Genomic DNA, 113,497 nt, shown 5'->3' with positions numbered 1-113,497 from the left:
TACAATCAAATTAATTAAGCATTCAAAGTATTCAAATATGTTTGAACAACATTTTAGCCTTTAAAAATATGAAATTGTGACCTATATAATTAAGAGTAGTAAATAATTATTAAAAAGAAATAAAAATTGTAAAAAAATGTTGGTGGGTTAAGTGGGTCAACCACCTTTAATCTGGCACGAACCCGTTTAACCCATGGGTTAAGTGAGTCGGGTTGAGTTTAACCCACTTTTGAAAAAATTAAATTTTTCTCAACCCAATCCACTCAAACCCGTGGTGAGCCGGTTGGCTCACGGGTTGAAACCCATTTTGACATCTCTATTATTTATATTGTGTTTTAGTAGCTTAAATTGATTTGTTGATTTTGCTTTGTGTGGGTAGAATTTCTTGCTTTGTAGATGAAAATTCCTTACAGATTTTGTTATGTATGTATTGTGGAAATTTTGGTATTTTATATGACATGTACTGTAATTGGAATTGTTGGGTTGAAATAAGTTATTGGTAAATAATGGTGATGTGTTTGAGGTAGGAAACATTGAAATGGGTCTTTGGTTCTTTTGGCATTGTCATTTTTGCAAAATTTGTGTTTTTGTGTTATGGAGATTTGTTGTACGAGCCCATCGCTCCTTGAGTGAGTGCCAAAATTGATCTTGGTAGAGTTTTACTTGCTAGACAAGTGTAGATTTTGAACTCTAAGCCATCTAAAAAAGATTAAGATTCCTCCTTTGTTAACCATCAGATCCAGTATAAATTTGAACATATGGTCCTAGACACAAATTTCTTTGACCGTTCGGATACTAAATTGGAGGTTTGTTGACAACTTTAACCTCTTCTGCTTATTTGGTACATAACTTTTTCTATAGTTATCTAATTGAATTGATTCTTTTTGTATTACATTGTATTCTTATTTCAATTATCTTTAATTTAAATGTGAGAACGTAATTTTTGGAGATTTATACAAACTGTAATTTTATTTCTAAAATTTCAAAAGTTTGTACCTATTATGTTAAGTTGTCATTTTGTACCTTAAAATACTTATATAAGAATGTGTAGATTAAATTTGGATTTCTTGAAATTATATGAACCATTTGGGTGATCTAGAGATTTTAGAATATATATATATATATATATATATATATATATATATATATATATATATATATATATATATATATATATATATATATATATATATGAATATTCGAGAAGATTAGAACCTATGACGACTTCTGCAAAGCATAAAAGTCGTGTTTTCAAAACACGAAAGACACGAATTATTTTTTGTAGTCATCTTTTTATATTAAACGATTTATCCATTTATTTACATTTTTCAAAGTTATTCATTTTTTAAAATTTAAATCAAAATTACACCAATTTGAAATATTTTTCGTTAATATCATACATATAGAAACTAAAATATAATAATGATTTTCTTTATGTTAAGTTACATGTAAGTTACATTTAGCTAAGAATATTATAAAGAACAAAAACACACTAAAAAAATTAGATCATGCATCTTAAATTTATTTATCACATGTTCTTGTTTTACTCTAATAATATAGAAATCCTTTATATCACATTATTTTCATGACTCTTCGATATAAAATGCTAAGAAAAGTTCAATTTTACTCTAAAATAAAAATTTTAACTTTATTCCTATCATACATATAAAAATTAAAATATAATAATGACTTTATTTAGTTTTAGTTAACATTGACTTCATTTATCTCAAATTACATATAATTAGTTACATGTACTTAATAGAATTATGATGATGAGAAAGAGCAAACACACTCTAAAAATTAGATCATGTATCTTCCAATTATCACATCTCCTTATTTTACCCTACTAAATCAATAAGGTGGAAATCACTCCAGCATTTATGTCACATTATTTTCCTAAGTTTTCACTATAAAATGCTAACCAAAGCTCAATTTTACTCTGAAATAAAAGTTTTAACTCCATATCATAATGACTTTCTTTGTACATATGATTATTATGATTATTAGAAAGAGCACAAACACTCAAGATTTATATAGATGAATTATATTAAAAAACCACAAAAATATTTTTTTAGAAATAAAAAGTAAAATGAGAAAAGATAACAAAAGACAGAATAAAAATAAGAAGCAATTGTGTAGGTATGTTTTGATGCTAATTGAAGCATATGTGTTGAGCTAACTTTGGAGGTTAGAGCCGTTGGCACGAGGCAGTGTGACAGGCATACGGAAATGGAGTGGAGTGGTTATTCTAAATTTGGGATGTGTGCAGCAGTTTCTTTAGACTCTGAAGAAGATTGATGAGATGTTGCTCAATATGCTGGGATTCCAAATATTGTAATGTGGGATTCCAAATATTGTAATGCCTGTAGTTCTGTAGTTGATCAATTGTGTTTTATAGGCTTGTGTTAAGGTTGCATTCAGGTATTTAAGCTTTGAGATATGATGATAAATCTTTGAAAGAGAAAGTAGTCATGATCTGCAAGAGTTATTCAACAGAGACACATAATCAGTCATGGAAAAGTCATGGAAATATATGTTCCACACATACATGAGATTTATAAATATTATATATCACTATAAAAATGCTTTATTATAGTAGGGGTTTATTAGTAGATACATGAGATTTGTAATAACCTCCGGTAAATAGTAGATACAGGAGGTTTTAGAAGTGTTAAGTGACGGTGGTTTTTTTAAGAATTCCGAAAATTTGGATAGACTTTTTTATTTTTCCTCTTTTAGATTCTTTTTTAAATTTTTAATTAGAACCGACCAGTTTTTCGTTGTGAGTGTGTTTACCCTAGGGAAGAAAAACACCCTTCTTCATGTTCTCCTTTGTGCCTGCACAACGTTCGTATTGATCATAAATCTCAACGACAGAGAATTGTAAATTGACATAGTAAGGAATTCTAGAATGTCTTATACCAAAATTTACTATTCCTCTCAAAATTACAAATCAAATAAGTCGTATTTTACTAAGACCAATAAATAGAGACGAGGTTATAATTAAAACCGATAGTAAAAAACCGAAATAACTAGTGATAGTGGGCATATAGAAACTAAATGAAATATGTTCGTTCTTTTTATACATATGTTTATAAAGCACTTCCCTAAATTTCCATTTTTGAGAGAAAAAAGAAGATAAAAAATCCTACTTGAAAGATACAATTCAAAATTGGCGGTAAAGAAGACCTTTTCTCGCTTCCAATTTCATCTCCCTCAATCGGTCTTTCTCTTTCGATTTCATCTCCTTACATTCAATTTCGATTTCATTTCCTTGTATCACTCCGTTCGATTTCGTTTTCCTGTGTCACTGATTTTGATTTTGATTTCAATTTCATTTTCTTCTTTCAATTTCGTTTACTCTTACCCTAACCCACTTATTATTTTGCCAATGTCAAGTAGCAACGCTTGTTGGGAAATCACGCATTAAAAATAATAACCTCTTCAAGCGGAAGCACACCCAAAATAAGAGCAGCAAAAATATAAATAAAAGCACACAGGAAAATTTAACTGGTTCGGCGCCTCAAGGCCTACATCCACAAGCTTAACAATAAGTATTATCACCCAAGTGCAATTTTTTGTGGACCAAAATTGCAAACACTTCATAGTGCAATTTTTCTGGCAAAAATTGCAAACCTTTCCATGACACACAACTACCCAAGTCCCCCATACACCCAAGAGATCTATTGAGTTGTGGTGACAACTCCAAAACCAACTCTTTACTTTTATAATATTTTTCTGCTACTTTTTTCTTCAGATGACCCAATGTGGGACTTTGGTGAATACTCACTTGAGAACCAACATATCCTCCCTTCACCAAAAGTCTCACATGCTATGGAACAAACATTTGACACACCACCAACAGATATATTTGAACCACTCTTGCTACTAGTGATCCAACAGATCTGCTTGAACCACTCTTGTCACTGGTGATCTGCACGAACTCATTAACGATGGCAATCTTTCCTCATCATCGACCCTCCCCTCCTTTCACATCAAACTCGTTGTCGACAACTTCCACATGTTTGTCATTAACAATTCACTAATACTCAAGGGGAATCCATCATGACGCCACCTTGGTCAAGCCACGACATTGTCACGACACAACGACGCAACACTATTGACGAAGCATCGCGTGAGTCATGCAAAACACCACCATTGGACATCTCGAGCTCCACCCTCACCATGCAGATTCAACGTTACCAAACATCGCAGTCCACTGGACTCAACAACCAAAGCATACCTGTAAGCCGTACAACATTTCCTCCACGCACGTGTCGCAAACCACGAATCACACAGATAAGATGTCCATGGTACATCACTCATTACGCCACATGAGCACCATTTGCAACCTCCTCCGTAAATTTGGGAGCATCTCACCACACATGAACTCCACTCTCTTCAAAGGACATTGATTCTGGTTGGTATGCCAAATTACTCCTCTTCCTCCCTTGATTAGAAACCCTTGGTCATTCCTCCCTTGATTAGAAACCCTTGGTCATAACCTCAACTCTAATACCACTGTTGGGAAATCACGCACTAAAAATAATAATCTCTTCAAGCGGAAGCACACCCAAAATAAGAGCAGAAAAAATATAAATAAAAGCACACAGGAAATTTAACGTGATTCAGCGCCTCAAGGCCTACATCCACAAACTCAACAATAAGTATTATCACCCCAAGTGCAATTTTTTGTGGACCAAAATTGCAAACCCTTCATAGCGCAATTTTTGTGGATCAAAATTGCAAACCCTTCATAGGGCAATTTTTTTGGCAATTTTTTTGGCAAAATTTTTTTTCCCATGACACACAACTACCCAAGTCCCCCATACACCTAAGAGACCTATTGAGTTGTGGTGACAAATCCAAAACCAACTCTTTACTTTTATAATATTTTTCTGCTACTCTCTTCTTCACATTACCCAATGTGGGACTTTGGTGAATACTCACTTGAGAACCAACAACGCTAACCGTGCATCGCAATCGGAATGTGATTCCTGTGATTCCTACTTCTGTTTAGGTACTCCTCTTTGCTCACCTCAAATTCTCTGCTTTTAGATTTGTTCATCTCGATTCACACACTCTCCCTTCTTTTTTTTCCTTTTCCATCTTTATTCGTTGAAATCAGATTTTTATAAGTCGCACGTTAGTTTGTAGTTGTGTTTAAAATTTCATAAAATTTGAAAAACATACATTTCTAGTTTAAAATTTTCAAAGAGTAGTGTTAATCATTATCCACTCAATGACTCAAGCATCCAATTGCTCCTAATTTAAAACTACTTGTACTAGGAATTCATTTTCTATATTTTCCAGAGTAATGACATGAGTCACAAACTCACTGATACTGATGAAGGATTATGTTGTTCCTTTTTAAGATTATTGAATATGGTGTGAGTTGATTAAGAAAGCTAAGTGAAATCCCCACTGGACATTAAGATAGCAAGCTATCTAGATGTGAAGGTTCCTTTCACAAAGCTCAAGAGAAGAAGATGATGGATTGATTCAAAATAAAAAGGAAATGGAAAGCACATAAACCATAGAAAACCAAGAATAATTAAAGGAAGATGAAAACATAAAATGGAAAGGAAAGAAATGGTAGAAATGTGAGAAGCACGCCACTACAAGGCTAGGCTAGAAGCCATGGCAACCTTGAAGATGAGTGGATGTGTGCCGCCACTTGCTATGCAAGATAAGGCTTAAAAGTATTCACTCCCTAGGGAGGAAACTCTCACAAATGGTTGAGACACAAGAGTGTTTTTACTTCAAAATGTTCAACCCTTTTACATGTCTAGGAGCACCCCTTATATAGAAGAGTTTAGGGGTCTCTAAGAAAATAAAAGATACCTAAGGATGTCTCTACAAAAACCTAACCCTAGCTTCTAGAAACTAGGTCAAATAAGGTTACAAAAATGAGAGACAAAAGAGCTAACTATGGTGTGTGCAAGGCTAATTTCGTTCTAGAACAAAAGGAGACAAAGAATGTGTCTCATATGTCTCCAAAAAGTGGGCAAAGTGTGCTAAAAACAAAGGAGACCAAAGGTACATAGGTACACTTGCTTCATGTCTTTTACTTTATGCTTTATGGCTTTGCTTTACTCTCTCCTCCACATCATTTATGCTCCCAAATCACCATGCGCCACCTAGCAAAGCTTTCTTACTCCTAATTAACCTACAAAGCAAATAAACATAGATTAACATGTTGGCTTAAGTCAAGTCAACTATAGTCAACAAGTCAAACCTAGTCAAAGGTCAACAAGTCAACTAAAGTTGATTCAACTAAGTCAACTTAGGGAATCAAAAATAACAAACATAAATGAAAGGGATGAAGGATTAGTGAACTTCCTTTCTAAACATGCTTAGTCTTCTTAAACATGTGCCTTCATCCTTGGTTGGGGTCAATCCTTCATCATCCTCCCCTTCTTGAAGAGAATTTGACCACAAATTCTTTAAGCCTTTGTAGATGGAGCTTGACTTGATTTGGGGAAGGTTTTGCGCCTCCCTTTTATGAGCTCTTATTCCATCTTTTCTAAGGGTACTACCCCTAGCTTTGGTTAGGCCATCCCTCTTTTCTAGACTACTATTCTTCTCATGCTTGCGCATTGGGTCTTCCTTTTGAGCCTTGCAAGAGAAGAAAGGATGGTGATGTCCATCTTGCTTTGAAAATATTTTTTTAGAGGCAAGTAACACTTTGGAGGTAACTTGCTCTTTTTCTTTTTCATCTTTTCTCTTATCTTTCACTTTATTTTGGTCCTCATTTGCTTGATTGGGTGAGAGAGGTAGGAGTGTGAACTTCTTGCCTTGGAAGGAGAAAGCATAGGTGTTAGCATGGCCATCATAAAAGACTTTTCTATCAAATTGCCATGGCCTACCTAACAAAATATGAGTTTCTTCCATAGGCACAACATCACATAACACCTCATCTTTAAAATTTCCAATTGAAAAGTTAATGAGGACTTGTTGAGTTACTTTAATGTCTTCTTTATTAAGCCATGATAGCTTGTAGGGCTTGGCATGAGGGATAGTTTTCAAGCCAAGCTTGTCCACAACCCTTGTGCTAGCCACATTTACACAACTTCCATTATCTATGAGGAGGGGACATAGTTTGTCTTTGATATGACACCTTGAATGAAAAAGGTTTTGTCTTTGAGAAGGGTCAAGTTCCTTGGAAACTTGTCTTAGTTGGTGCCTTATCATTAACAATCCACCTTCAAGGGGTTTAATCCTTTCACTTGAAGAAGAAGTGTGGGAAGAAGTACTTTTGGGGGAAGGGCACTCTCTACTTCTTTTTTAAGGTTTAAGGCCATGGTTCTTTTGGTGGGACAATTTGAAGCTATGTGCCCATATCCCAAACACTTAAAACATTTTATAGAACTTGTCCTTGTACCTTGAGAAGAATTAGGAGTTTCATTTGAAGGCCTAGACGAATTAGTCCTAGGAGGTGGGTCTTTGGAACTCTTGAGTGGTGATTTATCATGTTTTCTTTTTTTATCTTTCCAAGTACTATAATAGTAGTCATTGTATGAACCACTCCTCTTGGCCTCTTTTTTCTTTTGCAATTGAGTTTCAACTTTGATGGCCAAATGTAAAACTTTGTCAAGAGAGGAGTACTCATATAACTCTACTAAATCTTGTATGTCCCTCCTTAACCCACTCACAAATCTAGCTACCTTTTCCTCTTCACTTTCAAATTGGATTCCTACTTTTAGAAGCATGGACTCCATTAACTTGTAATATTCATCCACACACATGGACCCTTGTTGAAGCCTTTGGAGCTTCAAAAGAGTCTCCCTCCTATAGTAGGAAGGAACAAATCTAACGCGCATCAAATTTTTAAGGTCCCTCCAAGAAGTCGCGAGTGACTCTTGGTTAATATTGTCCATACATAATTGATGCCACCAAGTCATGGCATAATCCTCAAACTCTAAGACTACCAAATCTACTTGCTTTTGATGACTAAGTACATGAATGGTAAAAATTTGGTCCACTTTTTGTTCCCACTCAATGTAGATGTTTGGGTCATTTTCTCCTTTGAACTTAGGAATCTTTGGAGTTTGCTTCTCTTGTGGGTTGTGCCTAGAATGCCTTCTTTTCCTAGCCTTTCTTTCTTGCTCCCTAGCTTCAAGCCTTTGAATGTGCTCTTGGATTCTTAGGTCACTTTGCTCCTTGTCCTTTCTCAATTGTTCAAAGGACTCCATCCTAGACAACTCCAAATCCCGAAGCAATCTCATCAATGTATTGTTTTTGTTTGGAGTAGGTGCATTTGATGAACTTGCCATGATTCCTACAATAAAACACTCAAAGCCAAAACAAAATAAATGAATTAGGGGTTAGACAACATGAAAACCAAGACCAATTCCAACCCAAAATGTAACCCAAGTGTTTAGATCACTCTCCCAAAGTAACAAGGCAAGGCTAACACTCAAAATCCACCAAAGGAGTGAAGCAAACACTTTTAAAAACTTGTTCAAAACCTTTCAAATGCAAGACAAGTGATTCGGCCACAACATCCCAAGAGTTTCAAGAAAAGAAAACTACTAAGACACAACAAAGAACACCTAGTGACAAGCAAGAAAAGCACAAAAACAAGAAAGTTTAACTTCTAAGGAAATTTTGTTTTAAAGACAAAACTTGAACAAGACTAAAGCAATGAAAAACACTTTTAAAGACTCTATGGAAAGCATTTGAACAAGCCAAGATTATACCTCAAATTATGCATACACCAAGAAAGATCATAACCAAGTTAAAGCATGGAACTAATTTGCCAATATCACCCAAAATCCAAGTATAAAATTTGGTAGCATAACACCTAGTAAAAATGGCCAAATGGATTCACCAAGCAACACATTAGCTCTCGGCCAAACTGTTTTTGGTCATGAAAATTATTTTTCTTTTCAAAACTAGGTACTTAAGATGATGAGAAGGATATTTTAGGGTGTCTTGAACACTTAGTTCCTTAAAAATTAGGTCAAAATCAATTTCAAGGAGCATGCTACAACAAAAGGCATAGATCTCATGCAATAGCTCAAATACTTAGAAACAAGAATAAGACAACTCAAAGAAGCATATGACATATGACTCAAGCAAAAGTTGGACACATTTAAAGACTCAACATGACATACACAAAGACACAAACATGTAGCTATCATGCATTTAAACTCATGGATTTGAGGCTCAAAGACTAAGCATCCAAAGACATGTTATCCAACCACATTTAGGAGTAAGAAGAGTAACAAAAACAGTAGCCAAAACTGCCCAACATAACCTGAAAAACGTTGATTCGCGGTGATCTCGGCAGCTCTGACCTTTGCTCACTATTTCAATCATAACTCTCTCCACAGAACTCCAAATACATTGGTTCTTTTTTTGTTACAAACTAGACTCACAGAGCTTTCTTTTGACATCAAGAACGTAATTTTTGGACCACTGAGTAGGTGCAGTTTAATCTTTTAAAATCGTACACAGTTTCTGCCAGCATTGTTTTTATGTGGACCATTCAAAGATAGCTACACAAGACAAGGTTAGAACATGAAAACACCATATTCAAGGACAACCAAAGCTCTAGATACCAAATGATGAAGGATTATGTTGTTCCTTTTTAAGATTATTGAATATGGTGTGAGTTGATTAAGAAAGCTAAGTGAAATCCCCACTGGACATTAAGATAGCAAGCTATCTAGATGTGAAGGTTCCTTTCACAAAGCTCAAGAGAAGAAGATGATGGATTGATTCAAAATAAAAAGGAAATGGAAAGCACATAAACCATAGAAAACCAAGAATAATTAAAGGAAGATGAAAACATAAAATGGAAAGGAAAGAAATGGTAGAAATGTGAGAAGCACGCCACTACAAGGCTAGGCTAGAAGCCATGGCAACCTTGAAGATGAGTGGATGTGTGCCGCCACTTGCTATGCAAGATAAGGCTTAAAAGTATTCACTCCCTAGGGAGGAAACTCTCACAAATGGTTGAGACACAAGAGTGTTTTTACTTCAAAATGTTCAACCCTTTTACATGTCTAGGAGCACCCCTTATATAGAAGAGTTTAGGGGTCTCTAAGAAAATAAAAGATACCTAAGGATGTCTCTACAAAAACCTAACCCTAGCTTCTAGAAACTAGGTCAAATAAGGTTACAAAAATGAGAGACAAAAGAGCTAACTATGGTGTGTGCAAGGCTAATTTCGTTCTAGAACAAAAGGAGACAAAGAATGTGTCTCATATGTCTCCAAAAAGTGGGCAAAGTGTGCTAAAAACAAAGGAGACCAAAGGTACATAGGTACACTTGCTTCATGTCTTTTACTTTATGCTTTATGGCTTTGCTTTACTCTCTCCTCCACATCATTTATGCTCCCAAATCACCATGCGCCACCTAGCAAAGCTTTCTTACTCCTAATTAACCTACAAAGCAAATAAACATAGATTAACATGTTGGCTTAAGTCAAGTCAACTATAGTCAACAAGTCAAACCTAGTCAAAGGTCAACAAGTCAACTAAAGTTGATTCAACTAAGTCAACTTAGGGAATCAAAAATAACAAACATAAATGAAAGGGATGAAGGATTAGTGAACTTCCTTTCTAAACATGCTTAGTCTTCTTAAACATGTGTCTTCATCCTTGGTTGGGGTCAATCCTTCATCAGATACTAGTAATGGATGAATAGAAGTTGATTCCTAATGCTACTTGAGTGAGAGGTTGTTTGTTTGACAGTCAGATTTGAAGTTGAAAAATTCTTGCATATAATTTTAGATTCCCTTGTTTTCCATGTATTATGACAGTAAGAGTTGTGTTTCCATAGTATCCTTCTATTTACATTTCCAAAGATTTGAAATCTTAGCTCTCATTTGTGTTAGGCTACAAAAACGCCATCCAAGATGCTATTTTTATTTCTTCTAACATTTATATTGTTAAACTTACTCATTTTCATGTTATTGATTCATTCTTTATTTTCTTGATCTTGGTACTGCTTTTTATACATGCCTATATTTTGTTAATTGGAAGAGAAAACTATATATAGATACACTAATCTATAAAGCCTATAAAGTTATTATTTTCTTTTTTAGTTAAAGCATATGCCTGAAATTTTGAAAATTGTTTCTCGCAAGTTATTATTTTCAATTTTCCTCTGCGTGTTTGATGTTTTAACATAAATCTTTATAACCATATTTTCCTTTTTTGATTTAGTTATATATTTTCAATCCTACATTTTTTTTCTCATCAGAATAAAGACAATTGATTGTTTATAATCTATACCAGAAGTAACATTGATGATCCTTCTTTGAATACAATGATTGAAGCTAAGAAATTTAGAGCAAGACCTTAAGCTTTCCCAAATTGACTAGCCTAATGATGGAGAATGCAACTGGATTTGACAACTCCAGTTTAGAGACATTGGCTTTCAAACTCAAAGCAAGAGCATCTATATTTTTACCTAGTGTTTGGAGAGATAGTCGCAAAAGACATATCCATTCACTTCCAACTTCATCAGAACCATCAAAACTATATTTTCACCTAGTGTTTGGCGTTCATGAGGAAGTTTAAAAGAGACATTCCCTTGAAAGCAATAGTGAGTATCTCTTTAAGTTTCAAATGAATCAAGCCTATCCAAGTACATCATTTTCCAAACCGGTTAGTTCAATTTTGGAAAGAGAAACTGCTTATGATGCATGCTTAAATGAAACGTATAAATCATTTTATGCATCCTGTTTACATGGACCAATATTCGTTCCTGAGGCAACAATTCAAAGTGGAATAAAGCCAATGACTGGAATAGTGTCTGGTTTAGTAGAAGTATCTTCTCTTGATAATGAGTTGACACAAACCACTTTCACTTTTTGTCAATCCTCAAACAAATTGCCACCAAATTCTTATCCATTTGCAAATCCTGAAATTCTAGAATCTTCTTTCACAAAAGCAATTGTGCAAACTTTCAGAGATGGGAATACAAAAACCAAAACTATGAGTAATGTCATAGATGCGTGTAGTCAGTCATGTTGATTCTACATCAAACTCAAAGTCTTTTGACTCTAGTCCATCGATACCAATGGATATGGTACAAGAATTGTGGAGGGAACTTCGTACATGTCGAAAGGATTTAGGATAGGATGCCGGCCAAGAACAACAGAATGTTATTCAAGTTCTTAAACTTACTAGTGGGCTGACCGATCTAATTTCTGAAGCTGACTTATTGTTTTGTGATCACCAACCAAAACAATGTGTAAGTGTTTTAAAATGTACTTTTCTTCATTTATATTGTACTGACACCTTAATTATGACAATAATGTGCAGGGTATGATGGAGCCTCCAATGACACTTTTTAAAGAAGCCACAAAGAGTTGGTATGATGAGCAAATGATGATGTCTACTATACATGGTTTTTTTTACGCCAAACAAATATTAGATGTAGGATACAAGTTTGGTTATGAGAACGAGGTAGATCTAATCTCAGAGATGTTGGCTAGCACTACTAATGTTATGGCACTGGGAAAATTGTCTAGACAAGACCAAATAAAAAGCACCAGCATCTATGGCAATAAGCTATTCAAGATGAATAACCTGACAAATGATACCAAGTAGGTATTCCATGACTTTAATTTTAGAGTAGTGATGCACATACCACCATTTTACCGTCACAACATCCATAGTATTTTTTTATAACTTTTTTTACTTTTTTTTTTCATTTATAAGTATTCAATGAATCTTCTTAATCATTAATCACTACATCTAATATATTATCTTTTTTGGAATGTGAAACACTTTGAAAGATTGAAGAAAGAAATGTATTTACCTTTAGTGTGAACTCTTAAGTGATATAGGGGTATTGGAGTATGGTTCTGATGAACTACTTAAACTGAATGTTAACAAATCTGTTTGTCTGGCTTGGCTTCAGCCACCTTTGATTATTTGAAAAAGGTTGGGACACAAACATAGTCTATTTTGCCAAATTATATTAGCTTCAAATTGTAGTTGTCTAGGATCCCTAAAAAGGTTTGAAAAACTTCCAGAAAGTAGCGCAGGTTCCAGAACTGTCGGTAAGTAGAGGAGGTTCTAGAACCGCCAGTAAATAACAGGGGTTCCAGAACTGCCGGTAATTACTGCTTTACCAGGGGTTGCTGAAAACTGCCAGTAATCCATTAACGACGCTGGTTTTTCTAGGAGAAAACCAAACCGTGGATAATGCCTTTAGTGGAGGTTAAAATCGCCGGGAATGTCAAAAATAACCTCCGTAAAAAATTATTTCTCTTGTAGTGTATGTGTTTGTGTAAAGAAAGAGAAATTGAAACCAAATGGATTAAATACATTAAGCTTTAGAATATATTAATTTGATTAGATTCTCTTCAAAAGTTAGAGTAGTGAATTATTTCCCAATGTATATGTACTTATTTCTATCTCAAATATATATAGGAAAATGTTGCATAATCATGAATAATTACAAATTTTGAGTTGAGTTTTGTATTTTATAAAAAGTTATGAACGGGAGTAAAAGTCAAAAACTTATTTCAGGAGCCATTTGATCTTAATACATTTTTAAACTAAAAAAAATGAAATTTAGATATTGAAATGGCATTCAACTTACCCGCATCAAATATCAGATGGAATGAAAAAACACATATACAAGAAGAGACCACAGATAAAAAAAGTAAGCAAAAGTTATAAACCGTAACTTTCTTGCTATTTTGCTTCTCTTCCAAATCTTGAACATCGGCATCAAGCCGTTTCGTGTCACACGGAGAAACATTTGTGGTAACAAAAATAAAAACTAAAAAATGCTTAAGGTAATAAAACCAGCTCAGCCATAAAATGAAAAGATGGCAGAAAAACATGAACAAGCCGGTTAGGATGGGAAAAAATCCATCTGATTCGATTCACTTTTGTTGAATCTAATCCATTGAATTTAAGATTCATTTTATAAAAAATCCAATCAATTTTATTCAATTTGGATTTCAGTTTAATTTATATTTTATATATTTTTTAGATTGGATATCAATTATTTGTATCTAAAATTTTAAATATGGAAAATTCAAATTATTTAATCCAAATTTTCAATCTAAATTTTTAGTTAGGTTGGACGAAGGTCAAGATGGACTAGTCCAGATAGAAAGTCGAGATGGACTAACCCAGACTGAAGGTCGAGACAGACTAGTCCAAGTCGAAGGTCGAGATGAGTCGATCCCGACTGGAATTTGGTCGAATCGACTTAGTCAAAATTCGACTGAATCAACCTCGATCGAAGATCGATCAAATTCGGTCAAGTTGCTACCGATCAAAATTCAGTTGTATTCGATTGAGTTGGCATTGGCCGAAATTTGATTAAATTCGATCAAGTCGATCCCAACCAAAATTCGATCGAGATCATCTAAGTTGACAACGACCGAAATTTGGCTGAATTTAGCCACGATCAAAATTTTAGTGCATTCGGCCGAGTTGGCCTCGACCAAAATTTGGCCAAATATAGTTGAGTCAGCCCCAGTCAAAATTCGGGCAAGTCGACCCCAAACAAAATTTGGTCATATTAAGCCAAATTCGACTGAGTTGATCTTAGTCGAAATTTGACCGTATTTTGGAAGAGTTGGCCTTAGAAGAAATTTGGTCGTATTTGTTCAAATTTGGTTGTATCGGCGTTAGCCCGAATTTGATTGAGGCGGCCCTGACCCAAATTTGGCCGAAATTCGACTGAATCCAGTCAGGTTGGTCTTAATCAAAATTTGGCCAAGTCGCCCTTGAATGAAATTCGTCCAATTTTAGCCGATTTGCCCCAGCCAAAATTCGACCGAGTTGATCTAGCCTAAAGTGGGTCGAGTTGGCTCCGGATGAATTTGGTCATGTCGACCCATGCTGAAATTCAGCCAAGTCAACCTAGTCAAAATTCGGCCAAGTCGGCCCCAGTCGAAATTCGGCCAAGTCAGACTAGCCGAAATTCGACCGACTCATCCCTAACTAAAATTCAATTGAAATTTCTTTTATAAAAAGATGTATTTTAGATTTTGAACTTGTCCAAATATTTGGATCTTGATTTAAATCTTGATCCAAATATTTTATTTGAATTTTTAAAAAATTCAAACTAGTTGTATCGAAAAAAGGGATTTGAATCCAAAATCTATTCCAATTATTTGGATCTAAAATAAATTTGGATTAGATCTTTAAAATTTCAATGAATGATCACCCTACATCTAGCAATGGTTAACAATATTTGAAATGAGGGAAATATAGGACATGGAGAATAAATGTGGCACAAGGTAATTAGTCTCTCCACGTCATACAATATTTTGTAATTTATTTGTAAATGTTTGTTGTTTTCCTAATACCAAATACAAGCCTAGTCTTTTGGGCTTGGAACAAACTACGTACGGAGTTGCAAGGGCTTGGAACAAAACTACCTATGGGTTTGTAATAAATAAAAGGTTAATGTTTTTATTAGTTGAAATTTGACTTGAAATTATAATTTGTCTTTTAATATATTTTTCTTTAAATTTTAAAAGTGAATGAATATAATCATTTTAATTAAATTATGTTAATTTTTTTTTGACATGTTGAACGTGTTTTTCTATATATTTTGAAGTGACAACTTGTCAAATTATGTAAATAAATAAAATACTAGTACAAGATGCATTTGATACGTCAATAAATTTTAACGTAATTGAGTTAAAATGACATATTCATTTATTTTTAGAGTTTGGAATCAAATCAAAATATATCAAAATTTTGAATTCTTATTTTGCAACAAATTCTAGAAACTAAAAACATATTTGATCCAAAATAAAAATCTAATACAAAGAGAAATATTACATATAAAATAAAATTTGTGATGAAAAAAAAAACGTTTGTTTGTGATAATTTATTAAATTGAGATTAGAAGAGGAAAAAAATTGTTTAATAAGCAATTCCACTAGGCCTCTTGATACAATTTTTGTTTTCTTTCTAAACCTTGGTACTTTTATAAGTGGAAAAGTATAGGACAAATTACGTATGAGATTAGAAATATTTTAACTAATCTTGTTCCGTGCATTGTACGGATATTTTTCTAACAATATTTAATAATAAAATTGATTTATAAAATTATATATATATATATGATTATTTGAAATATATATCTTTACTTCACAATATTATTTTAATTTTTTAATGCAAAAGTAAAGGTACTTCTATTGTTTTTCACTTTTATTATATGTTCTTATTTGTCAGAGAAAGAATGATGTAGAAAAATACTTCACAAATAACAGAAATTATAACTATGCGATATATGTTTCTGCAATGATTTAAGAGAGATGTAACAATTTGGCACGAAGAAAATTAATAAAACGAAACTAAAACTTACTTTTGAAGAACATATATTTGATGTATAATATAAGTTAGTGTTAATCTTGTAATCTAGTTTTATTTGAATTAAATTATTATTAAATACATATCTATTAATTGCAATTTTATTATACTTTTTTCGAAAAATTAAATTAAATTATTATTACAAATTATTTTATTACTTAATTATTTTATTTTTTGTTAGAAATATTAATTATATTTATGATTTTAATTTTATTTTTCAATTAAATTATTAATTATTAATTGAAATAATTCACTCACGTAATTAATAAGATATATAATCTAGTGTAATATGAAGGGGTTGTTCTTGTGTCTCGTGTCAGAAATTCAAAAGAATGTCCTTTTTTTTCTACTTTTTGTGAGAATGCACGAGAAAGTGTCATATGTCACGAATGGTAGTTATACATATTTTAAGTTAATGTTGAGTTATTTATATTATTTAATATATTTTTATTTTAATATTTATTACAAAATATGTTTAACATATAAAAAATAACATAATTAGATTTAAAGAATTATATTTATTTATTTTAAAATTAGAGGATATTGATGGACCTTTAGTGTGACTAAAAAGAGTTAGACCTTCCCCAAATCTTTTTAATTTAATTTTTATATATATTACAAAATTATATTTATATTTTAAAATTTTATTTATATATTAATATATTATTTATATTAATTTTTGAAAAAAAATTCTTTAACTTTTGTTTTTGTTTTTTTTTTCTTTTTCGTACCTCTGTTTTCTTTCATCTTTCCTTTTTATCTTAATTTTCACTCTCAATTTTTTTAAAAATTAAATTGCACCATGATAAAATTGAAGAGTTAATAACATTTTACAAAATAAATTTCTTTTTATAAGTAACTTCATTTTCTATCTTGGTATTTTTTTATTTATTTTTTAAGTAATATGTTTTCCTTCTTATATATAATAACTTTGTCTATTATGTAGCATTGGACGATGATAAGTTTATCCTTTTTCTAAATAGGTAAGAGATAATAAATTTATATTAGAAAAATCACGATAAACAATAAAAGAATTGTTGTTTTTTTCAAGAGGAAGACTTGTGATAAAAGATGAAAAAAATGCATCTACATTAGCTAAAGTTGAGAAAAAAATTATATACAAAAAATCTAATTTGACATCCTTAAATTTTTTGTCCAAGTTCCGTCATTGTTGAGAGCCAAAATATATCAAAGTTTCATATAGAGATAAATTTCAATTTTATGTCTAAAAACATACTTAGACTTTTAATCTTTTGAGAAAGTGACTTGCATCCTTTGCAAAACTCAAAGGTTATATGGATGCAATCACACTCATAAAAGTAAGTTGAAATTCTTTTTGAAATTCATTTCATTCACATAGTTCATTAAATAAATACACCATTAATAGAAGCAAGTTTTAGGTTGTGTTTGTTTTAGGGAATGGTTGTGTTAAAACGGGTGTGTAAGGATGCATTTTTTCTAGTGGGTCACACGTTTGTTTTAGTAGATTTGCAACGATTTGGAGGCAAGGATTTGTAAGAGGGAAGGAATGAACCATCTACGCATGAAGGAGGAGATATGAGAGGATGTCCTATGCAAAGAGTAGTGAAAGACCTAACTATCCTTCACTTTAGTGTTGAATGCAAGCATCGGCGAACAATGGAGGAAATGCATGTATGAGAATGATGGGTTTCACATGTGGAAGGTTTAGAATCGATTTTGGGGAGATAGGATCGATTCTAATATATTGTGGTTTGCATGGAATCGATTACGGGGTGTTAAACAAGGGCTGAAATCGACTCTAAGTATGTCAAATAGCAGCTATAGTCGATTTTGGTTGTGTTTTTGAGGGTGTGGAATCAATTTTATTGGTGTTGGAATCAATTTTGGGTGTGTTCCTAAAGGTGTGGAATCCATTCTGTTGATGGTAAAAGCAATTTTGGGTGATTCAAAGAGACCGGAATCGGTCATGGTATTACTAAAATCAGTTCCATATGTTTCATATTGTAGATTGGAATCAATTCTCATTCATATGTTGATAATAGAATCGATTCTTTCCTCAAGTTATCATTGTTGTGATTTATTTCTTGTCAGCTTATCCTTTCAATTTGACTATAGTACCATACTTTCTTAACTGAAATTTCCATTCAGACTTCTCACATTTGAAGCCTTCTTATCATAATAGATCATAAGCCTTCTTATATTAATAACAATGATAATAATTATAGTCAGTGGCGGATCTTGACTAATAATGTTGGGGGAGTCAAAATAATATACTCAAAGTTCAAAATTTATATATTTAATTATTGTCATTAACACAATAAAAATGTATAAATAATTTAGTATAATCGTGTATCTACAAAAGAAATCACACATATACAAAGAATTGTCCTTTGTTTTTCAGATTTTTGAACTCATCCATAATTGATCAAAACTAAAATTTTTAACTATTTCTTTTTCAATGTAAAGATAAACATGTTCCAAAATATTAATATAAAACATGTTTCTCTAATAGAACAATATGATTATTTGTATCATGATTCAGGATACATAAAGTTAAGATATTGAATTTGTATTGATTTCATCTTACCAATAGCTTTCTTTTAATCACTTTTAAGAAATAAATCTATTTTTCTATTCTTCATCAATATACCTATTTCTTTTTTAAGTTTAAGATTAAAAAATAATTTATCATAATTTAATTAAAAAAATAAAAATTAAGTTACTAAAAGAAAAAAAATCAATGACAATCAATTCTCATTAAAAGCTGATTATGAAAAAACACATAGTACAGTCATTTTTTTTCCTATAATCATAAAAATAAATATAAGGCTTATGAGGTAAAAAATAATATTAACTATTAAACAAATATTTCACTATCAAGTAATGCCAGAGAGTTACCTTTTGTCTTTACAAATGATAAATGAAAGAAAAAAAGAATAAATTTGTATTTAACTGTTTTTTTTTTCTCAAAACGAAAAAAAAAACATGTAAAAATGTGAAATCAATATAACTTGTGAAAAAATAAAAAATATAATAAGAAAGAAAATAAAAAATATCTTAATAAATATTTTTATTATTTATTACATTTGATTTTATATTTTAATATTTATTAACATTAAATATTATGCCTTATAAAATAAATAAAAATATATCTCATTTAATTTTTATTAATTATTATATGTTATATATAATAAAAAAATTGAAAAATTGAAAGTAATATATATATATATATATATATATATATATAAAATTAAAAATTGTGGGGGAGGGGAGGAGGGCCATGACCACCCCTACAATCCTCCGCCACTGATTATAGTTAATATTAATATAAAATAATATTCATAATAACTATAATAATAATAATAAATATTATTATTATGAATTTTTATTATATTTATTAAAAGTAATTATTATTCTTAAGAATTCTATTTAATTTTAATTTCATTTTTCCATTTTAAATTTTTTTCTAATTATAATAACAATTTCAATTTTATTTTAATATATTTTTTATTATTTATGTTTAAATTTATATCACCTTACTCTTAAGAATAAAATATCATCATCTACTTTTATTTATTAAAAACAATTTTTATTCTATTATCCTCATCACATTATACACAACTTTTCAATAAAATCCACATAAATTATAATATATTTTCCTCCATCCAAACAACATTACAATCTTTTCTTTATCCTACTCAACTTCCTTCACTTAATATTTTTCAAATTTTTTCTCTCCGAATGAGTAGAAAGATTAACTCTTTTTAGCTTCTCTGTCATTACCTGTAAACCCAAATCGATTTAATAGAATCAATTCTGCTGTGGTCTTTCCTAACACACCCTAAAAATACTAAAGTTTAATACTTGGATGCAAGATGGAAAAGAAAATTAAAATTATGACAATATAGTTTGTAGTTTGTGTTTTCCAAAATTAGAAGTTTCTAGTGGTACCGGAGCATGATTGGGAAGAAAAGAAGAAAGAAGGGTCAGAAATTTGCAGTGAATATGTGGGATTGAGGAGGAATGGAATGCGAAGGGAAATTGAGAGAGAAATTGGTGAAGGTGGTGGGAGTGGGAAAACTCTGTTATCTTCTGAAATCGAAAATCGGAGAGGGTTCATACTCCTTAGTGTGGAGAGCGGAGCAGAGACAAACCGGCGATGACGTGGCGGTGAAGCAGGTCTTTCTCTCCAAACTCAACCCTCGCCTCAAGGCTTGTTTGGATTGCGAGATCAACTTCTTGTCCTCTGTTAACCACCCCAATATTATTCGTCTTCTTCACTTCTTCCAGGTTCTATTTTCTTTCCCCTTCCATTTCACTTATTTCCCTTTTTCGTTGCTCTGATTCTTTTTACCCGTTTTATTTAGCAACCCTTTTGTTAATTTTTATTTTGAAACGGAATACACTGAAAAGATTATGACTTTATTTGTTGGGAGGGTTGAAGCTTGTTGTTTTGTTTTTGTTTGGTGGTCAGGATGATGGATGTGTGTACCTTGTCCTAGAGTTTTGTGCCGGAGGGAACCTAGCTTCCTATATTCGAAGCCATGGAAGAGTTCAACAACAAACGGCCAGAAAATTCATGCACCAGCTTGGTAACTTTTATTTGCATTTTTGGTTTGTTGAAGTACTGCTTTTGATGGCATATAACATGAACTGAAGTTTGATGCAGGCTCTGGTCTCAGAGTAATGCACTCTCACGGCATCATTCACAGAGACTTGAAACCGGAGGTAGGAATATGATGTTTGTTTTCCGGACATAGAATTGGGTTCAGTACACTTTCAAAAATGGGAAAGAGCTTCAGTAGTTTCTGTTACTAATTTTGTTCAAAATGCTTCACAGTGGAATTTATGTGAAAAGGATTATTTCAGATTAATTACTTTCGTCTATATGTTTTGTTAGTTATCTTACTGCTTACTTTTCAAACTATACTATTATGGCTTGTTCTAATTGCATGGAAAATGATTCTCTTATTGATGATAATCAATCTGTAGTGACTATCATTTTGAGATCAGTAGCAAATTTTGTTTGCTTTGGTGCTATTGTTAAACCAGAACATTTTGCTATCAAGCCATGAGGATGATGCAAAGCTAAAGATAGCCGATTTTGGTCTCTCGAGGTAATTTGTTGGTTCAGGAAATGAATAGGGACAGGAAAACAATTTATTCATTTTGTTTTCCATTTATTACTCTCACCAAATTGACAGCATTTTCATAAAATGTGGAGGACTGTGCGCCCAGGTGAATATGCTGAGACAGTTTGTGGTTCTCCGTTGTACATGGCTCCAGAAGTTCTTCAGTTCCAGAGATATGATGACAAGGTATAAATTGCTCTTACTTTCAACATTACCTATGTTATGTTTGTTTACTCAAATATACTTCATTCATATAGGCAGACATGTGGAGTGTTGGAGCTATTCTTTTTGAGATTCTAAATGGATACCCACCTTTTAATGGCAAAAATAGTGTTCAGGTAGCACCATCAATTTGAACTACTAATATTAAAATATATATGTCCCTGATCACTGCTAATGCAAAATGCTGATTTCAGGTGCTCAAAAACATCATATCCTGCAACTGTCTTCCATTTTCTCAACTTATTCTTTCAGGATTGGATCCGGACTGTCTTGATATTTGTTCAAAGTTACTACACTTAAATCCAGGTTATGCACATTTTTTTATTTATTTAACATGTTTTTTTTTTTTTTTCAATTTCCTGTGCGCATCAGTTTATTTGTGAACCATTTTCACTGTGTTGCAGTGGAGCGCCCCTCTGTCGATGAATTTTATTGGCACAGTTTTCTACAAAGAAAGGTGATGAGAACATGACAGCAATACCACCATAATTTTCAGGATCTTTCTCTATAGCCGCTGTCTTCAAAGCTACCAAAATCATCGGTAGAAGTTAATGTCATCATTGCCGTTCATTTCCATCTTTGTTTTCCCTCTCTGGACATTGGATAAGTGTATATATATATATATACATATATATGTATAAACTTGTACTGTTTTCTTTATTGCTTGCAACTTGTGTGCTTAGAAAAATTATTTTTTTAGTTTCAATACAATGGGCCTAGAGTTGTGCAGGCCTATATAACGCTTTTTATTGTGATATTTAATCCTTTGGTGTTGTATTCCTGGTGTGTGTGTATATATATATATATAACCCAAACAGCAGAGTAAGTTGAAAACATCTCCAGGTACCATCTAATGGGTGGACGATGAGATTTCGTTCACTTAAATGGGCAAACCATTGATATGAAACGTCAAAGGAAAATTCCAAACAATGTGGCAATATCAAACATACTAATAAACAGCTATTACAAAAGTTTGGTGTGATGAATTGTTGATTTCAAATTACACAATTATTACCTGATAGGAATTTTTTACTCAGAAGGTAAAATAAAGTTTAAACGAAAGGCTATCATGTCGCTGGATACCAATGACGGTCCTAAAATTTCCACTTATCAATATACACCGGACAAGGCTGTTCGACGATTTCTGCAATCTGGGTGTCACATTATCAGCCACGTTTCTCGTTTGACATGTAAACGAACATAATGGTGTGGAACGATGAAAAGAGGGATATCTCACACTCTTAATGCGATACCTCTATCCCATTTGAAAACGATACAGTAAACATACATAAACCCCATATATTTGTTAATATACATACACCTTTTCTGTGTTCTGTACAACCGCTTGAGGATCACAAGTCTGAAGAATAATGATCAGTCACAACATAAAGCATGAAATTCATTACACGCTTGTGCCTGTAACTAAGCAATGCAATGCAACATTAGTGATTCAACTCAGCGGTCTTCCCTTCGAACAGCATTTGGATCCGACATCATGTCCATCATCATTTTCTCAGGTGAATCCTCCCAATTTGCAAAGGTCTTCAAGTCAACCTACAAAATATAATTGACAAAAATGTTATTGCTGTTTGATTTATCTAAGTTAATATTTGTAACAACTAATCTGACAACGAGACAAGGTAAGATACTTTTCTTCTTTGCTCGGTGAAAAGTTCTTCTCTCTTTTTGTAAGAGTTCTGCACTTCCCTCGCTTCTTTCCCTCCAAATCCCCAAACTTCAATTTCTGAAATTATACCCTCAACGGGTAGGAAACCCTGAAACATAAGCCAACAACAGCTCATAAATGGAATCGTCGAGTCAAGTTCAATTTTTTATTGGTTAATGGCCGTGATTCTTTTAACCAAAACTCTCAAATGTTTCTCAATTTTCAACATCAGCCAAATATAGAATGCATTGCCATGATATATAATGACAGGAAAATTACAGCATGCCAGCATGGAAGAGTTCACAAGATAACTAATTGTTTTAGGATGACTTTAAAAATGTTTACATTAGAGAACGTACAGAATCAGCAATTTTTTATGTATGCATTAATTGATACCGGGTTACATGTTTTATAATAGCACTGCCAGTATATTCATTCAGCAATAGATATACCTGATCTGGAAAGAGGGACCCACTCCGGTAAGTTTTGTCAACAGAATGATGGCGAACAGTCACTTTTGCAAAATCTTGATCTATAAATATTCTTTCATTTCCCGGAGTTCCTCCAAATGCAAGACCAACTGGCTTTGGGTGCGGTTGGTAAACTTTACCAGTAGGACGCAAGTGGCTATAAACAAAATTCTTTTCCTTACCTGTCAGTGGTAACATACGTAATTGGTTTCATTGTTTCAAAAAATTTGGTCACAGTCCCCGCCAAAAGAGAGGAAACAGGAAAAGGAACATTGTCACGCCTAATACCTACCAATAGGTGGAAACACGTGAAACACTGGGCCAATAGAATATAACCATCCAGAGTTTCCATAGAAGATATCTTTACTTTCAAAAGCTTGATGTGTTAGAGCACCTATAACCCATTTCCTATCAACAGAATTTCCTTCACGAGGTTCTCCTGAACTTGCAGATATCAAAATTAACAAAGGACCTTTGTAACCTTCAACATGGGACCAAAATCGGCCAAGGCCTCTTCCATGAGTGGATGACCTGTAACAGAATACATGTTTGATGTCAATAGACATTTCTGTTTCCAACAGGTAATTCTGACAACGAAATTACGAATGGTGCAGTGCGATCAGCAAACCTAGGCTATATCAATAGACAAAAAAACTAGGAAAGCATCATAATAGATGACCAAGAAACTTTTTCCCTCATTTTGACTGAAAAAGAAAAAAAATAACAAGTGTCCAGATCTATTAAAGCACAATAGGATTGAGGGTCAGTGATGCAAACCTATAAATAAGGTTATCATCAATTCCACTTCCATTGCTTATAAATGCGCCGGAAATCTCTTCACTTACTCTACTTTTGTTGGTGATAGAAATTGCCCATGCCCTTCCTTGGGTCAAAAGATAATGATGTGCAGCTATTGATGAAATATCTCCAGCAGAGGAGGAATTAGGGGGTGCCAATTCAACCTGCCATTCAGTCAAAGAATATTTGATCTTACAACATCTAGGAACCATATGCAGCATATTTTTCTCGGACTACATAACAAACGAGAGTACTTTCCCAAATTGTTTAAGTTTATAATATGATAAGAAATAAAAACAGACTGGAAATGTCAAAGGAATCTATATAATAATAACAATGAAAATGAGAAATAATTTGACAATTACATCGTTTTTCTTTATACATGATAAATGAATAATAACTGTACCAATGATTACAAACCTAAGAATTTTCAGCATTCAGACAGTAGAACAATGTCGTATAATTCTCTAGGACATTGTATTAATCATAATCAGAAGAAAAGAGAACTGAACTTACCAAACACAAAGGAAAAATCAATTAGAAATGAACATAATTGCTTCAACTAGTATGTGTAACTTTTGTCATATACCGCAGTGAAGTTATAGGAAAAATGCTTAATTTTGTTAAATTATTCAATGGAAACACAGCTGAGTTTCTCTTTTTTTCAAGAAGAAAACAGAATAAAAAATTACTTAATATTCCAATACATCGATAAAATAAAGTTGAAATAGTCCTTGAAAGTAAGAAAGTGTGTAACAAGCCTCTGCTTGGTTCAAAATAACAAATTTCACCTGAGTTTTCAATTGCACTTACTTGAATTTTTGAAAAGTCTAAACACGGGCACGAAAAAGCAAAATTGAGTAACTTGTAGACACATCAGAATTTAGTACAAATAAACGAGAAGCCAATTCCAATCCATGTAATCAACCCAGAGTGGCAGATATTAATCATGTCTCATGTAGCAAAGAAATCAACAAAAACTTAACCCAACGTAGTAATTATAAGACAAAAAATCACAATGATCAAGCCATTGAACATAAACACAAAAATTACCCCATCATTTGCTGCCATTTGCAGTCTAGCATCAAAATACAGTCTCAAGCAATCGGGGAGGCAGGGGACGGTACTCATAACCCACGTTACGAACTTCCCTGCAGGAAGCTGAACCTCCAAGCTCGAGATATCACAATCCCACACATCGAAAGCACCCTCAACTTGACCACACGATGTGATCACCGACAACACCAAATGACTCAGATCCGGTAGGCTTGGATTCCCTTCCCCCTTCAAGTTTCTGGAACCCCACGACAGAGCCCAACACAGGGCAAGAAGCAAAAACACGTCCCTAGGAAAAAGGTGGCCGTTAATCTTACAATCAGTATCCCCCGATTCAAACTCCAAATGAGTAGGTACATTCGCACTTTCTGAGACAGCCACGAATACTCTCAAGAGCATGTTTAGCGACACCGACGAGGACACCCTCGAACAGCACTTGTTGTAACTCTTAACAAATTCAACCCAGTTTATTCCTTCTTTATCGGGCACAAAAAATTGATCCACTAGGGTTGAGCCTAGGTGATCCAACATCACCGTTAACGAATCTGGCACGTTGCTTCCGGAACAACTTCGACCTTCTCGAGCCAAATTAAAGCGTTGCTGAACACAACGAGCTTACACGTCATCAATTAGAAAAGAACAAAAAAAAAAGAGAACAATGATCGAGAACGATAAGGTTGTTATGCATTTTGAATAGTACCTGTAGATTTTCCAAAGAAACGACGTTTGTTTCGGGATTGGCGAGCTTGGAGAAAGCTTTCTCAAGCATTGGAAAAGCTCCGGTAGAGGCTGCGACGGATTCCGCCTCGTTCTGTTCTTCCAAAACATTCTGCTCCGATGAAGTGGACGCTCCCATCGCTGGCGTCGCGTCGCGTCGCAAAGATCGGATTGAGTTTCTATAATGTTCTGGTAGTTTCTCGTCAGAATAATTGGAAAGATTAATCTCTAGATTTAAATAGCATGTGGTCACTATTAGTGTTAATAATTTTGAATTAGTTCAATTATTAATTTAATCCTGACACTTGTCTTTTACTCTTCAGTTTTCAGTTTTTGACTTTAATTTTATATAGATTTCTCTCTGATCTGTTCTCTTCTTGTTAACAACTTTTGTAGATTTGTATGATTTTGTTTGCAGAATTTTTTTTCTTTTTTTAAGTGTTGATGTGTCCCAAACAGAATAACAACATAGCACGCATATAATGAATGATATGGTTTATAATATATCAGAGACTTAAATACATTTTTCGTCCTCATTTTTTAGCATTCGTTGTGAATAGTTCTCATTTTAACAGAATATTTAAAATAATTTTTATTTTTATTGAATGTTTAACATGGTTATTATTTTTACCAAATGTTTAAAATGGTTCTTATTTTCGCAATTTATGTTTTATTTGGTGATTTTCTGTGACGCCGTTTAAATATGTAACGGAGCACTGTATAGGTGACATTGTTTGTATTAGGGTGTGTTACGTGTACGGTACAGCGGCGGTGTGGTAATGAGATATTTGGTACACGTAACACTCCAATGCAACGTAATACCATACCTGTCTGCATTGGGGTGTGTTACGTGTACCAAATATCTAATTACCACACTTGTCTCGTATACGTAACATACCCTAATACAAACAGTGTCACATGTACAGTGTTTCGTTATTGATTTAAACGGGGGTAACAAAAAATGACCAAATAAAACACGAATTACGAAAATGAAGACCATTTTAAACATTCTGTTAAAATGAGGATCATTTTAAACATTATGTCAAAATGAGGATCATCCACAATAAACACTACGAAAATGAGGACGAAAAAGGTATTTAAGCCTATATTATAGGTTAAATTATTCTTTTAATTTTTCTTTTAGTTTTCTTATTTGTTAAGTAATATTAGTTTGGCTTTTAAATTTTTTTTTATTTTAATTTGGTTTTTATTTTTTTAAAAATGATTCAATTTAGTCTTTACCGTTAATTTGATCAGACAGTGTTAAAGTTATCGTCACATGTCAATTTTTAGTTTTTTAAATTTTTTAAACTTTTTAAAATTTTTACACGTGTCATTTCACAGTTGTGTCACGTGTCAATTTTTTAAATTGAGTGTCACGTGTCAATTTAGTCCCTATATTTATTTTTAATTTCAATTTAATCCTAATTTTTGTAAAAATGAAGCAATATTGTCTCTCTTTAAATTGACACTAAATTTATTTTTTTTATAAATCTTATGATGATATTCTTAATAAAATTGACATTTTTATTAAATATTTGTAAAATATTTTTAAACAAGTTTTTATTTCAAAAATTAACAATTTTGTTATCATATATAAAGGCATCAATTGTATCATATTATACAAACTTAGTGAAGATTAAAAATCAAATAACTTGTCACACATAAGTTTAGAAACTAAATTTCAAGTTCAAAACAAAATTAAAGTCTAATGTTTTGTTTAGATTTTAAAGTTAATTTAAAATATTTTTACAAATATTTAATAAAAATGTCAATTTTATTAAGAATATCATCATAAGATTTATAAAAAATTTAAATTAAGTGTCAATTTAAGGAGTAAGTGTCAATTTAAGGAGGGACAATATTGCTTCATTTTTACAAAAATTGGGACTAAATTGAAACTAAAAATAAATATAGGGACTAAATTGAGTCATTTTGATACATAACACAACTATGAGGTGACACGTGTAAAAAATTAGAAAAAAAGGTAAAAAAAAATTTAAAATTTTAAAAAATTCAAAAAAAACCAGAAATTGACATGTGACGTTAACTTTAACACCATCTGATCAAAATTAACAAATTAATGGCAATAACCAACATTGAATCATTTTTAAGAAAATAAGGACAAAATTGAGACAGCGAAAAACTTGAACAACAAACTAATATTACTCCACAAATAGAGAGATTAAAAGAGTAATTTAACCTATATTATATTATTACATAATATTAAGTAGAAGAAAATCAATAGTTTTTTGAATTAATGTTTGTATTTATATATATATATCTTTCTTTTCTAAGGCATAAAACTTTTCTTTTCTATCACGGGCTTTCTTTAAGTTCATTGCATCAAGACTAAATGTTAGTACATACAATTTAATTAAAATCTTATTAATAATTCTATTAATCCTCTTGAAAAATATATTTGATGAATCTAAACTAGATCTAGCAATGGTAATAACATAAGAAAAAAAATATAATGGTAATGGAGAATGTAATAATATCATGACTTTTTTCTTTCTGTTGTAAAAGAAACTTCCATAAATTTAATCACCTATTCGAAAGAAATGTTCGATAATAATAATATTATCGAAAAAATTCAACATTTTTTATCTATAATATTAAAACAATAAATTTATATATAATATTAAAACAATAAAGTGCGTGGAAAGTGAACTAAATTAATAATAAAAACTTTTTAATCCCATGCAGCGAACTGCATCTTAAAATCGGTACTCTCACGCATCATAAAATTAAGAAGAGAACGACGGCGTTCCTTGTACGCAACGCAAAGGCGTCGTTTTAAATTATGCCGCCGGCGAAGAAGGGAAAAGCAAAGGCGGAGCCTAGGGTAACGCCGCCGCCGGAGAAACCTAACAACTTTCCGTCTTGTATTCGCTGCGTGCCTCCTTCCTCCGTCGCCGTAACCATCCACGCCAAACCTGGTTCCAAATCTGCGTCCGTAACCGGTCTTTCTCAATCTCAATCTCAATCTCTCTAGCGTTTCTTTGATTTTAGTAAATAAATGCGATTTTTTTTTCACTAATTAGATATTAGCGATGAAGCGGTGGGAGTGCAAATTGACGCACCTGCCAGGGATGGCGAAGCAAATGCGGCTCTTCTCGATTTCTTCAGTTCTGTAAGTTCCGATTTCTGATTGTAACATTTTCATTTGTATGCGATTTGTATGTTCTTATTCTATCCATGCGGTGGGCGATCAAAGGTGTAATGTAATTGCATATATTTGGTGTCTATAATTCCAAACAAAATTTAGTCTATTTGAAACATTTTCTATTAATCTTTATGCATATTATTATTTTTAATTTTTTTAATCTCTTTGTATGCCATTTTAATTATTTATTAAAATGAAAAAAAAAATGTTTTTAAGTATTAAGAGTAAAATAATTGTGTTATATAACCATAAAGATATATGAATAATTGAAGCTCAACATAATTTACAGGTTTTAGGTGTGAAACGTAGACAGGTCTCTCTAGGCACAGGTTCTAAGTCGAGAGATAAAACGGTGATCGTGGAAGATGTAACTCAGCAGTATGTTTTTGATGCTCTGGATAAAGTCTCGAAGCAGTAGTCATGTTTTTCATTGATGAGACGAGGCATCTTGCTGTTATTATTATTATCTGTTAGAAGACTAATATAGTGGTAGCGTAGCAGTGAAGAGCGTTGTATTTGTTTTATTTTGTTTTTTTGCTTCATAGTGCGTACTGCAGTGTATACTTTGACAACTAGATGATGGTGTGTGCATGTTTGGGTTCAATTCAATTCTTCTATTGATTCCAATTTCGTAAATGTTTGTTAGCTTCATGTGTGTTTGAGTATCAGAAATGAGTTGTTTTAGTTCCAGTTGTGCAGCAATAAGTGTGGTTTAGGTGATAATGCAGGTTTTGTTTGTGGGAAGGCTCAGGGTTTTCATTGTTTTACAGGAAATAGGAGGGAAGGGATTAAAAACATTTACTGAGTATAGATGTTTAGTGGGTTGATTAAATGACTTTCTGATGAGTTTTATATTTCATTTCAAATTCATTAACTTTGATCATTTTTTAAATACTACACATTGATTTATCTCTTTCTATTGATTTCGGCACGAATGTTTCTTAAACTTAAACAACTCAAACTGTTCTAAAGAGGATGGAAGTAACACGGAACGAATTAACTACCATTTTATATAATTGAAATACAAAGGAAAGAGAAGTTGTTTTTTGGATCCCATATGTAAATTAATTCTATCCTTTCCAAGTAAGACATTGGTTTCATTACCAGACAAGAAGTCGTTTTTTTTAAAACTTAATTCATTTTGAATAACGTATCTATAAATAACAATTTTAAATCTTATTAACAGTATAAATGCTTTTTAGTTTATGTTATGTCTTCGCATAGTTCATTTATTATCTATTACCTTCTTTTTCATTAATTTGAAACAATTGTAAAGAAAATTGTTTACTTTTTCTTTTATTATACATATTCATCCTATTTCAATTCTTATTTATTTAGTGGTTTTCCTCTCTCTATATCACTACTAATCTAAAGAAGGGACAAATGTAATTAAGTTAAGAAATACATAAGCTAAAGTATAAACAAAATTATTTTCTATTCTTGTACAGGATATCAAGAAATCTCGAACACAGACAAGTAGAATCGAATGGAAGATTCAAATAGAGAACACTATTAAAAATATTGAAAGGAACTTGACTGAAGCACAAGACCTCTAAGGTGGTTGGATTCAAGCAGAGAAAAACGCCAAAAAAAAAGAAGGTCGAAGTTGAGACTACAATAGTTCGAAAAGGAAGTTACATTGTAGCAAAAAGTGAAACCAATGAAGATGTGTGGCACGATGAGGGTGGTTCAATAAACAATTACTCATATTTTATGTATTTCTCTTTTATTTTATTGTGCCAAGTAACTGCAGAATAGGAAGAAAAGTATAAATAACTAGATTAAATATAAAATGGGGGAAACAAATTGTGGATACAAATTCAAATATATTAAAAAATGTCGCGAACAAGAAAATGACAAGATCAATTTTGATTGTGGCAATTTTGGTCATGCTTTCGTAGATTTCCTTTACCAATTTTTGTTTTATCCTTGGTATTGTTCTTACAATTTACATTTGTTCAAAGCCTACATCCCTCTCTTTTTCATCCATTTATTTTTCCTTTTAACTCCTCCATAGGACTTTTGGTTTGAGTCCATAGGACTATTGGGCTTGCAATTTGTCAAGCCTGTTTCCACCAAAATATCAAGAGCATATTTTCTTTGGAAAATGGTGACACCTTCTTTTGATTTGCCACTTCAATACCAAGGAAATGTTTTAGACGACCCCAATCTTTGGTCTAAAAGTGGCTAAGCAAATGGTTCTTGAATTTAGCAATTCTAGTGATATAATTTCTTGTGATAACAATATCATCAACATAAACCATAAGATAAACACATTTGTCAAGAGAAGTATGAGCATAAAACATTGAATTATCAGCCTCACATCGTTTCAATCTAAAATTATGAACAACACGACTAAATTGACCAAACTAAATTCGAGGTGGTTGCTTCAAGCCATAGAGTGAACGATGTAACTTACAAACTAACCCAAACTCCTTTTGAGTAAGAAACCCACGATATTGCTCCATGTATATCTCCTTTTCCATATCACCATGAAGACATGTATTTTTAATGTCCAACTGGTATAGAGGCCATTGGTGAATGACAACCATAGCAAGGAAAAGAAAAATATTACTAGTTTTAGTCACATGAGAAAAAGTATCACAATAATCAAGTCAATCTAATGCACTAGTAAGACCAACCTTAATAGCATAGACCCATTTATAACCCACGGACTTCTTACCAGGAGGAAGAGGGACAAGTTCCTGATAAAGCTTTTTTGTCGCCTAAAAGACTCAATCAAATCCAAAATTCCCTTTAAAAATGCAATATAGGGAGAACCTTAGGAATCAATTCGTGTACATGGCTAAAGTAAAATGCAATATTTGTGCTTGAATTGTGGTGGGGAAATTTATTCAAAATCAACACTTAAAAACATAAAACCCAAAATCATCAAATGCAAGAAAAGCTATGAATTATGCATGAATGCATGACATGCAATGCACAAAATGATAGGGGATGATGAATTAGCTAATCCTAAATGCTCAAAACATGTTTAATGATCAAAACTAGGATAATGCAATCGTTAAATTGGTCCAAATTCATAAAACTCAAAACCTACCCAAAATAAAGAACATGTTCATGAGCAAAGTGCATGGTAACCTCAGATTGTGATCTTTTGATGATACAATTGAAAATGTAATGATGCAGAATGATTATAAATGATCTCAATTGCATTTAGAAACTGGAATCACTCAATTTGGTGCACTACACTCAAAGTTCCTAATTTCATGAATCCTAATTCCCAAATTTGAGTAGAAACACGATTTCAATCGATTCGACCAATTTGTGCAACGAAAATGCAATTAAAAGTGCAGAAAGCTTCGTCATGATGTAGTGAATGAAACCCCCAAATCAATTTGCACCAACAATTATTAAAATCGTGCAACCATTGAATTATGTAGAAACGCGAATTGATGCAATGTAGAACTTCAAATTCGATGATTTATGGAAGGAAATGTGAAATTAATGATTCAAATCACTTGGGGAACATCCAAGGATGGTGAAAGAAGCTCAAGAATAAATAAAAAAAAAAAACTTAAATCGCACGAAAGTTGAATGGAATAGTGATTGTGCGTGAATGTGCATGAGAAAAAATGCAGAACATGTGAATTGATGAAATGGTGATGGAATTGGATGTGTGATGGTTTGAAATGCTTGGGAATCATCCCATGAGTGTGCACGAATTTATAGAACTCAAAATGATTAAGAAATGAGTGAGAAATTCAATGGAATAGTAACTATGGTGTGTGTAAATGTGAAAAGGGGTACATAATTGGGATTTTGGTGATTTAATGATGGAAACTCAAAATTAAACTTGCAAACATTTAAAGAAACTTAAAAGTGATGTGTGCGAAGTGGTGGAATGAAAAGAAACTCGAAATTACAGCAAGAGAGCAATGAAATGGAGAAATATAAGGGAAATGAGCTTCGCTACTACCATTGGTCTTGAATCCAACCCATTCATCTTGTTTACTCCGAAATAATGATGTATAGAGGTTTTTTTGAACACACCAATTCATAGGCCTAATTCCAGAACCTAGATTTGGTAAGGTAGGGTGGAGTTCAAGTTAAAATGTGATAGCCAATGTGATGGTTTAATGATAAATGATGATGAACATTATGGAACCATAGACCAAATGAAAAATACTGAAATTTTCATTCATTAAAGCTCAAATCCATATTACAATACGAAAAATGAGTACAAGGAGTTGCCCCAACCTTCCTCTCACTGAGGCTTGAGTTATCCAAGCTTCCATAAGCAAAACTGAGGTGAAAATGGGTGATTTTTGAGGAAATTTCGGGTCTGCTACATGAATTGTAAAAATATGGTCATGAAATGGTCCAAGAAACCTACAACCTCCCTAGGAGGCTTCTGGATCCTCCACCCTTTGCCACCAAACCAAATCTACCTTAAAACATACCCTACACTAAGCCATTTCTCACTAATTAAGCTAAAACTTCAATGTGCAGCCCCCTCTTGGATTTTTGGCAATCCCAAGGCCCAAACTAGTCACATTTAATGTCTTAAAGTGCTCCAAATGGTTGGCTATTGATTTGGGGTCCAAATGGCAAAAGTCAACTCTAAAGTTAAATATGTCACTTTTGCACACTTCATGCTTTGCCACCAACTTGACCTTGTTGCTATGTGAACTTCTAGGCCTTCAAAACTTCAATTAAACCTTGCCTAAGGATAGAAGACATGCAAATTGATCAAAATCTCAAGTGGAAGGATTAGCTCTACCTTGACACTACTTGAATAACTAAGCTAAAATTACCAAAAACATGAAAACTAAGACTTTTGCTCAACCGGGCCTAAACCCAAAATGTTTGTGTTTGACCACTTCCAACAAGTGTAATTAGGCATTTATAATGATTCCACAAGGTCAAATCACTCAATTCAAAAGAATTTCAAAAAGTCAACTATGTCATAGTTTAAAGGCTAAATTAGAAAAAATTGACTCTTAACACTAGGTTTAACTAACCTAAGACCCTAGGACTCAAAATATGATGCAACCACACTCAAATGACGTTTAAAAACAGTCTACAAAAACTAATTTTACGAAAATGTGAAAATGGCTCTAAGTGAGGAATCTAACCTAATATGCTCAAATTAGCTCTTCTAGAATGAAAAAATGAACACTTTGACTAATGAAAATTAACAAATTCAAGACACATCAATTCCCAAGTACCATTGTGTTCAAGTGTCTGCATTTCATCAATCATGGCTTGTCACCCTCCAGGATGACCAAGTGCCTCATGAAAATTATTGGGAGCCTTAATGGTAGACAAGGAGGAAACAAAAGAGAAATATGGAGGAAACAAATGATGATAACTCAAAATATTATAAACATGGTATGTGTAAGACCCATTAATTTTAAATAATTAAATAAATAAGAATTTAATTAAATACAGGTAGTGGAAGGCAATTAATGCTAACCTTCATGATGTGAAAAAGTACTAGCTCAAATGGTTGAGAGTACTTTATTGTGTGTGAGGACTTGGGTTTGAGTCCTATGTATGCCATTTGTGTGTTATTTAATTATTAGTATTTTCTTTTGATACGTTGGGATGTGATAAGAGAGGATAAATTGCTAGATTTATAAATGTTATCACAAAACATGAATTAGTTGAATGGTTGTGCGTTAACTTTGTAATTGAGCGGTTGTGGGTTCATGCCTTGGCTTAAGCAAAATAGTTTCCTTTTTGCTAAAAATTAAATTAGGGTATGAATGTTAAGAGCCTAAAACCCTAGCTAAATAGGAGGCAGATAAGAGTGGCTGGAAACTATGGACTTAATGGTGAATCATTAGTCTTAAATCCATTTTAAGGGAAATTTCGTTTTAATTCCATTAAACTAAATTAAGGCATAGTTAAGGTTTTTACTAAGGGAGAGAGAGAGAGAGAGAGAGAGAGTTAGTGAGGCTGCCACTGAAGCATAGAGTGAGGAAGGGAATTTCAGATGTTCACGGCTGTAGAGAGGGAGAAAGAAGTGTTGCAACGTGGAAGAACAAAGGGGTTAGTGCGACTCAAGGAAGGATTCAAGTTTTGGCAAATTGAGTTGAAAATCCAAGTTAGGGGAGTTCTTATTGATGATTTAGTTGTAATTGTATGTACTCGTGTTTTGTTTGAGTATGTGGGAATGCTAAAGTTCAATTTCAGTCGTGTTTAGTTCGGGTTTCCAGAATTTTCCAGAAACTGCTTGGCAGTCACGCGTGACCTACCAGGCGACACACGCTCTAGACCCTGTTTTCTGGGTTTCTTCATGAATCGCCTGGCGACAGGGGATGGTCCGCCAGGCGACGCGAACTATGATAGCCAATTTTGGTTGTCTTGGATTTTCTGTGTTATTTGTGATATTGTAGTGATGTTTCACATGCATGAACGTGAAGTTTGATGTATAAATTTGATAGTTGACTATGCATGAAGTTAGGATTAGGAATCATAAGGGAAGGGGGTAATGGAATAAAGGTAGTAATTGAGTATGATTTATGGTCTACTGCATGAAAATAATGTCAAATCGGGACACAAACGGTCTCTGTATGAAATTGGATCCTTAAAATTATGCTACAACGCGTGCTAGAATAACTGGGTTGAGGGTCAGGGTGCGCACAGGTGTGGGACAATCTCGGCAGAACCCAGGTTTGGATGCACCGCTTGGTGGCTTAGGATCTGCCGCCAGGTGACACTTCAGAACAGGGGCAAATATGATGCTTAATATGGGACTTTGTGTTTTAGGACGCTATTTCATGATTTTATGTGAAATTAGTCTAGTAGGTAGAGAGTATAGAAAAGTTGACACTTTTGTAAATGAATGGGGTTATGTTTAACTTGCTAATGGACATAAAAAAGGGGTTGGCCACAATGTGTTAGATGGTTTAGTACCTAACAAAGAACTATAATTGACTAGAAATTGAATTGATGTGTACTATACTTGCGGTGTGGTATTGTTCCAACTATTTGGGGGATGATATGGATTTAATTGAGAAAATATGCTAATTGAATTATGTGTGACAATGTACTTCAGTTATATGAATATGCCTGGATGAATGGGATTAATGTCCCTGAGTTGGCCTAGATGGTATGTTTCTTTGGCTGTGTGTGTTAAGGAATATGTGTGAAATTGATAACTGTGATATCTTGATGAATGGGTAGTATAATACATCATAGTTGTTTAAAAGAATGATAATTGTTTTGTGCATGAATTATATGTGTGTATTTCGTGTTAGACATAGCATAATGTCTGAAATATTGTGAGTTTTGCTAAGATTGGTGTATGGTATATTTGGGGTTCCTTAAGACTTGAGGAAAAATGCCAAAACCAATAGAATTACACTACTGATATGGCGCCTAGCGGCAAGGGCGAGCCATCAGGCGATAGGTACCTAAGACAGTGGAAGTGGCCATTGGAGGATAAATGGCGCCTAGCGACAAGGTGTGTCCTGTCAAGCGGTGCCGGAGTGACAGGGCTCCTGTATGGCGCTTGGCGCCTGGCGGTGTGAGATGCCCGCCAGGCGGTCTGGAACCAGGCTCCGCCTAGCGACGTGAGAGGCGCGCCAAGCGATTTTGGTGCAAAGTTGGTGCGCTAGGAAGGATTTCTACACAACTTTAGGTGATGTTCATGATGTGATGCTTTGGTTGAGGGCCTAGTTACGAGTGTATCTTGTATTGGGGTAACACGTGACCACTCTAGGTTGTATCCTGGTGGTTTAGGAAGTCCAATGGGGTGTGCGAGATCATGGCTCATACGATGAGGTTTCAGATGATTGCCCTCTTCAGTGCATCTGATAGAGTTTTGGTAGTCTGGGAACAACTACGAACTTATGTTCGTTTTGGGGAACTCCACTTGGTGTCGCGGTGAGAGGTCATGGCAAAGTTATTCACGCGTGTGGATTATCGAGTGGTGGCTTGTAGTCGGAGGGGCGAGTAGATACTCGTGCAACAAAGGTCAATCAGTGAACTCACTCAAAGGGTGTAGAATCAATAGACGTCTAAATTAAGGATTGGAAGTTGAGGGACTAAGGAAACCGGGAAATACTAACATGGGTTATAATCTTGAGATGTTGTGTTTATTGTTATATTTTGTTGGTTTATTTAAATGAGCTCACCCTATCTGTGTGTGAGTGGCAAAGATCATGTAACTTGTTACATGGGAGTAGATGTTGATGCAGGTGAGCATGTTGATGGATAGAGACGGAGTGGGGGATACTCACTATGGGAATTTCACTGGTTTTTATATGGACAAATTATGAATTATTTGTATTGGCTTTATAAACCTTTATAGTTGAAATACTTAAATGCCGCGATTTTACTTTGGTTGGCGCGTTGAAATAATTGATTTAAATTTTCCCGCGTTTTGGGAAAGACGTTGAGAATAAATGAGGTTGTTTTTATTATATTATATATTATTTTTTTTAAATAAGTAATTTCCGACTAGGACGTTACAGTATGAATTACGAGTAGATCAAATACCTTTTCAAAGGGTAAGGCCAAGTATGACCTGAGTCAAGAGAAGGCGAGGAGGATGAAGATCCATGATTCGAGAATCTAGTGGAGGATGATCTAAGTCTCAGGGTCTTCATGCAAGGAAGAAGGATTTATTGGAGTTCGGCGTTGATATGTGAGAAAAGGTGGTTCAACAATGTCATTGCCATTTTTAGTTTGAGTTTGAGTTGTAGGAATAACCAGGGGATCACAAAATGGTAGAGGAAGGACCTGTTGAACAGATGAACGATCCATCATGGAGCACAAGAAAAAAGGTGTATCCTTAAATAATTTAACATCAACAAACATACAATACCTTTTGGTTGAGGGAGAATAACATTTATACCCTTCTGAAGGCGAGAATATCCCAAAAAGACACACTTAATAGCTTTTGTAGAAAGTTTATCAAGATCTGGAGAGACATTATGAACAAAACAAGTACACCCAAACACACATGGATAGACACAATATAGAGGATCATTTGGAAAAAAATATAGAGTGAGGAACTTTTTTTTAATAGAAGGAGAAGGCATCCATTGATTAGAAAACAAACAGTGAGGACTACATCTCCCAAATGATGAACAAGAACATTATTATTCAACATTATGGAGCATGCAATTCCAATAAGACTATTTTGTTTTCTCTACTATGCCATTTTATTGTGGAGTATGAGGACATGTTAACTGATGTAAAATTCCTTGGGAGGAAAATGATGAAATGTTACTAAAGACATGATCTGAGGTACCTGAATCAAGAATCCATGGACTATGAACTTCCATAGATTAAGAGATGCATGCAATTGACACATTTGACATTGAAGAGGATTGGTCAAGATTGGTAGATTTCTCAGACTTGTATCTAAAAAAATCTTAGTACTCTTTATTAGAAATTCTAGATTCCGAACTTTCATACTTAGACACATGAGCAACTTTATCTGGAAAACCATCAAGGAATAACATTTTTCTTGGGTATAGCCCATTCTATCATAATATGAGAATATAGAACGCCCACATTGACCACCTTGTCCTCCACGGTTGCTCTGACCTCCTCTTATTTCTCGTGGTGCTACCATTATTGATGTTTAAAAAACATCAGTTGAATTTTCATCTATTACCAATGTAGGCACCCGAAGAAGTCTAGTAACTAATCACTAGTTAAAACTTGACCATGTACATGATCAAAATTCGAGTGCAGACTCCTCAAAATTAGAACCATGTAAAACTTATCAAGGTTTTTGTTGATATCTTCTAATGAATCAGCCACAAAAAAAAACCTTTAATTCTTCTACTACAATCATAACCTTTCCTATATGAGAGACCATATCATGATTGATTTGTTTGAGTGAGGCTACTCTTTGAGTTGCATCAAAGAGACGTTGAATGTCATTAGAAAAAATGTCTTGTGCCCTTTTCAAAAAAGAGAAGCATGTCTTATAAAATCTCAAAATGTCTAAGACCTTTTGCTCAACAGATTACCATAAAATAACACATAACTGAAAATCTAGTTTCTTTCATTGAGGTTTTTCTTTGTCTGGAATAGTAGAGACATCTTTTCAAGATGATTATGATATCCTTGACCAAGAAATCATAGAAGCAGACCAAGATGAGTAATTTTTCCAATTCATTTTGTTAGTGGTAATAGTAGGAGTAACAAATAGAGAGCAAGTCATTTCAACACTAGAAGTCATTCCAAAAAAAAAACCTAACTTGAAAAGAAACCCCACCGAAACAAAATAACAAGAATAGAAACACATTAGGGAGGCTCCAACAAGACGAACGATGACAATGCAGGTCGATTTTGACATCAGGAAGGCAACACATGAAGAACATGCGCTTGAAGCTCGCCAAAGAAAGGCGGCGCGAGCAGAGGATTCAGAGGTCGCGAATTTTGGGGATGGGTTGCTCTCCTTGAGGCGCACATAACCCTGACTTCAACGGAATAGATACGACGACCACGACGCGACAGGCGGTAGATAGGTAGTGAAGGGAGACGACACCTGTGGCAAACAATGAAGATGAACCAAAGAAGATGTTCTAGCTTTTGATACCAACTTGGAGAAATTTAGAGAAATGAAAGAATCGATTATTATCTCACTGTACAGTTTTACCACTGTATATATATAGTACAAAGACGCAGAATACAAAGAGTTAAGGCACAACCCTAAACCTTAACCCTAAAGATGGGTTCCCATACATGAATAATGATAAAATAGATAAAACTTTACAATTCAAGACCAAGTGCTAGAATAGGGAGAAAAATATAAATAGCTGGATCAAATGTAAAATGGGATAATGAACTGCGGACACAAATTCAAACATACTAACAAACGTCAAGAACAAGAAAATGGCAAGATCAATGTTGATTGTGATAATTTGGGTCACTTTTCTTTCGCAAATTTCCTTTACTAATTTTTGTTTTATTTTTGGTAATTTATTGTTTCTACAAGTTACATTTGTTCAAACTCTACGCCATCCTTCTCTTCTTCACCTAGATTTTAACATTTTCTTTTTCTTTTTGATTGCTCCATCATTTCATCCTTAATGACAAAAATACTAAAAGTATGCTCTTTGAAAATAGATACATGGTTTGTTGATCATATTCAACATATCACATGAACTTAATTAAAAGTTTTTATGCATTTGATCTAAAATTGTATGTGAAACTCCTTCTTGCGGTGAACGCAGAAAACACTCATCAAACATTTAAAATTAAATTTTGAAAGAAGTTAAGTTAATTAATCCATAGTAAACGAGCATACTTGGAGTAAATTGGATTAATTGAAACACTCAAACACTTGAAATTCTTATTTTTTTCTCGCCGTTCATTTCAATCTCACTAAACTTGTTTTTAATTTTTTATAGGAATTATTTAACGAGTGACACTTTTCGTTTGGTTTATTATAATTAATTTTAATGAAATCAATTTTGAATGTTTATATTTTCGCAAAAAATAAGAAAATTAATTTTCAACGATAAAATAAAGAGGACTATTTTCTACAAAATTAAAATTTGTTACGAAGCGTTGTTGTCTTCTCGATTTGCCCATGTAGCGATAATAACATGTTTGACTGAAAACATATACATCATGGGCACGAGGACTATAGATAGGGAATTTATATAGAGTTTGAAAAAAAAATAGGCAACAAATATTTGTGGAGAAATAATTAGTAATTAGTGATTAAGATTATATGTGAATAACAATAGAAGAAGAGAAGGATGATTGAGAAGAGCAGAGGAGTATTTGTTGGTGAGAGAAGCATAAAGCATAAATAGGTGTGGTATTTGAAACTACTGTCTTGCAAATTAATTTTGGCTGTTTTTAGTGAGAGAGAAAGGGAAGAGATAGGTGTTTGTGTTGGAAGACAAAGTTGTGGCATGCGATTTATTGACACAATTTCACCCTATGCATTTGGGTTTCATTCTCGTTTCCCCCTCTATTTCTTTGCATTTGGGTTCCGTTCTCTCTCTGATGTCCTTTTCTCTCTCTAAATTCTATGGAATTCCTCCGGAGAGGCTAAGCTTAGAAGATCCTGTTCTAAGGTACATTGTATTAATTCCTTTATTCACCAGAAAAAAAAAATGCATTCATTTCTTTATCTGATCATACCTATATAAAATTTGGGTTTTTCAACTTTTTAACATGATGTTCGAAATACTGCTCGTTAATTATTTTGATTCCAACTATTTGAAGCAGTATAGATGAGTTTGGCAGGAACAGAAAGCTCAGAGGAGGGGACAGGCCTTCTAGAACCTCCTGATCCCAATATTGTTGAAATTGATCCTACTAATCGCTACATTAGGGTATGAAATGTAATTATGTGATTTTTTTTCTTACTTCCTCCCAAGAAAATATTTAACAATGGATTAAACTGGTGTTATTTTTTGTATTCATAACAGTATAAAGATGTTATCGGCCAAGGAGCTTTCAAGACTGTGTATCCTTTGTTTTAAGATCTTGACAATGTATTTCTTTATTATAGTTCGGTTCTTATTAGCACTTCACTAGTAATCTGTAAAATTGAAAGACATATTCAATGCCCTGCTCAATTTAGAACATTATGCATGGAATTTTTCATTAGGGTCGGTCTAATGGGGCATGATTGGGTAGTTCACATAAGGTTCTAAATTCAAAACTTAGCACCATTGTACACACATAAAAAGAGTGCTTAACATTCTTTGGGTCTAATTTTTGTGTTAAGAATTTTATTCTTATAGTGAAATTTGATTCAAGATATGCAAATTTTTCCTTTATTTATGATTAATTAGTTACAAGGCATTTGATGAAATTAATGGACTTGAAGTTGCATGGAGCCAAATTCATATTGATGAGGTATTACAGTCACCTGGTGGCCCAGATAGGCTGTACTCAGAAGTGCATCTCTTGAAGTCAGTTAAGCACGATAACATCTTGACTTTCCATAATTCTTGGATTGATGATAAGCACAGGACTATGAACTTGATTACTGAGTTATTCACCTCAGGGAACCTCAGACAGTGTGTTCACTACCCTTTATAAATGGTTTTCATTTGATTTTTTTCCTTTTTGTATGACATCAACCATTTGGTTAGTGGATTTGATGTATGATTTAGGTACAGCAAGAAACACAGGAAGGTTGACATGAAGGCTGTTAAAGGATGGGCAAGGCAAATTTTAAATGGTTTAAATTATCTTCACAGTCACAACCCACCTATTATGCATAGGGACCTGAAGTGCGATAATATATTTATCAATGGTCACCGAGGAGAAGTTAAAATTGGAGATCTAGGGTTGGCAACTCTATTAAAACAAACTAATGCCAAGAGTGTAATTGGTATGTTCTTCTGTTTTCTTGCATTTTCTTTTTTTTGCTAATTTTCCATCCTTTCTATGATTAAAAATAATCAAGAATTTATTTGATTTCTACTCCAATTATATTTACAAATATGTAATCCTAGTAGGAACCCCGGAGTTCATGGCACCTGAACTGTATGATGAACATTATAATGAATTAGTGGACATATATTCTTTTGGGATGTGCATGCTTGAGTTGGTTACGTCTGAATATCCTTACAGTGAATGTAGAAACTCAGCTCAGATATACAAGAAAGTTTCATCTGTGCGTATTCTTATTGACAATGTACTTTTTCTTTAAGCAATTACTGGGATCCATGGTAATATAATATTTGATATTGCAGGGCATAAAGCCTGTTGCTCTTTCCAAACTCAAAAATCTAGAAGTAAAATCATTTATTGAGAAATGCCTTGTCCCAGCGTCTCAAAGATTGTCAGCAAAGGAGCTTTTGATGGACAATTTTCTGCAAGTGACTGGTTCATTGAAGAATCGTCGTCTACCATTACCAGATATCGTTCTCCCTAAATATGGAGCCTATGAAAATCGTTGTCTTATGTCAGAAGGTCCTGCTAGCACGCGTATTAGATCCATTTCAATGGATCTTGGTGATGCCACCGAGCAACCATTAACCACTTTACTTTATAATTCTGTTGATTCTATTGTTGATTCTGCTGATGATGTTTTGCCTTCTCCTTGTGTTGAGATAAGAAGGTTAAAGGAAGGTGACATTTTTTTTCTAAAAGGTGAACAGAATGATCAAAAGTCTGTGTCATTAGTTCTCCGCATAGCTGATCAAAGTGGTTAGTTTAACTTACAGTTCTCTTAATAAGCATGTTTGGAATTTATTGGTTGAAAGTAAGTTATCTTGAAAAAGAAAAAAAAAAATGCAGGACGGGCAAGAAATATCCATTTCATATTCTACATCAACAGTGATACTGCGATTTCAGTTTCAAGTGAAATGGTTGAGCAACTTGAACTGGCTGAGCACAATGTTAAATTCATAGCAGAGTTGATCGATCTATTATTGACCACATTGCTTCCTGATTGGAAACCTTGTGTACCAATTGATCATTTAGTTACTTGTAATGGTAAATCATCTCAACAAAGTCAACAAACACGAAGCTCAAGAGATTCCATCCAAATTGTGTCTGGAGGTGGTCCAGGTCTCCCAATCTCACGTAGAAGATCAAGAGACAGGGTGAGCAGAGATAGGGTGAGCAGAGATAGGGTGAGCAGAGATATTGTCATTTCTGAGAAGGTTTTATCTAACACAAGCATTAGCCTTCAAGGAGATGCAAAGATAGACGACTCTTGTTCTGAGACGTCACAAACTGGTGCAACATTTGACTTCAACGAAAAGCATTTTTCTACAGTTTCATTCATGTCTGCTAAATCAGGATTTACAGACTTTGACTTGCACAGAGTTAATAGTCAAACCTCACTTGTATCTGAATTCGAGGCTTCGTCCGAGTATAGGAATTTTCCACGTGCGGAAAGCTATGGTACCATGAAATTCTTTAACTACCCCATGAATGCTCCCCCCTCCTTCAATGAAGCTGAGGATGAGTTGAGAACAGAGTTAGAGATGATTGAACAACAATATCAAGAAGCAATTAGAGATTTATCAAAAAGAAGATATCAGGCCATTACTGAGGCTAGGAGGAAGGTGTCACAGAAATTTCCAAACTTTAAATAAGTACTTTCACTTTTCTAACATGTAGTAATTACTATTAGTGTGTTCTCCTTTATCAATATCCTTGTAAGTAACCATTGTAAGTAGTGGGATATGGATGAAAAAGGGTTCTCTTATTAGTCATTGTAGCAAGGAACTTTCATTGAAAATATCTATTAAAAACCAATTTTACTAACAATGTTACAAAACATTCTCTAAAACTTCTCCTTCCAACATCCAAAACATTCTCTTTGGTTAAAATATGCTAAATTATAATGCACCACATTTTTTATTCATGTTTGATAATTATAAATTACAGTGATTTAATTATTATAATTTTTTCAACAGAAAATGTTATTTTAACCATTCCAGTGCATAAAATGAATTTCACATTTTATTGCAGCCTTACTAAATTTGGAATAATAATTTTGATTGAACAGATATAAACACTACTAAAAATATTTACAAGTTAAAAGTGATACATTGTGGGAAGATTACTTAGTTTTTCTAAAATATTTTTATATCATTACTATTATTTTACTACAAGTATAAACCTACTTTTACAATGAAAACGCCACAACTACCAAATAATATTTCCAACTAACTAATAACTTGTTCCTACTTCAAAGAAATACCTAAATAATTTCCATTGGAATTACAAAATAATATTTTAGTAAAGTGAGAGTTGAACAAGGTTACGTAGCAAAGTAATAAATAAGTAAAGGGTACACATCATTATTCATTTTCTTTAAACGACAAAACGTGGGAAAAGCATGCCTCATAGGTTTTAGAATCAATGAGTGCCAATTGCCATCAATTTTTGAAATACAGCTGCAGTTATGGGCTCAAATCCAATTCCTAACTTTTAATTCGATAAATTTTATCTTAATATATAAAATAAATAAATAAAAATTAACTTTTGGTGAGTATTTGTACAGAAAGAGTAAATTAGAGAAGAGGGGTGAGCTTAGTTGAAAGGTAAGGTGTAGCTTGATATCATTGTTTTGATTACTATTTCAATGTTTTGGCACTGAGAAATTGACCCTAAATAAGAAAGCTATGCAGTGTCTACAATGGTGATGGAGAAGGGACGATGCTTTTGGAAATGAAAATTGAAAAGTGAGTAATACAACCATGCAGATGTGACTTCATCCAAAAGATAACAAAAAGTAGAACACAAAAACAGAAGAAAAGGCTTTCTATTTGAAATGTGATTTAATTTGAAGATATGTATATAATTGCGCCATTGTGAAAACAATATTATGAAAATAATGCTTCATGGATTATTCAATAATCATGTTTATTTGGGGGAAGAGTTTTCAATTAATTGATTTATGATTATTACCCAAAAACCACACAAATTAAAATTGAACTCTAATGATGAAAATAACACTGCAATACACATGATTGTGGACAAAAAAAATATTATATTTATCATTTATGTCCCTCCCAATATCTTTTTCAAAGGAATCCAATGAAACCCCAATCAATACTCATCATCTTAGCAATGTATCTGAATTTTTTTGAGTTATTCCAAAAAAAAAAAAAAATTGTTAGGAGCATCTGCAAAAAAATTCGCACCAATTCATTTGAATTCTTATTTTGAAATGAAATATTCAATGAGTTAATATTATTAAAAAGTGACATTAAAAAGGAAGTAAAGAGACTGTAAAGTTGGTTTGGTTTAACTGTATATACATGAAGAAACTATTGTATTTATTAATTTATAATACACAATTTTAAGTTCATTACATTTATACTTCAATTGGTTTCGGGTTAATTATATTTGACTTTAGCACAATTAATTAAAAATAAAAGGCTTAACTCCTTAGGAGTATATGATTTAAATAAAATTGTCACAAAAATATTATTTTCTAAAACAAGTAATATAGGAAAAATAGACTACGCCTTCACAGTATAGAATAAGTTTATATATATTATCATTCAATTACAAGATACTATACATTATAAGGATATGAGTATTTACATTATTATTGTTGTTTAAGAAATACTCGATTTATTTTATTCCTTAATTGTTACAGTAGTTAAAAAGTTATTTAATGTTTCTTTTTCTTCAATCAGATTTTGTTTTATATTTTAATTAAATTGTTTGTGTCTGGTTATACACAAAGTATGATATTTAATTCTTAGTTTACCTACTATAATTAATTCAACAAATAAGTTTTTATTATTTTGATTTTGTATATCTTATAACCCTTGTTGAAAGTTTTATATAAATTATTGAAATGCAAATTTCAGAAGTAATTGATGTATACAATTATCTGGGAAAAATCTGAAAGAATGTAATACACGCAACGTGATAGATCACCATGCCCCGAATTCAGTGGCTTCAGATTCTTGCTTGCATAAAGGTAAATTCAACGCAGTAGGTATTTACTGTCAGTGTAGTTCTACCCACCAGTGTAAAAAAGTTTATCACTCACATGAATAAGCTTCAAATTAATCATCTGAGAAAAAAATTGAAAACAAGTGTTCCAGTTTGTTTGAAGAACAACAGGTTCACACAGAATACTACTGATTTAGTTGCAGAAGAAGTACACAAATGCATGCATGTACAGTAATATGTATATGTATAGGTGTATATATATATATATATATATACACAGAGGTATGAGTACTGGAAATGTTCTTATCATGATATACATCAGAAAAACAACGTTGATGTGGAAATTCTGCAGCTTTTTGATCATTCATCATTGTCTATAATAACTGATATACACTCCAAAAGTAACCCCCAAAAATAAAGAGATTAAGCATCAACTATCTTCTCTAAATAATTCACCTAATAGATCATACATACCACCCATTATGGCATTACAACCCCAGAATCAAAATAACAGCATGCCCCAAATGTACATTAGTTTTTGCTTCCAAACAGAAAATTGAAATGAAAATCCAAAAGTCACCTCAGAGAAAAACTGGTCTTTAGGGTGATCTCCAACTTTGTAGACCAATGTCATTGTGTTTCTTTGAAGGAGAGGAGTATGGTATGGGCAACCTTTTAGGCAAGAACCCAAGAAAATGCCCTCTGTGTGGAGACTTTGGCTTGAATTTGAAGACGTTGTTGGTGGTGGTTCTTGAGCCATGACAGTGAGACAATGTGCAGAGAAACAAGATCAGCAAGAGCAACAGAAATTGGTGTCTCGTCCTACGTATGACCATTGTGTAAACTTTGAAGACGGTGAAGAAGATTGAAGAGAAAAGATGAAGTTAGGGTGGCTATATTGTGAGGAAAATGAGGTGGAAATGGAAGGAAACATGGGCAATTAAATGCGAGAGAGTGTGAGTGTCAGAAGTGAGGGGGTTGGTTTGGTTTGAGAGTTCATGTGGGGTGTAATTTGGCAGAGATCGAGTCAAAAGAATTGGGATGCTTCTTCAAATGTTGGAAGCAGAAAGTGGGAAAGCCTTAGGAAAGCTTTTTGGAAGGGGCCCTTATGGGATAAAGTGATTATTATAATGAAGAGAACGAAAAAAGAAAGATTATGGGAGAAAAAAAAGATGATATTCGAATACCAATGAAGAGAAAGCAAAGCAAAGTGGTGTATTATGATATTACTATCACATTATGTCATCTATTTTGTGGTTAGGTGAATCTTTTGGTCCCACTTCGTATTAATGGCCCGGCTAAGTAACTAGCAACAGTTTTAGACTCCTTTCTATACAGGAAAAACTTGTCCATACACCAATGATAGTGCCTTTTGTATTTCATTTCAACCTCACTCTCTCTCTCTCTCTCTCTCTTTCCCTATCTTTCAACCCATTCCCCTAATTAAAGGAGCTACTGGCTACTCCTTTGCCTTGTCAATGTGCACCTACAGTAACTAAACTACTACCAACTTCACGTACATTCTGACCATGTGGTTTTCAAACTGATAAATAAACCAGTTGATAAAAACTTATACATAGTTTATATTATTTGAGTTGTGTTATCTAATTTTTGTTTGAATCTTAAACAAAAACGTTGAATTTGAGGAGTGTGGGAGAGTATTTTTTGTTGAAACGTACATTATCTGAAGTTTGAAGTTGAGGTTGGAGTGGTCGAAGAGATACTAAAAGGGACAAGAAAAGTGGATTGTCTAAAAAGAGATACTAATAATTAAATGCAATGTGTAAGTTTGAGGTGGACCATATCTAAGGTGAGCGCTTCATTAAAAAAAGTAGTGTGTAGTGTCTGTGCTGCTAGTGCTAGTGGCTGTGCCTGTCAATGCCTTCCCTCTCAGACCCTTCCACGATCATGGCCATGCTTTCAGACACACTGCCTCAATATTCTCTGCCTGTCCCCAGCAACACATGCAAATTGCAAACCCTTTTCTTTCTCATCTTTTCTATTCATTTCGGCTCTTCCCTTTATTCCAACTTCGGCTACTTGATATCTGTAGTTAAGTCAGTGTTTAAATTTATCTACTACTCTAATGCATACACTAACATAAAAAGCACAGGAATTAACCACTGTTTAAGTGTCTCTGTTACTTTGTTGAACAGTGAGCGTTTATGACACAAGTCTCTGCAACATTTGACAATATTATGATTTCCTCAAGACACCATCTTTCTTCTGAGAACATGGAAGGAGTTGGAAATTTAATTCCCAGGACGAAATTGAGGAGGTGTGGCCTACAAGGAAACAGATGGGGCTCCGTATAAGACCACATATACTGCAATGTTACTGAATTGACCCTTGGAACCAATCCAGCAATCATGGTACCAAACAACAAACAGAAGTTAATTTGAGGGTCCTACCAGAAAGTTGAAAAGGAACATTCAAATAGAACAGGGACAATCAAGGGGAAGAATGCACGGTTGCGTCCCTGGACTTGTATTTATCTCTGTACATCAACACATAAAGCTCTTCTTTCAAGTCCCCACCAGCTCCATTGCAATCGCAACGCTATGAAAACTATTACACGTTGCATCACACTTTTCCTTTCATTTACTTTTCACGTTTCATGAAACAGTACATTTTCATGGAAAAAAGTTTCAGAAACTATGCCAAAGGGTCATGGTAGCTAAGAACATCAAGACATGACCCAGTCAGAAATTAAAGATAACCATAGAACCAAAAATCTGTGCTGACTTATGAAATGTATGATTATGACTTGATTTAATTTCTCCCCGAACTCTGCATTTATTTGTGTGGTACTGGCTTTTTCTTTTGTTAGGATCAAATTTCAAACACCTACTTCGCCAGAGATTTGGTATGTGTACTAAGGGATTCGCATTCCGTATATTTAAGTTATAGTATATTGGTTAGTTTACACTTTAACTTAGAAGTTATTTTTTGTAGAATTGAGTAATCAAATTTAAACAAAGAAAAAGGATATTATAAATTATTACTTCTCTTAATCATTTTAATGTCTTCATTTTGTTTCCTTCCATCATCACACGCATAGAAGGTACCACCCTAAGGGCAACTCAAAATATAAAGCTATTTCAACTAATATGCAACCTATATTATGATTTATACCGTGATTCCTTATTTGACTTTTTTGTATTTCAGGATCTTTTTGACCAAAAAATTGTAAAATAGGATCCGTTGATTTTTTTCTTTTAAAATGGGTCAAATCATTATGGGTAAGACGACATTCAGGGTGAAGTCGTCCAACCCATAACCGGTTTTGCTTTTTGTTTTTTTTAAGTGATGTCGTCGTTTTTTAGAGTGGTTTTGGTTTAATTGAAAAGTGAAGTTGTCCTTTAACATGACCACTTCACTTTTCACTTTAGGTTTTATTATTTTTAATTTTTTTCAATTTTTCATTTTTCATTAATTTCCTTTTTAAATATTTCGAAGTCTGGGAGAGGGAAGAGGAGCTTCTCCACGAGAGAGAGAGAGTGAGGAGGTGCGTAGGGCGTGGCTGGAGAAGGATATGCGCGCTTTCTACAGTGTCTGCGACGAGTTTGAGGTGCTTTTGGTCGGAGATTAGAGTGTCACGGAGAAGAGTAACTATGAGACGACGCTGGAGTTCGGATTGCAAGAGGACAGAGGAGGTGAATGCGGCAGTGTGGCGGAGGATCTGAGATTGAGTGGTGACCGTTACAGTAGTCATGGCGGTGGAACAGTTAGTAATAAAAAGAAAAAAAAAGTGAAGTCGTCGTATACGAATACGACTTCACTTTTTCTAGATGAACAAAACGTCCTTCCAGAGGACGACATCACCTTTCAAAAAAAAAAATAAAGAAACTGGTCTGGGAAGGACGACTTTACCTTCAATGTCGTCCTCCTTCCTGACAACTTGACCCATTTTTGAAAAAAAAAAAATAACGAACCCATTTATACAAATTTAATTTTGAATGAACCCTAAAATACAAAAAAGCCTTCCTTATTTTCTCCTACAACCGATCTTTCCCATTACTTTCTTTTTTATTGTCTTTGTATTTACACGTTTTCTTGCCATACGTAGTATATTAATAAATAAAAAACACTGATATTTTCTCATTAATTCATAACTATATCTACGATGATCATAATTTATAAAAAGATATTTGTGATTAACCCAAAACATCAAAGTAATATGTTTATAAGTCTTTTTTATTATATGGTGTTTCACTCTCTCATTTATACCTAATGTAAGACTTAACTAAAATATGACTTTTTTTTCATATCCTATATACAATAACTTATTTAAAATATTGCTAATTTCTATCTAATGATAAGTGTATTATTATTTTTATCCTATCTTGTTATTAAAAAGAAAAAGAAAAACAAACATATGTTTTAGGGAGGGAGTGTCAATGTAATTTATGTCGGTTTTAATACACTTCTAAATAAAGTTTGCATTTTATTACCTAGCGATTGACCTAAAAATTTCTTAATCCCTAAAGTTTCTTTCTTGGAGTGGGTTAGGTCAAAGCTAAAGTGAGTATGACACCATTATATGACTTGACTTTAATTAGATCTTAAATACAAGATCTTTAACATGTGTTAAAGATTGATACAAGACTGTCAAGATTAAAGATCAAGATAAATCGTTTGAACTGAAGATAGAGTTGATTATGTTCAAACCAAAAAGTCAAGCTTGTCCATGATCTTATTTTTATAAATCAAATCCAATTTGACTCAAATTCAAAAACTGAAATATGAATTTGAGAATAAGAAGAATTTAAATTCTTACTTTTTATGTTAATTTTGAATTTTTTTCATTTTAAATGCTAAAAATATATTTAATTATTAAAATTTTAAAAATATAAAAGTGATGGTCACCAAATAGGGTGTTTTTTTAATTGAATGCCGACCATAATAAGGGTTTTCATTTTCAGTAAAAAGAGAGAGATTATTTTACTATATTTTACAGTATTAAAAAACCGTGATTCTTGATTTTGTTTTACAAATTCTAATATACTAAGGATCACTTTTAAACCAAAAGATTCCATTGGCACTCCTTAACAATTATCTGCAATATATGAAAAGAAAGAAAAATACAAAAATGAGGAAAATACAAAACTTGAAATTCATTATACAAAATGAACAAACCTTAATGTAGATAAACCTCAGTGAAATTATCTCACTTTACAAACGAGTGTTTAGAATCAATATCCGTGTTTGTTACACAAATAGAAAAATAAAATATACAACATTCATGTATTACACAATCCCGATAAACAACACTAACATCACCAAAGGTCTCAAATTAAAAGCCTCATACACAAAGTTTGTTTAAAATGGGAAAGTATTTTTTTCCCCATCAATTGGAAAACATAATTTAAACATTTATGAACTCTAAAAACAGTATAAGATATCTTTAATGCCCGATCAAATGATTATAATTTACTTTTTCTTGATTTTATTAATGCTCATCACTTTTAAGGTGCGATGTTTATTAGTGTAAAGGTCTGGTAAGATCTCAATCATATATTATTTACATTTTAACTTTAAAATATTTATTAATGTCATTATAAAATATTTCTATGTAAAAAAAGTTTTTAATTTAAAAACTAAATCAGTATATTTATAACTCATGTTCTTAAATGTATTGTTAATCAACATATTTTATTGTATATGTTACTTATGTGTCATCACAAAATGCATAGTCATGATAAGCGATGACCAACACATCACACAACAACCACGTGAAAGCTTCTATGGCTAAGAAAAAAGAAACGAGAAACACACTGAGATAAGAAAAAAAATAATCTTGCTTTTTTTATTTCTTACAACTTGAGAAACAAATTGAGAACTTATCTTGAATAGGTTTTGAACAATAACATATTTGCAAATAGTTATCTATAACTGTAACATCTCCCTTCAAGTCGGATGGTGAATACTCACGATTTCGAGTTTGGATACGATAGTTCTGTAGGTAGATTGCTGAAGAGCTTTGGTGAAGACATCGACTAACTGTTCACTTGATTTGATAGGTAGAAGTTGAAATAAATTAACTTGAATCTTTTCACAAATGACATGACAATCTATTTTAATATGCTTGGTTCGTTTGTGAAAGCTAGGTTATTTGCGATGTGTCTAGCGACTCGATTGTCGAAATAGAGAACAAAAATGGTGAGGTTGAACGTGAAGGTCCTGAAGAAGAAAGTTGACCCATTGTAATTCGCAAGTGGTTGTGGCAAGGGCGTGATACTTTGCTTCAGCTAAAGAACGAGAAACTATGTTTTGCTTCTTAAACTTCCACGAGATTAAAGAGCTTCTGAGAAAAATATAGTAACCAATAACTGATCGTTTGGTAGTAGCACAAAAGGCCCAATCAAAGTCTCTAAAAGTCTTTAATTGTATGCCAGCATCGGAGGAGAAAAATAATCCTTGTGAAGGATTAGATTTTATGTATCTTAGTACATGTTGGGCTACCTCACGATGACAAGTAGTAGGATTTTGAAGAAATTGACTCAAGAGGTGAACGACATAGCTTATGTCGGGTCGTGTGTTTGTTAAATATAGGAGTTTGCTAATGAGCCTCTGTAGGATTCAATATCTTGGACAATGTCAATAGATTGGAATAATATCTTGATCTCACTCATGAGGGGGAGTAGAACATGGTTTGCTGCCAAGCATTCCTATGTCCTGTAAAATATCCAAAGCATATTTTCTCTGGCATATGTGTATTTGCTTTCTTGATCTGGTGACTACAAGGCCTAAAAAATATTTTAAATGATCAAGATCTTTAATTCTAAAAACATCATTAAGAAAAAACTTAACTTTCTCAGTCACTTCCAAAAAATTCTTTACAAGAACAATGTCATCAACATACACAATGAGGGCATTAAAGGTAGTATTGCTTTTCTTAGTAAAAAGGGAATGGTCAAGCTTAGATTGAATAAAATCATTAGAAATAAGAGATGATGAAAGTTTAGCAAACCATTGTCGGCTTGCTTGTTTTAAGCCATAAAGAGATTTGGTGATCTTGGAAACTTGATTGATTTTGATGTTATTCAAGCTTGGATGAGGTATCCTATATACTTTTTTATTAAGATATCCATGAAGAAAGACATTTGTCAACATCTAGTTTATGTAAGTGCCATTGTTTAGCAGCAACAAGGGCAAACAGAAGTCTTATAGTTGTGAGTTTAGCTACTAATGAAAAGTTATCAAGATAGCCAATGCCCTCTAGTTAGATGTAGCCTTTGGCTACAAGCCTTGCCTTGTACCTTTCTATACTTCCATTTGCCCTTCGCTTTATCTTATACACCCACTTGCACCTAATTGGTATTTTGTTAGGAGGAAGATTTGTTATGTCCCAAGTTCTGTTGATTTCTAAGGCCTTCATTTCTTTATCCATGGCAACAATCCATTCAAGGTGTTGACATGCTTCAAAATAAGTATGAGGTTCTATGTTAGAATATATGGCTAGAGCATACCTAAGTTGTTCTTTAGAAAAAGTGTTATTGTTTGAAATGGGAGATATAAGATATTTGTTTTTGATTTTTTTTTTATTTTAAGTAGAAATAGATTTGTTGACATGATGATGACAATCCTTCATAAATGTTTATAATTTTTTTTATTCTACTAGATCTTTTGAAGGTATTATGGTCGTCCTCCAAGTGATTTTGCCCAATATTTCGTTCACTTCTGCCTTCATCATTGTCATGGTTTATGGCTTCTACAGTGGGAGTCACATTGTCTTCTCCAATATCTTTTATATGATTATAAGGCCCACTTAGTACAATAACAACATGAAAGGGTTCAAGTAGTAACTCAAAATTGTTTTGAATAGTCTCACTATTGAGATTGTGGTTATCATTAAGAATTTTATAAGGAAAAATGTTTTCATAAAAGACTACATTTTTAGTTATAAAAGTTTCTATATTTTTTTATATCAAGAACATTATGTCCCTTTACTCCAATTTTGAACCTAAGGTAAACACATTTCCTAGGTATGTTTGGTTTTATCATCCATTATGGTTAAAAAGTATGTGTGCCCGTGAACTGAAGAAATAACAATAGAGCCCCAAGTATCAACATGAACTAAATCAAAAGCATTTTAAAAAATAGTCATACTTTGTTGAAAAGGCAATCTGTGTTGTTTGGCAAAATGACAAATATCACATACTTTCTTAGGAATAGAATGTACATACAGGAAGTGTTTGCAAATAAATTCTATAGTTTTATCAACAGGGTGCACTAATATGAAATACCAAATGTCAAGATCATATATTTTACAATTCAACATATATTTAGTAAAAATATCTATAGTATCTTTCTTGCAAGCATTTGAAATATCTTGAATGTAATATAACCCATTGTGTAACTTAACATGCCTAATCATCTAACACAACTCATGAGAAAATATTAGCTTGCCATTTGAGTCTTTGGTCAATCTTTGAAAAAATATGAGATTAAAGGCAAAGTCAAGAATATAGAGAACATTTAAGAGAGTAAAGTTTTCAGAAAAGTAAAATGTTTCCAGCATAATGTGCTATGTAGAAGAATTATTAGGGAGTTCAATTGAAATTGGTTTGATTCTGTAGAGTGTCAAGAAATAATCTTTTGTGTATGTAACATGATATGTAGCACTAGTATCTAAAATCTAAAAAAATTTACTTGTATGTGACTTAGTAATAAACTCATTGCTTTTTTTTTTCTGAATATGATTAATTTTATGCTTTGATTCATCTTGAAGTAGCCCCAAAAGCCTTTGAACTTGAGCAGGGATAAGTTGGTTACCAGTTTCCTTGGATTCTTGATTGTTTAGATGTTAAGAATCATTATTTACATTTAGGTTCCAAATTTGTTTTTGCGCATCTTTGTCCTACCACGTATTGCCATTAGGATTTTCATTCTTGAATTTATACCAAGGAGGAAAGTCGTGCTTAGCATAACACTCATTGACAGTATGATTTAGCTTGTTGTAGAAGGAACATTTTTTTTTTCCTTGAATTTGATTTCTGCCCCTTTCCTTTTCCTTGTCCTTACCATCCAGTACCTTTGGCCTACGATTTCAAATTGTTATTCTTCTTCTCAATAAAACTTAAGAGCATTTAAACTTTATTCAATATGTTCCCAACAAGTTGCCTTTCTTGTTGCATAACCAAAGAGAAAGCTCTATTGATGTTTGGCAGTGGATCCATCATCGAATTTTGAGATTTGACATTGTTATAGGCATCTCCCAATCCTTTCAAAAAGCACATAACATATTTAGTATCTTTGTATAACATAGATCTTGGATGATTGACAATCGCAAACATAGTTAGATATTGGTCTTAAAGATTCCAATTATTCCTAAAGAACTTTTCAATCAATAAAGAATTGTGAAACATTCCTCTCCCCTTGTCTAATGGAGTGAATTTCTTGTAACAACTCCGAAATCCTGAAGTAATCTCCCTTAAAAAACCTCTCGTTTAAATCTTCCCAGAGATCTTTAGTAGTATCTATGTATATAATGCTTTCGGCAATTTGTGGGGAGAGCATTCTTGTGATTCAAGAAAGCACCATCACATTACACCTTTCCTAAGATTCAAAACCTTTATCTTCGGTTTTAGAACAACAATACTCCTATCTATAAACTTCAATTTATTCTTTGATAAGAGGGCACACCTCATACTTATACTTCAAGAAGAAGAATTTGCCTCTTTGAAAGAGGTAGAGACCAAAATCAAACCTAGATTTTCTTTAAGATGAATATAGTAAGGACTATTAGGATTTAGGTTCTTATCCATACCACTTTTAATTTGGTAGTTGAACCCATATATGCGAGAAAGAAAAAAGAAGATTAGCAAGAATAGAGAAAAAGTAGTAGAACAGAGCAAACCTTTAAGCCTAACTCAACCCCACAAAACTGACTTGTAAGGTGATGTTTACACTCACTTATATACTCTAAATTAGCTTTATCTTTAGTCGATGTGAGACTTCATACACACCCCTTCACGCCAAGGTATATACATCTCATGTGTGGGACTATATCGGTGGTCTGATAACGGCCTGATAGTAGGTGAAATGATATGCTTAACAAACACAAATCTCCCGATAACGGGTGGCACAATAGGTTGAACAAACAACAAATCTTGCAAGGATAAGTTTTAACCCATGGCTCTGATACCATGTTGTATATGATACTTACCTATAGGGGTGGCAAAACAAGTTAGTCTCGCCCATTTTGGCCTAGCCCATCAGTGGCCCATAACATACGAGACAATTAAAAGCATATTTAATTATATAAATATTTTCTAAACTTTGAATTGATTACTTAATGTTTCTAATTAGATAAATGAAATAATTATGATATTTACATGTTAAATTACTCTTTGATAACTATTAATTGGAACTTAATTTGTAAGTACTAATGATTTAAATTACAATACTATTATATATTTACATCTTTAAAAAATATAATATAAAAAAATTAATATTTTCAATTATTTTTTATTTTTGTTTTTAAAAACGAGTTGACGAGTCAAGCCAGGTTGACTCATATTTTGGGTTATCAAATTGACGGGCTGGACAGGCCGGGTCAAAACAGGCTGACGAGTTGAAATCTTGAATTTCACCCATCCCTTTTAACAAGGAGTGATAGACTGGCTTGTTGAGCCCAACCCATTTTACTACCCCTACTTATATGTCATCACATAATGCATAGTTATGATAAGTGGTGACCAACACATCACACAAGAGCCACACGATAACCTTCTATGGATGAGAAAAGAATAAACGAAAACACACAGAGGTAAGAAAAAAACAATCTCATTTTTTTTTTATTTCTTACAACTTGAAAAACATATCGAGAACCTATCTTAAATAGGTTTTGAACAATAACAGATTCACAAAAACTTATCTACAACTATAAGGTACTTCAGTGGAAGTTTTATAAGATCTATTATAACTCAGATATGACTCTTCCAATGAAAATGCCCAAAATCTCTTAAAGTTATAAAGAAAGATTCAAATTTAATGTAACCATTATGTGATAGAATTGTGCAGCGAAATGTTTGCCTATGGACAAAACCCAAAAGGGAGGATGAATTAGTTTGTTTAATAAAAAATGTGCTTTAAAATTTTTCCCTTTTATATCAAAGTTCAATTAAAATCTTTTCCTTTATTTTAATAATCATAACAAAATAAAGAGAGTAGAAAAGAGAAAATTACACAAGGCATTTTATACGAATTCATATCGAAAGACCATATGCCTAGTTGTTAATATCTATAAAGAAGATTAACCCAAACACTAAAAGTAAATTGATTACAAATATGAATAAGGATAATTTAGGATAGAAAACACCTTTATTGAAGCCACAAGAGATGAAAGACACCTACCTTGAAATCCACAAGGGATGAACGCCTCATTTAAGTCCCACAAGGATGAAAACATCACCTTATAAGTGGGTGCAAACATCACCTTATAAGTGTTGGGAATAGTCCAAGTGTGAGTCAAAGTCCCACATTGGATAGAAAAGACAAAGTTAAATACTATATAAGAATAAAGGTCCATAACAACATTGCCTTAAGGTTTTGGGGTTAAAGAGGTGTCTAAGGTCTTATATGTGTATGACTTATGCCATATATATAGAGAACCCACAATCTCTCAATGACTATGCCTATAACCATGACCATAACCATAACATATATCGCTATCATACCATTCATTAATATCTAATTTCACACTCGAACATTAATGTCTAATCTCTTGCTCGAAACATATTCACTTCTTAACATATTTAGTTAAAATTAAGACAAATTATTATTCAATCTTGAATCATTCTCAATTTTAATAAGTTAGAATAATTCAAATTCAATATTTTATCTTTCATTTTCTTTCATATTTCTCGAAATAGAGAAAATGATTTGCTTATGAATATCCAACAGCCTCACTAATATGGTTAGATTAGGCAATTAACAAATGTAAAATAATTCATTTTGTTTAACCCAATGAGTGAAGGAAAAGTTCCTTGTGGATCTCCTATTGAGTATGCTAAGAAAAATAATAACATGAAACGGTGAGTATGGACAAAAATAGTTTTCAACATCTAAACATTTTGTGCACTCTATCTAGAATACAATGAATTTATTATATATTTAAAAAAAGTTCTTGTTAAAATTGAGTACGCATTTTATATATTGTTCGTTTTGAAATTTAATGATATCATTACAATTTTATCCATTAAAATATTTTAATAAATTAAAAAAATTATCATTCACTTTAGAGTTATTTAAATTGTTACATTTCAATTCTTTTCTATATGTTCTTCAAAAAAAATCTAATAATTGATATAATTTATAGAGAGTGTTATACAAATAAGAAACTCAAATCAATATGTGAAATTTGTCTAAGCTACCTTAACTTTTCAATACAAGCAACAAAAGTTGCATTCAATATTTTGTTCTCCCTTTTGTAACATTACTTTGACTTTCTTGGCTTCATAGTTTGATTGCGTGAGTATTCATCGAATTGATTCAATGAATTTAATATCTCATATTTTAATTTATATGTTTTTAGATTTATCTTTTCTATCGAACAAACCAAATACCAGATAAATTATTTTCGAAATTTAGATCATACATCATATACTTTAGCATTTTTTTTCATTTATTTTGATCTAACAGTGCTGCCAATTGTCATAATTTGGTAATGTTTATTGTCCCATTTTTAAGCAAAGGAACCAATAAGATATATATAAAATGATAACTATGATAAATCAAATATTTAATCATCAAATAAAAAATAGTTGGCCTAGCATTAATCTAAATTAAAAATTGAATAAAATATATGTTTCAGTTCTTTTAAAATTTTCCAAATTCAGTTTTTCTATTCCAGAAACTATTACAGTTTTGTATCTCTAATTTGGAAATAATTTTACCTTTTATTATCAAATAATTATGATTAAAATTTAATTTAAGCGTGATTACATATTAAACATAAAATGTTAGAAGAAAAAAGTATTACTATTTTGAACTAAAATCAAATTTAAAATTTTAGAAGGAAAAATACATATTCACCTTAGAATTTTCATATGGATTAGAAAAAAATAGTAGAGTAAAAGGTTGAAGAATATAATAATTTATTTGTATATCATAATCCAATAGTCCAAAATAAATCAATAATTTAATTATTATTTGCGTAAACACCCCTCCAGGCCCAACTGATTCAACCCATCATTACTTTGAATATGGTCATTAGTATTAATATTTCTTTTTCTGATTTCAACTACGAAGAAGATTTTAATTTTATTTTATTTTGTAAACTTAACTAAATTTAAAATAAATATAATATCTTTTAATTAAATCTTAGAAAAAATTGTTCTAAAATTCTTGAGAGTGATTTTGGTTATTGGTTATTTTCTTTAAAATACTAAAATTCACAACATAATTTACAATATATTGTTTTAAGTTCAATGTTAATACAATTAAAAAATAGAGAAATATTGAGCAATTTTCTGTTAAGCATAAAAGGATACGATTATAATTTCCCTATAACATAATATGTGCATAATAGAAATAAATAAATAAAATTTCAATATTTACATGACTTTCAATTGATAGAAGAGCAATAAGGAAAAAGAGGAAAATGTTTTTGTTCAACCCCTTTTAGAAATATTTATTGATATATGTAAAAGAAAAATAAAATAAGAGACTCATGTCAGAAAACTTCTTGATAAAAGTTGCGACGAAAAATGAAGGATTAAGATCCCTAAACCCTTAAAGTTTATTGGGTCTAATAAAATGTAGTTAAATATTGTTTGAATAACTGCAAGGAATTAACATTAGAAAGAAGACAGTGTTTTCTATTTTAAAACTGAAAGATGATCATATCATAACATACGTTTTATCCATTTCAAAGACTTTTTTTATTTATTTATTATTTTCAAACTTTGAGATAATATCAGTTACTTATCCTTGTCAAAAGAAGAAACAACACAATAATATACGAAATGCCAAAATAATAAATACGAGAGAGAGATATCTAGAGAGAGAGAGAGAGAGATGTATATATACTACTCTGCAGTAAATTAATCAAATGATAACGTTTCATTAATGAAGAAACTACTAACTTTAACCTTTCATTTATTGTAAGTAATTATGTAGGGTTGCTTATAGCGGGGAATTAAAAAGCCAGCTATATATTCCTTCTTTTGGTGTAAGAATTAAGAGAAAAAAAGTGTTAAATGAACCATTGTAAATTTAGGTTCCCCTTATGTGATCAAAAAACTAAAGGAAAGTTATTTAGAATGAAAAAAAAAATATTTTCAACATTAAATTTTATTATATTCATTTATTTATGTTTTAGTAAGTCTAATAGTTTTACACTATTTAGAAATTGAGATCTAAATGAAAAATAATATAAATACACTATTTAACTGTAAGAGACTTTTGAACTTCAAAACAAATAATATTTAAAATACGGTGATTAATATTGTGGATTTTACTTTAACATAATAAGAACAAAGCAATTTATTATTTATACTTGGAACACCACACTTAAATAATTAAAATAAAAAAAGGATTTCTCACAATTAGTTTTTCTTCTACCAATCGATCTAAAATGTTAGTTGAATTAACCTTTTTTTTTCTTTGTCTTTTCTTTTCTTAAACGAAAACTGAGCATAGATGATAGAGGAAAGAAGGAGAAGAGTAATGTTATTGAAAGAAGCATGCAAAAGTGAAGACGGAAAGTAAGGTTTGGTCAAATTTCAGAAGGGAAGTCGGAGTGGTTGAAATTTTTGCAGCCGCCGAAATCCGAATAATTCCCGTGTCATTTTCATGCAAATCTACGTAACTCACCACGAATAAGCTCCTTCTACGCCACCAAACACCAAACATTTCCCACTTAATCTACGCAATTCATGTGTGTTCTAACACGAAAGCTTGTTAAAGAATCGTTTTATCTTAAAATGAAGAATGCAAGAGTGTTTCAAAATGATAGTTAATTACAACATTTATTCTGTTGAACCAACTTTTTCTCTCGATTACTTTGTTTTAGGGTTTAGTCATGAAGTACGATAATATAAAAAGGTGGAGCATGTAGGGAAGTACTCTCTAGCCACAGTTTATTGCGTGAAAGTAGGGCTAGCTGTAACTTACGAAGCTAAGTTTTTAATCCAAAGAGAAAAAAAAAAGAAATCATAGTGAAAAGAAAAGAAAAGAAAAGAAAAGAGAAGAAAAGATGATATGATGATGAGTAGTTGTAATTGATGGAAGTGAGAATTGTGGTATTCTCCTACAAATATCTGCTTTCGGTGCCATAACCACGCACTGTATGTAAAACATAATGAGTCAAATTAAAGACCCCCACCACCCCACGGCCCAAAAAGAGAAAAAGAAAATAATCATAATGAGGATATAAGTCATTAGTATCCCTGATTCTTCTTCTTCAGATCAATTTAAAAATAATAAAAGTGTAAAATCCTTTTATGATGAATAAATTGAAAGTTGAAAATATTTTGAAAGGAAATTATGAAGTGGTCCCCAGCACCCCACGTTCTCCCCCTCATCCTTCATCATAGGCATTCCTGCTCCACGTATCAGCACCATCACACGCACAATTCCCTCGCTGGTTGACCCAATACTAAAGCGCTTGTTTATGAAAACAAAAAGGGAGGCATCTTACGTCACCCACCTTTGACCATTCCCATTGCATCTTTAAACACCCCATTCTCCTCTCACCAGCATCTCCCACTTCTCTCTGTCTCTCACTCACTCACTCAACTCAACTCAACCATGGTAAGAGCAAGGGACGATCTATGCATCAACGTTCCCACTTTCTTCAAGTGCCCTATTTCCCTTGATGTCATGAAATCCCCTGTCAGCCTCTGCACCGGAGTCACCTACGACCGCTCCAGCATCCAACGGTGGCTCGACACCGGCAATAACACCTGCCCCGCAACCATGCAACTCCTCCAAACCAAAGACTTCGTTCCCAACCGAACTCTACAGAGCCTCATCCAGATCTGGTCCGATTCTCTTCGCCACTCAAATCTCCTCTCCCCGGACCAGCTCCTCCTAACCGTCGCTCAATTGGAAACCCACTCTCTCCGCTCCGCTTCGCTCACCAAACTCCTCCACTTCGCCACAGATTCTCACCACAACAAACTCTTCCTTGCCAAACTAGAAGGCTTCGTCAACCAACTCATCCGTTTCCTCCACAATGTCCACGACGGAGGACTCATCGTCAGAGCTAACATTCAATTTCTCGAACAAGTTGTCCTTCTGTTAGGTCTGATTCTCGACAGCGTCGAAGATCGCGATGGATTGAGAAACTCTTTGCTCAAAGGAAACAAACAAAGCCTAGATTCTCTGCTTCTCGTTCTGCAGCGAGGAGGCTGCGATTCGAGAATCGCCTCCGCCAGGATTCTGCAGTTCATCGCCGCGGACGCCGAGTCGAAGATTTTATTAGCCGAGAAGGAAGGCGTGGTCGCGGAACTGCTGAAATCGGCGGCGCCGGAGAACGATCCGGCGCTGGTCGAGGCCGCGCTGGCGAGCCTGATCGCGATTTCGGCGCCGAAGCGGAACAAACTGAAGCTGGTGAGTCTCGGCGCGGTGAAGGCGCTGTCGAGGCTGTTGGCGGAGGCGAAGCTGGGAGCGGCGGCGGTGGAGAAGGTGCTGAAGCTGGTGGAGGCGGCGTCGTCGACGAGGGAGGGGCGGAAGGAGATATGCGAGGACGCGGCGTGCGTGGCGGCGGTGCTGAGCAAGGTTCTGAAGGTGTCTAGCGTGGCAACGGAGCATGCGGTGACTACGCTGTGGAGCGTGTGCTACCTGTTTCGCGATCGCAAGGCACAGGAGGCAGTGACGCAGGCCAATGGCTTGACCAAGATTCTGTTGCTGATGCAGAGCAACTGTGCGCCGCAAGTGCGCCAAATGTGCACCGATTTGCTCAAGATTTTTCGGGTGAACTCCAAGTCATGCCTCACCTGCTACGACACCAAGACCACGCATATCATGCCGTTTTGACGCTCTCCCTCACACGCTTGTAAAATGTAAATCAAACCAAATTTTGTTTGTCCATAGACAGATTTTATAACATGGAAAATCATCAGGGGAAAAAAAAAATTCATTTCCAAATCCTTCCCACTCTATTTCCTTCTCTTTCTCACACCGTGTTCATTTTTTCAATAATTCAATTCAATACCGCGATCATTTTTTGAGTTACTAGATTGTTAAATCGATGAACAAAAACGAACCTTGCGTATGAACGATGATGTTTTCACTGTGTGCAAAAGCAGGAACAATTTGGCTACTCTGTTTAATTTTTGGTTGATGAGAGAGATAGGGAGAGGGTAATTTGCATTTGTTTACATTGGTGGAGAGTAATTGAATTTGGACCGTATCTTTTATTGCTTTAGAAAAAGTGAGCATTATACCGCAACTAACGAGTGGGCCGAATACCTCTTCTTTTACAATAGAATAAGAGTGTGGTTGCCGTTGCTGAGACTGTATCTGCGTCAATATCACCAACAATTCAAACATGATCATCCTTCTTTTATTCACTCTCTGTTTCTATATCTTTCACTTGGAATCAATTGGTATTATCATATGACACCAATATAATAAGACAGAGCAGCAGCATTTATAATAATGATACAATAATGGCGAGATTCCGGGAGAGAAGTGAAATGAGTTGGGGTTTGGATCTGATTAAACGCAAAAAAAAAAAAAGAAAATTGTTGAGAAAGAAAGAGACAGAGTGGCCGAAAATGCTGAAATAGGGTTTGTTTGTGTTTGAATTAAAATTGTTTGTTTGGTAGAAAGGGGTGAAAAGGATGGGAATCCCAATTGAAAAAGAATGGTTTGACCACTCCAATCCCTACGGCATACATGCAAAATAGGAATGGTTATAGGGCCCTAAACAATGCCCACCCTCCATTATCATATCTTAAATAACATAATCACATTTCTTAAATCTTTATAATCTTCACAAAAAGTCTCCTCATTCTTCACCGGATCTACATCAAACACTTTTCTCAATTGCTGATATATACTAATTAATTCTTCGCTCCACTCACCTCTCTTCAATTTTATTTCTCACCAAAATACAACAACAATACCATTATACCTTACCCTTCCACATTTATTTTCAATATCTTTCTTTCTAATGCGCCACTTAAAATACGCGTTTCTTGTAGCTATACAATTTCGTCGAATACCACTGCTCACACGTGTCATTCAATTATGAGTTGTATCTTTATTTATTACTGCTATGTGTTTGTCTGGGTAAGGTTTATATATCACAACATAATACAAAATAGTAATCCAATTGTTCTGCAAACTACTGTAAATCATGATTAGTTATCTTTCTAAACTAATATAGCTTTGAATTGTGTGTTATTATTATTATTTAGTATTGTTTATATCGGCTCCTATTTAGAGCTGTCACAATGGGTTGGAACCCGTGAGCCAATCCGGTTCACCACGAGTTCGGGCCAGGTTGGATTGAAATTTTTTTACAAATTTCAATACGGATTGATTTTTGACCCGGTTCATTTGGGTTGAACCCGTGATGAGCCGGATTAGCTCACCAACCCGCATATAAATCACACAAGTATTTTTTATTAAGTTGGGCTGCATATTTGCACATGTGCAACAAATAACGCTACTGGGGAAGGATGTTTAAGCTTTGTATTCAAAGCATAGTCATTAAGGATGTGTTTCTTATTTGTAATCTTTGTTTCTATTATTTTGTGATGATTGTGAGATACTACTCTATGCGAAAAATGATGAAGGAAAGTCATAGTATTTTTTTTTATTATTGTTTATGGGTTGAGGTAACCCAATTACCTTCTATTAATATATTTGTTCTTGCTAATAAAAAAAAATATTAAGTTGGGCTTTACATTTGGGTCATTTTAGGTTTTTTTTAGCCAACACATAAAAAATTTGTATTTTTTTATATTTTGGTTTGTATTTGGATTGTATAAAAGTTTATTTAGATTTTAATTAGAATTATAATTTAGTTTTGACTGAAAAAAAATAAAAAAAATTGTATTTTTTTAATTAAGTGAACCCGTGAGTCAACCCGTTTAACCCGCCAACCCGTGGTGGGCCGAATCGGGTTTGAATTTTTTTGACTTGCTAAAAGGTAAGTCGGGTTGAGTTGGCTCACTAAATCATCAATTCATGATAAGTTGAGCCGGGTTGAGTCGGATTACTCATTTTTACAGCTCTACTTCCATTGCACGGATGCATGCATGCTAATTACCACCATAAAAATACGCTTTTTAATTTCAAGTTTTAGTATCAAAATACTATCAATTCTATGATACCAATCACCCATCATTAATTATGGTTATCAATCACAGATTACTGATTCAATCTGCTTAATTATTGTATTGAACAACCACTTTCCATTTCTATAACCATAATAATTGAAATACACGCTCTAGGGGAATCATTATGTTTTACATAAATCTACTTTTTGATTCGTGCTCAAAAAATTTTATAAAGTCAAAAGCATAGGGAATTTTTTGTAGGCGAAAGAACTATAAATATATTTCTATAAATATCAAACCAAGCATAACTATGTTGGCTCCTATTAGTTTTTTCCCGTAATTAGTTCGATCATTGACTAATTATATTTTTAATTTAAATATTATATATGGTTCAGGTACGTTTTATTGCAAAATCAACTTTTAAAAAATCAAATCACAATCAATATGTCTCACAGGACATTAAACATTTTTTTTACCGAGATCTGATGAACATTTTAAATGCATTTATTGAGAAATTTAAATGAAATGTATCAAAGGCAAAGTATAACATTTAGTATATTCAAAACTTGGAAAACTTCTACCTTTTTTTAACAAGTGCTCTGTAGATATTCGCTTCAATCTCGTATAAAAAGTTCTGTAAATATTCATTAATGATGGATACAGAAAAACTTTATTTGTTGCAAATATTTTTTCTGATAAAATGCACATAAAAAGGAAGGAGGGTGTACTTAGTAATTGAAAAGTGTGGATAACAAACAAGTTCTAAAACCAACACCATAGTAACACCAAACACATTCCGTACATCAGTTAGTTGTATTCATAGTGAGCATTTTTGTTGCTTTTTTTTCCTATTTTTTTCACGTACTAGCACAATCGCATTTTGGCAGTTTCTTCGAACATCATATCAAATTTCTTAATTTGGGCTGAATAACTAATTAAAATGAAGTGGGCCCAAGAGGAAGTTGGGCTTCATATCCTGCAACATTTTGGGCCTATAAACGGTCCACCACTTACACGTGACTTGAATATGTTTTTATGAGAATTAATCTGAAAGGAAATGTAAATTTTATGAGAATCGGTGACAGAACATGTTTTTATTTTAGGATAGCACTTATAGGAAATATTAGAAATTAAAGGAGAGATAAAAATTTACATTATATAAAATTGAGTAAAGTAAATAATATATATAGAAAATCCACAATTTTATTATTTTACTATTTTTTTAATAAAAAATATATCTTCATTACTTCATGACCATTCACATGAATTATACTCCGTATTTTCTCTGAATCCAAGAAAATAATATTTTTTTTAATTGTTTTTAATAATTTTTTCTGAAAAACATTTTCATGGATTAGATGAAAAACTATTTTTTCTCGAATTGAAATAAAAATTATATTATTAGAAAATAAAAAGGTACTAAAAAATACAATGATACTTTTATTAAATTATTTATAACAGTAAAGAATTAATATTTTGGCACAAATAACACATTAATTTTTTATTTATTAAACACTTATATAAGTATTTTTAATAATATTTACATCAATAAATAAAATTTAGTCATCTATAAAAATTATAATTTAATGTTTTTACATTTTCACAGAAAAAGATATAAAATGAAATAGAAATCATGAAGTGCTAATTTATGTTTATTTCCTGAGAGGAAAAGTAAACTGAGAAAGCAAATATTATGATAAAGTATGGAGATTTGATTTAGATTTTTTTCTTCTATATGTAACGTCTAATGTGTACATTTTCACCATTTTTTTTCTTTCAATTGTGAAGTTTATTTTTCATTTAACTTATGTTATCGATTCTTTAAAGTTGTTTACTTTATATTTATTTTAAATCATTTTACTTGCGGAAATTATTAGACTTAAATTCATGTTTATGCTCATTTAATTCATGTTTTTCATTCATTTAGTTTCATTCTTTTCATAGCCAAACTTTTGTAATTTACACTCAAATAAGTTTTGTATTTCATCTTTAAACTTACATGCTTCATTTACCATTATATTTCACTTTTAATTGAGCTTTAAAAAAATATAAAAACAGACCCAAAAAAGTTTGTTGAATTTTACATATATAAATATATATAATTTTTGCCAAGATAACGAAATTTTGATAATAATAAATTAAGTTTTAATACTTGTAATGATGAATAAAAGACAAATTAATTATTTTTCATTAAACTTACACAATTTTGAAGAATATTTATTTAAGTTGAAAATTGTAGAATATTAGTTTTTGTTTTTTACCTAGTGCAACGCACAAGTAACTAAGAAAACAATACAATCACTATTAGTCCAAATTAGATTACACATAAGTAGTCTCAAATTCTAATTGAAATGAAATGAAACTTAAACGGAATTCAATTGAAATCAAATAGAAATGAATGTATTGAAATTGAAATGAAATTAGATGTGAAAATTCAAATTCAAATTGAATTCTAATTCAAACTGAAGTTCAAAGTTAAACACGAACTTTTATTGTTTAAAAGAATTAAATCCTCTTCAATTTATTTTCTTTTCTTCGTGAACAACTCCTTCATAAATTTTGAATATGAAGGCATTTGTTAAAGAGTCTCAGAGAAAGGAATGCTAATCTTAAATTTTTTGAAGATATTCATAAACCTTGAGAATTGCTTCTCTTTCTCTTTTCTAGAACGAGTCTTAGGATAAGGAAGAGGCTTCACAACCTTTTTTCCTTTTCTTGTGACTTCCTCATCCTCTTTTTGCTCTTCCTTCTCTCCATTTTCATAAACCACACTTTGCTCATCAATAATATCATCCTTCTTTATTTTTTTCTTCTCAAGTTGCTCGGCTAACACTCTACCACCTCTTGTAGTTATGGTCTTACATTGCTCTTTAGGATTGGTTTCAGTGTTAGCCCCAAAATTTTTCTCAGGTTTATCTTCCAACTTCTTGGCCAATTGGCCAACATGTACCTCCAAGCTATGGAGAAAGGCCTTTATGCTCTTATGGTTAGATATGGACACTGGCATAAACTAATTGAGGGTTTCCTCAAGTTTAGAAGTCCTATCATATAAAGAGGGTTGTTGTTGTTGCGCTGTTTGAAGAACTAGGTTGCCCCATGCTAGGATGAGGTTTCCAACCTTGGTTATAATTACCTTGACGACCTTGGTAACCCATATAATTAACCTCCTCTAGAGAGGTGGTTTGTATGACACATTACCCGTTTGGGTGATCACCATCACACAACTCACCCTTGCACAGATTGCTGGTGTTGAGCCTGAGAAACATTTTGGATTTCTTTCGGTAACTGAGAAAGTTTCTCCATGAGATGTTCAAGTTGTTGAGTCATAATTTTGCTTTGAGCCAATATAGCATCTTGGGATTGCACTTCTAAAACACCACCTTTCTTTGGAAGTTGAGTTCTCTCATTAACTTCATTGTCACTTGATGTCATATTATGAATCAATTCATAGGCTTCACAAGGTGTTTTCCACTTTATAGACCCTCTAGTCGAAGCATCTAACATCAATTTTGTGTGAGATCTCAATCCTCCTAAGAAGATAGTTAGTGAATCAGGCTTATCAAAACCACGAGTAGGGTTTTTTCTGAGCAATCCATTAAATCTCTCCCAAGCTTGACCTAGTGACTCATCAACTTCTTGTTGAAAAGAAGAAATTTCTTGCTTCCCTTTGTTAATCTTTGACTAGGAGAAATATTTGGGTAGGAATTTAGCAACAACATCTACCTAATTAGTTAAACTATTCTCAAGAAATGAGTTTAACCAAACTCTAGCATTGCCAGCCAAAGAAAAAGGGAAGAGGTTGAGTGTGATAGCCTTATCTAGCACTTGATGGATATTGATAGTGTTACAGATTTCCAAAAATGTAGCCAGATGAGTGTATGGATTCTCATGTGACAATCCATGAAACTAGTTACCTTGGACTAAGTGAATCAAGGCCAACTTCATTTCCATATTTGCGGCATTCACAACTAGTCGAGCTATGCTATTGAAATTCAGCGGTGCTGGAAATGAAGCATAGTCTTCCAAAGTGCGCCGACCCTGATTGTAACATCCCGACCGGATATTACGGGTTTAAATAATAAAATAAAATAAGAAAATAAAATTTCATTAATTATAAATTCATTTCCCAAAAACGCGAGAAATTTAAAATAATTTATTTCAAAATAAAGATAACTCTAAATTCAAATTTCTCAAAATTCAATAAAATACCAAAACAGTCTTATAATAGTTTACAACTTTATTCCAAAACCATAAGTGATAAAACTCAATAAAAATTGTTCCCATGAGTTTTTCTCCGCTCCGCTGCTAAGCCTCACCAAATCCACCTGCAACATCGTCTGCTCCCGTGTACCGCGTACACAATCATCGCCAAACACAAGCAGATAGGGTGAGCTAACAAAACAAACACACACACACACACACACACACACACATATATATATATATATACATATCTATGGCACAATTATACAAAATACACAATCACACCAAAGGAATTTCATCCCTTGATATCCCATCACATGGCCACAACCATGTTAATCATGTTCTACGTCTTCTAGTGATTACCTCAAGATGTCTTGCTGCCATACCTATCGGCCACAACCGATAGAGCACGTGCGGGAAACCATGCTACAGATCACACACCGTAACGCATGGTGGAGTTCCCAAATACGAACATAGTTCGCAACGTTCCAAGACTACCAAACTCGTCAGCTAACTACTGAGGAGGGCAATCTATCTGGATCCATCCGTACTGGCCACAACCAGCATACTCACACCGGCAACACTCGCCAACCCGAGCTCAACTCAAGAGTTCCTCGTGTTCATCCGCCATCCCGAGATCAACTCAAGGGATGCCATTCCGAGCTCAACTCGAGGAATGCCACGTGCTTAACCTTTAAGATATCCTAGAAGCCTTGTAGATCACGCACATCATAACAAGCATAACACCAAACCGCTGCAACAAAATCGCCTGGCGGGGGACACGTACCGCCAGGCGCTGCCGCTTCTAGACCGCCTGGCGGGAGATGTATACCGTCAGGCGCTAAGCGCCTTAGAACCACCAACTTTTTCAGTCACCGCTTGGCGGAACTACCCTCGCTGCCAGGCGCCTGCGTTCCAGGGACCCACTGTTATCCTCGTTATCGCCTAGCGGATTGACCATCGTCGCTAGGCGCCACGCCCTCTATTGCTTCTTGGATCTGCAACTATCGCCTGGCGAATCCCGTTCTGCCGCCAGGCAGTGTACCAGTACAACGATGATTACTGGTTTAGGTCCTCCAACTTTGTTGACACACTTTCCAATAGGTACTAACACCCCATGTGAACTTTACCAGTTCAACCCATCAACTCCCCGTGGATTTAATCTCACTACCAAATCTCTTTTCTTTCATTACCATTTAGATTCCTGACCCAAGATTTCTAATATGGGAACTGGCACCAATTCAATCTAACCATGTCACAATATACCATTGTTAAGTCTATATGTCATACATTATATAATGGCTCCAATTCTTGCTTAAGTCTCTGCCAACTACCATATAACATAAACTGTCATACCTTAACAATATATGCACTACAATTCCAACTAATCATACTCTCTATTACTCTAGTTATCAATTTCCATTATATCATAATCAGACTTTAGTAATATTTACACCAAGTTTCCAACGTGACCACACCTCCTCATGTCTCCTTCACTTCTAAAATTATACAATACCCGATCCAAATAAATTTTATTGTACACCAACCTCCCAAAACTAGAGTTGCACCTTGCTGCCACGTAGAGGCACTGTCCCTGCGCTGGCGCCTGGCGGCAGGCCTCGTGCCGCCAGACGGTGCATGCCTTTTCTGGGCAAATTTCCATAATTCCAGCACCTGCAATATTCCAAGACCTGGAACACCCCTCTTTTATCACCAATTCATTAGACCCTAATACATTCTACTACACCCAAACTCTCATTTAGGATAAAACGTACCACTTCTAGTCCAATTCTCACACGAATCAAATCACGCATTCAGATTCCTCATTACGCAACACTAAAACGAGAATGATGCCATAATCATCCAATTTCCCTTCATTAGATCATAATTTCACAATACTTCACGTCCATTTAATCATTTAATGAGTTTAACACATTTTCCACCGATCAGAAGTCACCCAAACACGTCAAACATCAGAAAAGAGCCAAAAATGACTCACATCGCCTGGCAGAAATTCATCACCGCCAGACAGCTAAATAGAAACCCAGAATTTGGGTGCATCAAGTACGTGTCGCCTGACGGCTAGGGTTGTGTCGCCATGTGGTTCCTCTTTAGGAACCCAAAATCAACACAAAAATGATGAGTCGCCTGGCGGCCATTCATCACCCGCCAGGCGGTTTCTGGAAAAATCCCAGAAACATGAATTTCATACAATTTTTCACAGTTTATATGCATCCATTCATCATACAGTTCATGCAATTATACAATACATATTAAAAGTACGGTTTCAGCTCCCCTAACATGGTTTCTTTAGCTTATTTTGGACTTGTTGTGAGTTCCCTCTTGATCACCAATGATATTCCTTTGACTCTATCTCAATGCAGCTCCTTGCTTCCCTCAATCCTCACCTTACACTCTCAATTTTCGTATACCTCTAGCTATGCAACAATAAGAGTCCCTAAACCACTCTTTCTTTCTTTTAATTGGTCACTAATTGTGGTCTTAATGAGAGGTAAATGGTATAAAACGAAAATACCATTAAACTTGAGTTTAATTGCCATTCATTGGCAATTCTATGATGGTTTTCCAGCCCCCTTAGCGGCTAGGGTTCCCTTGCCCTTTCACCTTCATGCCAAAGGAAAATTTTGGCAAAAAGAAAGTTTAATTTAGGTTCACCAAGGTTTGAACTCACGACCTCCCAATTACCAAATATATGCCCAACCAATTCAACCAATTCGTGTTTCATGATAATTTATATAATTCTATGATTATATTATCTCCCATCATGATCCAGCACATATTTAAAATAATAATAAATTAAATAGCACATAAATGGCATACATAGAACTTGAACCCAAATCCTCTCACATAATTAAATACTCTTAACCATTTGAGCTAATACTTTTTTCACATCACATTAGAATTAAATGTCATAAAGGCTCCCACTACCCGCATTTATTAATTAATTAATTAATTTTCAAGGTTCTTACACTGATCACGTCCATCATCATGGTTACCAGCCATTTCTTCTTCCTCTTTATCAAATAAGGAGAAGAGAATCTATTTAGAAGAAGTTGCCTCCCTAACTTCTCTAGATTTACGGTTTTGCCTTCTTCTTCTACTATTATTCCTTCGAGCAGTGCGCTCAATCTCATGATCAAATAGAAGATTTTCAGCTTTTGTTCTACTTCTCATGCAGAACAAGAACCACTAGACAAGCCAAGGCAGATGCAAGAGATATATACACAAACTAAATATAGAAAAATAAAATCAAAATGAATTTACAAATGAAAGCTTAAACCGGTAAATAAACACAAAAAGACAAACAACAACAACAAGCAAATTCCCGACAACAACGCCAAAAACTTGTTAACTTATTGGCAAGTGTACCAATTCGTTCCAACTAGTAAAATGGTAGTTCAAGTGTTGTTTTCCCAAGGGATTGGTGTTTGTTAATCTACTTGTGATTATTTACTGATGTTAGTAATTGTGAAAAACATTTTTGATTCAAAGTAAAATAAAGAATGCAATATAAAAACTAAGATGAGATTCGTAAAAAGCTTCATTAGGATTGGATTTCATGAATCAAATTAATGTAACACCACACAATATATATCTCTATGAACTCACATTCAAGTTAAAAGCATACTTACTCTAATTCCTTAGAGGCAAGTTCTAAATCATATGTTAAAACTCTAATTCTTTAGCCATTTTAGCATACAATTTGCATTAAGTTTACATTTCTAGAATGACCAAGAGATGATGTCTATCCCTAGAACATAACTCTTGGGTGCTCTATCCATGTCTAGTTCCAATTCATTTTCCAATGATTCGGTAACAACAAATAACATGATATTCCTATCATACACATTAATAATCAAGTTAGAACAATTGAATACAAAAGAGATTATATTGCATAGGAAAAGTTAGATAGAGTATGAATTTATTACATCCAATCCTAATGAAAATGGAGATTAACTACTCCTAATCATCTAGAACATACGGATTTGATGAATTCGCACTAGTAGATGGAAGAATTTGCTGTAGATTTGTCCCCAAATGAGCCCTAGACTGAAGTTTCGAGTTTCCTTGGATTTCCACACCAAAGAACCAACTCCTTTCGTTTGATTCTCGACAATTAACCAACCAGAAATTGTCTGCTCGTTGGGCGTGAGATCATTTAACAGCAATACAACTGCTATGTCTCGTTGGGTGAGACAGACTTCTCGTTGGGTGAGTGGTGGAGCTTTGGCTGGGCGAGATGGTCTTGACAGACAACTTTGTAGACTTTCATTTTCCTATACAATTTCCTAAACAATGACCCAAGAAAAGAAAAATACTCCTAACTAAACAAAACATAAAACATTAATAAACTTATTAAGAAATAAACACAAAACACATGAAATAAAGACAAATAAGAGAGGTTAATAAGCTTAAATACGAAGTATTTATCAAGCTTATCAATAAACATAAAGCAATAACCATAACAATGTAAAAAGTATCAATTTGTATTCTGAGTGAATTTCGAAAACCTAAAGCTTGTAGCATTAAAAATAAATTTCATAGTTATAACAAAACATGTATAAGAATACTAAAATGATGACACAATGTATAAACAAATACTATATTTAACAAAGTAGGGCAAATGAAACCACAACCCTAAACTTATTACAACAATGTAATCCAAATCTGTAAAAATATAGAATAAATACAAAAGTTGTCCCTAAACACTTAAACTGATTAAAGCATTGTAATGAACATATGCAAATCTAAAGAACACGCTATAAACATTGAATTTGGGCAAAATAATTATTTTTATCAAATAAAAAAAACATATGTCTAGCAAATGGTGTAGAGAACACATAAAAGTAAAACAAAATGAGGGAAGAATACTCATCCCATGGCATTCGATGCAGACAAATCTATAAATAACAATGCAGGGTTTGGGGAAATGAAAAAGTAGGCGGCTTTTGTAAATGCTAGTTTATGGTGAAGATTAGAAAAGTAAAACTTTGGTGCTTGAGTCACAACCATTAGGTGATGATTCACCAAAAAGGAAGAATTGGGTTTGTGAAATGATGGTGTCTTTAGTAGTGAGCATAAAAAAAAAGTTAAAATTTGGTGCTTCAAGCATTTCTATTCGGGGATGATTCATAAAAGAAAAAGAGTAGAACTTGGTTTGTGAAACGATGCTTTGTTTGGTACAATAGTCTACAGAGAGAGAGAGGAAATATATAAAGAGATTTAGATTCTTTGTTGGATTTTTTTGTGTTGTTTCTCTATTGTGCCTCTAGAATACATTGATTATCACTAATTTTGACGTTTTAAAATACATTAAAAAGATATTTAAAATGCCAACACAATATATTTTTAATGCTCAACAGAGAATAACAAAAAAAAACTAGTAGAGAATATGAACTCTATATAAAGAAAGTTATATTATAATCTAAGTTATAACACATATTACATTAAACTTAGTACATAGTAGTAATCTACATTATTTTAAAAATAATTAATATTTAAGAATTACTTGAATGAATATTAATTTATTAATTTATTTGGTTAAAATACCTTTTTGGTCTCAATTTTTGTCAAGTTTTGTAAAATCAGTCCTAATTTTGTTTTTGTGCTCAAATATGTCCTAATTTTCATCAATTTTGTTCAATTTGGTCATTTTTTTGCTAACACCGTTTAAATCATTAATGACCATGAACATTGATTGTCACGTGTCACTTCGTGGTTTTTTTTTTAGTATTTTTAATTTTTTTAAATGTCCATGTGTCAACCCAGCCGCGTGTCACGTGTTAAAATCAATGTTTTATATTCAATTTGGTCCTTATATTTGATATTTTTTTTTTCAATTTAGTCTAAATTTTGTTTAAAATTGACCAATTTTGTCCCTGTCAAAGATGGACCAAATTTAATTTGTATATTAAAATTGAATTTGGTCCCTATATTCGTTATTCTATTTGTCTTTTTTTTTTAATTTTTTGATTTTTTTATATAAAGACCAAAAAATTATGATTTTATTTTTCAAAATTATAATTATAAACATTCTATTTGTTTTTATAAAAGATCCAATTATATAGACAAATTCATTGGATTGGGGTTAATAATCTTTGTTCAATTTTGTTCATTAACGACCATGAACAGTGATTGCATGTGTCACTTTGTGGTTTTTTTATTTTTTTATTTTTTTATTTTTTTAAATGTCTATGTGTCAACCCAACAACGTGTCAAAGTCAATGTTTTATATTCAATTTGGTCCTTATATTTGTTATTTTTGTTCAATTTAATCTCAATTTTGTTTAAATTTGACCAATTTTGTCCTTGTCGAAGATGAGACCAAATTTAATTTTTATATTAAAATTGAATTTTGTTCCTACATTTTTTATTCTATTTGTCTTTTTTTTTTATATATAAAGACAAAACAATCTGATTTTATTTTTCAAAATTATAATTATAAACATTCTATTTGTTTTTAATCAAAGATCCAATTATATAGACAAATTCATTGGATTGGGGTTAATAATATTTGTTCTAAATAAAGTGTTTGTATATGATGTATATTGTACATGGACCAAAGTGTTAAAATTCAATTAAACAAAAATATATCATAGCAATAACTTTTGGAAAAAAAAAATATTCTTCACAAAATAATGATATTGGTGTAATTGAATAAACTTACATATTTCGATAACTGAACATACATTTTACACGTAATCTTAATTTGTTAATAATACACACTTGTAAAAAATAATGAAAAAAAATCTATATTTTTTAGACATATAAAGAACACAAACAGATAAATATAAACATAAACATATACAATAAACAAAAACATATGAAGTCATGAAAATATAACATATTTTATACTAAACAATTCATGTACTTGGTTAAATAAATTATAATAGTTCTTCAAAAAGTAACTATGCCCCTAAAATAGAACATCATGAAAACATAGTACAAAAAAGAAAGATTAAATGTCATTGACAAATACATCTATATCGACATCACGAAAAAGCTTCTCAACATGAAACACAAAGATATTTTCTTCCTTCATTCTGTGCAGTTTCATGAAAAAAACTACTCCCATTTTTTATAGACTTCCTTGAAAAATTTCTTATTAGTATCTTGCATTTAACCTTATTGTTACATCCATTGAGTTGAACATTTGTGAACCCGAACATAGTTCACAAATGCTAAAGGCGAATCCTAAACAATTTGGTATAAAAAAAAAGTAAAACCAATTGAGGATTAAATTACTTTAATAATAGTTCTAAGTAAAAAAATAATTGTAAGAAAAACTTACCAAATCCTTTGCATTGAGCATTAGTCAAGGTCATCTAAAAAACAAAGATCGTGCTTTGTCGAAAAAGCTAATGGTGAAACTTATCCAAAGTTGTCATGGCAACTTAACCTCTGAAAATAGTAATATGGAAATAATATTTTCCAACATACCTGAAAAGACCTTGTTTGTTTCCTGTTATGTTGTACAAATGTCTAATGGTTAACAAACCTTCAATGATTTTGGGTTTGTGCAAGTATCTATTGTATGTGAGCACAATTATGTGTCCTTTGTCATATCACCTACCATTCTTGAGGAATTTCTTTCACAAACAAAGAAGTCCACAATGCCCTTAGACTCTATATTTGAAAAAGTTAAAAAAATTATATAACATAGTGTCCATATTATATTTACACAATGAATGTAAATACATGTAAATGTAAATGTCCGTATAGAACTGTAAAAGAAAACATTTTCTTTTGAAGGTTTCACTCCTATCCTATGTACTTTATGAAGGTTTGTTATACAAAATTTTCATTTTTATGATTTGATAACACATGAACATTATTATGATTTACATGAAGATTATAAAAATTCTCTCCTAGAGGAATTGTTAAAGCATCCCTTCTTCAAACCCATTGTTATGCTAATCTTTGAAAACTATTAGATGTAGTTTGAATAAAAAATTCAAAATAATAGTCATTTGACTTGATAACACATTTACCATCTCATAATTGCTATCATCTATTTGTTGTCTTATGATTTCCAAAAAGATACATTAAATATTCCAGCCCCCACAATATCGAAATTTATATTATTTCTCCCAATATCTCTTTCAAATCCAAATCTAAGTGAATCTCTATTATTCATCCTATTAGAACTTGGGACAAGTGATGTAGGCATGCTCCATGGATATCTCTCGAGATTATGCATTGATGACCTAGCCCCATTAATGTTACCTCCTCTATTGGGTATATGTTATGCTCTTATACTCATGTGGGGTCCAACATAAGTAGTTATAAAACTACTCATGTTGCAGGGAAGATTATTTTGACCATTTTTTGGCTACTAGCAACTCTTGTGATTTGCCCTATAGTATTCTGATTGACATTAGTAAAAGGAGACATTGATCCACTAGTTGTCGAAGTTGTTGAACTTTATGTCGTTTAAGCCATAATTACTCTACCACTTCTCAATCTCATACATTGATACACTTTTCAAATTTGGAGTGGTTTAGAATTGACCCCTTTGTGTAAATACTAAATAGCCAAATACACAAGTGATCCACCGTGCATGTCAATTTGTTTCTTGAGAATTTGGTTCGATGCATGTTCAAGTATTTTTAGTCAACCAAACAAACTTGATGTGGATTCTTCTAATGGAACTAGCAAACAAATTGTTTTTCAATCTAAATAAGAGTATGTTAGTTCAAGATTCAATGATTAATACAAAGTTTATGTGTAAACCATTTATATCTTGAATCAATTTTACAAGTATATCTAATTCACTAAATTGTCTTCTTATCTGAATGTTAATTAAGAAATCATGCATTCCTTTCCAATATAGGACTTTTAGAAAGTTTTAAATAATATCGAAATACTAAACTTGCTTTCAATGACATGAACGGTAATGATGAAGATGAAGGTGAATTCATTACTAAAAAAGCTCATATTTCCTACCAATTTTGTTTTGATGTTTTTTTTTTGTAGGAAATACTTATAAATTTTGTTATGAAAAAAAAAACTACAGGAAATTGCTACTAAGATTTTTGCAAAATATTTTTTATAAAACACTTTTCGCAACAAATTTTGTAGGAAATACTTGCAAATTTTATAATTTTGTACGAAATAATTACCCACAAAAGAATTACCTGCTAATTAAAATTCTTAGAAAAAATAGCATGATAAAGTCTTTTCTTGCAATAAATTTTGTTTTCTATTTTTATGTGAAATAATAATTAATAATAACCAAGACATAATCAATTATATTTAGACAACACTACAGAACATATAATTTTGTTTAACTAACAAAGATTTTAATAATATTGATTCACCTCTTTACAAAGCACATATCACATGTGTCCCATACTTTGCAACCATGAGCCGTGCTTAAAATTAATTAAAGTCTTTCTTGGCATGTACGCTATGTCTACTAATTTAAAAAAAGAAAATCATAAGTTGAAATTGTACATAGTTTAAAATAAAATTGGTAATATATATATATATATATATATATATATATATATATATATATATATATATATAACAAATTTGCAAGAAAATTATCATGTAAAAGAGAATATTTAATAGTGATTAAACTAATATGGTTTAAAAGATAAATATTACAAAAGAGGTCAAATTGTGCAAAGCATAAACGTGCGAAAAAAAAATGAAGGAACTAACAAGGTAAAGATGCAAGAATATAAATGCAATAAACTAAATTACCAAAGATAAAATAAGAACTAGTAAAAGAAATAAACTAAAATGGTGACCCAAATTGCTACAACCAGCATTGGAGTTATCATTATTTTGTTTGTGGCATTCTCAAAGTATTTTTCTTGTAAATATAATTTATCACCCCTTTTTAGACACAAATAACTTTTTTGTATTTCCCTCTCCCTTTTGACAATTAACCCAAAACAAAGTAAAAAGAAAATTACATCATAATTGGAATATCTGTCTAAAATTTGTTCATGTTGCATCAGTTATGCTTATTAAGTCCACATTTGCACCAATTACTTTTACTCAACGTCTCATTCGATCTTCGTGAAACTTTTTCTTCGATTTTATCTTATGAGTGCCTTTTTTCGATACATTTTAAGTTTTTCTCTTTCTCGATCATCGTGTGACCATTCATTGACCTTTTCTCGATATTCTATATAATCATTCCTTTATCAAGCTTTCCTTCAATTTCTTCATTTGCTTCGATCTCTTTTTTTTTCTTTAATTGTTCTATTCCTCTTATTCCTTTGCTTTCCTCAATGTTTTTTCTCGATATTAATATCATTAATAAGAGGATTTGATTTTGGTTTATTTTAAAAGGAGGAAGAAGAATGGGAAAAAAAAGGAAGAAAGCAAGAGTATTACTTTGAAAGAGAAAGAGCTTTTCTCATTTCTATTAGCACCCTTACGTAACAAAGTTATTTTTTTCTTTTTTGTTACAATCCAATAACAACAAAGCCTAAACTTTTTTTAGCTTCTAAACTACTCTTAAAATTAATGTTTCCTACCTTTTTTTTACCTTCTATTTGTTGTCTTATGATTTCCAAAAAGATGCATTAGATATTTCAGCCCTCACGATATCAAAATTTATATTATTTCTCCCAATATCTCTTTCAAATCCAAATCTAAGTGAATCTCTATTATTCATCCTATTAGAACTTGGCACAAGTGATGTAGGCATGCTTCATGGATATCTCTCGAGATTACACATCGATGACCTATCCCCATTATTGTTACCTCCTCCATTGGGTATATGTTATGCTCTTATACTCATGTGCAGTCCAACATAAGTAGTTATAAAACTACTCATGTTGGAGGGAAGATTATTTTGACCATTTTTTTGCAACTAGTAACTTTTGTGAATTGCCCCCTAGTATTCTGATTAACATTAGTAAAATGAGGCATTGATCCACTGAATTGATTTTACAAATATATCTAATTCACTGAATTGTCTTCTTATCTGAATGTTAATTAAGAAATCATGCATTCCTTTCCAATATCAGACTTCTGAAAGTCTTAAATAATCTTGAAATACTAAACTTGTTTTCAATGGCGTGAATGGTAATGATGAAGAAGAAGGTGAATTAAACTAGTATGGTTTAAAAGATGAATATTGCAAAAGAGGTAAAATTGTGCAAAGCATAAACTGGCGAAAAAAAATAAAGGAACTAACAAGATAAAGATGCAAGAAAGTAAATGAAATAAACTAAATTACCAAAGATAAAATAAGAACTAGTAAAAGAAATAAACTAAAATGGTGACCCAAATTGCTACAATCTGCACTAGAGTTATCATTATTTTGTTTGTGGCGTTCTCAAAGTATTTTTCTTGTAAATATAATTTATCACCCCTTTTTGGACACAAATAACTTTTTTGTATTTCTCTCTCCCTTTTGACAATTAAGCCAAAACAAAATAAAAAGAAAATTACATAATAATTGGAATAGCTGTCTAAAAATTGTTCATGTTGCATAAGTTATGCTTATTAAGTCCACATTTGCAACAATTACTTTTACTCAACGTCTCATTCGATCTTCGTGTAACTTCTTCTTCAATTTTATCGTATGAGTTCCTTTTTTTTCAATACACTTTGAGCCATAGTACAGGAACTGAGACATGGAAGTAGAAAATACAGGACAACATATTTGGTTTCTAGTTGAGCATAGAAAATAGAGCTAAGCCTGCCTTTTTTCAATACACTTTGAGTTTTTCTCTTTCTCGATTATCGTATGACCATTCAATTACCTTTTTTTGATATTCTATATAATCATCCTTTTATGAAGCTTTCCTTCAATTTCTTCATTTGCTTTGATTTCTTTATTTTCTTTGATTGTTCTACCTTTGATTCTTTTGCTTTCCTCAATTTTTTTTCTCAGATATAAGAGGATTTGATTTTGATTTAGTTAAAAAGGAGGAAGAAGAATGGAAAAAGAGAAGAAGGAAGAAAGCAAGAGTATTACTTTGGAAGAGAAAGAGCTTTTCTCATTTCTATTAGCACCCTCACATAGCAATGTTTTTTTTCTTTTTTGTTACAATCCAATAACAACAAAGCCTAAACTTTTTTTACCTTCTAAACTGCTCTTAAAATTACTGTTTCCTGCCTTTTAAATTAAACATGTCTATTATTTTCTAATAAGATCTAAGCTTTGTTTTGATTACAGAACAAGTGAAAAAAAAAGGAAAGAATGAAAGAGAAATAAAATAAAAAGGGATATTGATTGGATAGAGAGAAAGTGAGTAAAAAAAATTAAATATATTTTTATTTTATTATGATTAAAAACATGTAAATATTAATAAATAATTAAGAACATAATTGGTTGATTGTATTCATTTTAATACAAATCTTCATTCTTAAGAAAAAAGAAATTCAAACTTTTGTAAAAACTATAGGTCTCGATTCAATTTTCTAAATTTGGGATTCTCTAATTCGCTCTTCAATCTTGGTCTATACATCTTGTACATATTTTAAACACACATGCCATTCTCTTTATATTTACTTTGAATGAAACCTTGAATTCAGTTGAAGGTGAAGAGTTATGAATGGCATGCATTGTGATTTGCATAGGTGAGTGAAAGTGAAAGACTAAGCAAGGTTGAGAAAGGAAAAATACAGTGTGTATGAACAGAAAAGGTGAGGAAAGGAAAGTTTTAGGAGTCGATTCCAGAAGGCAACCCAGCCCATTATAAAAAGAAGCATTGAGTTGAGCCTAGGAGATTCGGCTCTTGTGGCAAAGATACTGTGACCCAACGTTCTTCCAAATTAAAATATAATTTATGTTCCCCAGAGAAGCGACAAGGACCCAATTCTATGGACAGTGCAGAATGTAGGGTCATTGACCTTCTTCACCCACACTTATACGGTCTCATACTCTCACACACATCACTGTCTCAGGTATTGTACTTTTCTGCTTTTCTTTTCAACCACATCACATCACAATCCAAACCTCACATTACATTTCATCTTAACCATTTACTTTTCATACCTAGCTGCACCTATGTGTTTCAACCACGATCCGCAACCTCAACCTCAACCTCAACCTCTCGCGTTCCTTCTATTGCCCACATGCAATGCAATTTTTCTCAAACCATGCAACAACACTCTACTCTATCTCTCTTCTGCTTTTTTCTGTTTTTGTTCTTTCTGATGTAACACACAACAAACGCCACACCCAACAACAACACACGTCCCACACCAAACTACGTATACTCCCTTTTCTAGAATTATTTCCAGACACCACCCTCTTTTTCTTACAGATATTTCACTTCCTCATCATCGTAAACTAAACGTCAAAAACTGTGTTCAAGAATCAAAATTTACATCATTAAAAAACATTTTCACACTCCCCAAATCTTGTCTTCTTCTTCTTCTTCTTCTTCTTCTTCTGTTGTTGACCTGTATTAAAAACATGTTGAAGAACAATTTATGGACCACAAAGCTCATTGTTAGATGTGCATGTGTGCAGGTTTTGTTTTGTATGAAAAGAAATTGGTTCAGAATGATTTTAAAAAGTTGTAAAAGAGATTGCAGTGATCTGCAGATTATCTTGGGAAAAGCGCAATTATGAAGAGTTTTGTCGATAAATATCAGTGATTTGGTAGGGGAAATCCGTGTTCACATGGTTTTTTCATTGTAAGGTAGTGGATTAGGCAACGAATTAAGCAGAAGAGGATCTTCGTATCTTGAAGATAGTCTCAAATCATATATATAAAGTGACCCATCATAGGTATCTCTACACGAGAAAGACGAAATGCCAGTGTGGAGCAATTGAATATTCATTGGAAAATTCGCAGGTAGAAAAATAACACTACAATAATCGATACTATTCCACCCAACCAGTATCGTTTCCACCTTTTTGCTCAATCAACAAAACATAATCCACGGATCTCACCCAAAGTTAATGCTTGCGATTCTGTGCTATAAAATATTTACACTTTTCTTCCTTCATAATTAATATTTAAATCACACCTTTTCTTTTATTTTAAACCTTAGATATTATTACATTTTCCCACCCAAAAAGTTGTTATATTTTCTTTCCAAGAAGCTCTGTGATTTTGTTCCTTTGAGGACTTAAGAGAGAACGTATATATTGATTATGATGAGATTTTTTTGGATGTATTGTAGAATGTCTTTAATCTACATTAAAGAATTTTAAAACGGATAACCCTAATTTTCGAACAAAATTAATTGAGGTTAATGATGGAGACCAAATAAGTGTGCTTTTTTTTTTTTGCATTTGTTTTATAGCTTAGTGTTACAGTCAACTATTTGGAGCATCCTGTTGTTGATTTTAATATTTTAAAAAGTGGAATGAAGTTTGAAACACTTATATATGTTATTTCCCTTTCCTTCAAAGTTGAAACTGATCACAAGTATTTAAAATTAATTGATAATCACGTGGAAACCAATAATGACAGGAAAACAAAGTATTGTAATAAAATACACAAATTCATCTTTTAAGAGAGAAAAAAATGAATGAAATGAAGTGAGACACGTAAGAAACGAAAAGGTGATTGGCATGTGAGTGGGGTCTAGATTTTGGGCACGTAATTTGTAACAGCAATAATAAAATCCTATAAAACCTCATAGATTTGGTGAGCCAGCAAGAATTCCTTGTATCTTTGATCCATGAAAACTACGATGAAACATGAACTTTTTAGCCCTGCTGTCTGGGCCCTTTGAATTGGTCTCTACTTGTTGTTTTCTATTTTCGTTTTTGTTCTTACTTACTCCACTTTTTACTCCTTCTTCTTCTTCTTCTTTTTTCATTCCTTACAATTTTTTATTCCTCCCCTGTGAATTAAGAACAAGAAAAGGTAGCACCATTGCACTGAGACTATAAAATATTGAAAACATTCTATGTATCAACATATGCAGTATGAGGATGAAGGAGACAAAAAGGCATTATGCAAGCACTAACTGCAGTTTATATTCAAATCATTCTGAATTCATCGATCTTCTCCACTTTCCATCTTGTAATGTGCTTTTCCAACACATAGGATTCAAATTATGAACATTCATTTAAACACGCTCGTGATTATACTTAAGAACTTATTTTTTTTTAACTAGCTTCAAAACAAAGGAAGGTCATAACTTTTAGACATTAAGACTTACATCAAGCATTCAATCAAAGTAAAGTACTAACCAACTTATTAAACAAACAACGACACTCAAAAACAAGCTTATTAATTTTCAAATGAATATAACACCGGAGAAAACTTAATTTTCATTTATAGGTATTTTTCTGCTTTAAACAAAATTAATTATTAAATGTATTTTTAGTGTCTAAATTTAAATATAAAATTGAAATTCATTAATATTCTAAATTTTGATATATTTTAATTTACAAACTTTAAAAATAAATCCACATATTTTTCTTAACTCATGCATTAATTTGGTTTTACATGTTAAAGAGTGTTTTAAGCTTACCCTTTGAGCTCAAATGTGTATGATATAAAAAAAAATTAACGTTTCTTGATTAAAACAACAAAATTCATTAAATTTTATACTGTGTTTGGTTTCGGCCATGGAACATCAGAAACAAGAAATGCAATCAAGTTTTTTTTTTTTTTTTTTTTTATGATACAAAAGATAAGAAAAAACGAAACAAAAGTTTTTATTGAACTTTCTCTTCTCACATGCTTGAGATTTGACAGAAAGTTTACTTTTATTTAACTTTTATAATACTTTATATTAGCCAAATAAATTTAATTAATTAAAATCAAATAAAATATAATAAATAAAATAATAGTAATAGAAATAAAATAAATAATAATAGTAATATTAATAATGGAGTGAGAATAATATTAATATAAATAAAATAATAATAAATAATAATATAAATAGAATAATAATGATAAATATAATAACAATAAGTATAAATAATAATAAAATTTTATTTTTATCACTTAAATATATTTTTAATCTATTAATTTCATCACATCATTTCCTACTTTTTACAAATTTTCATCTAAAATTATTTCATTTCTCACCATCTTTCTCTTGACCTAAACAATTTCATTCTCAACTTTCTTTCTCTTCAAATCCACTAATTTTCACTTTCCCAAATTCACCATCTAATCTAAACAAAATCTTAAAGTTTAAAAATTAAAATATATTAAAACTTGGGATATAAATAAATTTTAATTTTATATTTAAATTTAGAAACTAAAAATATATTTAATCGGATAATCAAACATTAAATAAATTAAGAAGTAAAAAATATTAAAAATAGAAGCAAATGATTCGTTGTAAAGAAAAAAAAAGATAGAGTTTGAGTATTTGCGTGGAAAAAAGAGAGTCAAATACTTGCAATAGAAAAAACAAAATGTGGGCTTTGATTATAATAGGGATAAGTGTGATAACTTTTTGGTTTAAAATGAGAAGAAATCGAGAGAAGATTGAAGAGAGATTTGTCCCTAACAACTAGGGATGCTAGAGGCCTACAACCCTACCTGCCTCCGTGGCTTCCACAATTCCACGTTTCCCTAATAATTTCAGTGTTACAGTGAAACTCGATTATTTCATCCCATTATTTGCATTTCTTACCATAACATACATTCAAATTTTATCAATTTTATTTTATTTTAAACACCTCTTCTTTGAATAAACTCATTTTATAATTCACTGCTTTTTAAAATAACAGAATGTTTTTTTTTTATTAGTTTAGCATTTCTCTTATTTTCATTGGAGGTACGTAGCTAAATTAAAAATAATATTACAAAGCGAATTCTTTTATTATTCCTTATTATATTTACTACTTTAACACCTGTAACTGTAATCATACTGTTATTAATATTGTTAACACAAAATCTTCACTTGTCGTAATGTTATTTTAGTGTATCGAATATCAAATAAAATAAACTTTTGCTACGTTTTTATTCTATAATATTTTTATCACATTTTATAGTATCTTATGATTATACATTTTTGCCTTTGTTTTTTCTCTCAAGAGTGTGCTAAAGTCATAAATTACGATCACACTCTTTTGAAAACACTATCTGATCTCATAAATAGTAGCAATATACTTTGAAATTATGTTTAAAACCGATATCAAAATTGGTATTTTAATTAATTTTCTTAAAGAATTATCATCCAAAGAAGCATATAAAAAGTGAAGTTGTGGAAGGAAAAAAGCAAAGTGGCCTTGGTTCTTCAGGAGAACAAGAATTATAAATATATATATACACGACAGTACATAGCTACTATAGATAAAAAGACATCAATTATGACACTGCTTTGCCCTCTGTGTCTTTGATTGCAATCTGAGTTCAAAGGTTTTGAAGAACCAAACCATGCTGGGTCCCTAGAGGTTAGTGTTCACTTCACACTTGAAAATTTTCTACTATTTCATCCTAATTAATTAATTCTCATGCATAGCCTCTATAATTTTCTCTGTCTCTGCACTCCATCATCAGAATGAATGAATGAATTTTTTGTGTGCACGTATGAAGTTTCCTCCTATGGCTTTTGAGAAAGAAAAAAGCTTTAATTTTTGTGTCAATTTCAGATACCCTGTTGCTCCTTCTGTGCCTATTTTCGCCATGTCTCCCTCCATTTGCTTCACTTTATTGTTTTGTGGGATAAAAGCAAATTTAGAAAGGAAATCTCTGGAAGTGCAACTCACTATTTTCTGGAATGAAATCACCTATCTTGTTTTCTTCCTCATCTTTTTCTTCCCTTCTTTACACCTTTCTGATATTTCTGAACCATTATTGTAAAGCAAAATGAGAAAGTGAATGCGACCCAAGAGAGTAGGGAAATCAAATATCATGATTGGCATTGCAAAACGCCTAATAATTTAAACATGCCACTGCTCCATGGTATGCAATACTTGTTCTGCGATTGAAATTGGCGACCAAACTTAGTAGGACTAATTCATCATTCCATTTTCTCTCTCATTTTTTTTCCTGAGAAAATCCACGTTCAAAATTACGATGCTACATCTATAAACTTCCAACACCACAAGGGTCATTTTAATGATACTAAAAAGGTGTCCTCGTAGTATCAAATCTGCTATAGTGCTCTGATTTTTATGTTCTTTAATCTGCAAATGCTACATAGATTTAGGTCTTTACAAAACCTCAATAGCCCTTCTCTTCCCTCGTCTTGTCATTCCAGAATAAAAAGCATCCATCATGCATGTGAGAATTCTCACATATCTCTTGTCTTTACTCTCAACAGTTCAATATGAAATTCCCCAGTGGCGGCTATGTTAGATTTCAAGCTTCATCTTTGTTTGTCTCTCACAAACACTTAACCTCTTAAAACAAGAAAAAAGTAACACCACACACATATCTGAATGTTGATGATGATTATTATCTTCAATCATATTAAAATACAACTATAATCATCAGCCACAAAGCATACTTTAAAGGACTTGATTGAGCATGTGAAGGATTCGGTAATGAACATTATATGGTTTGTTTTATGGAGAAATAAGATATGTGTCAGAGTTCCTACAATATAGTTCACTGTATTTTTAATATTTTAATTCGTTTTAATTATTGCGGGCACATGGTAACACACTTGGAAGAAGTTGGCACGAAGCAACACGAGTGCATGATTCTGAAACATCCATTATATTACAGCTAGTGCTTGTGCGGTTTGGGATAACATTAAACAGATAATGAAGCAAAAATATCAGAATTGAAAGGGGCTTCTCACCCTACACTCCAGTGCTTGTGGCTCCACACTTATTAGTGTCATACACCTACCATATGGTCCATGCCTATTTCTCTAACACATTCATCTATTTCAATTTTTTCCCCTCTACATTTTTATTATCTTAAGTAAATCTCTTCAACTAGAAGGAACTTTGTTCATATCGTAAATCACTCTTTTCAAATTAAAGTGAGAGATTGAGTTGTGACTTTGGGAAGGTTTTGGAAGGTTCGAAGGATGCTAAGTCGTGATAATGATGTATACTATGATCAATCTTATCATATGCATTTTATTTTTCACAGTTGTTTTCAAGTCATATATGTCGTGCACAATTTCGATTCAGTTTTGTCCCACACAGTTCCAAGGATTCAAACTAATTTGGATGTGAAAATTGCTTTGCCACACTCTTAGGCATTTCTTCAAATAGTTTTTACTCACATTATTATGCCCTGAAAAGGCTACACACCCTGATAAAAAGTCCTTCCATTGCTTCTTAAATGAATGATGGGTAATTCAACCTAGTCATGTGAGTTTCTTGTAGTGGCTTGTTGCTAAAAAGATCGGAAAAATCCAGTTTCAAATGTATATCTATATATATATATATATATATATATATATATATTTTTTTTTTTTTTAAATTCAGAAATCCTTTTTCGAAAAAAGTGAAAATCATAATTGGTTTACAGAGATCTGATTACCCTGGACATAGAAAGGTCCTTTCAGTGTCATTAACATGAAGCCAAGGTATTTTATTAATAATTATAATAATGACAATATTATTATTGATATTTATTATACATTATTGTATGGTAAAATTATTAATATTAATATAACTTTTTTAAAAATTTTACTAACGACAATTCACGTTAATAATGTATTTTGTATGTTAATTTGTAGTTCATGTCTTCTTCAACTCATTTTTTTTTTCTTTTTATCGTACGGTTTGTAATATTTTATTATTATTTTCCTTTCATATAGTAAAAATTAGGATGCAACAGTTTTCATTATAATATATGCAATAATCCTATTTTTTTTGTCTTTAGTGCATGGTGGAAGTATAAGATCAATTTTACTTTTTTTTTTTAATTAAAGTACTATATAAATAAATCCTTAATTTTTTTATTTTTGAATCTAATTACTTACATAAAAAATTTGTCATGACTATTAGTAGAAGAGAAAACAAAAGAAGAGATAGGAGGGCAAGTAAGGAATTGCATCTTGTAATAAGAATGGAACTGTGCTATGCACATGCATAAGTTTTGAGAATTAAAATCATGTTTTATTTTTTATGGAAAAGATAATATTTTGAAGGAATCAGATAGTTAAAATTTGAAGTGTGTGATATATATGGTAAATTCTTTTTAATACGAAGAAGCTTAAAACTACAGAGGAAGCTAGTTAGCTGGTAGTGAAAGTCGTGAGAATAGTAGCAATGTTTTGTGGAAAACCTGATCAGATGTCAATTTCAAGAGAAAAAAGTATGAAAAAAATGAGAGGTTTTGGGTTGAAGAAGAGGAGTCCTGCTATTAAGGGGTGCAGTGTTAGTTTTGTTGCACAATACCAACAACCCCTCATTAATGGTGGAAGCAAAACATCACACGAAGCCCAAGAAATTAAAATCTGAACTGCATTGCAGAGGAAGAGAGGGGTGCTATTATGTTTTGCTGTAATAAGGAACCCCTATGGCGCTCCAAGTGGGCACCTATGTCACCCTTAGGTCTTAACACTTTCGGGTCATCGCTTTTTCTATGAAGGGTAAAAGGCACTTACATAGCACCCAGTACTACTTCACCCTAATACTACTCCACTACTTCACAAACCAATTTCACTTGTGTTTTTTATTTCAACCCTTTATCTCTACAATAGCTCTTATAGCCATTAATGCGCCTTAAAGACAATGCTAGGAATCATCAATCATGGAATTATCTAGCTATACTAATCTTGGTCTTAATTAATATCACTAACCCCCTTTTAAAAATTGTAGCGTGGTGTCCTGTGTTGTTGTTAGTTATATATTTCCTTCACATCCCTACCAACAAACAAATACAGAAAAAAGAAGATTTTGATAAAATGAAAAACCTTTTGGCATAATGAAAAGACCATGGAGTTGGATGCTGTTGTGGTGAATTGAATGGACTGAAATTTTGATCTGTGGTTTCTGGTTCAGCAACACTTATGCTTGATGTAGGCATATTCTTTTCACGTAGCAGGTCCTATCCATCGAAAGCGAAATGCTTTTAAAAATTCTGTACTTTTTGTCTCTTCACTTTTAATGTAATGTTGCAACAATACCATTCTTATTTTATTATTGTTATTTGTTTTATGACACAGTCAATGTTAAACTTGTGTCACTATTTGATGATTATTTTAAAGTATAAAATAATCTCGAAACCCTCTCTTTGGTTAGTTACGACAGAGGGAGATAATAGGTGGGGGATTACAGCAAAAGCGTGGAGGTGAATGTGGAGTGGTTGTTGCAGTTGCAGAGTATGGAGAACAGTAACATCTTGTTTACCGCGTGAGCGGCTCGTGCATGCAGTTCCACTCTTCAATCTCGAGGTGGCTTGGTTGGTTTGTTTTCTAGGTGACAACACTTTTCTTCTTCCGCCAGTCTCTCTGTGTCTTGAATCGCTTGGTTCACTGCACTCGGAGAACTTCTTTTGTTTGACCTTGGACTTGGTGTTGTGGCCAACATTGCAATAGGGTCGGTGATAGCTTTGAATTCAAGAGGGTAGCGTTTCGCCTCAAAACGGTTTTGGCTTCTTCTTGTGTATCTTCTAGGTTCTGCTTTTGAATTTACTTATTCTATTGTGGTGTTATTGGGGTTTGAAGAATAAATTATACTTCTTTTTTTATTTTAAGTATTGGGATCCTGGTCTTTAGAGGGTTTCCAACATGCCAACAAGTGTTGTCATTGGCTGTTTTGTTGAATTTCTGAGAGGTTCCTCGTACTTGGTCCCTGTTTGTGGTGGTGGCATTTTATATTCAGTTTAGTTTTTCTCCATCAGCGAGAGAAACTTGTTCCCTTGATTTTGGGGGTGTGGTGTATTTAAGGTGTCGCAGAAGCAGGGGAAGGGTTGGAGGTGGCATTTTCTCTTCGTATGTGGGACATTTGCGTTTGATTGCAAGCTATGCTGGTCTCTGATGAGGGAGATTTTGATGTGTTTTTTGACTCAGTGGATTGTTTCTCACCGACCCAAGGGTCTGCTCTGACAGAACAAGAGTCGGGTTATGAGATTTGGGCGAATGAGCCCGTGAGCGTGAAGGAAAGGAGGGGAAAGTTTTTGCAGGGGATGGGGTGGCATCATGGTTCTTCCGAGCTTTGTTCTCAAGAGAATAATAATATGATGAATTCTGATAGCTCATCAGTGAGATTTGAACTGGAGAGGACCGGCGATAGTGAGGAAGTTTCGGATACTTGTAGTTGTATTTTGCCTTATGATCAGGTTTCTGAGGAGTTGGTTCTCTCGGGAAGCGAAACAACTTCTGAGGATCAGAAAGGAGGCCCCAAAGATAAACCAGATGCAAGTTTAGAAGGGAAGATTTATGAGGTTTCTTTCACAGATCAAGAGGTTAGACATAGAAAAGCTGAGGCTAGAGAGGAAGAGAAGAAAAGTTGGTGGAAACACTTTGTAAGCAACAAAAAAGGAGGTTGGGGAAAAGTCAGTTCAAAGTTGAATTCAGGGCCAAATAAAACTCGTAGAATAAAAGTAAAGCAGAATAAGAAGAGGTGGATGGAGTTCAGTGCACTGTATATTGGGCAAGAGATTAGAGCTCACGAAGGCCTGATTTGGACTATGAAGTTTAGTCCCAATGGCCAATATCTGGCTAGTGGTGGTGAAGATGGTGTTATACGCATATGGCGTGTGACATCACTGAATACATCTAGTATCTGCTTCAATGCAGAAGACAGTGCTGTTAGCAAAGTGAAACATGGCTCCTCTGGTTCTCAGCAGAAACACTCAAGCCAATCCTTCGTTGTTCTTCCTAACAAGATTTTGAAAGTCGAGGAATCACCATTGCATGAATTTTGTGGTCATACCAGCGATGTCCTGGATTTGGCTTGGTCCAATTCTGATGTGAGTTTCATTTGCAAAAGCTTTTTATATTTAGACCATTTACAAACTTTGTTAAATCTGATCTAGAGTTTGTTCCTCTTGCAGACTCTCCTTTCTTCTTCTTCGGATAAAACTGTTCGCTTGTGGAAAATTGGCTGTAATGAATGTCTGAGAGTTTTCCATCACAAAGACTATGGTAAGTATGGTTTGTTTACTTTCATAATTTTCTAGAATGTGGGAAATTGCGATATCTTAATCAAACAAGTGTAATAACCATTTTGTCTTGTTCTGACATGGAAACAGTGACTTGCATTCAATTCAACCCGGTTGACGAAAATTTCTTCATCAGTGGTTGCATAGATGGCAAAGTCCGAATATGGGGTATCCATGAAGAGCGAGTTGTTGACTGGGCAGACATTCGAGATGTGATAAGTGCTATAAGCTACCGACCAGATGGACAAGTATGCTGTGATTTCTTGACCGAATCTCTGTGATTTTGTATGTCTTGTTACTAATCACAATTCTAGATTTTTTTCTTCATTAGATATTGAACCTATGACTATTCACTTGTGCAGGGTTTTGTAGTCGGTTCCCTCACAGGCACTTGCCGCTTTTATGTCACCTCAGGTATTAACCCGCGGATTACTAGTTAATTAAGTCTTGAACTCCCTTTAGTAGGGTGAAATAGCAAAACTTATATGAATTAAAGTCTCTAAATAGTATTTCTAATTGTTTAGGCAAACATTTCCAGCTTGATGCGCAAATTCGTGTCCATGGAAAGAAGAGAACGTCTGGCAACAAGATAACAGGCATTCAGGTTTTATTTTTTCCTTGAAACTTTGTCACCTCTAAAATTTATACTTTTCTCTTACTTTGCTTACATTTCAACACCCTTATTACATTGCAGTTTTCTCAGAAAAACCATCAGAGAGTTATGATTACATCTGAAGATTCCAAAGTTAGAATATTGGAAGGCATTGAACTTGTTCAAACATATAAAGGTAGAGCACTAAGCAATGAGTAGTCAACCACATGATTGTTGAATTAGTTACTAATATCTTTAAACAATTGCAAGATTTTTCAGTATGATCTTTTCATCTGGTTGCATTGATAGTCAAAAACACTGTTGAACACTTCAAGTTTTAAACTTGGAGCGACTATCACAGAAATTGTCGAACATTTCATCCTTAAACTGAATGCCCACCTTCTGTATCTGATATAAAGTTATATGCATGTCATATAGCACAGAAAGTCTTTATTTTCCATTTACAGATTGCATGTGTTCTTATGTGATCTTTTACTTCACCTAATCTAAATTGTGGCTTTTACAAGTTAAGATAAAACTTGCTTCCACCATCTACATTATGACATTGTTGATACTTAATTCACATGGAATGTTCTAAGTTGGTTGATCATACTACTCTCTGCAGCTCTTCCAAGGTCTGGAAGTCAAATGTCTGGTTCATTTACCTCTGGTGGGGAGCATATAATTTCAGTAGGAGGAGACTCTCGTGTGTACATGTGGAACTTCAATGACTTGGGAAACACTTCTCCAAAAAGTACAAAATCCAAGTATTCCTGTGAGTACTTTGGCTCTAAAGGGGTTACTATTGCAATACCTTGGTCTAGCATGACTGCAGAAGAAAGAGGTTCTGGCAATGATTTGGCCCACTATTCTTCAGAAATGCAACCCCAACTAGAAGCTGCTCATGGTGTCAGGGAATCAGAACGTTTTTCTTTTGGAAGTTGGTTCTCCATTGATGGTACATGCAGGGGTTCTGTTACATGGCCCGAAGAGAAGCTTCCTAGTTGGGATTTACCTCTTGCAGAAGTTGAATTTGATCACCAGAAGCAAAAATACGTATCAGAAACATGGGGATTATCCATTGTGGCAGCAGGTTGTGATGGAACCATAAAGACATTCCATAACTTTGGACTTCCAATTAGGCTTTAGAACAATGGCATGGCTTTGTGGAGTATAAAGTAACTGCTTACTTTGCATTCAAGGTTCTATGGTTTTGGCTTTCCATGTTAAAGGTGGTAAAAGATGGAGATTCATAGAAGAGTTTGAGGGCCTTGGATTCGTAGCATAACCTACAGAAAAATTGAGGCTTTGAGTAAGAAAGATGTTTATCTGAGCAGTGTTGTGCTCAACTACGACTATTCTCATTACTGAATTCATGATACATGTCAAACATTGTTGACATATTCCACGAGTTTGTAAATTTACAGTTTTAGTATGTCACCGATTTAAGGTGGTCTGCTTGTAGAGTCAGGCCACCAGAACCCTCAGCTTTCTTATTGTAACATTTATTTTTGTGAATATTAGCTAACTTATACGATAGGTATAGATTAATAAAAAGAAGAAAACTCAATTGAATTTTTGTTCAAAATACGAGCTTTTCTTGCTTTATGCAGTTTCTCTTCATTAACAATGATATCTTAACTTTTCTTCTTACAGATGTATAAACAAGTAGACCCTAACCTTATATTCTTCAAGTTTGAATTTGGTTTGTGAAAAAAGAAAAAAAGATGATTAAGTACATAACTCATTAACGAGTCCAGTTAAAGTTTTGACTTTGACATTAAAAAAATACAAGGTTTGAGCTTAAGCTCGTTTGTTTAATTATGTTTTTTGACTTCATGAATATAATATTTAATAATTACTTTAATATTTTATAATTATCTACTAATAACAAAACGTGTTTAACGTGTAATATGTGAAATTAGTTGTTTTAGACTGTTATATTTTTTTAACTTAGCAAATAAAAAAACTCATTACTTATTGACAGTGAAGGAAAATAATAATTTAAACAAAATTGATAATATTTTGTGCCATTATTTCAAAGTCAATTTGTGTTTACGCTAGTTTTCATAAAACCTCTTCGAAAATAAACATAGCTTTTATGTAAAATATATATATATATATATATATATATATATATATATATATATATATATATATATATATATATATATATATATATATATCGTACCCAAAAAAGACATGCTTTATTGCCGTTATGATTAAAATATCCATTTCAGTATCTGATTAACGCAGTGCATGTATCGTCCTGTTTGTCTTGATTTGCAGATATTCAAAAAAAGTTGTTAAACAAATCAGAATACATAATAAATCTAAATTAAATAGTAAAAAAGTACTGTACTTTCATGAGAAAAGATAAATAGACATGTCTTACGATTTTAACTCTATGTATACAAGGAAAAGAAAAAAGAGTTGTTATTTTTTGCGGACCATGCTAGTAAAATCCTTTTCTTCAAAAATGACACCAAGTAAGGAACAATTAATATCTCATTCTCATATTTCATTATAATTACTATAAATAAATAAATTTCGACTTAATAATTAATAAAATAGTAAATGAGGTTATGTGAAGAAAAAGACTGAAGAGAAAATAGAAAGACCTAGGGTGTAGTGCGAAAGGTTAAAAAAGAGAGTAAAAATGAAAACAGAAGAGAGACATGTGATAGAACACAGCGTTTGGCGAAACTTGTTCATCGGTTCAGGGAAAGCGATTTGTGAAGATGATTCATCAGCGTGAAAAGGTACACCACCTCATAACCCATCTTTTCATTGTTTTCCCCCTTTCTCTAACCCTTGAATTTCATGGTGCAATGTGAACTTCTCTTTCCAACAATTTCGCAACTTTTTATACATAATACTATACTCGTCAAGAATAGATTCTGAAAGATCGAAACTAGTTCAGTCAATTTTGGCAGTGGAGTTTCTCAGAATTTTGACGATACCGTCTTAGTCAAAGTTTAGCGATTCAATATTGTTCTTTTATTCTAATTCAAAAAGACAAAAAGTGTGCGCACATGCACATTTCTCTAACTCTTCAAAACTTTTTTTTTTTTCTAGAATTCGAACAATCAAATCACATTTATACCAGTTCCGATTCTCAGTCGCTTACACTCTTAGTTGCTCACTCTTTCTTTTTTGCTTTACCTTATTTAATATTATTAACATTAGGATTTTTTGTGTTGGAACACTTTTCTAAAGATACTGTTTGAGAAGAGAATAAATAAATGAATTAAGAATACACTTATATATATCAACTTTATTATGAAAAAGGTTGCTTTAGTTTATCTATAAAATAATTTTAAATTATAGAATTTTTCTTTTTTTCTATTTCCTATACGATATGCGTTTGTAGAAAGATTTTTTTCTCTAAACGTTTCAGCAATAAAAACATACTTCCAAGCTTCTAAAATCAGGCTTCACTCTTTATTATTATCTCAATTTTTAAACACTGATAAATTTTTCAATTTTATCTATCCTGCTCTAAGTTAATTTGTTGAGCCAGAAGAGTCTTCTAGACTTCTATAAATGTTAATTATTAAGTTATGACAATTTAGCTTTTAGTTCTTTCCCTAAACCTGGCCACACTAGCCTTGGTGATGCTTCAACTACACAAGCTAACACTTCTTATAATCCTTTCCTACAATTTAAGTCAGAAAAGTCTTCTAGACTTCAGTGATTTTTTATTTACTTATTTGTCAATATTGAATGTCTAACTGAAAAATATAGACTTACAAGGACTGAAAAGATCATTTAACCTACTTTTGGAGTAGAGTGTTGTGTTAATATTAGATGCATCTCTATAATCAAGTGTTTTTCGAATCGTTAAAATTAAGGTTAAATAAGTTTTTAGTATATTCAAAATTGTTAAAATATATATGAATTCTATGGCTTATATATTGCCATGCATAGTGTTTACCATGAACGGGTCTCTACTAGCAATACTCTTTCTTTTATGACATCTTTTTAGGGGCATCCTCATTAATGTTGCCCCAAAAGTGTCGTGTGAATGTGCTAGATAGCATAATTCTGTAACGGATTTTAAAGATTGTTATGAACACTTTGAACATAAAATAAGATACAAATGTTCTGAAGTTAAAATAATTTTTACTTCCGATAACTTGCATCTTGTTTTCAAAATCCTTTAGAATTTTGAGTTATGAGTTGCGACTTCATAGAAATTTGTTGCAACTGGTAATTGACCCATATTTGAGTTGCTTAAGTTGAACTAGAAAATGCTGCATTTGTTAACGTGTTCCTTTAGGAGATATGCTAAGGAATAATTAATTTTGCATTTTTCTGACTTTTGAGTTGCCCCAATTTTCTTAATTTGTTTCAACAGTGGATATGTAAGGAGTAATGGATACTAGACCTTGTGATTGTTTTGATGAGTTTATGTGCTCTTAATATATAGAAAATGTTGACAGGACCCTTTTTGTGCTTTGCTGCGCAGTTTTAATGTGTCTTTTATCTCGATACTCAACCAATTTAGAATTTATCTATGATTATTGATAGCAATATTTTTCCTTTTTCTAAAACATTTCTACTTATAGTTTGTTTCGTGGCCTAATATTAAAATGCGTGTCCATAATTGTCTCATTGAATTTGATAGACAGATATCTGTCTAATATGTGGTGATAAAGGAGATCCGAAGTGCCACGTATATTGCGTCGAATGTAAAGCGTGTGTTCAGCATAGGTATGTGTTTTTTCGCATTGTATGATATTATATGGTATGTCAGAACAGAATTGGAATTTGATTTATTTGTCTCTTCTAGTTTATATACATTGGAAAAAATAGGAAGCCATCGGTACTGTAATTTTCAATATTGACGCTTGTTTATTCTCGATTGCCTAACAAAAATTTAAGAATAAGGAAAAAATATTGAGGCTCACATTATAATATGACTATATGAAAATCGTAATTTGGAACTAAATAAAAGGAAAGAAAAAGTAGAACTAATGAACTAACTGAATGTACATATACATTATATGTTCTAAGATGTCCTCAAGATGGAGCATGTATATTATGTACTTTTGTCTTACAAGTTGTTATACATTAACGAAAAGATCTGCCAAATTATAACAATTGCGGCAGGAATTTCTCAACAGTAATGTTTTATCCCTGATCAATCTACCATGTATCAACAATATCAGTTTGCTAGGTCTTTTATTGAATGACTACATTTAGAAGCTATAAGTTTAGAGTTATAGGTTACCACTTTATGGGCTTCATTGATTATGATTCAAATTTTCTATTTTTAATTAGCTACCTTCGCTGTATGAATTCAAATATTGCAGTTTCATTGAGTATTAAAAATAGGAACCACAACATTTGAACTCTTATTGTGAAAGTCACTGAAAGCTTTATGTGATTAGCAAGCTCCTCTGCATATAAACCTCCAATCTCTTCTTCTTTGAAGGTCACTTACCACTTTTAGATTTATCATTTTATTACTTTATGAAGGAAAGTAATTTGTTTAGAGAAATTGTTGCTGCATTTGTAAATTCAAATGACTAACTAGCTAATATTTCACTAAATCTCTGAGGTTCTAGAGGCAACTCTATAGAATAAACTACGTGTAAAGTTAAGTGGTAAATTTATTAAGGAGCTTAATATTCGTCTTATTTTGATTCTAATTTACACTGCACCAGTTTATATATTGATGTGATCTGAATATATCCACAATTCATACATACTTGTGTTTCAAGTGGAGAAGTGAAAGTATAAAACTGGAACCTAAGATGTTGTGTACTTCTCTTTCTAGCCTGATATATGTAAATGTGCTTAACAAATAGTTTATATATTTGCAGATATTGTTTACATAAGTTCTATACAGAAGATGATGGAACAATTGTTTATATATTTGCAGATATTGTTTAGACGAGTTCTATACAGAAGATGATGGAACAATTATCTGGAAATGTGAGGACTGTGCACCACGTAACCCCAAAAGATGGGGATCTGAAGAATTAAGAAGAAGCAAGCGTGTAACTCATGTTGCTGAAGCAAAATATAGAAGGATAGAAATGAAAAAGGAGAGGTTTGCAGTTAGAAAACCAAAATCTGTTAGATCATCTGAAGGTTTTCATACCGAATGCCATAGGAAAAATGACATTGAGAAGAGACAACCGATCCTTGAAGACAATGGCATCTATTATGAGGAGCCTGAATCACCTAAAGGTCCTATAAATATTTTAACTGACGAGCAAGCATTGGAGCATGGGAAATATGTTTACTCTGAAGCCTTAACGACTCAAGACCATAGTTATCCAGAATTTGACAAGCCTAGCCGTGCTCACCCACTTAGTGATCCAGTTTGGACGTGAGATTTTTACTTTATTTTTCTGTGTTGAGGCTGCTTTTGTCCTGTTAATCATTGAAATGAAGTTCAAGTAATTTGTTATAATTCCCTTAGAGGGTTTTTTATGCACCTTATTTTTACAAACATTTTTTCATGTATAGGGGACAATTTATATTGAACAACGCAACAAATTTTGGTCTTGTTGCTTATGCGTCAAGCGGAGCTTGCTCAAAAGTGCATTTGGCAGTGACAGAGCTTCCTAAACTGCTTGACGTGGAGATGTTATCAAGGCGTGGTATTTGGCCTGAGAGGTTTGATATGTCTCCTCCTAACGGTGATAGTATTGGTCTCTATTTCTTTCCACATTATGAAAGGTATGCTTTATCAATAGAATATATTCTCCATACTGAATGGTTTTGTAATTTCTATGTAAACCTTGTTTTGTATATTCTCTAACATCAATTAGGGATGAGTTAATTTTTGATGGTGTGATGAATGATGTAATTGAACAAGAATTTGCTCTCAAGGCGGTCATTAACAACATAGAGCTCCTCATTTTTTCTTCACATCTATTACCTCCAAATGATCGGAGTATGTTCTAAACCTTCGGCTTTTAATGTAAATTTAGAAAATCTGCTGTGTTAGGTTTTTAATTCAACCACTTATCTAATTTTGCAGGAATTTGTGACAAGTATTATTTGTGGGGTGTTTTCAAACCAAAGTCTGTCGTTGGGGATATTAGGCCCAATTAATCCCCTGAACAGAAACAGTTTGTGGCTTCTTAATCTGCCGTGTCAACTCTATGAAATCTCGTATCAGGTCAGATTGAGCATATTTTCACAGGTCAGTATACAGGGGTCTATGATTTAGAAAATTTGCTATAACAGGCAGTTAATTCAATCACTTACCTAGTTTTCCAGGAATTTGTAAAAAGCTTTATTTGTGGGATGTTTTCAAGTAACTTTTTCAGCTTAAATGTATACAACATTTTTCATCAACTATATATAAAATTGTTTGTAAAACGCTACCCTTGATAGCTAGAGCTTCTTTGTGGTCTTTGTTCCCATCAGCACGAGATAATAGTTCAATTGTGGGTTAAAGTGTATATGTTTGGTTCGGTTACTAATTTGTTTTCCCCTGAAATATTAGAGACCATTACATTCTACTTGAGGTTTATTTATAGGGCAAATAGGCTCCAAAAGCTTGTCAAATGTTTTCGCACGTGGCCACATGTGAAATAGGAATAAGAGTTGATCTTTTGGTGTTTTCGGGAATTGATTTAGTATGTGTTTGTTTTCACATAGGATGTGAATTCATGATTTATTTATAATTTGACACTATTTTGTAACATCCCAAGCAGCTTGAAACTAATAAAAAAAATAGGGAGTTTCATCATAATGCCAAACCAAATAATCCAGTGTACACAATATATTAATACAGTCTTACAAAAGATATGACTATAAAAATATATTAATTATACACTTAAACTAAACTAGTAAACTCTATGTTTAAACTGACCCCTACTAAAGCTCCCACTGGAAAGCTCCTCCATAACCTAAAACGATGGATCCTCATTCTCCAGAAGTGCCCTTAACACTGCAACCACATCTGCTCCCACCGAAAAGGTGATCATCGCAAAAGGAAAACATACAATACGAGACAGAAACACAGAAAGCAAGGGTAAGCTAATAATGATTTAAAGAAAGTTACATTAGAGTAACAACATAATAACAATCAATTATCACAAATTCACACATGAACATTCCAATGCTCACACGCCATTCAACTCTAGACTCAATCATCCGGATATATGCAATTAACATCGGACCTCTTGATGGCTTGCACCGTGTATGATTCCCAAACTCTGCAGAGTTTGGCCTCAAGGGGTTATCACCCAATCATCACAACAGGTAAGTCTCCTTCGCGCCAAAGACTTGATCGAGTCCAGTGGCTAAGACCTCCTGCTACTCCTCACGACATAACTCATTATACTCTATATGAGCTTTAATGATTATTGGAGCGTCAGGATACCAACCAAAACTGAGTCCTTATGTCTTTGCATACCCTACCTCATCCACACTTAGAATTTCTCCATGAAATTCCTCCATAATTCACATACAACAGGTCCATATTCACCCAATCTCACTCAAAGCATACCAAGACAGTCAAAAAGATTCATTTCAGATAAGTTAATGCAATGAAACACATCAAAATAGCAAACATGAAATCTGGCAGCCAGCGCTTAGCCTCAGCATTAAAATCTCGTTCCAGACCTATAGGGGTCCCAGCGCTAGGGCACCGCTCGGCTGGCGCTCAACCTCATTCTTCTCGCATTTTTCAGCGCCAGGCACCGCTGGGCTAGCGCTCAGCGGTGATCCTCTCGCAGTTTTCAAGGCTCAGCCTTGAATTCTGAGGCTCAGCCTCACACCAGAAAACAACACATATTCTGGTTTTCATTGGGAGATGTTTCACTTGATTTCATGACCCAAATTGGCATCTCCATGGCAGTGTTGTCTAGTTTTCAAAATGGTGTTTAAGCAAATTGAGATGATACCAATTAGAGCCATGATTCAAGTGTTCATTTTCCAATTCAACCTCGATTCACACAATGCAATTCTAATTACAAACATTACATTCATTGTATCCTCTAATTAAATCCAATTATCAGCTTCCCTTACCTGACAAAGCGATTCTACAGACCCAAACCGCTTAAAGAACACCAAAACGCATCTAACTCCACAAGATGCTCTATCTACGCATAGAAACATCATAAGAACGATCAGGACCTACCATTATGATCACTGATCAACAAAGACTCATACTGATGATTAAAACGTCACATGCAAGCGGAAGAGAGCTCGCATGCAACAAAAAATAGGAAAGACTAAAAAGAGAGCGGAAACTCAACTTACGCGAACGGAGAAATTGATCGGTCCAATTTGAAGAGCTCGTTGAGAGGATCAATCCTACGGTCTCGGTTCTTCAATCAGACGATCAAAGAGACAAAACCTCTATAGAGAAGTCAGAGAACTCTAGAAAAGTGGTTTCTAGAGAGATGATGTGTTTTAAAATAATGAAACTCGTTTATAATAATTCTATTTATACTAAAACCTTTTAATATTAAAATAATCGAGTCACTATTTTAAATCACTATCACTTCTTAAATGCCATTTTCTAGCATCTTACGTTATTTCAAATAACTTCTGTTTTTTAAATTGAGACATGATACTTTAAATGTTAAATCAAATACACTAACAGTTAAAATAGGAGTTTGTCTCTACTAATTTAAGATAATTCCTTTAGGTGCATAAATCTGGTTAGATGCATTACCTAATGTTAGTGGTACTCAGTTGTTTTGACGTGATTTTAAGTACCTCTTATACACAAATTAATATGTTTATCTTGTACTTCTACCTATAAGACGTTTTCCATTAAATCACATTAGGTATGTGATTTGACTTTGAAAACAGCATAAAAAATATGGACAACTTTTTCATAATCACTTATGAAAAAAAAATCCCAAGGAAAAATAGTTTATATATAAACTCATCTTAATTTATATTTAAGTTTATTTTATTTCTTCTTTTTATTTTACTCGTAAGTTTTTATGAAATGATTATCTCAGTAAAAATACTAAATTTGAGTTAAAGTTTATTATTAACTTACCTCAATTCAATTTTTGACAATCCACACAACGTTAAAAAATTATTTTAAGCAGATGTCTGGATTATTTTATATTTAATAAAATGATTTGATATAAAACCTTTCTTAGAGACGACTTTTGGAAAAACAAATTTCTCTTAAAATGAGCCCTAGCAAAGCTTATTGTAACTTTGTGTTTATAACACGTTTTTGTGTCACTGGACGTGGATTTGCAAAGCAACTTATTGTTATTTGCTTTTATATTATTTTAGACGTGAGTTTGTATATCTCAAATGTGAGAAACGCGCATTCGGCTTCTTTCTATTAGTGGCTCTCACATGGATTTCAATTTTCCACCTTAACACGTGTTCAATCTGTGTTGCATCATTCGAAGTCACCAACAAATATAAAAAAAAATGTGATTTTAATATACATAACTGATCTTATTATAAGAATTTATTTTATATACCTAGGAGAGTTTTTTGCATACTTGATGATTTAATATTTGTTAAATACGATTTTGAAGTAAAAAAGTTTATATTTCCTTATTTATTCTAAAATTAATTTTAACACTGTTATTTGACAAATGAAAATAACTTTTTAAGTGTGTAAATCGAAATTAAAACTGGAACCGAGATTAAAGTTGTGTGAACGGTTCAAATAGGTTGCGGTCTGAAGGGTCAAACTGAAATTAAAGCCTTATGTCACACTTATATCGAGAAGATGTTAAACTATTCTTAACCTAACTTAAAGGTGATGTTAGAGTATTGGAACAAAAATAATTATAAATAATATATAAATGTATTTAAACTTTTCTTTTAAATCCTCTCAAACAAACAATTTATGAGTGTCTTGTCAATTTTTGTACTTTAGTATATAATACGTCATATAGCTTTTAAAATAATATACATTTGATAATCATTAGTTCGGATAAAGTTCAACTTTGGTTGCAATAATAAGCCATAAATTAGTAATATATCCATTAGCTTAATTAGTAGTTAATTTAATTTTAAAAACAGTGATGATTGCTTACCAATATTTTTTTTACACTTAATTATTAGGGAATAAAGTTCTGTGATGAAAATGAAATTATTTTAAAGCAGCTTTGAAACTTGAACTGAAAAGCAAAATGAAGAAGATCTGAAAAGCAAAATGAAGAAGATCTTTCACGTGTAAAATTGCATTTCAGAGGATAAGCTCATTTTATTTGGCTCTAACGCTTATACGAAGAATCACTTAAACTATATAAAACTCCGTTTAATACAGTCTAAAGTTCATATAAGAATCCCTTGCAATTCCGTTTAAATTGCTACCTCTTGAAATTGTAAATAACTCACGACTATAATTTCTTTCAACAGTCAAAATTTTCACGTTTTTTATGATTTTTTAAAATTTTGTATAAAAATTTGTTAGAAATCTTATGAGTTTTTTTTATTTACACATAATTTGCTCATGAATAATCACTTCTATATAAGTTTAAAATTCGTAAGAAATTTCGTGAAAAGAAAATCTGATTTTTTTTTTCTAAACAAAATAATTGGAAGATTGCAATTGTTTTTTTCTGTTGCTAATTTAAATTCGCATGTAAGTTTACTATGAATTTTAAATTTGCAAGTAAATTTTCTGTAAATTTTAAATCCGTAAAGGACATTTGCGAGAAAACCCTCAAGTAGATAAATTTCTCTCTAATTTCTTTAATTAAAAAATTCGCAGAAAATAAGCTGTGAATTAAAAAATTATATTTCAAAACAATTTTATATTTGACAAAGAGTTTATGGATTTATCTACAAATATTTAATAATTTTAAAATATGAAAAATTCGTATAAAATAACTTTGAAACCATACTTACTTCTTTTAAAAATAACATTTATTAAAATATATTAAAACGAAGGAATATATAGCAACAAAAATATTTGCGTAAGATATAAATGGAAGATTCTCAAGTTCACCTAAAAGTAAAATTGTGACAGGACAACAACACTTAACCTTTTTCCAAAATTAGATTTTGAATCAATTTTAATCATAAATAAATTGGTAACAAAAACATAAATTCCTTGCATTACAGTCTACAAAAGATTTTTTTTTTTTAATTTTTGATTAAAATGAAAACTAAGAAAACAAGAAATATAACCTCGTAACATTATAAGTTAGAAAAACTATATTTTTGTTATGAATTAGTGGTTGTTCATAGATTTGATACACTTACTTATATATAATTGATATGTACTGACATAATTCATTACTCTTAATGTAAATATTTGTATTAACTATTTGATTTGTAATCTTTATGGGGTTACATGTTGTATATATAGATAGGATTCTTTCTACCAGTAATAAAACACACATAAAACATTGCTCCATATTCTCTTACTCTCTATTCTTCCTTTTCTTCTTTTTCCTATTATTAGCTTTACTTTATAGCACGTTATCAACATGATGCTCCAACCAACTGAACACTAGTGGAAGTGTTGTGTATCTTCTCTCTAATGACACCACGGTGCTTTATGTGTCTCAATCCAGGTTCTTTCTAATCATTTCTTCATTTACAATCTTATCTTATATTCTCATTCTTGTAATAAGAATTATTTGACTTTATCAATTTTCATCTTCGTCTTATTATTATTATTATTATTATTATGGTGATTATTATTATTATTATTATTATTATTATTATTATTATTATTATTATTATTATTATTATTTTATGAGCTAGTTCTAAACACGTCAAACGTTGCAAAATTTGAATTTGTGACCTTTGGTAATGTAACAAGAAAGAATTACTTATATTGGATATTAAATGTTGAAATACATTTAGATGCAATGGGTCTTGGTGATACTATTAAAGAAAGAAATAAAACATTTGAGCAACTAATTGTCTCCTGCAACAACAATATTGTGATAAGTTCACAAATATTTTGAATTTATTTGCCGCCTTCTTGTGGCTGAACAAAGCAATAAGCTTTTGATAGAAAATCATGAAACATGTCCAATAGGTTATGCTCCATTCCCAGAAGTGAATGCAACAACATTTGATTTATATTTTTATGGTCGTGATAGTAATTATGGACATGGTTATAAAAGAAATTTTAAAAACACATTTTATCACCAAAAGTGGAACAATAATGTGAAAAAAGGAAAAGAAAAATGTGGTGCAAATCTCACCTTACAAGACAATTTTTTGAGGTTGAGTTAGGCTTAAACTTCACTTCTTAACATGGTACCAGAGTCGTTGTTTAAAGTCTATCCTAGCGAGATTTGTGTTTGTTGGGCATATAAATCCACCCGTTATCAAACCATCCATTAATATCTAGTCACACGCATGAGATGTATATAATTTGGCGTGAGGGAGATGTGTTGAAAGTTTCACATTAACTAGATAAGGCAATTTCATGTTTTAATCCAGGCTCTCTCTAATCCTTTTTTTTTCATTTACAATTTTATTTTATATTTTTATTTTTGTCATAAGAATGATTTGACTTTATCAATCTTCATATATGTCTTATTATTATTATGATGATGATTATTAGTATTACTATTATTTTTATGTGCTAGTTCTAAATATGTCAAACCATGCAAATTTTGAATTTGTGACCCTTGATATTACGAGGAAGAATTATTTATTGGATATTGAATGTTGAAATATATTTAGATGCAATGGGTCTTGGTGATGTCATTAAAGAAATAAATAAAGTATCTAAGCATCTAATTTGCTCCTCTAACAACAATATTGCAAAAAGGGATTTCACAAATGTTCTAAATTTATTTGATGTCTTCTTGTGGCTGAACAAAAACAATGAGTTTTTGATAAGAAAAAAATCATGAAACCCGTCCAATTGGTTCTACTCCATTCTCATAAGTGAATACAACAACATTTGATTTCTATTTTTGTGGTCGTGATAATGATTATGGACATGGTCATAAATGAAATTTGAAAGACACATTTTATAAAAAAAAATGGAACAATAATGTGAAAAAGGGAAAAGAAAAATGTGAAAATAATGATAAATAAGATGAGAATATAAGTTATCATTATGGTGGTAAAGGCCATTTGAGTTGTACTTGTCATACACCAAAACATCTTAAAAAACAAGGAAAAGAACATAGAAACATATCTTGCTTATGAAGATGGTGATTCTAATTATGGCCATATGGATGCTACTAATCTTGATATCGTTATTTTATTTTATTTTTGATAAACCAAATGGAAGCATGGATCACCTCATTAGGGATGAGAGTGTTAAAAAATATATTTTCTCATATTATGTTCTTAATTTTAAGATAATGTTTTATATTTGTTTCATGTTGCATATATATAAGTTTTTCTTGATCAATAAAATCCTCTAAATATTTTATTATTCTTCTCCTCTTACATAGTAATATATAATATTGATATTTATGTTTATATGAAGAATGAATGTTGGCAATCTAGTACCAATGATGAGGATATGTGTCTTATTGATAGTGCAACAATTCATATAATTCTTAAGAGTAATAAATTTTCTCATACAAGTTAATGTTAGCATTATTTTTAGTACTACAAATATATTTGAAGGCTCTAAAAGAGATACTATACTTCTACCAAGAAGTTTAACAGAAATTTATTAAGTTTCAAGGATATTTGTCTAAATGGATATCATATTGAGACAAATAATGAAGAAGATATGAAATATTTTTATATCACTAGAATTGAGTTGAATAAAAAAAATGTGTATTGGACAAATTATCAACATTTTCTTATGGTTTACACATATATTAGTACAATTGAGATGCATGTCATGGTAAACCAGAAGTTTATTAATAAAAATGAATGTTTTGTTTGGCATGATCAGTTGGATGGTGTACTATGCATATATTAGTACAATTAAAATGCATGTCATGGTAAACTATAAGTTTACGAATCAAAATAAATTCCTTGTTGGTCATGATCAGTTAGGTCACCCTGGATCTGTTATGATGTGAAAAAAAAGTTGAAAAACTCATGTGGACACCCATTTAAGAGTCAAAAAACTTCTTCAGACCAATGAGTTCTCATGTACTGCACGCTGAAAAAGGAAAGTTGATAATAAGACCATCACTAGAAAAATTAGAAATGAGTCAATCTCATTTTCAGAACGAATACAAGGTGATATTTGTGGTCCAATACACCCATTATGTGAATCATTTAGATATTTCATGATTTTAATTTATGCATCAACTAGATGGTCACATATTTGTTTATTATCAACTCGCAATCAGACATTTGCAAAGTTATTAGCACAATTAAGAGCTCACTTCCCAAATTATTTGATTAAGAAAATCGATTTTGATAATACTGGTGAAATTACATCTCATGTTTTACATAGTATTATATATCAATTGGAATTGAAGTTGAACATCCATTAGCACATGTCTATACTCAAAACAGACTTGCGGAATCATTACTAAAACGTTTAAAATTGGTTCCAAGATCATTACTTATGAGAGTTAATCTTCCAATGGTTACTTGGGGATATTCAAGACTTGCAGAATCATTACTAAAACGTTTCAAATTGGTTCCAAGAATATTACTTATGAGAGCTAATCTTCCAATGGCTACTTGGAGATATTCAACTTTGCATGTTGTAGTATTGATTCACATCAAGACGACAAGTTATTACAAATGCTTTATTATGCTGTTGGTTTTTGGTCAGTAACCTAATATTTCTTATTTAAGATTTTTTGGGAAGGGTGTATATGTTCCAATTTCCCCACCAAAAGAGACTATGATCGGTCTGCAGAGACGATTGAGAATATATGTTGGATATGATTCTCCCTCAATAATAAAATATCTTGAACTACCAAATATAGACTTATTCACAGTTCGATTTTTTTACTGTCAATTTGATGAATAAGTTTTTCCAACATTAAGGGGGAAATGGAAACAATTAGAAAAAGATATTGATTGGAATGAGTTATCATTATCTTGTCTTGATCCTCATATAAAAGAACGTTAACTAGAAATTCAAAGGATAACTCATTTACATAATTAGTCAATCAATTACCATATGTTTTTACTGACAAAAAGGATAACTAAATCATATATCCAATTGTTAATGCTAAAAATAGATTTGATATTCATTCATAACACGCTTAAAGTGTGGTAGGCCTGTTGGTTTCAAAGACACACTTGAGGCTTGGTAGGCCTATTAGTTTCTAAGATAAAAACTCTCGAATAAAAAAATAAGCTAAAATGCTAGATGACCTAATAAAAAAAGTGGAAATTCCAAAATATTCATTTGGCATAATTAATGATTCAGTTCCAGAAGAACCTTAGGTAAATGAAATTGTTGAAAACGATGATATCTTAATAAATTATGTCAAGAATCATATAATATGGAACCAAAATGAAGTCAACAATAATGAGTTTTTTTGCATATAATATAACGAGGAATGTTACGAGTGACAATGAGAATCAAGAACCAATGATCATTGAAGATTGTCGACAAAGAAATGATTGGCCAAAATGAAAAGATGCAATATAATCATAATTATATTTGCTTGCTAAATGAAAGGTTTTTGAATTTGTACTTCATGTACCCGAGGGTGTAAAACCCATTGGGTATAAAGGCATTTTTATGCAATAAAAAAATAAAAATGGTGAAATTTTTAGATACAAAGCATGGTTAGTTGCTCAAGGTTTTTCAAGAAAACCTAGTATTGATTTATAAAGTGACATATTCACTAGTTTGGGTGCAACAATATTTCGATATTTGACTATCCTAGTTGCACAAGAAGGTTTGCATTTACATGTAATAAATGATATTACAACTTATTTATACGATTCTCTTGATAAAGATATTTATATGAAAATCCCTGAAGGATTTAATTTGGCCAACAAGGCAAATTCTAAAGAGGTTTGTTCAATAAAATTGAAAAAGTATTTTTTATTGATTAAAACAATTAGGGCGTACGTGGTATAATTGTCTTAGTGAGTCCTTGTTAAAAGAATGGTATAAAAATGGTCCTATTTATCCTTGTATTTATATGAAATTATTAGAAAATGAATTTGTCGTAATAAATGTTTATGTAGATGACATAAACATCGTTGAAACTCCTAATGAGCTCACAAAAACAATTGATTGCTTAAAGAAATGATTTGAGATGAAGGATGTTAAAAAGGAAAAACTTTTGTTTGAGATTAGAAATTGAGTATTTAAAGGTGTTTTTGTACATTAAGAAGCTTATATAATGAAGGTGCTTAAAAGGTTCTAAATGGACAAGTCACATCTATTATGCACTCTAATGGTTGTAGGGTTGTTAGATATTGATAAAGACTCTTTTAGACCTCAAGAAAATGTTGAAGATGTTCTTGGTCCAAAAGTACCTTATCTTAGTATTATAGGAGCACTAATGTATCTTGCTAATTATATTTGTCTTGATATTGCATTTGCTATAAATTTGTTAACCAATATATAGTTCTTTACATGTAAAAAGACATTGGATTAGAGTAAAACATATACTTTGTTACCTTAAGGGTACTACGAATATGGACTTATCTTATCCAAATGATTCAAAATTAAATCTATTGGGTTATGTAGATGGATGTTATTTATTATATCCTCACAATATCACAATGGTTTATCACAAATATGATATTTGTTCACATGTGGTAGCATAATGATTTCATGGTGGTCTATGAAACAAACCATAATAGCAACATCGTCAAATTATGCATAATTTTAGCATTACACGAGGTAAGTCGTGAATTTGTTTGGTTAATATTTATAATTCAACATGTGTGACAAAATTATGGTATATCATCGGGAAAAATGGAATCAACAACCATATATAAAGACAATAGTGCATTGTTCAATCGAAAGGGTGATATAGAGATCCAAAAGATTCATTCATGTGAAAATTTGATAGATCTATTTAAAAAGTCTTCACCAAAAGAGAACTTTTGAGCGATTGGTTGACAAGTTTGGACTTCTCCATCTTAATGATGTAAGTATACATGAGGGAGGAGAAATAAAATACGTGATAAACAATATTGTATTAAAGAATACAGAATGTTGCACTTTTTTTCTTTCATTAGATTTTTTTCCCAAAGGATTTTTCCTAGCAAGGTTTTAACGAGGCACATTCTCTTATCAATGGACAACCAAAAATGTTCGTCCATTGATCTAATAAAGTTACTCATATGATTGATATGATTTTCTACAATTACTTATATGATTAATTACTCTTTATGAGGTTTAAATATTTGTATCAAGTATTTGATTTTGTACTGGTCCAGAGGAGGTGGTTCGGTTTTAGGCCGAGAGGATAGGTGGATTTTAGCATTTAACAAATCGGGTCGGCAGGACACCGATGGAGAAGAATATTAACTGAATTCTGTGTTTGGTGGGGTTTTTGGGAATTAATATGGTTGTTGTTATATTTAGAGATATTTTAGGAGCAAAGGATGATTTCATTTTTATTTTGTATTTTTAGAATTTAATATTTTGTAACTGATTATTCTATAAATAAGAAGGTTGCTCCCATGGTCAAGGGATAAAAAAGATTTTTGACCTAAGTAAGTCTAAAACACTTTCTTTTGTTTTGGTGAAGAATTATCTAGTATTTTTCTGAACCAGAACATTGACGCCCACCGTGGGGCTCGGTAAAATTCGATCCTGACCCCATTCAAAGAACGAGCAAAAATAGACAGAATTGAGGATGAACAGAGGCAGAGGAGCAACACGTGAGGGGCCGACTAGGTAGCAGATAATGAAGAGCATCCTGGAGCTGCAACGACAGAATGAAGAAATTAGACTAAAGGCGGAGGCTGATCAGGTTCAGCTGGAAAAGGAGAGGGAGGAAGCCCGTAAAAAAGTAGAGGAAGATCTATAGGCTCTTCGGGAAGAGGCTTTGAGAGAAAGAGAAAGACTACGTGAAGAAACACACTGATGCCTAGAAGAGGCACTTCGACAACAAGAACAATTGCGGAAGGTGAACGAAGAAATGCAAAACAGATTGGAAGCCACCAGGGTTGGTTACCGATACGCTAGTCAGTTAAATCCCGATGTTGGTGATGCCAGCCCTCTAGCAAATTTGATCATGGAGGAGCCAATTCCACAGAATTTCGTGATCCCGAAGATCACACCCTTCACAGGAAGTTCTGATCCAGAGCTACATTTAAAAGCATTTTAGGCCCGGATGTTGATATGAGGGGGGAATGACACAATACGTTGTAAAATGTTTGTGGGCACGCTAGTCGAGATCGCTCTGGAATGGTTCAACACTATTCCGAGGTCCTCAATCAACTCGTTCAACAATTTTAAACACGTTTTCCTAGAAAGATTTTCGGCCAACAAGGCCAAGCCGGTAGAGATGGCAGACATGTTTGACATACGACAGAATGTCGAAGAATCATTAAAACAGTTCCTCAATCGCTTCACCAATATTAGCATGAGGATAGTCGACCCCAATGAGGGTTTACTTGTAAAAGCCTTTGTGAAGGGGCTCCGAGCCAGTTCCTTCGGTGAATCCCTGTACCGGTTTTCGCCAAAGACCTTAATGGAGATTAGGCAAAGGGCAGCTGTGGAGATAGAGACTGAAGAGGCCATGCGTCATAAAAAAGCAGGGGACAAGAGGACGCTGGCTCATACCAAGAGTGAACGAGATATCAAAACTTATCGAAGAGAAAGGACTCCACCGCGAGCTAGACCGGATCGTCGTTTCGTTCCTTACATAG

The 113,497-nt window shown here is 32.5% G+C and overlaps 7 protein-coding genes and 1 non-coding gene across 15 annotated transcripts; 7 read left to right on the top strand and 1 right to left on the bottom strand.

Moving 5' to 3' along the window:
• Nucleotides 1-19,982: 19,982 nt before the first annotated feature.
• On the top strand, nucleotides 19,983-22,426 carry LOC114163140 (protein kinase family protein). 2 transcript variants are annotated; one of them, XM_028047258.2, is made up of 8 exons: nucleotides 19,985-20,585; nucleotides 20,770-20,887; nucleotides 20,965-21,023; nucleotides 21,348-21,412; nucleotides 21,520-21,613; nucleotides 21,685-21,765; nucleotides 21,844-21,955; nucleotides 22,054-22,426. In XM_028047258.2, the coding sequence occupies exons 1-8, from the start codon at nucleotides 20,319-20,321 to the stop codon at nucleotides 22,119-22,121; spliced, it is 864 nt and encodes a 287-aa protein (XP_027903059.1). In that variant the 5' UTR covers nucleotides 19,985-20,318; the 3' UTR covers nucleotides 22,122-22,426. The 2 variants fall into 2 exon arrangements, with proteins under 2 accessions (XP_085522966.1, XP_027903059.1); XM_085666840.1 differs by having other exon boundaries at nucleotides 19,983-20,585; nucleotides 21,844-22,426.
• Nucleotides 22,427-22,934: 508 nt separating this feature from the next.
• On the bottom strand, nucleotides 22,935-26,573 carry LOC114163139 (TLD-domain containing nucleolar protein). Its single transcript, XM_028047257.2, has 7 exons — nucleotides 26,340-26,573; nucleotides 25,637-26,239; nucleotides 24,563-24,747; nucleotides 24,078-24,316; nucleotides 23,768-23,967; nucleotides 23,299-23,424; nucleotides 22,935-23,203 (listed from the first exon to the last, which is right to left on the bottom strand). Exons 1-7 carry the CDS (start codon nucleotides 26,493-26,495, stop codon nucleotides 23,105-23,107), a joined length of 1,608 nt encoding a protein of 535 aa, XP_027903058.2. The 5' UTR covers nucleotides 26,496-26,573; the 3' UTR covers nucleotides 22,935-23,104.
• Nucleotides 26,574-29,064: 2,491 nt separating this feature from the next.
• Nucleotides 29,065-31,493, top strand: LOC114162737 (uncharacterized). 2 transcript variants are annotated; one of them, XM_028046699.2, is made up of 3 exons: nucleotides 29,065-29,322; nucleotides 29,404-29,492; nucleotides 30,974-31,493. In XM_028046699.2, exons 1-3 carry the CDS (start codon nucleotides 29,163-29,165, stop codon nucleotides 31,079-31,081), a joined length of 357 nt encoding a protein of 118 aa, XP_027902500.2. In that variant the 5' UTR covers nucleotides 29,065-29,162; the 3' UTR covers nucleotides 31,082-31,493. The 2 variants fall into 2 exon arrangements, with proteins under 2 accessions (XP_027902500.2, XP_027902501.1); XM_028046700.2 differs by lacking the exon at nucleotides 30,974-31,493 and adding an exon at nucleotides 29,815-30,161.
• Nucleotides 31,494-41,150: 9,657 nt separating this feature from the next.
• Nucleotides 41,151-44,733, top strand: LOC114162235 (putative serine/threonine-protein kinase WNK7). Of its 4 annotated transcripts, none has more exons than XM_085667211.1 (8): nucleotides 41,151-41,548; nucleotides 41,703-41,809; nucleotides 41,906-41,943; nucleotides 42,275-42,502; nucleotides 42,599-42,819; nucleotides 42,944-43,104; nucleotides 43,184-43,640; nucleotides 43,731-44,733. In XM_085667211.1, the coding sequence occupies exons 2-8, from the start codon at nucleotides 41,708-41,710 to the stop codon at nucleotides 44,534-44,536; spliced, it is 2,013 nt and encodes a 670-aa protein (XP_085523337.1). In that variant the 5' UTR covers nucleotides 41,151-41,548; nucleotides 41,703-41,707; the 3' UTR covers nucleotides 44,537-44,733. The 4 variants fall into 4 exon arrangements, with proteins under 4 accessions (XP_085523337.1, XP_027901861.2, XP_085523339.1 ...); XM_028046060.2 differs by having other exon boundaries at nucleotides 41,153-41,548; nucleotides 42,947-43,104; XM_085667213.1 differs by lacking the exons at nucleotides 41,151-41,548; nucleotides 41,703-41,809; nucleotides 41,906-41,943 and having other exon boundaries at nucleotides 42,275-42,398.
• Nucleotides 44,734-62,485: 17,752 nt separating this feature from the next.
• On the top strand, nucleotides 62,486-64,046 carry LOC114195884 (U-box domain-containing protein 27-like). Its single transcript, XM_028086312.2, has one exon. The coding sequence runs from the start codon at nucleotides 62,619-62,621 to the stop codon at nucleotides 63,846-63,848; it is 1,230 nt and encodes a 409-aa protein (XP_027942113.2). The 5' UTR covers nucleotides 62,486-62,618; the 3' UTR covers nucleotides 63,849-64,046.
• Nucleotides 64,047-69,665: 5,619 nt separating this feature from the next.
• On the top strand, nucleotides 69,666-69,772 carry LOC146883886 (small nucleolar RNA R71). The gene has a single exon (XR_014984746.1). It is a non-coding gene; the product is annotated as a small nucleolar RNA R71 (small nucleolar RNA).
• Nucleotides 69,773-87,506: 17,734 nt separating this feature from the next.
• On the top strand, nucleotides 87,507-95,403 carry LOC114196278 (uncharacterized). Of its 2 annotated transcripts, XM_028086872.2 has the most exons (8): nucleotides 87,507-87,623; nucleotides 91,383-93,054; nucleotides 93,139-93,229; nucleotides 93,337-93,494; nucleotides 93,609-93,660; nucleotides 93,771-93,850; nucleotides 93,941-94,034; nucleotides 94,464-95,403. In XM_028086872.2, the coding sequence occupies exons 2-8, from the start codon at nucleotides 92,107-92,109 to the stop codon at nucleotides 94,985-94,987; spliced, it is 1,947 nt and encodes a 648-aa protein (XP_027942673.2). In that variant the 5' UTR covers nucleotides 87,507-87,623; nucleotides 91,383-92,106; the 3' UTR covers nucleotides 94,988-95,403. The 2 variants fall into 2 exon arrangements, with proteins under 2 accessions (XP_027942673.2, XP_085522216.1); XM_085666090.1 differs by lacking the exon at nucleotides 87,507-87,623 and having other exon boundaries at nucleotides 90,424-93,054.
• Nucleotides 95,404-96,440: 1,037 nt separating this feature from the next.
• LOC114162841 (ASI1-immunoprecipitated protein 2-like) lies at nucleotides 96,441-101,170 on the top strand. Of its 2 annotated transcripts, none has more exons than XR_014984489.1 (6): nucleotides 96,441-96,600; nucleotides 98,469-98,554; nucleotides 99,729-100,181; nucleotides 100,322-100,534; nucleotides 100,674-100,751; nucleotides 100,839-101,170. XR_014984489.1 is itself a non-coding variant. In XM_028046818.2 (6 exons), the coding sequence occupies exons 1-6, from the start codon at nucleotides 96,580-96,582 to the stop codon at nucleotides 100,910-100,912; spliced, it is 972 nt and encodes a 323-aa protein (XP_027902619.2). In that variant the 5' UTR covers nucleotides 96,441-96,579; the 3' UTR covers nucleotides 100,913-101,170. The 2 variants fall into 2 exon arrangements, 1 of the variants encoding a protein (XP_027902619.2); XM_028046818.2 differs by having other exon boundaries at nucleotides 100,627-100,751.
• Nucleotides 101,171-113,497: the final 12,327 nt, after the last annotated feature.

The sequence above is a fragment of the Vigna unguiculata genome, chromosome 9 (genome assembly GCF_037176805.1).
Source record: "Vigna unguiculata cultivar grain cowpea cultivar isolate G323 ecotype 2 chromosome 9, ASM3717680v1, whole genome shotgun sequence".
NCBI lineage: Eukaryota > Viridiplantae > Streptophyta > Magnoliopsida > Fabales > Fabaceae > Vigna > Vigna unguiculata.
The sequence above is the reverse complement of the archived record's forward strand: the minus strand, read 5'-3'. Positions and strand labels throughout refer to the sequence as shown.

Bases quoted from the DNA above. Each gene is read 5' to 3' on its own strand.
- LOC114163140 (XM_085666840.1), top strand. From the start codon at position 20,319: ATGGAATGCGAAGGGAAATTGAGAGAGAAATTGGTGAAGGTGGTGGGA. The intron at 20,888-20,964 runs GTAACTTTTATT...AGTTTGATGCAG, and splicing joins AAAATTCATGCACCAGCTTG to GCTCTGGTCTCAGAGTAATG. The intron at 21,024-21,347 runs GTAGGAATATGA...TTGTTAAACCAG, and splicing joins ACAGAGACTTGAAACCGGAG to AACATTTTGCTATCAAGCCA.
- LOC114163139 (XM_028047257.2), bottom strand. From the start codon at position 26,495: ATGGGAGCGTCCACTTCATCGGAGCAGAATGTTTTGGAAGAACAGAAC. The intron at 24,748-25,636 runs GTAATTTTTGTG...ACTGAATGGCAG, and splicing joins AAATGGCAGCAAATGATGGG to GTTGAATTGGCACCCCCTAA. The intron at 23,204-23,298 runs GTATCTTACCTT...TATATTTTGTAG, and splicing joins TCACCGAGCAAAGAAGAAAA to GTTGACTTGAAGACCTTTGC.
- LOC114162737 (XM_028046700.2), top strand. From the start codon at position 29,163: ATGCCGCCGGCGAAGAAGGGAAAAGCAAAGGCGGAGCCTAGGGTAACG. The intron at 29,323-29,403 runs GTCTTTCTCAAT...TTCACTAATTAG, and splicing joins CAAATCTGCGTCCGTAACCG to ATATTAGCGATGAAGCGGTG. The intron at 29,493-29,814 runs GTAAGTTCCGAT...CATAATTTACAG, and splicing joins TTCTCGATTTCTTCAGTTCT to GTTTTAGGTGTGAAACGTAG.
- LOC114162235 (XM_085667211.1), top strand. From the start codon at position 41,708: ATGAGTTTGGCAGGAACAGAAAGCTCAGAGGAGGGGACAGGCCTTCTA. The intron at 41,810-41,905 runs GTATGAAATGTA...TATTCATAACAG, and splicing joins CTACTAATCGCTACATTAGG to TATAAAGATGTTATCGGCCA. The intron at 41,944-42,274 runs GTATCCTTTGTT...ATGATTAATTAG, and splicing joins CAAGGAGCTTTCAAGACTGT to TTACAAGGCATTTGATGAAA.
- LOC114195884 (XM_028086312.2), top strand. From the start codon at position 62,619: ATGGTAAGAGCAAGGGACGATCTATGCATCAACGTTCCCACTTTCTTC.
- LOC114196278 (XM_028086872.2), top strand. From the start codon at position 92,107: ATGCTGGTCTCTGATGAGGGAGATTTTGATGTGTTTTTTGACTCAGTG. The intron at 93,055-93,138 runs GTGAGTTTCATT...TTCCTCTTGCAG, and splicing joins TGGCTTGGTCCAATTCTGAT to ACTCTCCTTTCTTCTTCTTC. The intron at 93,495-93,608 runs GTATGCTGTGAT...TCACTTGTGCAG, and splicing joins GCTACCGACCAGATGGACAA to GGTTTTGTAGTCGGTTCCCT.
- LOC114162841 (XM_028046818.2), top strand. From the start codon at position 96,580: ATGATTCATCAGCGTGAAAAG. The intron at 98,555-99,728 runs GTATGTGTTTTT...ATATATTTGCAG, and splicing joins AAAGCGTGTGTTCAGCATAG to ATATTGTTTAGACGAGTTCT. The intron at 100,752-100,838 runs GTATGTTCTAAA...CTAATTTTGCAG, and splicing joins ATTACCTCCAAATGATCGGA to GAATTTGTGACAAGTATTAT.